The 138,364-nt window shown below is 47.3% G+C and overlaps 9 protein-coding genes across 14 annotated transcripts; 4 read left to right on the top strand and 5 right to left on the bottom strand.

Annotated features, from left to right (window-relative positions):
* The first annotated feature begins 19,575 nt into the window (after nt 1–19,575).
* SFTPB (surfactant protein B) lies at nt 19,576–27,623 on the top strand. Of its 5 annotated transcripts, none has more exons than XM_059188268.1 (11): nt 19,576–19,734; nt 20,087–20,214; nt 20,488–20,559; nt 20,928–21,053; nt 21,614–21,742; nt 22,014–22,103; nt 23,539–23,647; nt 23,844–24,004; nt 24,606–24,686; nt 25,186–25,264; nt 26,208–27,623. In XM_059188268.1, exons 1-10 carry the CDS (start codon nt 19,665–19,667, stop codon nt 25,246–25,248), a joined length of 1,029 nt encoding a protein of 342 aa, XP_059044251.1. In that variant the 5' UTR covers nt 19,576–19,664; the 3' UTR covers nt 25,249–25,264; nt 26,208–27,623. The 5 variants fall into 5 exon arrangements, with proteins under 5 accessions (XP_059044251.1, XP_059044250.1, XP_059044248.1 ...); XM_059188267.1 differs by having other exon boundaries at nt 23,470–23,647; nt 26,656–27,623; XM_059188265.1 differs by having other exon boundaries at nt 23,470–23,647; nt 26,268–27,623.
* A 7,842-nt stretch (nt 27,624–35,465) lies between these two features.
* Nucleotides 35,466–63,769, bottom strand: USP39 (ubiquitin specific peptidase 39). The gene is made up of 13 exons (XM_059188263.1): nt 63,455–63,769; nt 61,245–61,314; nt 59,478–59,572; nt 57,735–57,871; nt 56,380–56,532; nt 51,682–51,907; nt 49,895–49,972; nt 48,684–48,751; nt 47,981–48,169; nt 42,538–42,680; nt 38,504–38,639; nt 37,271–37,357; nt 35,466–35,980 (listed from the first exon to the last, which is right to left on the bottom strand). The coding sequence occupies exons 1-13, from the start codon at nt 63,720–63,722 to the stop codon at nt 35,933–35,935; spliced, it is 1,698 nt and encodes a 565-aa protein (XP_059044246.1). The 5' UTR covers nt 63,723–63,769; the 3' UTR covers nt 35,466–35,932.
* A 1,834-nt stretch (nt 63,770–65,603) lies between these two features.
* C9H2orf68 (chromosome 9 C2orf68 homolog) lies at nt 65,604–71,112 on the top strand. Its single transcript, XM_059188259.1, has 4 exons — nt 65,604–65,829; nt 65,905–66,023; nt 66,924–67,075; nt 67,442–71,112. Exons 1-4 carry the CDS (start codon nt 65,723–65,725, stop codon nt 67,562–67,564), a joined length of 501 nt encoding a protein of 166 aa, XP_059044242.1. The 5' UTR covers nt 65,604–65,722; the 3' UTR covers nt 67,565–71,112.
* Nucleotides 71,113–73,165: 2,053 nt separating this feature from the next.
* On the top strand, nt 73,166–77,448 carry TMEM150A (transmembrane protein 150A). The gene is made up of 8 exons (XM_059188257.1): nt 73,166–73,313; nt 73,810–73,990; nt 74,446–74,493; nt 74,836–74,922; nt 75,500–75,567; nt 75,886–76,013; nt 76,221–76,398; nt 76,677–77,448. The coding sequence occupies exons 2-8, from the start codon at nt 73,926–73,928 to the stop codon at nt 76,916–76,918; spliced, it is 816 nt and encodes a 271-aa protein (XP_059044240.1). The 5' UTR covers nt 73,166–73,313; nt 73,810–73,925; the 3' UTR covers nt 76,919–77,448.
* Nucleotides 77,449–78,106: 658 nt separating this feature from the next.
* On the bottom strand, nt 78,107–79,995 carry RNF181 (ring finger protein 181). Its single transcript, XM_059188260.1, has 5 exons — nt 79,839–79,995; nt 79,074–79,204; nt 78,785–78,894; nt 78,528–78,602; nt 78,107–78,249 (listed from the first exon to the last, which is right to left on the bottom strand). Exons 1-5 carry the CDS (start codon nt 79,922–79,924, stop codon nt 78,190–78,192), a joined length of 462 nt encoding a protein of 153 aa, XP_059044243.1. The 5' UTR covers nt 79,925–79,995; the 3' UTR covers nt 78,107–78,189.
* A 2,457-nt stretch (nt 79,996–82,452) lies between these two features.
* Nucleotides 82,453–91,763, bottom strand: VAMP5 (vesicle associated membrane protein 5). The gene is made up of 3 exons (XM_059188261.1): nt 91,631–91,763; nt 83,365–83,502; nt 82,453–82,903 (listed from the first exon to the last, which is right to left on the bottom strand). The coding sequence occupies exons 1-3, from the start codon at nt 91,739–91,741 to the stop codon at nt 82,694–82,696; spliced, it is 459 nt and encodes a 152-aa protein (XP_059044244.1). The 5' UTR covers nt 91,742–91,763; the 3' UTR covers nt 82,453–82,693.
* Nucleotides 91,641–95,025, bottom strand: VAMP8 (vesicle associated membrane protein 8). Its single transcript, XM_059188262.1, has 3 exons — nt 94,868–95,025; nt 93,370–93,528; nt 91,641–92,081 (listed from the first exon to the last, which is right to left on the bottom strand). The coding sequence occupies exons 1-3, from the start codon at nt 94,868–94,870 to the stop codon at nt 91,938–91,940; spliced, it is 306 nt and encodes a 101-aa protein (XP_059044245.1). The 5' UTR covers nt 94,871–95,025; the 3' UTR covers nt 91,641–91,937.
* An 8,993-nt stretch (nt 95,026–104,018) lies between these two features.
* On the top strand, nt 104,019–113,740 carry GGCX (gamma-glutamyl carboxylase). Of its 2 annotated transcripts, XM_059188255.1 has the most exons (15): nt 104,019–104,165; nt 104,558–104,728; nt 106,106–106,264; nt 106,591–106,756; nt 108,249–108,327; nt 108,772–108,878; nt 109,719–109,882; nt 110,207–110,472; nt 110,621–110,752; nt 111,148–111,299; nt 111,720–111,889; nt 112,105–112,235; nt 112,520–112,667; nt 112,827–113,022; nt 113,463–113,740. In XM_059188255.1, exons 1-15 carry the CDS (start codon nt 104,123–104,125, stop codon nt 113,653–113,655), a joined length of 2,277 nt encoding a protein of 758 aa, XP_059044238.1. In that variant the 5' UTR covers nt 104,019–104,122; the 3' UTR covers nt 113,656–113,740. The 2 variants fall into 2 exon arrangements, with proteins under 2 accessions (XP_059044238.1, XP_059044239.1); XM_059188256.1 differs by lacking the exons at nt 104,019–104,165; nt 104,558–104,728 and having other exon boundaries at nt 106,125–106,264; nt 106,523–106,756.
* Nucleotides 113,741–117,353: 3,613 nt separating this feature from the next.
* MAT2A (methionine adenosyltransferase 2A) lies at nt 117,354–124,556 on the bottom strand. Its single transcript, XM_059188247.1, has 9 exons — nt 124,331–124,556; nt 121,839–121,916; nt 121,621–121,743; nt 121,002–121,114; nt 120,774–120,917; nt 120,387–120,605; nt 119,933–120,115; nt 119,649–119,782; nt 117,354–118,981 (listed from the first exon to the last, which is right to left on the bottom strand). Exons 1-9 carry the CDS (start codon nt 124,419–124,421, stop codon nt 118,879–118,881), a joined length of 1,188 nt encoding a protein of 395 aa, XP_059044230.1. The 5' UTR covers nt 124,422–124,556; the 3' UTR covers nt 117,354–118,878.
* Between the last annotated feature and the right edge of the window lie 13,808 nt (nt 124,557–138,364).

Raw genomic sequence — 138,364 nt, 5'->3', positions numbered from 1 at the left:
CGGCCTAGCAGCCACTACAGCGTGAGGGGCAGCTGTCCTGGAGACTCAAAACAGAAGGACGGACAGCCAGGCCCCTCCCCAGATGGTCTGACTGAGATCCTCCTCATTCTCACTTCCTTTCCTGCTTCAAGGTGGGCGGTGCAGAGAGTGGGCTAAGCAGGTTCACTACACCCCAGGGTGGGCCAGATTGAGCCGAGAAACATGGGGGCCCCCAAGTCTTTTCTGGCTCTTCTCCCCAGCCCAAGGAGGGCAGACACACCCACACACTCACTACACATACGCTCACTCACATCACACTCACAATGACTCACACTCACACACTCTGCAAAGTACTCACACACCAAGTGTCAGACCACACACTCATACACATTGCACATGTGCACGCGCGCGCACACACACACACACACACACCCCCCATCTTTATTCCTGTCCATTGTGGATGCCACCAATGCCAGACTGAGGAGCACGGAATTTCAGCATTTTAAGTATTTTCATCTCCTATTTCTATTTTTTATTAAAAAATATTTTAGGGGCGCCTGGGTGGCTCAGTCGGTTAAGCATCTGCCTTCAGCTCAGGTCATGATCTCAGGGTCATGGGATCGAGCCTCACATCGCGCTCCCTGCTTAGCAGGGAGCCTGCTTCTCACTCTCCCTCTGCCTGCTGCTCTGCCTACTTGTGCTCTCTCTCCACCTCTCTCAAATAAATAAAGTCTTAAAAAATTAAAAAGATATGTTTTAATCAGATAAGAAAGTTCAAATGCAACTGCCTACAAGTTAATCGCGCAAATACAGTAAGCCTGTTGAAGATATACAGGACCATCCACTTACACTTTTAAATGAATATATTTCAAAGTAAGTATATGTTTATGTGTAATTATATACCATAAAAAACTATCTTTAAACACCTTTTTTAACTCAACAAAATATGAACCTCCTATCAGGTCCATCTATGCAGATTTCCTTCATCATTTCCACTGGTGGCTTAATGTTCTACTTTAGGGATGAGCTATAACTTGATTCTGGGGTTCATGCGTCCACCTTTTCACAGGCACAGCAGAAGCTGGGAAAGCCCTGTGATGTCTCCTGCAATGTGAGTAAGAGAAATGTCGTCTTCAGATAGAGTGCCTCATGACCTCAAGATGGCTGCCGTAGGGGCGCCTGGGTGGCTGAGTGGGTTAAAGCCTCTGCCTTCAGCTCAAGTCATGATCCCAGGGTCCTGGGATAGAGCCCTGCATCGGGCTCTCTGCTCAGCAGGGAGCCTGTTTCCTCCTCTCTCTCTGCCTGCTTCTCTGCCTACTTGTGATCTCCGTCTGTCAAATAAATAAATAAAATCTTTAAAAAAAAAAAAAAAATGGCTGCTGTAGCTCATCCAGAGCTCAGGGCCTCATCCCAGGTAGAAAAATGGGAAGAGTGAAGCAGGAAGAGGTGACTGCTATTTAAGGAGAGCAAATCTTTCCCAGAAACCTTCTGCTTCCATCTCATGTATAGATCTCAGTCACACCCCCCAGCTGCCAAGGGCTATAAGGAAGAAAGCTGTCTGCTGGAATTTTGTTGTCACTTTGGACAAAATTGGGCTTCTGCCAGGAAGGACAAGAATGGGAATCAGGTAGGTTAAAGCAGTATGGGTACAGGAGGACTTCTTGCTGAAAGGCCTTTGGAAGGAAGACTAATAGGACTTGGTATCTAATTGGACACAGAAAACTGAGGAGAGAGGAGGCCAAAGCTTTACCATATTTTGAGCCTGGGAAGCTGAAGGACTGGTTGCGAAGAAGGAAAAGTAAGAGAAGGAGCTTGTCTGTGACAAGTCACGTTGAGGTGTTGCGGTGTGTGCCACTAGACGTGGACCGTTCCAGGGCAGGGTTGCCTCCGCTGAATCCGGGCTTGGCTCTCGCCAAAGTTTGGATTTTCCCCCATCCCCCATCCCACGATGCCCCTCTACCTAGGTGTCCAGAAAGGAGCTGCCACCCCTCTCCCAGCCCACCCCAGCATTGACTCCCCCAGCTTCCCCCGCTCTCTATGCTCTAACCCCATGGAAAGACTTTGGTCTAATGTGCAAAGACCACATTAATGAAGCGGAAGAGCCTCTGGAGGGTGACTCATGTTTGTTGTGGTTCTGTGGTAAGGCCAGATATTCCAGTAAGTTCTTGCCCGGGGAGTTGAGGGGAATAGCACAAGGTTCATGTCACGAGCCTCCACGCAGGTGTTTGGGGTCCCACTGAAGAGCACCTGGGCAGCTCCTACCTTCTTCCTGCTCGCAGGGTCTCACAGATGCAAGTCAAGCCCAGGCCCTCCAGGATTTCCTGGTGAGGCTTACTGCTTTGTGTATCTTCTTCAAGGAATCTTGGCTTTCTCCAAGGCCCTGAAGGTATCCTCTTGTTTTCTGCCAGGTTTTATGGTTTTAAATTTTGACATCTGGCCTATGATTCATCTCAAGTGAGCTCGGTTGAGTTTCCCCAGTTTCAGATCAATTTGTTGAAGATTTTCCTTTTTCCATTGAATTGCTTTAGCACAACATGGTTGGGGGGTTGTATGAAAGCAAACACCAAAGATTTGGGGAGGATGTGCAGCAACTGCTACTTCTGACATTGTTGGCAGGAGTAGAAAAGGGTCAATCACCCTGAAACTTGGAATGACGGCTTTTTGTGAAGTTAAGCCTCACCTGCCCTGTGACCCAGCAATGTCGCCATCTGCATTTTTACCCACACTAAATGAACACATTTACTGTACATACAAAGATTACACAAGAATGATCACACATATGTGACCCAGCAATTATACTGCTGGATATATACTCAAAAGAATGGAAAGCAGGGATTCAAAGAGATGTTTGCGTATCAATGTTCCTAACAGCATTATTAACAACAGACATAATTGGAAACAACCCATGTGTCTATCGACAGAAGAATGGAGTAAGGAAATGCAGTGTATATGTACAATGGATTATGCAGCCATAAAAGAAGCAAAGTTTGGACACATGCTATAACATGGATGAAACTAGAAAGTCTCATTTTAAGTGAAATAAGCCAGACACAAAAAGTTAAATATCATGTGATGCCACTTACATGACTATCTAGAATAGACAAATTCATAGGGATAGAAAGATTAGGGTTACCAGGGGTTGGGGGGAGGGGATATGAGGGAATTATTGCTTAATGATTACACAGTTTCTATTTGGGGTGATGAAAATTTTGGGGAATATATAGTGGTAATGGTTATACAATATTTTAAGTGTGATCAACACCAATGAATTGTACATTTAAAATGGTTTAAAATGGGGTACGTCTGGGTGACTCAGTCGGTTAAGCATCTGCCTTCAGTTCGGGTTGTGATCCTAGGGTCCTGGGATTGAGTCCCGCATGCGGCTCGTTGCTTAGTGGGGAGCCTGCTTCTCCCTCTGCCTGCCATTCCTCCTGCTTATGCTCTCCCTCTCTCTCTATGACAAATGAATAAATAAAATCTTTTTTTAAAACTTGAAAAATGGTTAAAATGGCTAATTTTGTTATATATATTTTACCACAATAAAAAATTTCAAAAAAGGAGTTTGTTCACAGAAACTTCCATGAAGCTAAAAACTGTAAGTGAACCAAATGCACATCAGCAGGCAAATGGATGAACAAATTAAGGTATAGCCATACAATATGTGCAAAAAACAATTGTATCTGAAACACTAGCATAATGACTACATTCTGTATGACCCCGTTTGTATAAAGTTCTAGAACAGGCAAATTCATCTATGGCACCGACAAGCAGAACAAATGAAGGAGGCGAGAGGAGGGGGCGGGCATCCTGGGGAACAGGGGCCCACTCCCTGGTGATGACAATGTTTATACGTTGTGGGTTGGAAATTGCCTGCAGGTGTGGGCACCTAGCTAATCTCCTCTAGCTTTACAGGTAGGACTTGTGCATTTCCCTCTATGGAAGCCATACCCAGTAGGATTATCTGACAAATCCTCCAGTTCTGAATAATCATGGCTCCTAATGAACATAATCAAATACTTCCCAAATGGATTATATCAGTTCACACCCCCACCAATACCAGTTCCCTGGGCTCTCACCAGCATTAAATATTATCAGCCTTTATCTTGCAAATGTAATGAGAGAAAATAGAAAGTATCTTTAATTTTCACTTACAGCTGCAAATTAAGTTTAATATCTTCCCATATGTTTGTTTACTATTAAATTTATTTTGGGGGAATTGTCTTTTTGTGTCCTTTACCCAATACCAGGCTCTATTATTTTTTTTTTCAGTATGTAGAAATTCCTTATGGAATAAATATATTAATGGCATGATATATTTGCTTCAAATATTTTGTCACTTCTTGGTTGACCTTCAAACTATGGTTTTTCTTATGTTTAGAAATTTTTTTCTTATGTTTAGAAAAAATTTTTAGAAAATTAAAAATTTTCTAAACATAAGTCAAACATGTGTCTCTCTTCATGAGGTCCTTTTTTCCATTTAGAAAGTTGTGGGGAGATGGGCACAATGGAAAAAGGGAGTGGGAGGTACAGGCTTCCAGTTACAGGATGAAAAAGTGACAGGACTAAAAGGAACAGCATAGGGAACATAGTCAGTGGTGTCACACTAGTGTTGGTAACAGATGGTAGCTGTACTTGTAGGCAGCCTGGCATAAAATACAGACTTATCCAATCAAATTTTGTACACCTGAAACTAGTGTAACATTCTGTGTCAACTATACTCAAGAAAAATAAATAAATAAATAAATAAATAAATAAAACATTACACTTCAGATATTCTATATAGTGTAATAACTTATATATCAAAAGTATATATAAAGCATACCTTATATACTAAATATAGCCTAATGGCTTAAGATAATACTTATACCTCTGAAATTATTTCAGGAAACAAATACCATATATTGTAATTTTCATTTTAAATTTCATCAGAACAAAGAATTAATAGGAAAGTTTATGTCTTTATAGTCACTTTTCCAACCATGAGCACAGCATGACCTTCTGTTTTTCCAAGTCCTCTTTCGTATCACTCGGAAATGTTATAGGAAGAACTCTCAAGCACAGGCGCCAAGCTCAAGCAGTGTGGGGGCAGGGAGTGACCCCTGGACCAACCCCCAGCCTCTCCCAGGGGAGGCCACGGGGCAGAGCTGCCTTCCAAGGAAGGAGGAGCTGCTGGCTGAGACTCCTGCTCCTCCCACGAGGGGACCCTGCATCTGAGCTTACTCAAGGGACAGGTGCCTCTAACAAAACCAAGGCAGAGAAACAGAAGTGAGATCATTAAAGGCAGTAAAGAGGACATAAAAGCGGAAGATGGTTACCAGAAAGATGCAGCAGAGAAAGCAGAGGATGGAAAAGAGGGGGACGACGGCTTCGAGCATGAGGTGTCTCAGCCGGCCGCCCCAAACTTCTCTGAATAGACTCTGCTGTTTCTGCCCAGAACTGTGCTGTTCAGCCCCGTGAACCCAACCAGATCCTCCTTGTTAACTGTCTGCTGTGCTTGACTCTACCTGGGAAAATCCAATATCCTCACACCCAGAATGAGAATAGAAATGCCTATCACAGCTTTATGGGACATGTCAACATGTCTCGAGCATTCATCCACTTTGCCCTTAGGTGACACTCACTGTGCCCTGTTTCCGGGATCTGGGATTTCCGGGCAGCAGCTTACTAAGCACCACACCTGCCTATTGACTCCAGTTATCTCCTTGCCCTCCGCTGTTTGCATCATCCGGCTGTCCCAGCGACTGGTGCACATTATTACCCCCTATTGCTCAAAAATCACCAAGTTCCCGCTTAGGTGTCAAACTTATTCTCTCTGCAGTAATTTTAATTTGGATTTCAGTCCTTGCTGATGCTTTGAGAGATGCAGCTCCTGATCAAAGCCTGAGGCACAGAACGTTCCTTCTTCCCATCCTCCTTTCTGTGTGAGCATTCAGGATTCCTGCCACCAGTTTCCGTGGTGATGATTCTCTTTCTGGCTTTTGTAAACTCTGGCCAGAAGTTAGGACCTTCATACAGACTGTTGGGGTAACTTCCTCTATGAATGAAACTATCCTGTGTTTTCCCTTTGCATCCTATCCAATTATAATGTGAGCTCCAGGAAACACTCCCGTCCAAATGGACTGCGGGCTCTCTGGCTACCTCATCACCATCTATACCACTTCCAGCGATCATCCTTTTACTTTTAGTTAAAGTCCACCCCCAGTGTGTTTTGGGAAGACCAACCCCTGGTTGTTACTTCGTCAACAATTTCCTCATTGCAACAGTGTTAAGACACATCAGAATACTTGAGGGTCCATTGGTTAACTTTAAATGCTGCTTTGTTCCACCTACAGTGCATGATCTTGAGGAAACTGAAAAGTCCGTATCAATAATAATTTGTGAATGGTTTCACAAATTAGTTTTAACCTTAACACTGATCAAAACTTACAACTACAATAAGAATCTATTTCAAAATTGGGAAAGAATGATGACTTGGGATATATAAAAAAACAAACTGAACTGAAGGTTTCCATCCCTCCCCTAAATTTTATACTTTTTTCGTAATGTATCCTTTGTGGCTACAATACTGTTTATTAAAATAGTGTTTTCTAATAAAATAAAATAAAGTAAAATAGTGTTTTCTTTTACAAACAAAATAATTCCAGGAAAAGTGTTTAGACCTGGTTGGGAACACTGCATATTACCAGTGTTAATTTGATATTAACATATCAGTGAAATGAGTTAACATTTGGCCATACTGATGTTTGTGTTACCCAAAAACCTACTCCATGCCAGCTTTACGTAAATATGAGATTCGCTGTGAACTCAAAGACACAAACTTAAATAAGCACTTTTACCAAAAAAACAAAAACAAAAAACAAGAACTTTCAACTGCATCTTATCACCTAAAATATGAGAGAGAAGAAAGCAAAACACAAAGACCTTCATGTGACTAATGTGGTTAGACTTCACTCACCCTTCATGTTTCCTCCTCCTAGCTGGAGAGGTTGAAAAGTTGCACTCACACTTCCCAGAATTCATTGCAACTTGGGTCTGAAGGAAATCAGGCTGTGGGGTTGGGAGGCTGACCCCAAGGTGATCTCTCTAGCCCTTCTCCCTGTTTTGGCTAGATAGCAAGGGCCTGGAAATGTGAGGTCTGGGGGCAGGAGGGCTTCCAGGGTCAAAAGACTTCTTAAGCTGGGTTTTCCAAACCCCACACGGGAGCTTTGCATGTGTGTCCTTGAACTCGGAGCTTCAGAGACAACCATGTGGGCAAGTTCTAATTGCTCTAGGACTATTCCTTGAGAACCAATCAGAACAAGCTCCTTCAGTCCTACTTGGAATTTTTGAGTACTTAGTTCCTTCTTTTAAGTCCCTTGCTCTTGAATTCCCTGAGGTTTCCTGTTTTCTGCAGTGAACGCTGACTGAGACAGTCTTCATGAGCCCTGTCTTCCTCCTGTAAAAGCCAGAAGTGGGGAGGTGGAGGGCATCTAATTCACTCAACCAAAGACCATTCTCTGTCCTTGCACTGTATCTTTGGGGTACATTTGGAGTCCAGTGAACACACACACGTGTGCACGCGCATCCCTGTGCCTGCACAATTCGTTCTTTCTGTTAACCCGATGGCTGCAACTGCCAGGGCTGTGGTCAGCAAGATGTGGCTGTACCTCAGAAGAGTAGATGAGTGTTCAAGGTGACTCAGACTATTCTGGGAGGACAAATGTCCATCTTTCCCACCACTCCCTATATCCAACAGAAGTTGGGTCAATAATGCAGCCTCTCAGTGTCCCTTGTGAATTTCTCTCAATTTTATTCCCAGAAGCCCCTGACCCATGGCGTGTTATCTCCGAGGACCCCCCCCCTAAGCAGTAGGGTGAGAAACCACTTCTATTGCCCACGTCAGCCCATGGCTACAGTAATTTTCTCTTGTTGCTCTAGCAATGACCATAAACAGTGGCCTGACCCAACACCCATTCAGTGCGTGACAGCTCTGTAGGTCCAAAGTCTGGCTGGACTCCACCTGCTCCTCTGCTCTGGGTCTCATGAAGCCAAACAAAGGTGGTGGCTGCTCAAGCTCTTATCTGGGAAGACTCTACTTCCAAGGTCACTCAGGTTGTTGGCAGAATTCAGTGTCACGTGCTTGTAGGACTGGCTCCTTGGCTTACTGGCTGCCAGCTGAGGGTCATTCTCAGCTTTGAGAGGCTGCTGGCATTTCCTGGCTCATGACCCCCTCCATATTCAAAGCCAGCAATAGTGGATCAAGTCTCTCTTTGATTTGCATCTCTCTGAAGTCCCTCTGCCTCCTCTTCCTATGTCCCATTCCACACACCCATACTCATAACTATCCACAAGCCATCCTTCTTGTTCTTTCTTCTACTCTGCTTGGATCCCTACTTCACCTCCTATTTATGATTTAGATTTTGACTTCTATTTATGAATAGCAGGAGGACGTTCTTCAATTTGTTTTACTTACAAAAAGCGTAAGGAAAACAAATATAATTGTCCCTTTGTGCCCCCCCAATTCCCTACTATTCCATAATTTCTCTCCTCAGGGAAAACTATTGTTAAAACTTTCTTTTTTATCTTTCTATACAAGCATAGTATATATGGATTGCTCCATTCCTAATCATGAAATGTAAAACATATTCAGGGATGTGCACAAAACAAAATGGACAGCTCAACCGGTCCCTATGAAGGAACCATCCGTGGAACCACCACCCAGACCAAGAACCCTGCCAGGACCCCAGAAGCCCCCTCTTACCTCCGCCTCTCCTCCCCTAAAGTACACTACCCCGACCTTAATGATACTCATGTCCTTACTGGTCTCTCTAGTAATCATCTGAGCACGTGTTCTTAAACAGCATAGTCCCATTTCCTCTAGTAGTGAAGTGTATGTAAATGGAATGGTACATAAATCATTCTGTCGTGAATGGCTTATTGTGATTAGCATTCACATGTGAGAATCATGCACGTTGTTGTGGGCAGGAGGCTTTGGCTCCTTTCTGTTGCTGGGTACTATGCCATTGTGGAAATATTCCAGAACTTACCCATTCTCCTGCTGATGGATATTTTGATTGGTATCCATTTTTGACCTTCTGATACACACTAATTACCTTCCTTTTTTTACAGTTTTACTGAGGTATAGTTAAAGTACACTCACCTGCATGCATTTATAGTATACAATCTTGTCTGTTTTGACATGTCTACACCTATGAAACTATCATAGCAGTCAAGACAATGAACATGTCCATCACCTCCTTTCATCTTTTTGGATAAATGAATGGACGGGTAGATGGATGGATGGATGGTAGATGGTGGATGGATGGTGGATGGATGGAGGTGGATGGATCGACAGATGGTGGATGGATAGTTAGAGAAATGGATGGATAGATTGATAGCAGGTGGATGGATGGATGGATGGATGGATGAAGTTGATCTGGAATGAAGAAGTGAAGGAAGGAGATCTGAATGACACATGGTTTGAATGCATAGATGGATGAATGCCTGGGAAGAGTACCATATGGCACAGTTTCCTCTCACATTTGGATGCACTTCCCTGGATACCTTCTAAACTTCATGTTACAGGGGCACCTGGGTGGCTCAGTCATTAAGTGTCCGCCTTTAGCTCAGGTCATGATCCCGGGGTCCTGGGATTGAGCCCTGGATCGGGCTCCCTGCTCAGTGGGGAGACTGCTTCTTCCTCTCCCCCCACCGCTGCTTGTGTTCCCTCTCTCACTCTCTGTCAAATAAATAAAATCTTTTTAAAAAATAAACAGATGGAAATAAACTACATGTTATAGACACACTTCATGAATCAGTGGACTCTAAGGGACCATCCCAATGCCTGGGCAGCCTGCTGACCCGGGAAGCCTGACTGGTTGTTGAAAAAGGATAGGCACACCTCCTTTGTGTTTTGGACAGAAGCTACTGGATGCAGCACTCTGGCCAACCAGACAGATCAGGTGGGGAGGGCTGACTCACCAACCTCTCATTAGTTTTCCTGATCAAAGCTGAGGTTACACTCCTGACCACAGGCCAACACCATCTGAGTGACACCTCAGAGTGTGACTCTGAGGAGATCAGGAGTTTCTCACAGAGATAACAAACTTCATCAAAACCACCCTAGACCAGTTTCTCAACTTCCCAGGCCACAAGAGGAGCCTAGCTCCAGCCAGGCTTCTGCTCTCAGAGGCTAATGCTTTTACATCACCTTTTCTCCCTTGTGTCCACCTTCTGCTCATAACTTCACAAACTTGTCATAATCTCCCATCCCAGACTCATCCCTACATGGGTCCTTGTGAGAAGCCCCAAAGTCACAGGCCACTTCCGTCTCTGGCTTCTAGGGTTGATGAGACCTTGGATCCAGAGACCTTTAAAATTAGGGCTTCTTGGGGCGCCTGGGTGGCTCAGTGGGTTAAAGCCTCTGCCTTCAGCTCAGGTCATGATCCCAGGGTCCTGGGATCGAGCCCCGCATCGGGCTCTCTGCTCAGCAGGGAGCCTGCTTCCTCCTCTCTCTCTGCCTGTCTCTCTGCCTACTTGTGATCTCTGTCTGTCAAATAAATAAATAAAATCTTTAAAAAAAAATTAGGGCTTCTTACACCCACTTTGAGCCCTGTCCTGCCCCCACTCCACCTCTCCCACCAGTTGCATCCCAGAATCACCCCCAATGAGTCCCACTTTCCCTGTGGCCTCACTTAGACGTTGGCATTTGCCACTGGGTACCCTGATACCTGACCCTTGCCTCACCCACTGCCCTGCTACAGTGCCTTGACCTGAGCTTTTCAAGAAAGCCACCTGTTCCATAGAAATGGCAGCTGGCACCCTTCCAGTAAGAATCAGCTTCTCTTCCCTCTGCTGAAGCTGCCACCACCCTTGCCCTGTCCTGAGGCCATTCAATCAGCAAGGCTCCCTGGGCCTTCTCTCCTCCTCCAGCTGCTTCATCGGCTACTTCCCCAGACCCGCCTCCTTCCTCAAGATTCCAACCTCAGGCTCCACATTCTTCCACGCTACTTCACACAGGTTCCAGACATAGCCATCCTGGCACCCCTGGGACACCCCTGCTTCCACAAATGAGACCCAGACACCTCTGAAAGGCCTCTCAGGACTCTTCCCTCCTTACGCATGAGCAACTGGAGGCTGGGCCACAAAAGCAGAAAAGAACCTCACCAACCGAGGGCAGAAGTTCCCTCCAAACCAATGGCAGCCACACCGTACAGGTGCCATCTTGGGGACATTTAAAAGATTCACAATCCCATTTCTAAAAATGTGGTATCTCTAGACAATGGGACATGATTCCATTATTCCTTGAGAACGAGGAAATCCTGGCATATGCTACAGCACGGATGAACCTTGAGGACACACGATGCCCATGAACTCTTCCAGACACAAAGCAAAAAATACCGTGTGGCTCCGCTCACAGGAGGCATGGAGAGGCGTCACGGTCATAGAGACGGCACGTGCAAGGGTAGTTGCCTAGGGCTGGGACAGTAGGGAGTTATTTGGTTGTCGTTTTTTTTTTCTTTTTCTTTCTTTCTTTCTTTTTTTTTTAATGAATAGAAGTTTTTATTTAAATGCTACTTAGCTAACACATATGGTGAAATTGATTTCAAGGGAGGTATTTATTTTTCTTGAATACAGGCTTCATTTCGCAAGACCAACAACCTGATTGCACAACAGCGTGATTGTACTTAATACCCCTGAACTATGCGTTTAGGAATGGTCACGATGGGAGACTCTCTTGGGTGCATTTTACAATTCAGAAATAAAGATACACAGTTAGAGGGAGAAGATAGTCACCTCCTACCCCATAGGGGCAAAGGTCAATGGGACATCTTTGAAGGGCGATTGGCAAAGCTCAGTAAAGTGTGAAGATGCCGGCCTTCTAGCCAGTCTCCGATTCAGCCGAGCTGAAAACACTCCAACAAGCCCACAAACACACTTGTGAAGGGGAGTCTTTGAGACATTGTCCCTAATCCCCAATTCCTGAAAATAATCCATCCCTGGGGGAATGAGTACATAGGCTATGGCAGAGTTCACAAAATGAAACATTATGTGGGCAGGGAAGAGAGAGAAAGCTCCGTTCTCAAACTTTAAGATGTTCAAGATGAACGAACTGGGGAACCAGGCACAGGACATTCTTTTTAGGAAAAGAACAGCACCCGATTTCATTAGCATGCCAGTGCTGCAAACCAGATCACACCCTCACTGGCTGGAAACAACACCACATTAGGACCTCAGGGTTTCAGAGTCCAGAAGCCTGGGTGGGCTACAAGGCCAAAAATCAAGGTGTGGGCCAGCCTGGACTCTCCTCCAGAGGCTGAGCAGAAGCCACTCCCAAGTTAGCAGAGCCGCTCTGAAATTCGGGTCCCAGGGGGCTTTCCCCCTCTCGCTCACTTGCCCACTGCTCACGGGTATCCCGCAGTGGCCACGGCACACAGTTCTTGTGTTTCCTCCCGCTACCCATTCCCCCTTCCCTGCCCCTATCCTCCTGCTCCCCGCTCCCCACCATCATGGCACAAACATGGGCTCAGGGTTGGGTCCACGCCCCAGTCTGACCAGTGAGATGCGAGCTATGTACTGTGGCTTCCGGGAAGAAAGGGGCCCTCTGACCATTGGTGGGACTACCAGAGGGGCACCCCTCCTGCCCCAACAGCCCGGGGTTGGGGGGAAGCTGAGACATCTGCAATGGCCACCACATTTCACTCCATGAGGGGAGAGAGAGAGAGAGCTGCAGGACGACCCCGCAGAAAGCAGAGGACAGGCACAGAGAAGCCAGGTCTTGGGGACAGCATGGGAGCCTACAGACCAAGCTTTGCCTACAACCACTCGATCGATGTCTGGACTTTCCTTTCTGGTAGAAGTCGTTTGAATCAATGTCACTCTTGTTTGTAACAGAAAAGTTCCCGATACACACATTTTTGAAAACAGAAATTCATTGATGAATGCAAAAGTCACAGAAATGGTCCCCCAAAGTCAAACTTTCTCCTGCTAACGTTAAGAAAGCCTGAATGTTGACTTTAGTTCATCCTCTGCCCCGGTATTTCTACATCCTGGATATGATACAACGGGCTGTGCGGGGAGAGCTACACGGCCCTGAGTGGGATTAATCCGGCAGCACCACTCCAGTCAGGAAATAGGGTTGCGCAGCCACCAGACACTGCGCCGACAGGGTGGCTTGAAAGCCACACACAGGAATCAAACTGATGCCTGACCCTGGGGCCCACAGAGTGGAGGAGAGAGACATCCACCCCTGTAACAGCACCCAGTGGGAGGGCCAGGGTGTTAGCAGGTTGGTTCACTGTATCTGCAGGGAACACAAGCTTAGACGTGAGCTTAAAAACGGAGTCAGTGTGGGGCGCCTGGGTGACTTAGTCATTAAGCAATCGACTCTTGGTTTGGATTCAGGTCAGGATCCGAAGGTTCTTGAAATCGAGCTTTGCTTCAGTCTCTGTGCTCAACGGGAAATCTGCTTAGGGATTCTCTCCCTCTCCTTCTCCTCTTCCCCACATAAATAAATAAATAAGTTTGTTTGTTTGTTTTTAATGGAGTCATTGCCAAAGTAAAAACTGGAACTTGTAGGGTCCCTCCCTTCCAGCCATGGCAAGAATCCCATCTCCTACTGTTTCCTCCGTTCCCAAGCATTTCTGGGCATCGCAGGGACCATCCTGGCATTGATATTCCAGGAAATTCCTGTTTCTGCTTTTCTTGGGGCTATGCTCTACCTAACTGTCTTACATTTTAGCCTCTCCCAAAGGTGTTAGTGGGACATGTCTCTACTCTCTCCTCTCCTAGAACCCAGGCCTTAGTTGAGGGGGCAGGGCTGGGCTGGAGAGTGACTGATGCCATGAGAAGCTCAGGTCCCTGCCTCTCTTCAGGTGTCTGAGACTTTGTCAGAGGGATAAGTCTGGCCGGCTGACTCCCGTGTCCCTTAGGGAGAGGGTTCTCCCGAGAGGCTCCCCCAGTCCCCCCTGCTTCTGTTCATCCCAGGGCTACCATCCCAGGACACGGGCAGAACACACTGTGTGTGGACCCCAGAAGGGGCCACTTTGAGGCTCCAGCTGTGGCCTCCAAGCCAGAGTTCATGCAAGTCTACCAGCACTGACAGATGTCACAAAGGACAGAGGGCCCCGGGGGGCAAGAGGAAGGGAGATGGACTCCAGTGGGGGCAAACTGGGAGACGTCCTTGGAGGAGATGGAATTTAATCTGCATGGAAAGAATGGAAAGAATCCCCTGACTTTCTTTGTCCCTTGCTTCCTCCCTAGGTCTCTCTTCCCTTCCTTCTGTCTTTGGTTAAGATGATGTGGGCTGCACACAAGAAAATACCTGACTAGAAATTGTATAAGCAGAACAGAAAAGGCTCAGGAATAGTAAACTGGCAGCTAAGCCAGGTCAGGGCTCTGAACTCCTTCTCCGTGTGTCTCGTGTTTTTCCCTTCTGGGACAGAAGGGCTGCTAATTCTCCAACATCACTTCATTGCATGGGAATGTCCAAAAGGAGATAAAGGCATCTGTCCCCATCGGTCTCTTAACCAGGGGGACACATTGCCAAGAAATACACCCACCCCTGCAGCCCCCAGAAGATTTCTGTGGGACCAGAACCTGAACACATGCTTACTCCAAAGTAATTTCTGGCAAAGAGGACTGGCGTGGCCGACTCATGGAGCACCCATAGGGCTGGGGCAGAGAAACTCAGCTCTCCTAACACCCAGAAACTGTGTTCTTCCCACAGGCCTCTACCACTCTCAGACCCGCGGGTCACAGAAAACAAAACCACGGGCGCCTGGGTGGCTCAGTGGGTTAAGCCGCTGCCTTCGGCTCAGGTCATGATCTCAGGGTCCTGGGATCAAGTCCCGCATCGGGCTCTCTGCTCAGCAGGGAGCCTGCTTCCTCCTCTCTCTCTCTCTGCCTGCCTCTCTGCCTACTTGTGATCTGTCTCTGTCAAATAAGTAAATAAAATCTTTAAAAAAAAAAAAAAAAAAAAGAAAAGAAAACAAAACCACGCACAGCAACATTGACCGGCACCAGGCCTCCCTGTACCGGGCAGCTCTGAATTCAGATTTGCAAAGTATGGGCATAGGAGGAGCAGGAGAAATGGCATGGGCTGAATACGGTGGGCAAAGGTAGTGCTTTGTTAGAGCCCCCTTACAGATTCCCGGACTGAGTGACTTAAAGCCAAAGAAATGTGATTCCTCGTGGGACTGGAAGCTAAAAGGTCAGCCGTTACCCCACACTGAGCTCCGATATTCTGAGTTCACTATTGGGAAAGGGGTGTCAGTTGTCTCCTCCATCAAACAGGATCAAAATAACCCCAATTGTCCCCATCCCAGGCCTCTGCAGGAGCCATTCCCTCTGCCTGGAGCACTTCCCAGTCCCACCCCCCATCTGACCAGCCCCACTCATAGGCTTCCTGAAATCTCTGCCCTGCTGTCCTGTGCCCCCCAGAGCCTCCCCTCCTCACCCGGGGCCTGGGCGGTTCCCCTGCTCTGCTCACTGGTCTGTGGCTCCCAAGGAACTTGAAGTCCACAAGGGCAGTGACCCCTGGGCTCCCCACCCAGACCATTAACCAGTACTGGGTCAAATGAATGCATCAGCAAGAGCTCTGGTATAAAGGCCAAGCTTCCCTGCCCTCCCTTCAAAAGAAGGAAATTCCTTCTTTTGAAAGAACTGAAGACAGAAGAAAGGGGCAGTGCTAGGAAGGGCTCCCAGGAGGCCTCCCACGCTGGCATTTGCGGGGCATTCCCTGGGTTTTACCCCCAGACCACAGAGCACAGTGGAATAAGTCAAGTCCAGGAGGGGATGGCCATGGGCATGGGGATGGCCAGGGAGGACAGTCTTGGGCCCCTGGGGAGCAGCCCCAGGGGGAAGTCACAGAGACACCACCCAGAGCCACAGAGGAGTGACAAGGAAGTCAGTGGGTTCTTCACCTGCACCCCCCCCAGAGATTTCCACATGCAACTTGTGACTGTACTTCCTGACCCCCGCCTCAGCCCCCAGTTCTCTTCACCCAGACTTTTGGCCTTTTCCACAGTGAGAGAAAGAAGTCGGCCAACTATCCTGCAGTAAAAAATGAATTCATTTACAAAAAAGGAAAGGAAGGAAGGAAGGAAAAGAGGGTGGGGGGGAAGGAAGGAAGGAGAGAAAGAGAGAAAGAAAACTTTGCTCTACCCCAGTTGGCTTCCTTGTCCTTCTGTCTGTCTTCCTCCTGCCCTCGGTATTTCAAAACTGCTGTAAAATACCCGCAAACAGAACTGACCGTTCTCACCGTCTGTAAGTGTGTCACTCAGTGGTCCTAAGAACACCGATGACTCTTGGAAGAACCGTTTGGCACACGCTGCTCTTCCAGTAATCGTACCTTTTCGCAGTCCTGCCAGTAATGCCCTGGGGTTCCCATTCTCCGCATCCCCACCAACACTTGGCATTGCCTGCTATTTCATTATAGCCATCCTAGAGGGTGCGAAAGGTTTTCTCGGGCCCTTGGGTCTTCAGCAGCCCCGGGACCCTCTCTGCGCGCACCACCAGTTCGACTGGGCTTCATGCCTTCGCTTCTCTGCTGTCCCACCGCTCAGCTCTGATCTCCCAAGGCAGAACTGGTGCAGCTGGCTCCAGCAAGCCTGTGGATTGAACATTTGGGGGGCAGCTGGCTAGCCCTGGGACAGCTGGCTCTGGCAGGAGTGGAGGGAGGTGGTCCACGGGTCTTCCAATTCCAGGAGTGTGGCAAGGCCACTTACTTTATTCTTTCCTGGTTTCTTCCTTTCCTCCCTCTCTCCCTCCTCTCTCTCTCCCTTTCTTTCTCTTTCTCTCTCTTTCTCCCTTTCTTTCTTCCTTTCTTTACGTCTTTTCTCTCTCTCTCTTTTTAAGATTTCATTTATTTGAGAGAGAGAGAGCAACTGTGGGGAGGGGTGGAGAGAGGAAGAGGAAGAAGCAGACTCCCTGCTCAGCGGGGAACCTGAGTAAGGGCTCCATGCCAGGACCCCACGACCATGATCTGAGCTGAACTCAGACACTTAACTGACTGAGCTGCCCAGGTGCCCCACGAGGCCACTTTCTTGCTGGGGGCGGGCAAGGACAGACTGGCGCAGAGGGGACCAAGGCCAGCTGCAGACACAGTTCTTCACAGACAGGAAGCATGAGTGGAAACAGCGTGGTCACCAGAGACTTGCCGCAGAAATGACCACTGTCCACACACGGGGCGGGGGGGCATCCTTATCAACAAACTCAAGTTCATGAGCTCCCAGACTTTGGGATGGCTAACAGCGCTAGGTTGGTTGGTTTTTTTTTTTTTTTTTTTTTTTTTCCCAGAAAAACATCGACAGTAAGAAATAGATGGGCCAGGAAGACAGGGGACAGATCTGTGCAGGAAGACAGACAGACAGATCTGTCTCCTTATGTCCATGCCCATAAAAAAACCAAACTTGATGAGAGATTGTGCTGATAGTGGTGTTGGGACAAGGGAAACCAGAGACCCATTCCAGGGACCTTGAGGTGGGGCACCTCCTTCCCCTCCAGGGCCCGGGCTCACTACCATGGCTGGCTTTCTGTGTTTCTTTTATTTTATGCTCTTGGACGACAATTCTCAGCAGTGGGGAGAAGCCATAGACCCGCTATCCAGGAAACCTCACAAAACCCTTTGTTCTGCGCTCACTGGGCTGGATGTGAGACACTGCTTGTGTCTGACTCCATTCCCCGGTGCCCCAGTGCTCAGGCACGTTGCATCCGCCAGCCTGCCACGTGGTTTAGCAGCCACCTGTGCCCGAGTTTGGGACAATGAGCTGAGGGCACAGATGATGGACAGCCTGCCCCGCGCAGCCCGGCCTCGAGCCTCTCTCATGTCTTCCGGGCTTCTTTCCTGTGGCCTGCCTGCCAGAGGCCAACAATCCAGGGGAGGACTCCCAGCCCTGGGGGATGGTGATCAAGCAGACAGAGGAGTCTGGGCCCCTGAATGACCTTATGAACCAGAACCATCCCTCCCACCGCCCTCAGAGACTCTGCCCTGGGATGGAAGTGAGAAACAAGCATGTCCTGGGAAGCCACTGGTCTCAAGGGCTTTGTGTTCCCGCTGTGAGACTACGCTGACCAGCGCACCTTGGGGACAGCCGTCCCCAAATCCTGCTCTGCTGCTCAATCAGTCCTGACTGCACCCAAACCGGCTGCGTCCAGCTTGACTCATCTGTTCCCCACCTAGTGACCCACTAGAACATTCCGGTCCCACCTTCCTGGCTCGTGCCCAAGTCACCTGCTCCTGATCTGTGGTCCCACATTCTCTTACTGACAAGGGCTTGAGCCAACAAACTGCATGTCACCTCCAGCATGTCACCTGACTATCCTGGGTGCAGTGGCACTAACTCCTGCCCCCCCAAAGCTATGAGTATTGGGGTGCCTCCTGGAGCACAGAGGCTGGGAGCCTCTGCTGCAGAGGGCACCCCAGTCCATCAATCAGATGCACTCCTCACCAGCTGGTGGCAAGAAGCTAAGGCTCTACTCCTTGCATTCACAGAAGTGTCCTCCCCTGGGCAGGTGGTGAGCTTGTCCCCGGGTGTGTCCTACCAGTGGGACCTGACCCTGGAGCCCCTGCCAAGGACACTTTCTTTCTCTTGGACCTCCAGCGGTGGCCTGCCCCTACCCAGGAGTGGCCCCCAGAGGACAACTGGGCTGCTCAGGAGCCAGCCTGGAAATCCTGTCCCTGCGTCCTTGTCTAAGGCTCTTGGGGTCACTTGTCATTCCTCAGAAGAGGAATGACAATCCTGTATCCACAGACCCAGACGTGTTTCTGGGGAAAGGGTAAGGAGAGGTTGGGAGGTAGGTGGCCCAGGAAGGTCCCAGGTTTGTCCCTGCAGGGCTTGCCTGGGGTCAAGAGTCAGGCAGAGGGGCACCTGGGTGGCACAATTAACTGTCCGACTCTTGGTTTCTGCTCAGGTCATGCTCTCAGGGTTGTGAGATCGAGCCCTGCATTGGGTTCCATGCTCAGCACAGAGTCTGTTTGGGTTTTACACCCCCTTTCCCTCAACCCCTCCCCCCTGCATTCTCTCTCTCTTTCTCTCTCTAAGATAAATAAAAAGTCTTAAAAAGAGAGAGAGAGCCAGCCAGGAAGCTCTTAAGGGCATTGCTCAAGAGTGGAGGAAGCCCGAGGGGCTGGGAAGTAACGGGGCTCATTCTGGCTATCCCAGCCCTCTGTTTCCCCCACCATAGCCCAGAGAGATGCACCAGACGTGGGCACTCAAAAGTCCCCAATTGGGGTGCCTGGGTGGCTCAGTGGGTTAAGCCTCTGCCTTCGGCTCAGGTCATGGTCTCAGGGTCCTGGGATCGAGCCCCGATTTTGCTTAGCAGGGAGCCTGCTTCCCTCCCTCTCTCTCTCTGCCTGCCTCTCTGCCTACTTGTGATCTCTGTCTGTCAAGTAAATAAATAAAATCTTAAAAAAAAAAAAAAAAAGTCCCCAATTGCAGGGACCCAGGAGTCCAGGCCCATGGGACTTAGTGCAGGAAGAGTGGGAACTGGAAACCAGCATGAGGCAGGAACAGTAGAAGGGGGATGGTGGTAGAGTGTCACTGCACAGAAGAGGCAGGGATCAAAGCACCTGGAGGGCTCTCCAGGACAAAGGCAAACACTGAGGTCCCTGCTGCTCCCCCAGAGCCCTGCCCCCCTCCGCCCCCCCACCCCGGCCAGGTATAAGGGCCCCCGCCCAAGCAAGGGATCCAGGCTGTGGAGGTGACATGGCCCAGTCACACTTGCTGCTGTGGCTGCTGCTGCTCCCCACGCTGTGTGGCCCCGGTGCTGGTGCCGGTGAGTCTCCCCAGCCTCTCCTCAGCTCCCTCTCACCTGGGGTCAGGTGCGGAGGAGACTTCCCGGCCATCTCCAGGCTCTGAGCCAGTCATTATCCCCAGTTCGTTCAATATCCTTATTTTAAGATGAGGCAGCTCAGGCTCAGAGAGGTTCCCGGGCTTGTCTGAGGATACACAGCGGCTGGGGTGGGGACGGCGGAGCGGGGGCACTAGATCAGGTGGCGCCCTGCTCCTTCGGACTCCAGCATTTCTAAGGCCCCAGTGCTCCTGGTAAAATTAGATTTGGAGGTTGGGTGAAGTCAGAGTGCTAGGCATGGCCTAAATTCCACGGCTGCTCTGGCCCCGAATCACAGCTGACTGGACTGCCTCGTCCCTGGCTTGTGCCCGGGGCCCCGAGTTCTGGTGTCAGAGCCTGGAGCACGCGCTGCAGTGCAGAGCCCTGGGGCACTGCCTACAGGAGGTCTGGGGCTTCGCAAGAGCTGTGAGTATCTCCCTCAGAGGTGCGGGGACTGGAGGCCTGGCATAGGGGGTGTTGGGTAGCCTCTGCGTGCACCTGAGGGGACTCAAGGGCCCCCAGGGGTAGGACGGGATGGATGATAAGACGGGATTCCATGGGACCGGATGGGACCGGATGGGACCGGACGGGACGGGGGTGGGTAGTGCCTGTGCTTTGGAGCGCTCTTTCAGCCTCATGCATCTAAGCTGGGAGCATACCCCCCGCATCAAATGCTCCACCTTGGGGCCCCCTCCCCAGGATGACCTGTGTCAGGAATGTGAGGACATCGTCCGGATCCTCACCAAGATGACGAAGGAGGCCATTTTTCAGGTAATGAGGTCCAGATCCTGGATGAAGCTTGGGGGCCAAGAGATGGGGGACAGAACAGGACATAGAGGTCAGCCCCCTAAAGAGACCATCTCCAAGCCAAGAGTGAGGCATGGGTTTGCCTGGGGACTCCAGGAACCTCCCGGCCAGGAGAGGGTCCTGGGAGTGATCTCAGCAGCACAACCAGAGATGGTCTTTCCCAAGGGGGAGGATCGTCCTTGTAACCAGCTACTTAACCCCTCGGCACTCTCTCAACTCTGGTGCCCCAGGAGAGGGTGGCCAGCCGGCATCCAGGGACTCGGGCGGGCACAGACCTCGGAGGGGTCAGCCTGACTGTCCCCTCTACAACCTGTCTCCTCACTGCCTCCCAGGACACGGTGCGCAAGTTCCTGGAGCAAGAGTGTGACGTTCTCCCCTTGAAGCTGCTTGTGCCCCAGTGCCGTCACCTGCTGGATACCTACTTCCTAGTGGTCATCGACTACTTCCAGAGCCAGATTGTGAGGACGCAGCAACCTCACCTCCATCCTGCCTCCCCGATGGCCCCCATGTCCAGCCACGCCCAGAGTTACCCACATAACACCCCAGCCCACACCCCCCACGCCCCCTCCCACCGTGACCAGTCCAGGAGACATAGAGGCCCACAGCCAGATGGCCCAGGTCAGCCCTACTGGCTCACCTATGCAGGAAGGGCCCATGCAATAGGCTTACCAAACACCTACCACACCCTCACACCCTTCACACTCACACTTGTTCACACACTCATACCACATGTGCAGCCTCACGCAGAACCCACACGATCACATACTTGCACACACAAACACACTCACCCTCATGCTTGCACTCATCCATTCTCACAAACATACATGCATGTGCTCATTCACCCCCATCCCCAGACCCCTGCCGGGAGACCCCACTCAACCCCACCTCTGCCTTTTGGCTCCCCCAACCCTCACTACAGCACGCTAGGCCACAGCCCCCATCCAGCCTGCTGCCCCCCATTCCAGGCCCAAAGCCAAGGGTCTTAGTGACCACTCCCTCCCCCTGCACTGTGCCTTAGAACCCAAAGGTCATCTGCAGTCACCTGGGCCTGTGCAAACTTGGGCATTCAGAGCCCGGGCAGGAGCCAGAGCTGTCAGACCTGCTGCCAGAGAAGCTGATCCTCCCAGGGCTGCCCGGAGCCCTCCAGGTGAGGGCTGGGCCTCATACCCTGGTGACAGAGGTCCCCTGCACTGCTGGCCCCTTACACAGATAGGTGGGCTTCCAGACAGCGAGGCCACAGCCAAGGCCCATAAGCACTTGCCCTGGTGAGGGCAGAGCCAGAACGGGGACAAGAGGCTCTAAGCAGGGCCTAAGGCAGGAGGGGGAAAAGGGAAGAGGAGGCAGGGGAGGCAGAGCCTGGAGGAAGCCTCCTCCCAGTGCCAAGCCTGGCCTTACCTGGGGGTGATTCTCTCCCCCAGGATCTATCCGAGCGGCGGTTGCCCATCCCCATCCCCTACTGCTGGCTGTGCAGGACTCTGATCAAGCGGATCCAGGTTGTGATTCCCAAGGTGAGACGTCCAGGAATACGAGGAGCTTGGCAGGGCCTTCCATAGCTCTACCGTCCCCTTCCCTTCCTCATACCCTTGTCAGGGACCACACAAAGGAACCCAGAGCTCGGGCCCCCTGGGGGCGAGAACTAGAGTTCATTCAACACTTGTAAAGTCCCCCCACTATATGCCAGGCCTCGTGCCAGGTGTCAAAGAACAAAAGTGAACAAGACCTGGGTCTTGCCCACCAGCAGCTCATCATCGGATGGCAAAGAATCCCAGTGTTTTTTTCTTTTCTTAGAGAGAGCACATGGTGGGGCTTGGGGGAGGGCAAGGAGAGAATCTTAAGCAGGCTCCAGGATCAGCAGGGAGTCCAACGCGGGGCTCCGTCTCACCACCCTGAAATCAAGATCTGAGCCAAAATCAAGAGTTGGACACTCAACTGACTGAGCACCCCCAGGCACCCCAACAAGTGAGGTTTTTTAGTGATGGAAGCCACCTTGGCATGCTTGTGTGCCGATGAGACAGGCCAGCAGATGGGAGAAGCAGTGACCTGGGGAGAGACGACAGGGCCGGTAACGTACTGGAGAAGGTAGGGGCGGGGGTCCAGTGCACGAGCCAACAGGCTAGCCTTGGGCAGAGCAAGAACTGTTCCTCTGTCATCAAAGCAGGGAGGTTAGGCTAGCGTGAGTTCTGACACTAGCAGTTGAAATGCACAAGCATTTGGTGAAATGAACCTGTTTGGAAGGTAGCAAAACTGAAGGATACAGTTCAGTGTCCTGCGCCGCCCCCACCTTCCCACCAACAGGGGACAGCGTGGTCACAAGCAGAGCTAGAGCCAAGGCCAGCCTGGGGCATCCAGGTTCTTGACCCATGTTGGTTGAAAGAAGAAAGGATGGAGGGAATGAGCCAGAGTGTCCATCACCTCGGCCTCTCTCCTTGCCCTTCAGCCAGGAGGTGGAGTTTGGAATTCCGGTGGGCTGGGTAAAATACTCGCTTCCCCCAGGGGCTCCGGGAGCCACAGATGAAAGCTGATCCCGCTGCAGGGAAATGTGGCAAACCCAGCGTCTGTAGGGAGAAGACGCAGGTCTGATCACCACGTGGCCCGGTTGATGCCTGCCCCTCCGGGCTGGCCATGCTCCTTCCTGCGTTCCCAGAGCCTGTGGATGCCGAGCTGGGATGGTGGCCTGGCTCCTGCACTCACTTGGTGACTCTGGCTGGGCCCCTTGCACGCTCAGAGGCTGAGCGTCCTTATCTGTAAATGGCATAAGCATTCCCCCTCCCAGAAGGGTGCAGGGTCAAACCACAAAGTGCCCGCAGCTGCCGGGTGCAGTGTAGACCTTGCTGGGGCAGGTCCCACCGTGCCCTGTGTCTGCCCCCGCCCCAGGGCGTGCTGGCTGTGGCTGTGGGGAAGGTGTGCCACGTTGTACCCCTGGTGGTGGGTGGCATCTGCCAGTGCCTGGCTGAGCGCTACACTGTCCTGCTGCTCGATGCGTTGCTGGGCCGCGTGCTGCCCCAGCTGGTCTGCGGTCTGGTCCTCCGCTGCTCCAGTGAGGACGGCACCGGTGAGCCTGCCGCCCCGGGCCCCTCCCCAGTGCCCAGGCTCCTCTTTCCCAGCCCTGGCCTTGCACCACCCTCCCCCTTCCCCTTCCTCACCCTCTACCTCTCACCCCACCCCCACCACTCCTACCCCTGACACTGCACTGGTCAGGACTGGAAATGAGCTCCTCTGCAGGGCAGTCCTGATGGTTTTCTCTCCAGTCCTCCCAGCTCTGGAGTCCCTGCCTGAAGAATGGTCCCCTGAAGAGCCTGAGTGCCACGTCTGCATGTTCGTGACCACGCAGGCTGGGAACAGCAGTGAGCAGGCTGTGCCGCAGGCAATACGCCAGGCCTGCCTCAGCCCCTGGCTGGACAGGCAAAAGGTAAGGGATGGGCACATGGGGGACTTGGGACAATGGGCCTGCTCCCACTGGAAAGGCTTCCCAGTCAGAGACCCACACAGTCTAACCCTGCCCTGAAGGAGATCAAACAGGCAGAACATGGCCTCAAAACCTTGGAACAATAATACAGGGCAAAACCTGCCAAGGTCAGGCGTCACCCCTGGACAAAGGGCATGGGCCCCAGAGGACCTGCAGGCCTCCCTTGTGGACAAAGAGTAAGGACACGAATAATAGCAGGCCCACGAGAGCAGCAGAGGGCCTGGCCTTCTCTCCAGGGTCCCCGTCTGTCCTTGCCCCATCTCTCTGCTCCCTGGGGACGAGCCAGGCTTGAAGGCCCTAGAGTCCCAGGACTCAGAGTCCCTCAGAGTTTTAAGACCCTCCCTCCCTCTCCAGAGTCTCTGGCTTTCCCAACAGAAACCCTCCGTTTGAGCCGGCATCAGCCTGTTCCCAGCCAGAACTGCTCAGTGGGGGCGATGGCGGGACCTCCAGCGGGTCAGGAGGGAGTGCTGGAATGATGCAGAGAAGGGGAGAGTCCTGAGTGGGCCCGGTTCCCCCCGACACCTGTTTCTTTCTCCTTCCTCAGTGTGAGCGGTTTGTGGAGCATCACACACCTGAGCTGCAGACCCTAGTGTCCGGGGGCCGGGATGCCCACACCACCTGTCAGGTGCTCGCTCCCTCCCAGCTGGTGCCAGGGCCTTGCTAGGCTCCCAGGGCCCCCACCCTCTCTGGCCCCTGATCACCGGCAGAGGCTTGGGTCCTCAAGGTCCAAGGCAACCCCAGGATTGCAGGCCCAGGACACTATTTTAACTGGGGTCCAGGAAAATCCACAAGAGAAGGGACAAGGAGACACAGAGGAAAGGATGGGGCAGCTTTAAAAAGCGTGGTTTGACGCACATTGTGGGATGGGGGTTGTTCGGTGAGCAGTGGGGGCAGGGGCTGCTAAGTGGGTGTTCTGGGCCAAGCATCCTACCTCCTCAGACTCCAAACCTAGAAGGCCCATGGCTCAGGAGTGGCTCGAGAGGTCTACAGGGTCACACCAAGAGCACCCACCAGAGGCAGGCGAAGTGAAAACTGCCCCTTCCAGCAGGAGCTTCCCATTCCCCTCAGCTGGAAAATGGGAACAGGGCCCAAGGCCTCTGGACCTAACGCTGTCCCTTTGGCAGGCCCTGGGGGCTTGTAGGACCACGTTCAGTCCTCTCGAGTGTATTCACATTCCTCACTTCTGACGCAAAGCCATGCCAGGTGAGTCTGGGCTCCCAGCTGAGGGGAGGAAGGGGAGGAAGAGGTAGATGGGTCCTGTACCCATCCGGACAGGGGCCCTGTGTTCCCCAAGCCGGAAGAGCTAGTCTCTGCTGCTGGTCGCCCCATCTTCCCCCTCAGAGGCCACAACTCAAGGCTCCTGAGTGCCCATCACAGCACGATCTCAAGAATGGCCTCCCTCACTCCCTCTCCTCAGAATCCCGCCATCCCTGGTGCTAGGCCCAGCTCCCACCTCCCTCGTCCTGTCCCAGGCCTCAGAGGGAGCTGCACTTCACCCTCTGTCCTCACCGATCTTCTGTATTTGACATACCAAGGCCAATCTTTCCTGAAGTTCAGGGGAAATCACACTTTGCTGCACAAAGATGTTGTCCCGTTAGAAGCCAGGAACCCCACCATCATTTGACGACCTCCTCCCAAGACACATTTCTCTCTTTCTGTCACTGTCTAAGTCAGAGGTAGAACCTTAGAATGGAGAGGTGAGTCAGATGCAGCCCCTGTGACCCCGGCCCTCAGGGCAGGGAAATGACTCTGAGAAGGACAGACACAGCAACGTGGGCTAGAAGTGTCCCTGAGAAAGAACTTGGCCCACTTCGCCATTCTGCTTGGAGCCAGCCCCTAACATAATGCTCATGTATTCATCTGTTCACTCATTTTTTTTTTGTTGTTGTTGTGGCTGCCTATGTATGGCCAGGCCATGTTTTAGGGGCAAGGTCTACACTGTGAGGAATATGATGAACCCCACGCCCTCTTTGCACTCAGGCCCCAGGGTCCAACTCTTCCGTCTGGCTGGGGCAGCCCTGGCCTGCTGCTCAATGTCTCTAGAATCACAAGCCCCTGTGGGAGGCACTGGGGTAGAAGTGTCTGCCCCAACTCAGAGCTATCCCGCAAGGACCAAATTCATGTTTCCCCTCCACCCTGATGACAGCTGTGGGATCCCGGAGGCCAGGAAGCTGCCCAGGAGACCAGGCTGGTCTATTTTCCTCAGATCCTAAGGCTTCCAGCACCAGAAGAACCAGGTCTTCCAACCCTGTTGGAACAGGAACAGCAATGGATTGGCCCAGGGGGCCTGGGCGCTGGTCCTGACTCTGCCATCAACTGACTATGGGTTCCCCAGCCAAGATACGTTGCCCCGTCTCTGGCTCACATTCTCCTCAGTGGTAAAGGGGGGATTGAATAAAGTGGTTTCTAGGATTCTTGAGCTCTCCCCTGTGACAAGCCTCCTCCTCCAGCTCCCTGTCCTCTGCCCACACTGAGAAAAAGTCTTTCACCCCCATGGTCACCTTCCCCATCTCCTTTAAGCTGATGGGCCATGAGCCCGCAGCTTGTAACCTCAGTCCTGCCATCAGGCTTACCTCTCCTGTCTCTAACCACAGCCCAAAGCAGAGCCACTCCCTTCCTCTCTGGGTGTGAGGAGCAGCCTGGGGGCATCTTCCAGAGATCTGTAAGACGGGGCTTCCGGCCCAGTCTACGAACTTCCGGCCAGACTTCACACCCCACTGGAGCCAGCCAGCTTCCGCAGCACCGCAGGGCTGGGTGCCCAGGAACTTGTCAGCCACACAGTCCTCCCCTGGCTCCAAGAGGACAGTGGGGTAGAAGCCGGGGCCCACCTCACTTTCATCTCCATGTGCATCAGATACGGGCTTTTACAGTGATTTTGCTAATACTTTCACAAAACTCAGATTCAGAAGAATTTTTAAAATGGGAACATCAAGTACCATAAAAGATAGATATATAAAGTCATAGTTTGTTTTTTTTTTTTAAAGTCAGGAAATCTCTGACTTGTCAAGAATGGACAAAGCAGGGCTCAAGCAGGGTGGGGAGGTGACTGGACAAGCTTTCATATTTGAGATGTTCTCCTGCTTAACAGCTATCATTTTAGGATATAAAAAGCGGTTTTCTTTTTATCTTTGTGTAAGGTAAGCTTCCAAGTTTTGGTGGAAATTCCAGCGTGATTCCATTTCTGCTATGATTTATCTCCTCAAAGCTCAGTTGGAGCACATGCTAAAAATCAGTTCTATGTAACCCAATGCCTGTAACAATACTAATAAAACCTATTGCTTCACACTAAAAGGAAAAAGACAGTCATTTAAAATGCCCCCGAAGCCACAGCCTCCCGCCTAGGGCAGCTGGACAGGGCAACGACATCACTCTGATCCTTAAGGGAGAGGTAGGCGCCCACAGTGCCTCTCCCTCTGATAACCGCTTCCAGCCTGGCCCCTGCCTCTCACACTCCCTTCTCCCAAAGAATCTACTCACTGTGATAAAAGGAGGTTGTTAGGGCACCCAAAAAATCAAAATATACAACAGCAGCAATAAAATTAAATTAACCTTAAACTTTAAAGACCTAAGTGCCTGGAAGTGTCCCTTTATTTATAAGAACTTTTGTTATTATATGTCCTATTATGAAAGAAATACATGTTTATTTCAGAAAATTCAGAAACCGCAGGTGACAAAGGAGTGGAAATCTCCCCAATCCTACAATCCCAGGAGAGGACGAGAGCAGGATATGTTACTTTGGCACTGAGCTATAGACATTTCCAATCCATTTCCCCCACATCACGACCATTTAAGTTGCAGAGAAAAGCTTTCTATACACTTGGGGTAAGGATGTACACAAATCCCTGGCCTCTGAATTTGAACTTGTAAGTGGATGTTTGTAAATCTATAGCAGACTACTGTCTTGCCTACCATTATTTTAATCGTAAGGTCAAGATCTCCAAGAGAAGAATGTTTAAAATTTTTTAAAAGCTCGGCTGGGAAGAGGACGACGAGACAGAGCCTGGACGTGAGGCAAGTGCGAGGATGAGCTCCTAAGGATGGCAGACAGGCTTTCCCGCAACAGGAAGGTCAGGAGAGGACCAGCTTGTGGGAGGAGAGAACTGCAGGAGGTGGCTGCAGCTGAGACTCAGGGGATCCCTGAGACGTGCTCAGCATCCTGCACCCCCAGAGCAGGGTGGGAAAGGAGAAGCCCCAGGAGGTGTGAGGGCCGAAGAGCAGAGAGGACTTGTTCTTCACTTCCCAGGGTGTGAGGAGAACACAAGCCCCTCGGAGAAGGCTGCCTCCAACATGGCATCAGGAAGGGTGCAAAATATAGCCTTCAAGAGGGGCCTAGCAAATAGGCCTGAAGACAGCCACAGAGGGTGCCCCCTCCATGGTGCAGAAGAGCAAGCACACCCCCAGTGCCCAAGAGGCCATCAGAATCCACGTGGGACAAACTGGGGGGCCCTCAAGAGCCCACGACTGGGGACAAAGCACTGACAGATGTAGTGCACCTTGAGAGGAACAGAAGTCAGACATGAGAGCCCATCACAATGCAAGGAAAGGGGACCAAGAGGACCAAGACAGTACCATCCCCAGTACCTCCCCTCATGACAGGGCACTTTGTCACTCATTCCCTGAGAAAATGGAAGTAGGGTCCAGTCGTTAGTAACCCAAGAGGAGCTGAGTATTAAAAGAAGGGGCTGCAAATGTTGATAGCAGCATGTCCACAACAGCAAAACTATGGAAAGAGCCTAGATGTTCATCAACAGATGAATGGATAAAGAGGATGTGGTGTATATATACAATGGAATACTATGCAGCCACCAAAAAGCCGAAATCTTGCCATTTGCAAGGATGTAAATAGAACTAGAGGGTATTACGCTAAATGAAAAAAGTCAATCAGAGAAAGACAATTCTCTCACTGATAAGAAAAAATTGAGGAACGAGACAGAGTATCATAGCGGAAGGGAGGGAAAAATGAAACAAGACAAAACCAGAGAGGGAGACAAATCATAAGAGACTCTTAATCTTAGGAAATAAACTGAGGGTTGCTGGAGGGGAGGGCGTTTGGGAGGGATGGGGTGGCTGGATGATGGACACTGAGGAGGGTTATGTGCTATGATGAATGCTGTTAATTGTATAAGATTGATGAATAACAGACCTATATCCCTGCAACAAATAATCATTATATGTTAATTAAAAAAAAAAAGGAGAGGAAAGGAAAGGAAAGAATAGAAAAAAAGAAAAAGAAAGGGCTGGGCACATGGGTGGCTCAGTCAGTTAAGCAACAGACTCTTGATTTCAGCTCAGGTCATGATCTCAGGGTTGCGAGATTAAGCCCTCTGTGGGGCTCTATGCTGGATGTGGGGCCTGCTTGGGATTCTCTGTCTCTCATAAATTATTTTTTTTTAATAAATAAAAAAAACAAGAAGGGATTCAGTCACTTTCTAATGGAAATGTTATATTTTGGGGGCTTAAGAGCCCAAATTAGTTCAATTATAAAACAATAAAGATAGTTACTCTCATGTCCCAATTAATGACTAAGATTTAAAATCTACAACATAATCATTGTAACATTTTATCACAAATCATTCCAAACTTTTCTCTACATATATACAAAAATATATGTAACAGATTTTTTTTTCTTTAGACTTTATTTATTTATTCAAGAAAGAGAGAGGCAGAGAGGGAGAGAGGGAAGCAGAGTCCCCACTGTGCAGGGAGCCTGACTCTAGGCCAATCCCAGGATATGGCCTGAGCCAAAGGCAGCTGCTTAACTGACGAAGCCACCCAGGCACCCCTATATATAACAAATCTACAAAAATGGAAACATTCTGCATCTACTTTGTAAACTGAGTAACTGCTTTGTTCATTTAAAACTAATCTTTCTGGGGGCACCTGGTGGCTTAGTCTGTGGAGTGGCTGGCTCTTAGTTTCAGCTCAGGTGGTGATCTTGCGGGTTTGTGGATAAAGCCCCGCCTCTCTGTGCTCAGCAGGGAGTCTGCATAAGATTTCCTCCCCCTCTCTCTCTGAAATGAATAAATAGATCTTTTTTTAAATTAAAATAAAAAATAATATATAATAGAATATTTCCAGGGACTCCTGGTTGGTTGAGTTGGTGAAGCTCACAACTCTTTTTTTTTTTTAAGATTTTATTTATTTGACAGAGAGAGAGCACAAGTAAGCAGAGCAGCAGGCAGAGGGAGAGAGAGAAGCAGGCTCTCTGCTAAGCAGAGAGCGATGCGCCACTCAGGAGCCCCGAAGATTGCAACTCTTGATCTCAGGGTTATGAGCTTGAGCCCCAGGTTGGGTGTAGAGATTATTTAAAAATAAAATCTTAGGGGGACCTGGGTGGCTCAGCGGGTTAAAGCCTCTGCCTTTGGTTCAGGTCATGATCCCAGGGTCCTGGGATCGAGCCCCGCATTGGGCTCTATGCTCAGCGGGGAGCCTGTTTCCCCACACCCCTGCTCTCTGCCTGCCTCTCTGCCTACTTGTGACTTCTCTCTGCCAAATAAATAAATATTTCTTTTTTAAAAAATCTTAAAAAGGGGCGCCTGGGTGGCTCAGTGGGTTAAGCCGCTGCCTTCGGCTCAGGTCATGATCTCAGGGTCCTGGGATCGAGTCCCACATCGGGCTCTCTGCTCAGCGGGGAGCCTGCTTCCCTCTCTCTCTCTGCTTGCCTTTCCATCTACTTGTGATTTCTCTCTGTCAAATAAATAAATAAAATCTTAAAAAAAAAATCTTAAAAAATAAAGTTAAATAAAATAAAATAAAAAATAATTGACTTTTTCCTTCAAGTCAATTGCAAGATGTGAAATTTGGGGGGATGAAAACTATGTACATCTTTACTTCTACTAGAGGTTGCATCACACACTACCCCTCTGTGCCAGTCACATAGGCTTCTATCCCAGTAACAAACATGTGCCTCTTTTCCACTCCCACCAACACTCAGTATTAGCAATCTTTGAAATCTTTGCTAATCCAAAATGTAAAAACAACCTCGCTGCTTGTTCTTTTCCCCTTCTTCGGTTACGAAGTAAACACTTTTTTACATATTTATCGGCCATTTATATTTTATCTTTTGTGAAATGCCTATTGGGGTTTTTGCTCAATTTTCCATAGAAGTATTCTTTTTTTTTTTTTTTTAAGATTTTATTTATTTGAGATAGAATATGCATGAGCAGTGGGGAAGGGCAGTGGGGAGGGCCAGAAGGAGAGTGGGTAGCAGATTCCCCACTGAGCAGGGAGCCTGACCACAACCACACGGGGCTCCATCCCAGGAGCCTGGGATCATGATCTGAGCCAAAGGCAGATGCTAAACTGACTGAGTCACGCTGCTTGTGAGCCCCAGTAAAAATATATTAGGTATATTCTTTACTGTTCTGTAAGCTGTAAAACTCATACTGTCTTACCTTTAGGTTATGTGTCCCATGTATCTGTCTTTTCCTTTGTGATTTCTGGCTAAGAAGACACAAATTCCACTTCTCTCTCATGTGCTGGTCTGACCAGATAGAGCCTGAGGTCTCCAAACCAGAAGCCTGTGACCCCAGTTCAGACAGCAGTGGTGGAAGCACACATCACCCACAAAGGCCCTAAAGCTTCTGCACACAGAGTCAGCTCTGAGCAGTGGTTCTAAACATTTCAGGCAACAGTGTCTATTGTCAATATCTTGGGTGGGTTTAAAGTGACAAAATCTGGGCACCTGGGTGGCTCAGTTATGATCTCAGGGGCCTGGGATCAAGCCCCACATTGGGCTCTGTGCTCAACAGGGAGTTTGCTTCTCCCTCTGCCCCTTTCCTCACTCATGTTCTCTCTTCCTCTCAAATAAATAGATGAATAAATAAATACAATCTTTAAAAAATAGACAAAATCTGATCCTGGAGTTTCAGGATAAAGTCCCGCATTGGGCACCCTGCTCAGCAGGCAGCCTACTTCTCCCTTTGATGTTCCCCACCTCATGCTCCCCCACTCTCAAAAAATCTTAATAAAAAAAAAAAAAAAGACAAAATCATTTGTGCAAAACAAAGCTACAGAGAACACAGACTTAGCACTATATCACTTGCCCCATGAACATTAAGTTAGCAGCTGAGTTTTAAGCGCCAAGCATTTATGTAGGGCTGGGCACAAAAAAACAGTTCCTGTCTGCCCTTTGGGAACTTAGAGCCTAGTTGGGAAGACAGACATTAATCACAGAATCATAGCAGGAAAAGAAAGGAACACCTCAGGTATAATATGTGTTACCACTCAGAGACACGCATGGTACTGAGGAGGTGGGAGAGGTCAGAGAGACAAAGGAAGAGCAAGTTAAAAGGGAGAGAGCATCCCTAGCAAAGGAAGCAGATGGCAGAAAGGCCTGCATCTTATGGCCCATCTGAGCAATGGAAGGAAAGACAGGGAGCCTGGGACTGACGACCAGGAGGAACTTCCCAAGTCCTGAGGCTGAGAGGCTAAGGATTTCCATCTAAGAGCCAATAAAGTGTCTTCAGTGGGAAATCAGGGTATACGGGAGAAATAACTTGGTTAGGCGTGCGCTTTAAAGGATTGGTCTGGCCGAAGTGTGAATGAATAGGGAGAAGCGGACACAAGAAGGGGCGGAGACCTGTTAGACCATTGTTTTTTTTTTTTTTTTTTTTTTTTTTTTCCTGTTAGACCATTGTAAACAGAAGTTAGTGATAGCTTAAACTAGGATGAGAGTGGCAGAGGGCCTGTGCCGAAGTCACATGGATCCTGGAGAACAGCATCAGACTACGGTAAACGTAATCAGATGGGGACTCCAGCTGAAGCTGTTGTCCCAGTTGTAGCGTCTTTACTGATGATACAGCACAGCCCTCGGTCCTTGGCCTGCAGCTTTAGCTCTTTTTTCTCCGTATCAATTTATAAAGATGACAAGAAATAGTTAGCTTTTACCTGGCAGGACACCTTCACAGCGTTGTCTCAGGACAATGTCAATTCTCCCCCTACCATCATACTGTGCTGGTATCTTGGTCATCCTGACATTCCACAAAACATCACACTTTTCTGCTATGCTGATAACAGTATGATGATGCTAACCAATGAGCAGGAAGTGACAAGTTTTTGTTTGTTTGTTTGTTTTTTTAAGATTTTATTTGAGAGAGAGAGAGGAGAGCTAGCATGAGTTAGGGGAAGAGCAGAGTGGAAGAGAGAGGGACAGCAGACTCCTTGCTGAGTGTGGACCCCAATGAGGGGCTTGATTCCGGAACCCAAACCAAGAGTCAGACAGTCAACAGCCACCCAGGCACCCCGTGACAAGTACTTAAGCAAACAAGAGGGTGGGATTTAACCCTGAAACAATTCAGGGGCCTGCCACCTTGTAAGTTTCTGGGGATCTACAGTGTGGTCTAGAGTACGTCAAAGTATCCCCTCCTTTGTGAAAGTCAAGCTGCTGTAACTCTTAACACTTACCACCTGCCCCACCTGCTTGGGCAGGTCCAAAGAAAAAGGGCACAGTGCATGGTAGCCTTTTTTAGCTTTTGGAGAGAACATATACTACATTAGGGTGTGCTACTTTAACTCAGAGACCGCAGTAGAGCTACTAGTTTCAAAGGGAGGCCAGGACAAGAAGTTTCCAAAGCTCAAGCCGTAAGATAGACTGCTCTATTCCTTGCACCTAAGGATCCAGGCTGGCCGAAATTTTGAAGTGTCCTTGGCAAATGGGAACACTGAATGGAGCCTCTGGTAAGAACCACCAGGAGAATCACAGGGCAGAATTTCAGGATTTGGGGACAAGTCTATGCCCTCATCTTCTGCAGATACCTATTCTCCTTCTGAGAAACAGCTTTTGGCTAGCTAGTGGGCCATAACAGTCTGAGCACCTAAACACGGGCTAACAGGTGACCATGCAAACTGCATCTCCTGCACTCATGAACCTGCTGTGGTCTGACTCAACAAGCCCCAATGTTGGCCAAGTGCGGCTGCAAGCTACCATTAAATGGGTAGTCTATTAAATCAACCTCAGGCAGGGCCAAAAGGCACAAGTTACATGAGCAGGTGGCCCACATTCCTTTAAGACCAACTCCTGTTGCATTGCCTCCCCGGGCGTTCCTTAAGACCAGCTGACCAAGGAAGATGAAACGCAAGCCTGGTGTACGGACGGATTCATACAAAATACTGGTCAGGCTGCAAGTGGACAGCTGTAGTACTTCATCCCTATTCAGGGTGACAGTGGAAGACAGTGGTGAAGGGAAATCCTCTAGTGGGCTTAACTACAAACAGTATACTGGGTTGCTTACTGTGTTTGGAGTGTGAGACAGCCAAAAGTTCAGACCTCAACTAATTCATGGGCAGTTGTCAACGGCTGAGTTGGATGGTCAGGGATTCAGAGTCTGGCGAAGAGGTCTAAGGACAGACTCCTTGAATATACTATATAGATCTATTACATTACACTATATATACTATATACCGTATATATGCTACACATATTACTACAGTAACATAATAAACATACTTTGCAAGTACTTGTTTTGCATCTGAATGGCTCCCAAAGGCATCTGCTGCAGAGGAGACCCTTAATAATGAGGTTTATACGAGTGACATGACCTGTGGAATGCCAGCCAACAGCCTTTCTCCAGTGCTTGCCCAGTGAGCTTGTGAGCCACCACGGCAGCAACAGAGGCTCCACATGAGCTCAACAACCTGGACTTCCCCATACCCTGACCTGAGCAGTACTTCTGCTGAACAGCTGATCTGCTAACAGCAGGAATGAACAGTGAGTGCCCAGTAAGGCACTATTCCTTGTGAGCATCGGCTAGGCATGTGGTGCAGGCGGATGACATCATCTATTCTGGAAGCATGGATCTGACCTCAGAGGACACGGGCCTAGCACTGAGTCCTGAGGAATCTCAACTTTTAACAGCCAAAGAGAGGAAGAGGAGTCAGCAAGGGACATCCTGAAGTTGTCAAAAAGCTAACAGCAAACAGCGACAGACTTCCAGAAGTCCAGGTTGCTCCTACCTCCCTATAAGAGACCTCGCTGTGGGTGACTGACTGCCACCAGCAGCTGTGTCTTTACATCGCCCACATTTTCAGCCTGCCATAGTGCTTGGGCTGAGGCCACACTTTCTCCAGGCTGGTCCTCATCAACAGCTGAGCTTGAAGAAAGCCTTTTCCGCTTGATTCTTCTCATCAACAAGCTTTGCTCTGCGCGCCCCACTGGCCTGGCTGAGACTCTCAGAACTGTGCTACAGTCCGAGATCCCTCCTGCCTGCCTTCCCTCCTCCTTCTTCCCCCACACGGCCTTGCATGCACTCAGCCTGAAGCCGCCCACCTCCACACTTCTAGTTAAGCACAGGAATTTATTGCTTTAGTCAGATACTTTGTTACCTGGAGACAAAATGCATCCTAAATGACACACCACCCACAAGCTGACAACAGCCTAAGGGAAGGATATAAAACAAGAGGCTGGTTTAAAAACAGGAAAACATTTAATCCATTCCAATACACATCAGGAAATGAACTGAACCACAGGAAAAACACCTATGATGGAAGGACATTACTGGCTTCATGCTCTTATTCCTAGAACCCTGAGGCTCTGATACGGAGAAGACATTATCTTGTCCTTCAGATACTCCCAGAAGCCCAGAAAGAAATTACACACATCTGTTACAGAGTTCTGGCCTGCTGAAGCTAGAGGGGAGCTAGACAGGAAGGAGAAAGGATCATTAATCTATAATCAACTAATCAGAGAATAGCTGGGTGACGGTGCAGAGCCATCCCAGGTGTGTGGGCCCCTCTGATGCCCTGGGATGAACCTGAACCCACAAAACGGGTTAGCTCAGGGAATGTGCCAGTCGGCCCATTGGTCAGCTACAGTTTTGGTATTATTACACCTTCAGCCAAAGCCCTGGGGAGCAAAACCCCAAAACTCCTCCTTCAAGCCCCCTGCTGGTTGGTTTCATCATTATCTCGCCTCTTCCAAATCTGTAAGAAATGAATACAACAGACATGTAGGAGGTGGCACTCAATCTACACGCATTTACCACGTACCTGTTCTACCCTAGGTGAGGGACAGCCCCTCGCTCCAGATCCATATTTTGGCTGTCCCCTGAAACGAACCCCATCCTCCTTCAGAAATTACCCCTTTTTTGATTTTTATCTTTCTACCCATCCCCCTCTCCTTACCTTCTATGCCACACTAGCTTTCTAGAAAAGAACTTCTGGTTAAGACTAGACATAGACAAACAGACAAAGTCACTAAAGAGTTATCTCTAGAATGGGAAGTGTCTCCATTGGTTTTTACAAAGCTATAGCTTTTTGACACCAGGGAACAAGGGTCGTGAAAAGAGCAGAATGGGGTGTGGCGCTGCCTTTTCTACCGTCTTGGATCTCTGTGCTTTTTGCAGAACCTCCAACAGCCCTTGGTTGGGACAGAGCAGCCCAAGGTGTGCGAGCTCTGTGCCCTGGAGGAACCTCTGTGAAGAGGATCCAGGGATACAACTGCTATTTTCATTGGGACACAAGTGGCAGTTACTAATTATGATGACTGTACTTTGGATTTGCTGCACCTTTTTTTATAGTAAGATACCAAATGCTTAATAAGGATGTTTTATTTAACCCACTAAGCAGATATCAAAGGGAGCATTTTAAAGAGAATTCCGCCATTCTGAAAAATGGGTCAAATTCTTGAATTCAACATACTCAGTGTGTTTGTAAGCTTATGGTATGACAAGACAAAACAAAGCTATAGGTTTTTCTTAGTCTCTGTCTTCCTTCTATGCCAGGTACCAGGGCAGTTACAAAGAGAAACAGAGATACTCTGCTCCACAAGCTCTCAATCCAATAGAGAGAACATTAAAATACTAAGGTTGGTGCTCTGGTAAAGGCATGCAGAAAGCACTCTGAGGTCACAAAGAGCACTAACTTGGCCTGGGATGCTGGGGACAGCTTCAGAGCCAACTCCTAGTTAGGGTCCTGATGATTCTGGGCTCTCCCTCCTTGAAACCTCTGCAAAACTAACCTGGCCACACTTATAAACTCCTTGCTCATCCATAAACCTTCCATGCTTCCCAGCCCTTCTCTTTTCTAGCAATCACCCCTGGGCTCTCAGGGCCATATAATCTGGCCCCATCTTACTCCTCCGAGCATCCCAAGAAGTACCCAGCCTAACCAAGGGTTTAACTCCATCCCACTTCCTGCCTTCACCCACATCATTCCTCTCACTGGCCCCATACCCTCTCTGTTCAGCACACACCAAGTTCGTGGCTAACCCACCTGAATGTAAGCCTCTGAAAGCGTGATCATCTGGGGAAGGATGTCAGTCACCTGCAGGTCTTGTAATTCATACCATTTGCCCGTCCCCTGCAAAAAGTATGAAGGGATGGGTTAGTGTGCTCCCTAAAACCAAAAGGTGTAGGACAGGACTGCAGCAAAAAGTGAGAAAAATCAGAATAGCCATTAGACCACCACTCGGCAAGAGTCATAATTAAGCGGGTGCATGGCTTCTGCTTGGCATTATTTGATTTAAAGAGCTTTTGGGGTGCTGGCTCTTGGTTTCTGCTCAGGTCATGATCTCCCGATGATGAGATCAAGCCCTGTGTTGGGCTCTGCATTTAGCACATAGTCTGTTTAGGATTCTCTCTGCACCCCTCCCATCTCTCAAATAAATACATTTTCTTAAAGGATACAAGTGAGCTGAACACACATTAAACAGTTGGCATACTTTCTAGCACACAGTGAAACGCTGGATAAACAGAGCTACTTATTACACAGTCCCAGAAGACTAGTCAAATTAAAACAATCTGTGCTAATAATCTGTGTGATACCAAATATATCTTAAGTACATGTTTCATCCATTTTTAGATTGAGACAAATTCAGAAGTGTTTTTAGCTAAAGAAACCTTTAGAGCAGTGCTTCATAAACTTTAATTACATACCAGAGGGTCTTGTTTAAAATGCGGATTCTGATTCAGGAGGTTTGGGTGGGGCCTAGGATTCTGCATTCCTAGCAAGTTCTCCTGTATGTTAATGCTGCTAGCTGGAGAACGCCACTTCAGGTGGTAAGGCTCTAGTCTGGTACAGAGGTGCTCAGCCTTAGCTGCACAGTGGAATCTCCTGGATAATTTAACACCATGCTGCCTGCTTCCCACCTCCAGATAATCTAATGCAATCTCTCAAGTCTGACTTGAGCCAGATAATACTTCACTATGGGGCTGCCTGGGCACTACAGGATATTTAGCAGCAACCCCAGCCCAGGTGAAACCCAACAGGCACAAATTACACTGTTCTAACCTAACTGGCCTGGAATGGCCCAGGTGTCAGGATTTTAAAATCTCCCCAGGTGAGTACAACGTGCGGCCAAAATTGAGAACCACTGCCTGAAACTAACCACTGATGACTGACAGCTCTATTACTTGAAGAACAGCAAGGTCAAGGCCAAGACTGGGCAAACTGAAGAGAGCTGCCCACTGAAATGCCAAAGGCAAAAGCACCATTTCTGCCACTCACATGATGAAGCACATGGATCCGGTAGGAGCCCTCCGAGGGCTTGCCGTCATGGACAATGTTGGCAATGAGGTCGTACGTGGTATTCTTGTGCACTGCTTGTACTTCCTCAGACAGGTACTCTCTCAGATCCACATTTCTAGTGATGATGACAATAAAGCCACAAGATCAGACAAAGGCTATGGAGGTCAGGGAAACAGTCCTACATCAACGGACCACAGAGTTACTGAACCCTATTTTAGGAGCCCAGATCTAGGTAGGCCTACAGAGCCTTAGAAGCCCAGGCTGGTGGAAATTCACATCATTTACAACAAGCATGAGACAAACTAGAAAGACTGGCTCTACGGGGAAAGCACACTAAAAAAGGGAGGCCTGGCCATCAAAGATGCGGGGCCTCACAACATTCAGATTAGAACTGGAATGAGGGCTTCTGCCGCTTCAGAGATACATGGGAATCTGAGCAGGTTACAAAGCCCAAGGCTATTTGAGGATATGAAAAGAGTGTCACCATCTCCTCTAAGATAGTGAGGATTAAGGGAGACATGACTAACACGCTGCCCTCTCTCCAAATACCATAGCCGCAGTGTTCATTTGATGCTGGGTCCCTAGCCTCTGGCTATGGAAGGTCTGACCGCATGATTCTATGAGTTGCCACTGTATACAATCATTTTCACAATTTCAACGTGGCAAAATGGGCAAACGAGCAGCTTCAGCACGGAAGGAGAATTTACTCAAGGTAAAGAAGAAAAGCAGCTAGAACCAGGCCCTGGAGAAGCAGCAAGATCCAAGAGACCGGCATGACCTCTTTTCTGTTTCTGACACTGATTTTGTTTTTCCCCCTCTTTTGGCAGCCCCACTTTCTCTTCTTTAGGTGACCCACCCTGGCTACTCTACAGCTTCCCAATTTTTCAGTTCTGGTTGCCAAAAGAAACTACTGACTACGTTCCTGCAACTGGGACTGCAAAATATTTTATTGTGAATACCTTAACATTCCCTTTCAAATACAGAGAAGCACTCTTGAATCTGGAATAAATCTCCTTTCGTGTTTTATGTGTTGGATTCTAACCATCAGTTGAAGCATAAATGTATATACCAGTTACTGCAAAACCAAGTGCTATAGTAAATGTCAACTATGAAAATGGGAAAAAGACAATTGTGACGAAATTTCCTTAGTTAAAACTATACAACAGAAACAGAGTGATCGTGAACATGCATAAGAGAATGTATCATATTTCTAATCTCTCTAGAACTGACATGCCGTCTCATGTACTACCATTCAAGATATGAACTCCAATAATGTCATCCATGAAGGATTCAGAGGAAATGCTAACCGCAGTCATGGCCATGGTCACTTCCAGATGGATATCTCCCTCTGAATTATAGACTGTGAATACATTGCCTGTCCAAAAATACAAAAACTCTTCTATGTAAACATTGTCTTAATAAACGAACATGTAACTTTGTTCCAATTACATCAGGGAGATCTCTACCTGTTAGAGATAGCTCTTTATTTCTGCAGCTTAACAGAGTACCATATAGACTGCAAGGCAACATTTATTGTTAAAGATAATCTGGATAGTAGTTGAAGGAAATCCATCTGAGTTCCAGAGAGCCAGAAGACCTGCTGGCTGCTAAGAGTGGTCTTCTCCAGCTGCCTCTCCTCGGCTTTAACAAGACCTGTCCAGACTTGTTTATCCAAACAAGTCCTAGAGAATCTTCAGGAGTATAAATACTCATGTTTTCATGACTAAACCAAAACCGTTTAGTGATAAAAGGGAATGAATACACGTTAAATCATTTTGTTTTAGAAAACAGCCAAAGGCTCCCACTACACTCTTCTCCCAATCAGAACAGTCCAATTCAGAGAATACCTAACTAGCTGGAAGTACAGCTCTAATCCTGTGCTCCAGAAACCCTAACCCCAGATGAGCAAAGGGCACCTAATCACCACAAGTGTGATCAGTCTCTAGTAAAACGATGTTTATGAATAAAACACAGAAGAAAAATTAGGTAGGAAAAGGTTCCTTTTTGAAAAGTGGAGACTTCAGGGGCGCCTGGGTGGCTCAGTCGATGGAGCATCTGACTCTTGGTTTTGGCTCAAGTCGTGATTTCATGGGTCATGAGATCGAGCCCTGCATCAGGCTCCTTGCTCAGTGTGGAGTCTGCTTGGAATTCTTTCCCTCTCCCTCTCCCTCCCCCTGCTTGCACGTGTGCTTGCTCAATCACTCTTTCTTTCTCGCCTATATACTCTCTCTCTAAAATAAATAAATGAATCTTAAAAAAAAAAAAAAAAAAAAAAAAGAGTGGAGACTTTAGCTAATCTAGAACCGTATTACTCCAAAAGTAATTATAGTGCACAAAGCATTTAAGATGCAGGTTTCCGGAATTAGTCTCTAAAAGGATGACTAGCTAAGAATTAATCTTTTTCTCAACTTCTCCAAAGTCAGCTTTCCAAAGAACAAACTAATGAAGTCAATAACCAAAACCTAAAAGCAACAAGTAGCCAAATAAACATACTCCAGGTGCAACATAAAAGAAACCAATGAGAGAGGCCATTTCTGTGGTGACTAAGCAGGATCTATCATCGATGCATAGTCCTCCTTCCTCCGGAACTGCCCTCTAGTCAAGAACACTCCCTCCTCCCAGGAACACACTGGTGACTGTGGCAATTAACAAGAGTCCAGTTCTGAAAGAGAACCTACTAGATGGACTTCCAAAGAAAGGTTCTCTATGGTCTCACTCAAGGTAGCACATAGCCGGTTTTCATGTCCCCTAATTTCACTCTGTTCCACAGACAAGATGCTAGTGAAGAACAGGAAGGAAAGTGTGGGAAAAGCAGGTAAGAGATGCTCCTGTAATGCTAACTACAAAGGTGTCCTCTCCTCACCCCCTCAACTGTTCTCAGATTCCTGGTGATCATGGAAACAGGAAAAATAAAATGTTAATCTTGGAAGGACCCCAAGGGTTCACTAGTCCAAGCCTCTCATTTTATCCATGTCAGAGTAACTCCAGAAGATATGCCAACAACCTGCCCAAAGTCTCACAGCTAGAATAACACAGCACTCAGGCCTCTTCACTTTCAGATACTACCCTCTTAAACACTACCCAGAATTAAGAATTGGAACCATTCAAAGGAGAAAACTGGCAGGGCTGGGGTGGTTTGGGCAACTGAGAAATGGAGAAGGATGGAGAGAGAGGGGAAGGAAGGGATGAGCAATTACACACTACAGCTCCCAAACTACTCTGTGAGGGTTTGGGGAAAAAAACACAAAAAACAAAAAATCTTACTGAGCTAAACATCAAGTTAATTCCATCAAAGATCCACCCAAATCCTTCTCGACAAGAAGCTGCCTTGGGGCTCCTCTCTCACCTAAACGCCAGCAAAGAGACCATCACTCCTCCTGCCAGTCCTACCATGTTCTCAGAGACATCTTCTTCAGAACATGAAAAACCATATCTCCTAAGAACTGAAAACCAACTGTCTACCCCCCAAAACAGGAGCTGAGTTAGAAAGTAGTAAAATGAAAGCATCTGGTACAACTCCTCCAAATTTACATTAAAATACTCTTAGAAGTTCATAAAAAGACAACTGCATGATAAACTAAAAATAAGGCCATGTATCAAAATTTATCTTTCTCACCAACAGGCAAGACAAATGTGGAACCTCCCCATTGTCTGTGCCTAACTACAGATACAGAGACTGGCAAACAGACGAAAAGACCCTAACTGCTCAGGATCACCTTTGAAGCCAGGCAGAATCCTACCTATCCTGCCCTACTTCCATCAACTGTTTTTCCTACAGTGAAAGACTACATTGCCCAGCAAGCAACAGGAGAGAAGGTAAAAGGACTGCCTCGAGGTAAACATCTAACTTTGAAGTCCTTGAAATATCTGTATCCTTCCAGAAACCCTTAACTTACATAGTGTAGGTAGGCTCTGCTCCCAGCAACCTCTAAGTCCCAAATGATTAACAACACAAAAATATGAAAAGAGTTTTAGGCTCACTCCCCCAAAGAGGAAAGCAGGTTAATACTCACGTAATGGGGAAATTGACAATAGTTGGATTCTTCTCCACAAAGAAATTGTTTTTAGTGAATCTCTTAATACAAAAGATGAGATATGGAGGCAGCTTGGTAAGCTGGAAGCGTTTTAGAAAGTTCTCCTTGTAGGTCTTATATTCCTAGACAAAGTGAGAAGGAAATTATCAAATTAGTGCTGGAGTATTGAGGTGGGGCGTGAGTTTTGTTTTGGTTGGATTTTTAAATATAATTCTGCCTTGCATTTAAGAATTCAGAAGACGGGGCGCCTGGGTGGCTCAGATGGTTAAGCATCTGCCTTCAGCTTGGGTCATGGTCCCGGGGTCCTGTGACTGATCCCCTCTTATGAAGCAGGGCGTCTGCTTCCCCCTCTGCCATTCCCTGCTGCTCCTGTACTCTCTCCTGCTCTCACTCTCCCCCTCTCAAATAAATAATAATCTTAAAAAAGAAAAAAAAGAATTCAGAAGACACCTGATCCCAGAAGCCATGTGAAGGCTTAGGGACAGCCATTAACATTGCCTAAAAGACAACCTACAGGCTGTGTTTATGCCAGCACGTGAGCACACTGCTGAACTCCACCTACAGCAATGTGGGTATCTGTTTCTATAGGGAAAACAAAAATGTCAGATGAAAAAGAGGTTTGTTAAAAACTGCAGAATTAAAAACCACAAGTCTTGGGGAGCCTGGGTGGCCCAGTTGGCTAAGTGTCTGCCTTCAGCTCAGGTCATGCTCCCCAACATCGGGCTCCCTGCTCTGGGTGGACTCTGCTTCTTCCTCCCGCTCTGTCCCTTCCCCAACGCATGCTCTCTGTCATTCTCTCTCTCTCAAATATATAAAGAAAATATTTTCAAAAAATTAAATTAAAATAAAATAAAACCACAAAAGTTTCACTGAATTCAAAGTAGGGAAGGCCCTCCTGACCAAGAGAGGTACATACCCACAAAACAAGTAATTTTTTTTTAAAGATTTTATTTATTTATTTGACAGAGAGAGATCACAAGTAGGCAGAGATACAGGCAGAGAGAGGGGGAAGCAGGCTCCCTGCTGAGCAGAGAGCCCGATGCGCGGCTTGATCCCAGGGCCCTGAGACCATGACCTGAGCCGGAAGCAGAGGCTTAACCCACTGAGCCACCCAGGCGCCCCAGAATGAGTACTTCTGAAGCAGTGAGGGACCCTGCCCTACTGAGGGTATCCCAGCAGATATAAGAGATAAAACTAAAGATGTCTTAGAAGAAAACATAAGGGTAAATTTTCATGACCTGGGATTTGACAACGGGTTCTTACATATGAAAACAGAAGCACATACTTCAAAAGAACACCTAGACAGTAATTCACCAAACTTAAAACTTCTGTGCTTCAAACGATACCATCAAGAGAGTGAAGACGCAGTCTACAGAAGAGGAGAAAATGTTTGCAAAATCAGATATCTGATAAAGGTCTGGAATCCAGATTATATAAAGCACTCCTACAACTGAATAATAAAAAGATAACCCAGTTAAAATATATCCAAAGGACCTGAACAATTCTCCAAAGGTCCAACAAGCACATGAAAAGATACTCAACAGCATTAGTCACCAGGGAAATACAGCTCAAAACCACACTATGCTACTATGGCACATTGATTAGGGCACCTCTCACCCAGAACACGAACAGTACCAAGTGTCGGTGAAGACGCAAAGTGGAACACGCATACACTGCTGGAGACACAACGTGGTACAGCCGCCTCGGAAAACAGCCCAGCAGCTCCTCACTTGGCTAAACGGAAGAGTAACAACAGCCCAGCAGTTCCGCTTCATAATTACCACCCAAGAGAAATGAAAACGCGTTCACAGAACAGCCTGTAGACTACTACTATCTATGGCAGCATGATTCACAGAAGCCAAAGGGCAGCAACAATCCCAAATGTCCATCAAACTGATGACTGGATAAACAAAATATGGTGTGACCACACAATGGGGTATTATTCGGCCACAAAAAGGAATGAAGGAGTGACACAGGCTACAACACGGATGAACACTGGAAACATTACACTAAGTGAAAGAAGAAAATCACAGAAGACCACACATTACAGGCTTCCACTTAGATGAAACGTCCAGAATAGGCAAATCCTGAAAGACAGAAAGTAGATCAGAAGCTGCCTACAGCTGAGGGAGATGGGGCTGAGAAGGTAACTAAAGGGCAATGAAAACACGAATGATGAAAGTGCTCTAAAACGGACTCTGTGGACAGAGTAAAAACCATCCAGTTATAAACTTTAAATGGGCTCACTGTATGGTATGTGAGTTTTATCACAATAAAGTGGTTATTATCTTTTTTTTAAATCAAGTTCCCCTGTCACATGATGAGAAACCTGAGAACGTTGGAGAAATAAGCTTTCCATCTCTACTGCACACATCATAGGCACACCTTTCTGGTAAATTTTTGATCATCTACAGGTATAAGCACTACTGGAAAAAGTATCTTTTTGTTGGATCAAGTATCTTCTGTGTGGCTGAAATAACATACTGTACTGAAAGCAAAAAAAAATTTCCTTAAGGTCTTAATTTTTTTTTTTATTTATTCATTTGAGAGAGAGCATGAAAGAGTGAGCAAGAGCATGAGCGGGGCAGGGGGTGTCAGAGAGAAAAGCGAACTAAGCGGACTCTGCACTGAGCAGGGAGACCAACTCGGGGCTCAATCCCAGGACCCTGAGATCACAACCTGAGCAGAGAGCAGAAGCTTAACCGACTGAGCCACACAGACGCCCCTAACAGTTTTTAAGTAAGCTCTACACCAAATGTGGGGCTCACACTCACAACCCCGAGATCAAGAGTTGTATGTTCCCCTGACTGAACCAGCCAGGCACCCTCCTCTACCTCGGCCTCCCCCCGAAAATGTTTTTAATCAGGTAAACGCTAAGAAATTTCACTGCCTACATCTGAATCTGTAAACAAGGGGACACAAGAAGCATTCATTTTAATCATCTCAGACTACAGAAGGATTTAATGAATAAATGATATCACAGCCTAGCCTAGCATACAAAGTTTCCTCAGAAGCTCCAGAAAATGTAGGGGAAGAAATTCACCATGGACAGCAGTACCACAATCAGACAGCAAGGAACAATTCAACTACATATCACATTGTAACAGCACTGCTGATCAACTTCACTGGTTTTAAAGTTTTGCTTGCATAACTTAGAAATGTGTTATAATTTCATACTTGCTTAAAAGCTATAGGTATAATGAGCTTATACCAAAGTTTACATTTATACTAATTCAAGTATTATTACAGTAAAAATAAATGCAAATCAATACTGAAAACTCAAGGGAATCTTAATATTACTTAAGTTTGAACAGAGATAACAGGGACCAAAAATGGCATGACTGAAAGAACCAGATGAAAAATCAGAGATTAGATTCTCAGCTCTGTCACTTTAAACCATAAAATAAAGAAACTGACCTACACGAACCCTAAGGTCTCTCTTTCACCTCCCTAAAATGAAACAAATATAAATAGATTAGACATCTTAGGTATCACTGTTACCAATCTCTGTGCATGTGTGTGCACACACGTGTGTGTGTGTGTGTGTGTGTGAGAGACAGAGAGAGAGAGAGAGACAGGCAGCTGCCACTGTCCATGGATATCCAAGGCTTGTGCATAAGCTTGCTTATAGTACCTGACAATGGACTTGGACATTGGACGGAAACAGTGATGGAGGTCAGGGAAGGCATGTTTTAGAGTGCTGGAGTAGCTGCCTAGTTCACAATTCAGCCTTTTCAAGGAAAAGACCCTGTTCACTGGGTCCCTGAACAGAAAGGAAACCTGATTCAAGAGGGCCTTTCAACTCCCTTCAGGGAACCTAGAGCAGTGTGGCAGATGCTGGGCCTTGGAGATAAGGTAACAGCAGTATGTACAAGAGATAATCAACAGGCCGCCACTTCTGACAAGCCGCTCGCTCTCATTCTGTCCTCCTCAAGTCCTGCTCAGTTCAAGTCTCCCTAAGATCCTAAGGAGATGCCAACCAATACAGTTTCTCTTTTAATGAGCTTTTCGTTGGTATTTAGTATCTGAAAACAAAAGACTCTTAGCTAATGAAGAGAAAAGGCAGAAAGGGTTTGGAAGGAGACATTAAATTAAAAAAAATTCTCCCAGTAAAAAACCAAAAGGATTAAAATTTATCTAGCATGAAGAAAGGAATTAAACCAAGAAACAGTTAATTCAGTAGATAAAAAGACACTTTTAACTTCATAAGAAGTAATATTACAGGGGCGCCTGGGTGGTCAGTCATTTAAGTGACTGGGTCTTGATTTTGGCTCAGGTCATGATCTCAGGGTCCTAGGATTGAGCCCTGCACTGGGTCCACACTCAGTGAGCAGTCTGCTTCTCTCTCTCCCTCTGCCACTCCCCTAACCTGCTCATGCTCTAATAAATTAATCTAACGTTTAAAAAAAAAAAAAAAAGAGTGATGTAGTTCTCAACAAGACTTACTGTCTCCAAGAACCACTGTTCCCTCTGCTCCTCCCCACCCCTCACCCAGCTTGCAGGTCCACACATACATGCGCGCATGTGCGCGCACTCTCTCTCTCTCAAATAAATAAGTCAATCTTAAAAAAGAAATGTAATGTGAGGGGTGCCTGGGTGGCTCAGCAGGTTAAAGCCTCTGCCTTCAGCTCAGGTCATGATCCCAGGGTCCTAGGATCAAGCCCCACATCGGATTCTCTGCTTGGAAGGGAGCCTGCTTCCCCACCCCTGCCCCCACTGTCTCTCTGCCTGCCCCTCTGCCTACTTGTGATCTCTGTCTGTCAAATAAATAAAATCTTTTTAAAATAATTTATTAATTAATTGAAAATTAAAAACAAAAAATAAAAAACGTAATGGGACAGTAAGAACAAATGATTTTGTTTTATTTATATTTTAGCTCTATTTTTTCCACTTTAATACTGACACTACATTTTTTTTTAAGATTTTATTTATTTGACAGAGAGAGAGATCAAAAGTAGGCACAGAGGCAGGCAGAGGGAAAGGGTGAAGCAGGCTTCCTACTGAGCAGAGAGCCCAATGTGGGGCTCGATCCCAGGACCCTGAGATCTGGGCTTGAGCTGAAGGCAGAGGCTTAACCCACTGAGCCACCCAGGCACCCCCTGACGCTACATTTTTTAAAAGATGGGAGTTTTTCCTACTTTTCTGAGTTTCTACTGTCCTAAATAGCCCCTCCTTTCTCCAACCTACCCAGAGGGAGATGGTTTAAAGGAGCATAAGAGAAGAACAAGAGAAGGCAGAGCAAATCAAGTTAAGAGTTGGGGTGACCAGCTAGAAGCAACAATAGAGTCTGGGAGGCTCATGACAGACAATATGCTCTATGGTAAATGCATTCCACACATATGATGACTTCAAAGTATAAAAAGAAACTGAGAAAGTCAAGAGAGAAAGAAGCATCATCAGGGGAGCTGTGCAAATGGGCTACCTTCTCCGTGATGCCATTGAACTTGGCCAGGATATTGAAGAGCGGCACCTGAGGGATGATGAGCTGCTCCTTCTCGTCCTTATAGAGGGGAGCAGTAGGGAGATCCAGCGTCAGGTACATGAAGGTGGACTCCACCATTGTCTCCTGGTACTCGTCATTATGCAGCAGCTGCTCTTTTTCTTCTGCTGGCTAGAGATGAGAGAGAGGAAAAAGGAGGGAAGGACTGTGAGCAGTACAGAGACTACCACACACACACTCACATGCACACACACACGCACGCATGCAAGGAAAGAAACCATGTTTTTGTTATATTTACTTCATTTTGTTTTGAACTGAATGAAGAGGGGGCCCAAGAGACTGGGCATTTCATGGGCAGCAGCATTACCTGGTCAGGGTAATGCAAAAACTGATGGGCTTCCATCTTCAGAGAGAGATTTTATTTAAATACCAGACTAAAAGATTTTCAGATGACCTAGAAAGCTCACCTGAGCTTTCTGAAAAATCAAGCCAGCACCACCCAGTGGCCAGGCCATATAACCAGCGGACTACACCCTCCCATAACTCCCACACTTCGCACACTGGCATGACAGGAGCCCAAGGAACTGTCCCTTGGCCAGTGCTTCATAGCACCTCATCCTGGGGCAGAGGCCTTGATAGATCTCTAAGCCTCTCTTTGTCCAAGAGTCGGGTTCAACCCACTCACCAGATCAGGATGAGGAAGCTTTTTAGTGAAGATCCTCATGGACCCCTGGAAAACATCAGTCACAATAGCTGTACAAACAGAGATCAAAATGTAAATTCTGTCAGGTTGGAAAAGTGTTTCCAAAATACAGTCCTAACTTCTAAATTTCTGAAATAAACCAGCATCTTCCAGCATTAAGACCCAAAGGTCTCACTAAACACAGAAATACCTTTATAACATATACTGCCACAGTACCTTCATTACTTGTGTAAATAATTATTTTATGTCTGTCTTCTCCAGAAGATGCCCCTTGACCCTCCAGCACAGGGCCTGGCCCATAAGAGAAAAGTTAAGTGTGCCTGAAATGAATGAATGATTTATAAAGCCTAGAGACTTATGAATCACAAAGAATTCACAAACAAGACAAGTCCAAAGAATTTCCCATAACCATATGCTGTGTGCAAAGGAAGAGAGTCCACCTTGCGTTAGACATGAAAGAAAAAAGCAGATTAAGGGACGGAGCCGAAGAGAACCAAAGGAAAAAGAGAAAGCACAACAGGGTTCTAGAATCCTGAGAGGACATGAGTTACAGAACTCAGAGGCTGTGCACAGGTTGAAGACATCTGGTGGAGGGCAGCACCAGCCCACAATTCTACAGGATTAAACACGAACACCAGCAGAACGGAGAAAAAGGACAAGAAAAAAACTGCATTTGGTCTCCAAAATCATTCATCTAGCTCAGCAGTCTCTAAGCTGAGTTTTTTCTGGCATTCGAGGAAACCAACTACTGATATGCAGACATGGATGTTAAGGGACACAGGACTTGAACCTGAGAACCTGTATGGACCCAGTCTCAATTCCCCAAGTATAGGCCCAGGGGAACAAACTAGCTTTCACTCTGCTCCACCAGTTAACTGAGAAGCCAGGCGAACACTCAGTGAGCTCGTGCACTACCAGACCAGCAGCAGATAACATGCTACCCTCAGTGTGGAACTGGGTCAGGGTTTGCAGAGCACAATTCCATCCATTTCCATGTATTAAGCATGTCACTGGATTAACCATATCCTAATTTTTTTTAATGGGGAAGAATCTATTCAGGAATAGAGTCTAGTTCATGTGTACATAAACACTACCCTAACACAAAAAAATCAACAGTTAAGGATGGGAAGTTGCAGAGTGCCTGTAAAAGGAAACAAAAAAAGAGCTCTCTTTTATAGAAGAACACGACATACTTTTCTTTTTCTTCTTTGTGCCCCCCAGCGCTGAGTGTAGAGCATTCAGAAACCAGGACAGAAAGTCAACTCCATCCCCTGGAAAAGAAGGAAGGGTGCAGCATGTCAAAGCTGGAAATTAGTTTAACCCAAACCATGCCCTGGTTGGCATGATGCCGCACTCCTGGTTTTCCACCTTCCTTTCAGGCCACACCATCTAATCCCCCGGGCATCCTCCTCTATTTAGCCTGTAAATGCTGGCACTCCTCATGGTCAAGCTCTTAATCTTCCAATCTTTACTCTCTCCCTGGTCTCTCTGACCCAACCAGGACATTTGATTATCAGCTTACTTCAAGCCTCTCACCATCCACCAAAAGCCAGTATTGAATGTCCTCTCTAAATCACTCCTTAGCTAGAATCATGTTTTCAAAACTTGAGTCTGATGTCACATCTTGGCTTAAAAGCCTTCACTGACTCCCCACTGCTATCAGGATATAACCCAAGCTCCTTATAGTGGCATAAACCCGATGATCCAGTCCCTCCCACCTCTGCCCTCACACTGTCCCCTGGACTCCCAAGCTCCTGGCTACTGGCAGTCTTCCATCTGTCCCGAGATATCCACGCTGCTGGCAGTATCCTCTCTACCTGGAGTGCCCAGCCCCAACCAATCTCCATGGTGCCTGAAACTCAGCTAGCTCTTCCTCCACCCTGACCCCAGCCGACCACCGGTATGCTCAGAGGGGGCTCCTTGTTCCAGGCTCCCTCCCAGAGCATACTTCACTTCCTCTAGCATAGCACTCACACCCTGCAGTCGCCTTTTTACACAATGATCTTCCCCACTAGAATGGGAGCTCCTGGAAGAAAACACCTGGCTGCTTATCCCGGTAGCTCTAAAACCCACTAGAGCAGCAGGAAACCGTGGTGAATACTACACAGACAGGAGGCAAGAGCATGCTGCCTGAGATCCAGGTGCTAAGAGCTCCAGGGTGCCCACTCTACTAACATGGCAGTAACTGGTGAATGGGACTTAGAGGGATGAAAAGAGTCAGAATAAGTCATCAGAATATCTGGTCTGCAACATGACAAAATGAGAAGCAAAGGTGACAAGCCCTTCAGGATTAGTGCCTTTCCCAGCCTCCTAGCTTTCCCTGGAACCATACGGTTTAGTTTACCAAATAAGATAGCCTTACTAGGGGCGCCTGGGTGGCTCAGTGGATTAAAGCCTCTGCCTTTGGCTCAGGTCATGATTCCAGGGTCCTGGGATCGAGCCCCGCATCGGGCTCTCTGTTCAGCAAGGAGCCTGCTTCCCTTCCTCTCTCTGTGCCTGCCTCTCTGCCTACTTGTGATCTCTGTCTGTCAAATAAACAAATAAATAAAAATCTTAAAAAAAGTTAGCTTTTCTATCCAGCTGAGGTCTCAGAACTCTGAGCAGGGGAGGCTGATGAAAGAGGAGTGAGGAACTCAATCCCACTATCAACTAAACACTCATCCAGTTAGTACAAGGTTCACTGCAAACACAAGTAAATTTGTTCATCAAACTAGTTTTGTTGCCTACCAGCAGAAAAGATGAATGGGGGGCACCTGGGTGGCTCAGTCATTAAGTGTCTGCCTTCGGCTCAAGTCATGATCCCAGCTTACTTGGGCTGAGCACCGTATGGGAATCCCCACTCAGCAGAGTGTCTGCTTCTCCCTCTCCAGCTCCCCCGTGCTTATTTTCCCTCTCTCGCAATTGGTCATAAATAAATAAAAACTTAAAAAAAAAAAAAAAAGATAAAAGGAAAAAAAAAGATAAATGACTCATTCCTTACCTTGCTTGGTGATCTGGAAGGTCTTCTTGCTGCAAAGGACAACAGCCTGCAGCATCTCATGGGGAGAGACATGTGCCTTGAAATTTCGAGGGTTCCAGAGCTTTCTCATCAGTTCTCCAAAACGCTGGACCAACAGGAACATGATATCCCCTGGAGGTCGCTTTATGTTCTTATAATTGTCTTCTTCCAGGAAGTAGTTCCGGAGAGGAGGAACATTAGACAAAGCCTGGAAGTCAAACACTCCAATTAATCCAGAGCCCCTGGGCCTAACCCTGGAGACAAGCTCTTCTACTAGAACTGGGCCTGTAATGGCCTTCAGGAGACAGAAGGAAATGCTCAGGATTAAAGTTATAGAAACAGCCACTGTACTAAGTTTCACATAAAGTCCAGTTCTGCAGACACTATACTGACGTAGACATGACAAATTTTTAAGTATTTTTTAAATCTGACCTTTTATTTTTTAAGATTTTATTTTTTATTTGTCAGAAAGGTGGGTGAGCACACAAGCAGCAGGAGTGGCAGGCAGAGGGAGAAGCAGACTCTCCAGTGAGCAAGAAGCCTGGTGCAGGAGTGGATCCCAGAACCCTGGGATCATGACCTGAGCCAAAGGCAGATACTCAACTGATTGAGACACCCACAAATCTCAAGACTTTACTTTTTTTTAAGCAATCTCAACCCCCAACATGGAGCTCAAACTCACAATCCCAAGATCCAGGATCACATGCTCCACCAACTAAGCCAGCCAGGTGCCCCAAGGAAGTTAAAAAAAAAAAAGTATTCAAGTCCCTATCCACTGATCAACTTTTTTTTTTTTTTTTTTTTTTTTTTTAGATATTAATTCCCACACTCTTAATCAACTGAGCCACCCAGGTGCCCACACTGACCAACTTTTTAAAAAGTAGTATCTTTTATTTACTCTAATTAGGCCTGCGACTATGCTTAAAATCATCTTAAAATTTGGTGTTTTCCCCAAATGTGGTATTTACTGAGAGAATGGTAATAAATACAAACAAAATGAAAGAAAAATGAATTATACATATAAAGACACAAAATGAATACATATTTAAAAATGATTAATTCTATTAGGATTGAAGGGTGCTTGGGTGTCTCAGTCAGTTAAGCATCTGCCTTCAGCTCAGGTCATGATCCCTGGGTCCTGGTGTTGAGCCCCACATTGGGCTCCCTGTTCAGTGGGAAGCCAGCTTCTCCCTCTCCCTCTACTCCTCCCCCAAGCTAGATGCTTGCTCCATCTTGCTCTCTCTCTCTCAAATACATAAATCTTAAAAAACAATTCTGTTACAGTTGAAGTGGTCAAAAGATTTAGGAAAACAAAAATACATTTTACCTCATTAAGCAAAAAGATAGTCTAGCCATGTCAGTTCAGGAAGAAATATGTGCTCATTAGTGTGAGCTACAAAACTGGCAGAAACTATTCTGACCACAGAACAGACCCTAAATAAATGCAGTTTCCCCGAAGGCCCCTCCTGATGGGTTTGTGAATCCTTACCAAAACTGTGCTTACCAGAAGCACCACTTTCTCTGGTGAGGTAATCCACTTAGAAAAGAGGAGTGAGGTTTCTGCTAAACACAATAAACCCAAGCATCTTCAAGGAAGACAACTCAGGACACAAGGACCACCATAACAACAGACATGCAGGGAAAGCCCCTACACGTTTAGCTCAGCTAAACAAACAAGGACTTCATGCTCAGAGAATAATTATTTAAAAAATGAGTTACTGGGGCACCTGGGTGGCTCAGTCGTTAAGCGTCTGCCTTTGGCTCATGTCATGATCCCAGGGTACTAGGATCGAGCCCCACCTCAGGCTCCTTGCTCAGGAGGAAGCCCCTCTCCCACTCCCCCTGCTGTGTTCCCTCTCTTGCTATGTCTGCCAAATAAATAAATAAAATCTTAAAAAAAAAAAAAAAAAAAAAAAAAAGAGTTACTGTCTAAAGGAAAGGAGTATGGATGAAGTTCTTCCTGGTTCTCAGTCATCCAAGCTGTGGAAGGCAGCTGCTCTCAGGCCTCAGGAACAATACAAAAAGTCTGAGAGAGAAATTAGTCAGTCTCCAGATTGAGTACTTCATCCATTCAATCCCATTCTAGTGGCAATAATATCACAGAGGGTTTGTTCATCTACTTATTTTAAAAATAAAAACTTCTTATGTGAACTAGAAGAAAATATTTGCATCATATACCAAGAGAAGGCTAGTATGTATCTCTTAGAGCTCAGTGAAATAAAGCACCAATAGAAAAATGAGCACATACAGCCCAACACTGCATGAAAAAAATCTAAGTACTCAACTTTAGAAGTGAATAAAAAAGGTACATCGAACATCAAAATGGGGGGAAAATAATAGTTTAACAGTGACAGTGCAAAGTGAAGAACCCTTTTTTGTTTTGTTGATGGATTTGTGAGTTGCTATACCCTTCAGCCTAGAATCTAGGGCCTAGATACATTAATACAAGAGGTAATGATTAAAATGTAATTCATCCACAGAATGGATTAACATGTAATCATTAAAGATGCTGCACAAGAACAGGTACAGGCCTATTTCAGAGGTATTATGGGTTCAGATTCAAACCACCACAATAAAGCTAATGCAGCCAAGAAGAGAGTCAAATGAATTTTTGAGGTTTCCCAATGCATTCATAAAGGTTATGTATACACTATACTGCAGTCTACTAAGTGTGCAATAGCTTATGTCTAAAAAAAACAATGTACAGACCTTAATTTAAAAATACTTTATTGCTAAAAAATGCTAACCATTATCTGAGCTTTCAATGAGACTATCTTTTTGCTGGTGGAGGGTCTTGTCTCTGTGCTGATGGTTACTGACAGATCAGCTGTTGAAGGCTACAGTGCCTGTGGCAGTTTATTAAAATAAGACAATGAAGTTTGCTGTATCAATTGGTTCTTTATGAACAATTTCTCTGTGGCATCTGATGCTGTTTGACAGCATTTTACCCACAGCACAACTTTCAAAACTGGAGTCAACCCTCTACAATCTTGCTAATTCTTCATCAACTAAGTTTCCCAGGCGCCCCGGATCCTCACAGCGTCTTCACCCTCCCATCTCAAGAAACCACGTTCTTGGCTCATCCGTAAGAAGCAACTCCTCATTCACTAACATTTTAGATTGAAGCTATTCAAATATAATAATAAATTGGGAGAATTATCAAAATGTGACAACCATGAAGTGATCAGAAATTTGTGCTGAAGGACTTCTTCAACACAGGGTGTTGCCACAAACCTTCAATCTGTAAAAAGCGCAGTACCTGGGAGATACAATAAAGTAGAGCACAATAAAATGAAGTATGCCTATATTGATTTCATAAAATACCTTTTTTTGTAAGATTTTAGAGGGAGAAAAAGAGAGCATGTGAGTGGGGCGGGGGCGTGTGGGGGGTGGAGAGAGAATCCCAAGCAGACTCCGCACTGAGCAGCCAGCCTGAGGCGGGGCTCAATCTCATAACCTTAAGATCATGACCTGAGCTGTGAAGTGTGTAAACTTGGCGATTCACAGACCTGTACCCCTGGGGATAAAAATGTATGTTTATAAAAAATAAAAAAATTAAAGAAAAAAAAAAAAGATCATGACCTGATCCAAAATCGAGATGTGGATGCTCAACCAACCAAGCTGAGCTCTCCAGGTGCCCCGTTCATAATACGCTTTAAAGCCAGGACAGAGGACTAGAGAAAGGAGAGAATGAAGCCTTCTCTTTATACTTTCTACAACTTCCAACCACCCCATAAGAATTTATTTTTATAAGTCTTTTTAATTTTGGGGGGGCCACAAAGCAAGATTATTAATTTTCTTAATTGTGTTTACCAAAATTTTCTACTTTTTCTACAATGTGTGTATTACTAATGTTTAAAAAAAAAAAAACTTAATTGGAAATAGGACAACTCTGGCTTTCTGCATTCCCCACTTTGGGGCTTATGCACAAGAGCAGGATCAAGACATGAGAAAACCAGCACAAAGAACATCTGCACTATTTAAAAAAAAAAAAAAAAAAAAGAGGCCCCTGGGTGGCTCAGCTGGTTAAGCAACTACTTTCAGCTCAGGTCATGATCCTGGGGTCCTGGGACTGAGCCCCACATTGGGCTCCTTGTTCAGCAGGGAGCCTGCTTCTCCCTTACCTCTCCCTACTACTCCGCCTGCTTGTGCATACACACTCTCTGTCAAGTAAATAAATAAATAAATAAGCATCATCTAACACATGTGTTTCTTACTTGGTACTACCAGGCCACACACACATTCTATCCTTCATTCCCTAAAAACTCCAGAGGCCATGAGCCCGGAGGCTAGGAAAGGCCTCACTATTTGGCAGCAGTCCTTGAGCAGATACAGGAATGTCATTTGGTGAACAGTCAAGTACAAAGGTGCCTGGGTGGCTGAGTTAGTTAAGCATCTGCCTTCAGCTCAGCTCAGGATCTCAGGGCTCTGGAATAGATCCCCATGTCAGGCTCCCTGCTCAGCGGGGAGTCTGCTTCTCCCTCTCCCTCTGACCCACTAAATAAATCCCCTCTAATAAATAAAACCTTAAAAAAAAAAAAAAAAGAGTCAAATACAGTTCTCAGCAAGACTTGGTGTTTCCAAGAACCACTGACTATACCAGAAGGGAGTTATTTCTTAGCTCACCTTCGTAGTGTTCCCAGATTACCTCTTCCCCCGCTGTTCCCATCCTGATCCTACCTGAAGGACAGCGTTGGCATAGTCGTTGGCCTTTATGTTATTCAGGCCCACGATGCCTGGCAAGTAAGTGGTACCATCATACGCCCGGGACAACTTGGCTTGCTTGTCCAAGTTTGCAATCTGCTGCTTTGTGAAAGTGGGTTTCAACACATACTGTAAAACAAAAGAAAATTCCAAATTTTTGTAGATCTGTCTACAGAGTTCACAAGATGTTTCTGAAATAGAAATTTCTGCCAAAAACAAAAAACACTTCACTCATGAATGTCTCACCACACACCTAAAGGGCTCCCAACAATAGGTATAAAGGCTGAGGTAACAAATAGGCCCAGTCCACGTTACTAATCCAGAAGAGGATCTCTGTGTTTAACCCAAAATCACTGAATCCCAGGTCTTTCCTCAGACCTTAGGTCTGGCCAACTCCATGATAAAGGACTGTCAGAAACTGGAAGACACTCAAGTCTCTGCAGGCAGCAGGAGTCTTGAGTCTCAGGTGGGACCTTACACAGAGCCAGCACAGACCCAGCGCGGGCGCAGCAACATCTCCCCAGCTCTGCAAACCTGAGATCTCACAAACTCCCCGTGGCTGGAGGGGCAGGAACAGAATTTTCCCGGGTCCTAGACCTGCAAGGGTCATCACATAAAGGGTTGAACAGAGGTCCTAACAACTCACTTTGAAACCTTGTATTTACTACAGTTTCCCTCTCTCCAAATACTATAACTACTTTAATCTCAACTATCCATAGGTCTATAAAACTTAAAAAAGCAACATAAATGTTTCAAACACTTGGAACACCAAATTTTCCTTAAGAACGAACAGAGCATTCAGCATGAATATATAAACACTTGCTAAGAAGGAAAATAATAATCAACAGTTCCAACATTAATGAAACCCAAGACTTTTCATGCTCTCCACTGAAGTACCGTGACTCTGGGCACAGATCATACACCAGAGAATGCAGCTGGGATGCACAGGCCACTCTGGCTACATCATAGCAAATGCAGCCAGTAGCTAGTATGCAGCCTGGCATCCACGGTCCTACACCAGGCCCAATTCACATCCCTACTTCAGAGTGTGCAAGAGAATATATTTCACAAAAATGCTTTCACCCCTATTTCTTTAGTCCTAACTATCAACATTAAAAGCAGAAAATAACAGGTAGGCTGCAGACGACAGACCACAATTATGAATCCTGACCTTCTTACTCATGTCTCCCTGGTTCCTCCCAAAGGACAGGCAGCCTCTCCAACCCTAAAGGACTGAAATTCTTCCCTAACCTCATATGAGGCAGGTCCCCAGGAGACCTGGGATGACTCCCAAAAGAACTAGTTCCAAACCAGCCCTCCTGGACACATACTGTGATATCCTCCAGTGAGGAATCGATGATCTCGTAGTTGTCTGGAAGGCAGTAGAACTTGAGGGTGTGGAGGTTGAGGAAGACATGGTGGCTAAACTGGACGCTATGAATGTAGGCATGAGACTTCAAACCCCGGCCTGTAGGGAAGGATGAAAGGCTGTAAGAGTACATGCCAGAGAGGCACAAATCAGATTTGATTTTCCTGTCAAAATTTTGTACTGGGTCATATCAATACCAGCAAAAACAAAGTGCTATGCCATCTGTGCAATGAGTCTCTTACATGGACTCTTCTTATCACAAAAATAAGCAAGGAAGAATAGCACATTAGTATTTTATTCACTGGATGGCATAAAACATTGGTTACAGAAAAAAATCTCATACACATAAATATGAAATGTGTATGTGCATGTGGTGTATGAGTTAATTCCACGTTATCTAAAATTATCTATGCACACACCGTATGTAACACCTGCACACACATACACAGATATGCACATATACACATATGAGTATCTTATGACAGTGCACCACCAATCAGTCCCGAATTTCCAAACACCCACATTCAAGACAATCCTGCACCTACACATCTTTGTTCACATTGCCACTCCTTTCTAGAATCTCTCTCCGTTACCTAGTTCAAACCCTCTATGTCCTGCCAGTTCAAGTCCCACCTAACCTCCTCTGTGAATGGAACGCAAACACTCCAGCTAACATTGATCTTTGCATATTTCAATTCCCATAGTCTTTATCCATACTCAGTGCCACATAATCCAGCAGTAATCCCTACAATCTTCTAGAGTCTGCTGTTTTATGTGTTAACCTTGACAATGAGCTCTTTATAAGTGCAATGAATGTAGTTTACATTTCTTTTCAATCCTCTAGTACACTGTGTACACAGCATTTGCTTGGTCTGAATGAATTAATAAATTTCCAGAGGAGAACAAAATGAAAAAGTCCTCAGAGCAAAAGGATTTATTTTTTAATTTATTTATTTATTTTAAGATTTTGTTTATTTATCAGAGAGAGTGGGCGAGAGAGCAAGCACAGGCAGACAGAATGGCAGGCAGAGGCAGAGGGAGAAGCAGGCTCCCGGCCGAGCAAGGAACCCGATGCGGGACTCGATCCCAGGACGCTGGGATCATGACCTGAGCCAAAGGCAGCTGCTTAACCAACTGAGCCACCCAGGCGTCCCAGAGCAAAAGGATTTAAAAAAAAAAAAGACATGAGGGATGCCTGGGTGGCTCCATTGTTAAGTGTCTGCCTTTGGCTCAGGTTATCATCCCAAGGTCCTGGGATCAAACCCCACATCAGGCTCCCTGCTTGGTGGAAAGCCTGCTTCTCTCTCTTCCACCTCCCCTGCTTGTGTTCCCTCTCTCGCTGTCTCTCTCTGTGTCAAAAAATAAACAAAACAAAACAAAAAAAAGTCATGAGTACAGAAAACATCAGAGATTCAAAAACCAGACTTGAGGTCTCCTACATAGCCTCAACTAGTCCTTTCTCCCTTTCATATGTATACAGGCTCTAACCAGAGAATCGCCTATTGATTTCTTAAGAGTATCCCAATTTCCTGGGAACAGAGAGAGGGATTCTCAGATGTGACTCCTGACAGCAGCTTACTTTCTTTAAGAAAAAAAATGAAAAGAAAAGAAAAAAAAACCACACACACACACTAAAAACCTTCTGGAGCAGACCTATAGCTGGCACTGAAACTCAGCAAGTTTATAATACACAACATTTACTTACCCTGAAAGTATTTGCCACACACAAGACAGGCATATGCATTGATATGTGAGAGGGAGATGGAACACAGTTTCTCAAAGTCAAAGTCCAGCACACTCCTAAAAGAACCAAACAAACAAACAAAAAAAACAATTAATAGGGAGAGATGCCTCGGAAAGCGCCCAAGTGAAGCAGTACTGGCTCCACGTCCCACAACGTCACACAGCATCCTTCAGAGATAGTTCAACGACCATACATATATCAACTGTGCGGGACATTAACTATTCCTCCCCTAGACATTTAATATAGCACCCCTACCCACCAAGCCCTAAAGCAGTGTCTCTACCAGACACACAACGCAATGTCCCTCTCTTTTTAAAATTTACAACCAGGGGCACCTGGGTGGCTCAGTGGGTCAAGCCTCTGCCTTTGGCTCAGGTCATGATATCAGGGTCCTGGGATCAAGCCCCGCATCGGGCTCTCTGCTCAGCAGGGAGCCTGCTTCCCTTCCTCTCTCTCTGCCTGCCTCTCTGCCTACTTGTGATCTCTCTCTGTCAAATAAATAAATAAAAATCTTTTAAAAAAATAAAATAAAATAAAATTTACAACCAACAGAAAACCTCTCACAGCAGTTGCTTTCTCTGGAGGAAAAGTTAAAAGCAGGACTAATGTAACAGGACAGAAATGGCATTCCAGATTAAAAGACTGGGGACGAGGGCAACCGGTTGGCTCAGTCAGTTAAGTGTCCAACTCCTGATTTTAGCTCAGGTCATGATCTCAGGGTTGTGAGATCTAACCCCATGTCAGGCTCTGTGCTAGGTGTGGAACCTGCTCAAGACTCTCCCCCTCTCCAGGAAAAACAAGACAGGTAATGGAAGGAAATCAAAAGAGTGAACAAACCCTCTTATAAGAGAAAAATCTATTTTTGTCCATAAAAATAAATAGAAAGTCTGAATATTAGGAGAATACCTACAAATAGATTACTTATTCACTGCAAAGTAATGTTATTTGAGTAGCGGGCAGGTTATGGGACAAAAAACTTTACTTCCACTGAATCCACAAGTGACAAAGAGATTTCTCCTCAAATATTAACTATAATTAATTGGTAATGGTCCCAATAAAAATGCATTGTCCATTAAAGGACACAATAGCTACAAGTGGATACTGACATTTAAATTTAAAATAATTAAAATCTGAAACTGGGTTCCTCAAGCCATGTTTCAAGTCCTCTCTAGCCATAGAGAGGCTTGAGCCTGTCACAATGGATAGCCTATATAAAAAGTAATTCCACTACTGAGAGAAGTTCTGTATCTAATCTATATATTGGACAGTACTATCTTAGAGTGTAAGTTGAAAAGCATCCAAACATGCCAACGGGGACCAGGGAAAAGAAATAAGGATGAGGTAGCTACCTCTGCTTTAGGATATGTTTATCTGTTTCTCCTTTCTCTGTTGAATTCTGGCCACATTAAGTAGTATCTAGCACATAAAGAATACTCAAAAGATTCTTAAATTTGCTACTGTCATTTAAGAACACCATGTACCCTGTTATACCATCAAGGAAATTCAAGATAAACTAAAAGCTCTTTATACACATGCCCACCCTAAAAAAAACACCCTCTAACACTTTATATTAAAAAGCCAAGATTAATAAATATGGCAAGAAATACAATTTTCTTGCAGAAAGCTTTAAAAGGGATAAAGTTTGTGAACCTGTCAATGTACTGTTCAAAGAATTTTCTGCATAGATTCCATTGTGTTTTCTGCCCTCAGCATCCCTGTTCTACTAACCTGTTAATGGTATCAAGGTAGGGGCAATGGCGACTCCTCCGGTCCTCGGAATCCACACGGCCATTCTTTGCTGAAAGGAAAATCATCATAGGCTGTGAAAATGGGAAACATACTCAGGGTCAACTACTAGTACAAACAAACAAATGAGAAAAGCCCAATAGAATGGGCCCCTTCACTGGTGGCCAGAAATACACCAAACTGGGAGAACATATTTGAAACACATATAACCAACAAACGATTCAATTGCAGATTACATAAATATGGTGAAGGGATAAGAAAAAGACAACCCAACAGAAAATGAGGACTATAACCCTCATCAACATTCAAGAAAATGCCGATTTTATACTACTTCAATATACCACTTCACACCTATCACAGGGAAAATAAAACCAGAAAATTCCAAGTGTTGACAAATACAGAGAGCAGTGGAAATGTTCATGTACTGCTGGTGAGAGTGTAAACTGTTACAACCTTCTGAAAAACAGCAAGATCAAAGCTGAAAATATGCAGACCTCTAACCCAGCAATCTACTTATAAACCAGAGAGAAACTTCTGCACAGGTACACTGGGAGTGCTTTACTAAAGATATTTATAACAGTGATATTTAAAAGGGCCAACATGGAAACAAACAACATGGAAACAAATATCCACCACAAATAAATGGATAAACAACATTCGGGTATATTATCAATACAACACTACACAGCCATAAACATCTATTTGGATGAACCTCAAAAATACGGCTAGCAGGGCACCTGGGTGGCTCAGTGGGTTAAGCCTCTGCTTTCAGCTCAGGTCAAGATCTCAGGGTTCTGGGATCGAGTCCCGCATCGGGCTCTCTGCTCAGCAGGGAGCCTGCTTCCCCCTCTCTCTCTGCCTGCCTCTCTGCCTACATGTGATCGATCTCTCTCTCTGTGTGAAATAAATAAATAAAATCTTTAAAAAAAAATACGGCTAGCAAAAAAACAAAACACAACAAAACAACAACAACAAAAAAAACCCAACAGACAAATCAGAAGGTTATATATAGTATGATTCCATTTATATCAAACACAAAGTAAAACAGTACTACTTAGAAACACATATATGAGGTAAAACTAAAAATAAAAATAGATCTGGTTAGAAAAAATTTCAAAATAGTGAATTTTCAAGCAAGGAAGGAAAGTAGATACAACTGGGAAGGGGTCTATGGGAGCTTCTAAGATACTGGTTATGTGCCACTTCTAATGCTGAAGCATTAGGAGACAATCCTCCGTGGGTGTCTCATGTTTCTGCCCATATTGTGACCAGGGGCACTGTCTGCCTCCAGACTACCTTAAAACAAGGATATTTGTATAGTAAACAGCAACGGGGTGGGGGGGGGGGGGTCGTCTCCCTACAGAGGAAAAGGGAGTCAAGTTCACAGACCACAAAAACATCCACATTCTTTAAGCCCAGAGTTCCTCTCCTGGAAGGCCACCCACTGTGAGTATAAGTTCTCTTCAAACTGCACTGTGGAAAATGATGCTACAGGAACTTGTCCTGTCTTCATCAGCATCCAGAAAATTGGCAGGCTAACTAGGCAGCTTGCAAATAAAATCTTAAACCCTTCACAATTCTTAACAAGTTGTGTATTTCCACTCTTCTTTAAACTATACTTGTGCGTTATATTCAGTCCATCTTAGTTCCTGTGATCTATTTCATCATAAAAATGAAAGGGAAAAAACAAACAAACAAAAAACAAGCCAGAACAGAAAGTGTGATCCTAGTGTGTCTCAGAGGAAAAACCTCATCACAATTACACAAGGTATCTAAGAAACAACTTCTTTTCCAAAGAAGGGGAAACCTGAACCTGACAAGGTACTTTAGAAAAACAAAGAATACCCTGAAATTATCAATTATTCAAAGAATATTTATCAAACACTTTCTATGACCAAAGTGCTATCCTGGACTGTAATACAAAAATATGTCAGAGGACCCTAAGCAAGAAAATCTAATATTAAAGTAAAATCATACACAGATAACCAGGACCAGAAAAAAAATTATAAAGCCTCAGGGAATTAGTACTGTCCTCACTACCATGCAGTCGAGTCTGGTCGCGGACACTAGGAGTGTGAATCCCCTAACCCCACGCCCACCTCCACTCCCAGGGAAAGTTGAGAAGAGAAAAAGGAGAACGTGAGAGTGCAGCTCGAGCCCGCCCCGGTCCGGCCCCGGCCAGCCCCGCGCACCTCGCACCTCCCGCTCAGGCTCAGAGTCCTCGTCAGCCTCGCGCTCCCGCTTCACCCGCACAGCCGGGACTACGGGCGCCGGGGCCTCCCGCGCGCTCACCGGCTCGACCTCCCGCTTCACACGCACTGGGCTGCCCCGGGAGCTCGGCGCCTCGGCCTCCCGCTCCCGGTCTCGCTCCCGCTTAACGCGACCCGAGCTGCCCCGCGACTCGGACTCGCGCTTCCCGCGGGTAGAACCACGAGATTCACGCTTGGACCGGCCGGACATCGCCACTACGGCCGAGTCGCTCTGCGCAGGCTCCAGGCACGCAGGAGCGCGCGGCAGATAGCCAATTAGGAGCGGAGCTGTTATGGAAAGCTGGGCTCTCTACGAGTCGCCGTGGAGGACATATCATGCCGCGAGAAACTTCTGGGAAGTACTGCGCCTCCTGTGGCCTCTTAGCGTCTGCGTGCACACCTGGGAAAAGACTGCGGGCCTACTGCCACTTTACCCATAATTTTCTGGATTAAAAGCAAGTTGTCTTTGGGCCCCGGATTTCTTCGACATACTTTGTGCCCGGGAAACAGAATCGGGAGGTCGTCTCCACAGTCACTGGGCACCAAAGAACTAGGCTACATCCCCAAACCATCCCCCCCATGGAGCGGCCTGGCTACTCTATTCCACATTTACACAATTATTCTTGGCATCACAGGAAAATGCAAACGTCAGCCAGAGACAACCTTGACGCTAATAAAGCTCAGACTTCGGGGCCTGTGACCTTCACGACCCTGTCCTCGGCCCTGAACTAGCTTGTTTGTATAGTTTTACCTAGATGAAACTGACATGCAATCAAATGTATGCTTAAAGAGTACAATTTGGGACACCTGGGTGGCTCAATGGGTTGCCTCTGCCTTCGGCTCAGGTCATGATCTCAGGGTGCTGGATCCAGCTGGATCCAGCCCTGCATCAGGCTCTGCTCAGCAGGGCCTGCTCCCCCCCCCCCGCCCCGCCTACTTGTGCTCTCTGTCCCCCAAATAAATAAATAAAAATCTTTTTAAAAAATAAAATAAAATGTGCAATTTGCAAAATACTGACGGATGGGTGTATACCCTCTGAAGCCATCACCACAATCAAGATAAGAAACCTACCCATCAGCCTCAAAATTGTCCTTCCCCAAACATCTGCCTTCTCTCACTACAAAGCAGTTTTATGGGGCGCCTGGGTGGTTCAGTGGGTTAAAGCTTCTGCCTTTGGCTCAGGTCATGATCCCAAGGTCCTGGGATCGAGCCCCGCATCGAGCGCCGCATCGGGCTCTCTTCTCAGCGGGGAGCGTGCTTCCCTCCTCTCTGCCTGCCTCTCTGCCTACTTGTGATTTCCCTCTCTATCAAATAAATAAATAAAATCTTTAAAAAAAAGAAAGCCGTTTTATTTAAATGGAAGCCCACGGCGTGTCCTCTTTTTTGCCTGGTGCCTTTGGCTAGGAGAATTTATTTTGAGATTCATCCATGTGCTTGCGTCTATCAACAACTTGTTCCTTTTTTATTGCTCAGCGGTATTCCATCGTGTGGATATACCAGTATGTCGCTGTACTAACCACAAATTTCTAATTTTGTCATTTTTTTAAAAAGGACTCCCAAACTAAACACTCAGATTCTGAAAAGCGCTGAGTCCTCCCGAGGGGACAGTTGAGATGTGGATCGTGTGGGTTCGGGCTCTGGACCGGCTAGAAGGGGCGCCCCAGTCGCCAGCAGCCTTCGCAGGGCTGTGCGGCCAGGGTGCCGCTGTGTGCCCTGCCCTAGTCTCGCCTCCTCACAACCTCTTTTGAGGTAAATGCGCTCAGTGGCCTCGGCCTCGTTTACCGATGAGGACACTGAGGCTCCGCGGGCTTCAATGGTCAGCCGAGGTCACACAACCGGGGATGGGAGTTCTACAGCATTTTCTCACCGCAAAAAGGAAAGGAAGACTCCACACCGACCACTGAGTGGTGTAATGGGTGCTTTGTGTTTTTCTGAATTTTCTGATGTATCAGCAGTAAGCTTAAATCCTGTTTCCTAGTGCTAACGTGACAAAGGAAAGCCCCGACGGGGAGTGAAAGCCGCGCATGCCCCGTCCCAGCACCGGCGTCGGGAACTCCCGGCGCCGCGACGCTCGGCCCGGCAGGCTCTTTCGGGGCGGGACGTCAGGGCGCGGGGCCGGAAGTCGGACGAGGGGCGGTGCGGTACTCGCCCGGCGGGAAGGCGGCCGTTGGGGCCGCTGAGTTGGCGGAGGCTCCCAGCGCAAGGCTCCAGATGGAAGCGGCACCAGATCCCGGGCCCGGGCTCTGCTGCAAGCCTGGCGGGCGGCTGGACATGAGCCACGGCTTTGTGCACCACATCCGACGGAACCAGCTCGCCCGGTACCGCCCCTTCCCGCCGCCGCCCCCAGCCTAGCTTGGCCCGGCGGTCCCTGACTCCCGCTCGGCTCCCCGCAGGGACGACTATGACAAGAAGGTGAAGCAGGCGGCCAAGGAGAAGGCGAGGAGGCGGCACACGCCCGCGCCGACGCGGCCCCGCAAGCCCGACCTGCAGGTGTACCTGCCGCGACACCGAGGTGAGGCCGCCCACCCCGCCTGCCTCCTCCATCCCTCGCGCTCTTTCAGCCCCCAGCGCTCTCTCTACGCGCTCCTTTCTCTACGTGGAAAAAGCCACTTATTAACCCCCAAGGCTCAGTTCATATCGTTCCTTCCCGGAACCCCTACCTCGACGCTCATTCGCTCACTGATTCTCTCTGAGAACAGAGAAGGCTCGTAGCCCCCAGTTAAGCATCACTATTAATAGGAAATACCTGGGAGCCGGCAAGTAAGTGGTTTGTCTACTGGTTTGCCCACCATCCTGTGCTTTAGGGTTCTCACTAGCTGACGCAGAGCTAGCTTGGCACAGCTGTAGCTGACCAGGACATAGGTGTAGAATGAAACTCAAACTCAGTATTTAAAATGGCCTTTTCTCCAGCTTCCCAGGGACCTAGAGATCACAATAGCTAGGGTGGCACTAAACTTGTTTGGTGTTACTTAAAAGTATTTTTAGATCTTGGGTATGTTAATTCATTTTATTTTCATTGGATCCCATAAGAAGGAAACTCCTGTCACTTGTTTCATAGAAAACAGGAGTAGAGAGGCTAACTTGCCCAAGGTCTCTCATAGCTAATAAATGACAGAGCCTGGATATGAACCCAGGTAGGACTCTGGCCACCTCTCCACTACCTTGCAAGCTTATTCACTAGATGAAGGTGTATTGTGTATCTATCACATGATAGGATTGTGCTGGCCCCAGAGCAGGGATACAAAGGTAAATGAAACTATTGATTGGGTGTGCACTTAACACATAACACACACGCACAGAGCCCCTGAGAAGATCGGGACTTTCTTTATGGTATGTTTTCGTGTTTCCTCCGTGTGGGCAGGGACTCCAGCAGCCTTCCCCTCTTCCCTCTCACTGTGATTCATCCTTCCAGATGGCTCGACCCACCTAAGCAACCCAGACTGTGGGGAGTCCAGTGAAAGCAGCAGTAGTGGCAGCTCCGAGCCAGAACCTTCTGGCCATCAGCTCTTCTGTTTAGAATATGAGGCAGACAGCGGAGAGGTCACCTCAGTTATCGTGTATCAGGTATGCCTCGTGGAAATAGCTGCAGCCTGAAGGTCCTGGGCCGTGCTAGAAATCACTGCCAGAGCCTGAGCCACTGTTTCCCTCAGGGCCAGTGGGAAGGGTCGGCTCCACATAGGAGCGTAGACTGCTGGGCAGTGGTTTTGAGCACAACTCACCCCTGTCACACAGTGATCCTCAGCAGGCCCCTGGGAGGGCATGTGGCTCCCAGCTGAAAATCACTATCACAGGGGACACCTGGGAAATGGCAGGCACTGGCAAGAAGCCATGAATCAAATGGAGTTCTGTGAGAGTGTTGTCTAGGGACAGGGCAGGTCCCCTTTCCAGAAGATGCCCAGCCCTGAGCTTCTTGACTCTTCCTCCACATAGGACGATGATCCAGGAAGGGTGATTGAGGAGGTGTCCGCACACACGCCTCTGGATCCACCAATGCGAGAGGCCCTGAAGTTGCGCGTCCAGGAGGAGATCACAAAGCGCCAGAGCCAACACTGACCAGGCTGAAGGCATTCTCACCAGGCTGGATTCACTGCCCAGGGAGCTCACTCCTAGTTTGGGGGTGTCAGGACCAGTCTGAGCTGATCTTCACAGACACACACACACACACACACACACACACACCTACACACCAAGCTCAACATCCATAGGAACTGAGTGTTACAGGGACAAACCTGCTTTGCAGGCCATTCTTTCTTGTATGTTGGCCCATTTGACCAGCTGAGTATTCTGGAATTTGAGAATTTTGTTTGGCTAACTTGGTGTTCTAGAAGCAGAGATTCCAGGGAGAGCTGAGGTTTTTGAAACCTTGTGCCAGCATGCTGCTTTCTTACTGAGGTCATATGCCGTGGGACACCTACCTGCTGCTGTTCCACCCAACTTAATGAACCGTGTTTGTAGTTTTACAGTTCCTTTTTTCCTTGCTTCTGCTCACTTCCATCCATGTTTTCCTAGACCTTTTTTTCAGCTGTTTCTTTGTTCTTTCCATTCCTTCATCTTTGTCTCAGAACCCGTCAGTTCCACCCCACCTCCCAAGGTGACTGTGGACCTCCCAACTGCTCAGGACTTTGGAGGTGGGGAGTTCTGGGGGGTTTACCTTTCTGACAAGCTCTCTCAGTAATTCTGATACCAGTAACATGGGAGATGTTCATTTTTGAGACTGTCTTGCAAGCATGTCTCCCTATCCTTCCATGGCTTTTGCAAGTTTCTCTCACATTGCTCTGCTTTGCACTGTCTAGATGAAGAGACCTAGGAAGATGATACCAGAACTCAATTGCAAGGATTTCTTGCAGCAAAACCTCCCTTGGTTAGGGCTACAGGATTCCAGTTTCCAACCTCATTCCTAGCTCTGAACAGACCATCCTTTGCTCAGGTTAAAGGGGAATTATCAAAACAAGCTTGAAACTGACTCTCCAAATGTGATTTAACAGTCTCAAATGTACATACAAAGGGAAATTCAACATGAGCAATAATTGCCTATTTGGAGCCCTAGTTGGGGAAAAAAAAGAAAGAAAAAGGCCCATATAATGGGCTGCGAAATGAGCCTCTCTCATCTGCCCTGCCCCTGCCCCATTCTTTCTCCTTTCCCATCTCCCAAGAGTATATAGATCCTAGGAATATCACTGTCTTCAACTCAGTGACCTGTTTCCCTAATGCAGGGCTAGCTAAGGTCTGAGACATCCACAAGACATCCTATGCACCGCAGTTCCAACCTCCTACAGATTTCCAACAATTGACCTAACCTCAGTGACTTGAAGTGTGGGGTTTAAATGAGCCCATGAACACTAAGACTTCTTGAAACCAAAGTCCCTCTGCCCCAGGAGTTTTTCTACATCAGGGTCTCAAGATCAGTCTGACTGTTCCATCTCAGCGACTTTTCTCTTAAAGGACACCTGAGGGCACTGTTGGTTTGTGCCTACACCCCTGAAAATCTACCACCTCAGAAATGGGGCAAGGCAGCTACTTCAACTACATCATTAGAATCCATTAAGCCACAGCTTGCAGTGCCAGAGGAATTCTGGGAAAGTGAGTGAGGTAGATAACTGAGATGGGCCTGATGGTGAAGGGAGCCAGGGACCAGAGTGTTCCTGACCCACAGAGTTGGCCCAAGGTTAAATGCCTTAAATTTGCCAGTCCTGGGCTCATTTCTACTTTCAGAAGAGAAAGTCTGCCCTCCACTTACTCAGCCAGGCTAGAAGTGCCTTTTGACTTACAATGTTAACTACCCTCGAGAGTCTCCAGGTCAAGGAGGCTGTGCCATACTCTCTCCCCAATCTTCCAGCAGCTCAGAGGACTGGGGATTTTAGTTTTCCAGCTCTTCAACTGCTCTTCTGACTTGGACATAGGATCTCACTGGAACTCTTAGGCTTCCTAGTCTGGAAATACTTTTTTGGGTCTGTCTTCTCACAACTGGATGGCCTGTTTCGTGGACTTACTACAGGATTAGAAACAAGACCAGAAGAGGAGATTGGGGCATGGCACCTGAAATCTTAGCCTCCATTCCTTTTTGTGAGAAGGAAAATGTGTACCTAATACAGCCTTTTCTGTCTGTCGTAACCCTCACACTCTCAGGTAAGAGACTGATAGAAACTTATTGGTGAACTTTTTTTCTTGAGGCATTTTGCTTACCAAGCGCATATAAAATATTTTCCACCCAGGAAAGCATCCTCATTCTTAGCTCATTTAAACAGTAGGACTATAGAAAGCAATAGGCCTCGTACTTAAATTAGAGGTTGTCCTTCTGGGGAGGCCTGTTGGTGGTTTTGCCGCCACTACTCCGGATGTGCCTGAAATGCTTCTCTGGTGGTGGCCCTTGGCCAACTGACAGCCTTAGAGCTCAGGCTCACTGCTCATGGCCACCCCTCCTCTGGGGTCCATGATGGTACTGCTACTGTCCAGTTTATTCACCAGACTTGCCTCTAGACATCTTACAGCTGTTTTCAAAACTCCATGCTTTGCCATCAAGGAGCATGTTACAGAGCATTACCCACAGGCTCTGGACATGTCACAGAGGACTGCCCCATGCTGTTGGAAACCGTGGAGCCTTCAGGCAGGCTGCTTCAGAACCAACACTCATTTGACTACATCTATTCTTGGTGGTCAAAAAAAAAAGAAAAAAAATTCTCATAGTCTCGTAGACCTATCTCATGCCCATGAATGTTCTTCACTTACTGAGAGAAGGCCTTGGATTTTTAGACTTTCAGTTGCCTGGTCCTCCATGGGTGATACTATAAATAGAAGGAATCTGGGGGTTTTAGTGGCTTTGGGCTATGTAAACACTGAAGCTTGAACTCTAGCAGTTCACAAGCCTAGAAATCTTTGAAGAATGTAATTCAAGGAGAAGGAAGAATGTAAAGCTTTTTCTACTGAGGGTAGGAGTCTGTGGTGCATGGCCAGCCAATAGGGCCAATGTGGGCAGTAACAAATGCTTCACCCTGTGGATGAGGCTCTGAAAGGGGCACTTCACCTCCACCATCCACTATGAGGGGTGCTGCCAACTAGAGATTAGCCCATGGGGCTGGAAGAAAACCCTCTGTGGTGGTGAGTCTCCAGCCTGCTGTGCATTTGCCAGGATGCTTGGATAGTAGGATAGTGGATCCCCAGCTGGTTCACAAGAGTAAATGAGACCTTTGCATATAGAAAGAGGGATGAGGACAGATTTTTTTCCTACCTTCAAGCCTTTGGGGAGTATCAGCATGGAATGTTAACAATTATTTGGAAAATTTTCAGCTCCCTCATTGAATTTCCTATTCTATCCCTGAGGACTCAGATGGTCAAGAAGCTGTAGGCACCCACCTCAGATATCTCCAGTAGTTACAACCTTGAGTATATGGCTCCTTTGCCTTCCCAGAGCCTCCAGGATGAGAGGTTGGTTGCACTGGTTAAGTTGTGTTAAATGTATAACAAGCCATATATTCTTACTGTTTTTTCATTTCCGATGTTTCTGCTGTGTGAATGAATGAACTGTGCAAATTATTTGAAAATATTGGAAGGGGGTACTTTTCGAAAACAGTATTCTTTTTAAGCAATAAACTATTTTTACAGCACTGTTTTTGCCAAGGGTTTTGAAATCACTTGTGTACATAAGAAAAGTGAAGATTAAATGCCTGCCCTAAAGTCATTCAGCACCACAAAATCAGCCCTTGAAATCTCATCTCTTGCTTTGCCTTGACTATTTTAAGAACCTCCTGGTTGGAGCATAACAACTAGACCCACATAGCATTAGAGCTGGAAGGGACTATTAAAGATGTCTGCTCCCACTCATCTGATAAGTGACTCCACCCTACCAAGTACCATGAAGAGTCCTTCCCTATTAGGGAGTTTTATCCTGGGGTAATTCTACTTTAGGGACTGCTGAGATTATTCTACTAAGCCAAATTTGCCTATTGACTCTAGAGTGCCCATCTTACCCTCACTTTATGTTAGAATAGCTGGTTTCAGACCTAAGTAGCTTCTCAGGTCTTCTTCATGGTAACACTGGAACAGGAACCCAAACCTAGTTCAGCAGGATATACTAAATGCTGACTAAGACTTAAAAAGCTTCCAATGAGAGAGGAAATGCTAAGGGTTCACAGCACCATTGGGCAGGTGAGGAAAAGGTGCCTGCTCCAAATGAGAACACCTGGGCAGAAAGATGGTGCTTCTCTGTGAATTGGAAAGCAACCCCTCTGTGTCCTGGGACACAGAGCATGGCTGGCAAAAAGTGGACTGGATTTTATACCCCACTGATGCTTCAGCCAGGTATTGTACAGTGATCACTCTGCACAACCATCAGGTTTTTTTGTTTTTTTTTTTTTTTTAAGATTTTATTTGACAGAAATTGAGGGCACAAGTTGGGGAGGGTGGTCAAGGAGAGAGAGAAGCAGGCGCCCCACTGAACAAGGAGCCCTACACAGGGCTCAGTCCCAGGACCCTGGGATCATGACCTGGGCTGAAGGCAGACACTTATTTAACCAACTGAGGCCCCCAGCAGCCCCTGCTCAACCATATTTCTTGGCCCTGCTTTATCTATTTGTCCTGAAGTGACTGAGGAAAGTGCTCTCCAACAGATTTTTGGTTTCCATTTTTACTTTCCATTAGGTCCAAAAAAGGTTGCACCTTCAAGCCCTTGTGCAGTTTATCTGCTCCATTTTTTCTTCACAATACATGGCCCCCTGTTTCTGCACATTACCTCTGATTCTCCAATGCTGCCAGACCTAAGCTTCCCCTGCTCCTAGCTGTCTGGGTCCATGTTCCCTTCAGATAACCATCTGTCAGCCCAGGTGTTGTCTGACAGGGGTGCCAGCACCTGCTGGGCTTCTTATAGTGCCAGACACACTTTTAGTATGTGAAAACTATTCCCACCCTTTTCACCAATGCCCAAGTAGGTACCCGTGGCCTGTACATTTTGGTAAAGTCAGTGGTAATTTATTCCCACACTATTCTGTTTCCTCTTCTCAAATTGCTTAGGGTCTCCAATCTGCCTCTCCTCTCTTGCTTACCAATACCTGGCCATGTGTGACCATGGGTATCCATTGGTCTCTGTGGCTTTGAAGTAAGTGTTCATCAGCCAGGAAACATGTTTTGGACACTGACTTCTGGACAGTATTCTGTGTCCCTGGACACTTGAAAATAAGTATCTGATGAATTGCCGAGCCTAGGGAAACATAAGCCAAATCCAGGGCACTTGAATTCAACAGCCAAGGCTTTGTCCTCCCTTTTTTTCCGCGGACCCGCCTCGCCTAGAACAGGAAGACACGAGGAGCCGCATTGAGCGAGGTTCCCCCAAGTCTCACTATCGGCCAGTCCGGGCTGCAAAAATGTGCCCAGCGGCGAAGGGAGGATTCCTCCAGGCTTATGCGCGATGCCAATCACAGCGGCGCAGTCCCAGAGCTTCCCGCTCCCCCGAAGCTCCCACCTCAGAAACAAGGTAGGGGGACTCTGGGCACCTCGGAGTCGGAGCCACCGCCCGAGTCCCACCCCGCAGCGCCCAGGACCCCCGAGGTCCAGGCGCCGCCCACGTTCCCACCGCCCTCGGGCGCGGGGGCTCGGGAGTTGTAGTCTCCTGCCGAGCGCGGGCGCGGGGGCCGGGGCAGCACGGACTCCACGTCCCGGCGGGCGGCGCGGCGCTGCTGGGGCGCTAGGGGCGGGGCCGCTCGGCCCTTTAAACCTTCCAGGGCCGCTCCGAGGGCCGCAGGCAGAGACCGCGCCACGAGGGGCCGAGCGGGGCGCGGCGGCGGCGACGGCGACTGCGGGGCGCTCCGGGGAGGTGCGTACTGGGCCCCTTCGTGTACCCGGCCCTTGGGGGTCCGCTGGGGAGGCTCCCGTCCCCAGCTCTCGGGGGGCCCCGCGCGCCCCGCCGGGCTGGGGTTCCTGCGCTAACCCGCCTCTCCCCCCGGCCGCCGGCACTCAGGTGGTTGCCTGCGCGCGGTCGCCGCTCCCCCGGGGCCCGCACCCGCCCGCAGGCTCTCCCTGGCGCGGCCCGCCGTGACTGCCCTGACTGCAGCCCCTCCCCCGGCCCGGTCCCTCCGGCTTGGAAACGGGACACCCTCCCCAGACGTTACGGCCCGGCCTGAGAGTCTGGGCACACCGATGGCATGCGGGTGGAACGTGGACACCCACGGCGGAGGCCACAAGGTGTCCACGTTCTGGCGCGGGCTCAGACCCAAATGTGGGCGCTGTGAATCCGGTGCTGGCCACCTTCTCCCCACACTGGCCGCGGCCAGACACTGGACCCTGGACTTTGACCTATCTCTCTCCACCAGGCCTGGGCCGCTGATGGTTTTGGTGAAGTATCTTAAGGCAGCTGGGCCGGCCCCCTCTTTCCCACCTACCTCTTGTCCTTCCCCCCACACCACCACCACCCTGGCTCCCCTCCCTCATGACCGCCTGGATCCTCCTTCCTGTCAGCTTGTCAGCATTCTCCATCACGGGCCTATGGACTGTGTGAGTAAAGAGGGGGAGGGGAAGGGAGAGAACAACTAAGGGACAAAATGGGCCAAGGCCGAGGGGGGCTGGGGTCCAGCCAGGACCCACAGGAGCTCAGCGGCACACACACAGAGTACCCTGTCCTGCTGTGGGCTCCAGGGTGGTCTCCAGGATCACTCTAGCTGTCTCCAGAGCCTGGCCTGGTCCTGGGCACACAGCCCCTCTAGACAAGCTGGCACCACTGCTGTCCAGTAGTGTGACCCTGACAGACCTTCTAGCCAGGGCCACTTCGAGGTCCTTGAGTTTGGGCCATGCCGTGGGTTCTCGCGTGGTATCAAGCTTCAGGGCCGCCTCAACTTGAGTCCCCAGCCAGGACAAAGGCTGAATGGGGCCAGAATGGGGAGAAGAAAGCCTGTGGCAGAAAGCTGGGCTGGGAGGGCCATGGGTGTGAGGTGACAGCTCTGCTCCTGCAGGTATGCCATGGCCGTGATGAACCGCCACGCGTGCCCTGTGGAGAACTGGTATGGCGCACTCTGCAGACAGCCTCCCTCTAAAGCTCCCTTCATCTCTGTTCCCTCTCGGGTCAGGGCAGCTACAAGTCAGACGGAGACCCTGGGCCTCACTGCTCTTAACTGACACTGGCAACGCCTGCCGCTCCCCAGGCATGGCTCCACGCTTGTCTCCCTGTTTCCCACTGTCCCTTCACCCCTTTGGCTTCTGCCTCAGGCCGGTTCTGGGGGGTGGGCTCTTCTGTCCCTGCCAACAGAAGTCTGGGAGGGCGGTTCCCAAGAGGGCCAGAGGCTGCAGGCCAAGAACCTGGAAGAGCCCCTTTTCCCCAGGCTACTCTCTGTCCTGCCTGCTAGGTCCTACAACGAATCCTGCTCTCCTGACCCCGCCGAACACGGGGGCCCCAAGACCTGCTGCACCTTGGATGACATCCCGCTCATCAGGTAGAGCCAGAAACCGGCAGGTCAGAGGGACCCAGGCCCTCGGGCAAGACCTGTACCGCAGTCTCAGCAATGAGAGGATTGAGATTACTTGTAACAGCCCTCCGTGCAGTCACTGTGTGCCGTGGTGCGGAATGCACTTCGTGCACAGTGCCATTCAGTCCTGCCCGTATCGGGGCAGCTGCCATTCCTCCGTCTTGTAGGCAAGAGAACAGACTGAGGCATGTCCCCGTCCCGGTCACACAGCTGGGAAGTGGAGGCACCTGGACTGAAGCTCAAGCCCTCCAATTACGCAGCCGCAGTTCTGGCTCAAGGGAAGCCAGACTGGCTGCAGGCCTTGACAATCTCAGGGTGTCCAAGGAGTCTCAGGCATTCTCTCACCCATTGCACAAATGAGTTCTGCTTTGGGGGAGGGCCTAGCCTGGGGGCAGCTGTGCGTGATACACAACCGGCCCATCTCATAAATCAGTGGCTTGCCTGCTAAGGAACAGGCACAGATAAAGCAAGAGACAGATGGGCCAGAATAGGGGTGCTAGTGCTCCTGCCCCTCTCTCACTCTGTCCTTGCCCCCCACCCCCAGCAAGTGTGGCACATATCCACCCGAGAGCTGCCTCTTCAGCCTCATTGGCAACATGGGTGCTTTCATGGGTGAGTTGTGCCCTCAGCCCCCAAGCCAGCCCAGTCCAACCCACTTCCCCACCCCCACCCCAGAAAGGCCCATGAAACTCTTGGTTCAGTGTAGCCCACCCCACCAAGGGCTAAAGCAAGAGAGACTATTTGTCTCCCTTTCCTTTAACAAGGGCCAAAGGCTCCCACACAGCCACCCTGCTGGCCAAAGCCTGAGGAAACCCAGTTCACTACCTGCCCTTTATTCCCTTTCAGCCCTCAAGAGTGTCTGGGGGGTGGGGGGGTAGTTGGTGGGAGGAGGGCACCAGTGCTGGCCCCACCTGTGCTCTCTTCCCCCAGTGGTCCTGATCTGTCTGCTGCTGTATGGGCAGCTCCTGGAGCAGAGTCGTCATTCCTGGGTCAACACCACGACACTCATCACTGGCTGCACCAATGCTGCGGGCCTCGTGGTGGTTGGCAACTTCCAGGTGTGCCCACCTACCTGCCTCTTGAACTTTCACTAGCGGGGCCTGGCTGTCTGCAGCTGCCCTCAGTCCCCTGAAGACTGACACCAGTGGCAGAGCTAGCCCTTCGAAGCTGAGGGTGGGGAGAGAGGGGCTGGAGGGCGGAAGGGGGGTAAGAGGGGTGCTGGAGGTGGGGCTGCTTCACAGACCAGCCCCTCTTTCTGGGCCCAGGTGGATCATGCGAAGTCTCTGCACTACATCGGAACTGGTGTGGCCTTCCCCGCCGGGCTGCTCTTCGTCTGCCTGCACTGTGCCCTCTCTTACCATGGGGCCACTGCCCCCCAGGACCTGGCTATGGCCTACCTGCGGATTGTGCTGGCAGCCATCGCCTTTGTCACCCTAATCCTCAGTATCCTTCCAGGACAGCCGGGTACTCCTCCTCTAACCCAGCCTTCACACACACACACACACACACACAAGCCCCAGGTGGTGGGGGTGGAGGGAGGGGTGAGGAGTGGGGGAAGAGGTTGGCATACATATAGCCAGAAAATACTGCCCAGTGCGGTTTCTTTCTTCCCCTCCCAGGTCGTGAGAGATGGCTTTTTGCCCCAGCTTAGCTCGCTGGGAAGATAGGAATGTCACCAGCTCCCACGTGTCCTACTGCACACTTCCTTAGCCCCATTTCAGGCGGTGTCTTCTTTATGCATGAGAGCTCTCAGCTGCAACATGGGGCAGCCCTGTGCGAGTGGGTATTTGTGATTGACATCCTGATTTTCTACGGCACCTTCAGCTATGAGTTCGGGGCAGTGTCCTCAGAGACGCTGGTGGCAGCCCTGCAGCCTGCCCCTGGCCGGGCCTGCAAGTCCTCTGGGAGCAGCAGCACCTCCACTCGCCTCAACTGTGCTCCTGAAAGCATCGCCATGATCTGAGGTCTGGGGAGGGTGGCTGGCCCAGCCTCAGCAGCTCCCCACCTCATTAACTTTGCATTTATTTTGTACCAAAAACGATGTTGAAAAAGTATTCTGCTGGGATAGGGTTCCTTGCTGCTGAAGGAACCACCATCCCACACCCACCTGTGCCACAGCGGAGCGGGCCAGGCAGCTGCGTGGGCTGCACACAAGCTACTCCCTGACTCTGCAGTGTTGTTTTTATGAAAGGTCACATATCCTCACTCACCCAGCCAGCCCTTCAGGTGCCTTCTATTCCCCAGTGCTGAGGCCACACCACTGGGATTTCCTGCTGCAGGAATTGGGGGCTGGTAACAGCAAGAGGGATAGAAGTCAGGGAGTGGAGGGGGGGAGTACTACTTAGTCTGTGGGAAGGCCCTCTTTTGAGCCCACTGAGCTGCACTGGGATTCTTCACTCTGCCCTTTACTTTCTTTTGGGCAAATAATACAGCAGAACCACATGGGTATTTTAGTACTTTTTTTTTAATCTATTAAAAGAATTCTAATTTGCACGTTTGTAGTCTGTTCAATAGAATCAAGCAAGGGCCCAAGCCAGGACAGCTTTCCCTAGGCAAAGGATAGGAGGAAACCCCTGTCCTCAGGGAGAGTCCTGGGTGCCCACTGTTCTTTTGAGAGCTGGGCTGCCAAGAACAAAGGATGCCTGGTGCCATCCAAATACCCCTAAAGGGCTTGAAACCCTTTCCAGACCTTTAAACAGTGAAGAACTGACGTGATCCTTCCCCCACTCAAAGTGTGGTTTGAAGTTTGCTTCCTTAGTAAGGGATATGGGGGGTAGGGGAGGGTGTGGGTCACCCATAGAGCAACTTTAAAATGGTAGGAGCAATTTTCACAATGAAGCTAAAGAAAGCCTGTGGGATTCCAAGGTTGACTAAAAATTGCAGGGAAGAGAGAGGTAGGCTAATTTTTCTTTACCATCTGTAAGTAGCCAGTGGATGCCAGACCCTGACATGATTTCTTTCCAACAATGAGCTCATAGGCCCAAGCACTGGCTGGTCCAGTGACCAGGTTCTTAATCCAGGCTCCACTGCTCTCAGGCCAGTGGGCTGGCAGGAAGGGACACATAGCCTAGTGCTTTCTGTGGTTCAGGCCCATCTTCTCCAACAGCATTTAGGGGTACAGAGCCCCTACCCAGGCCTCTGAGCAATGCAGTGCAGGGTGGGTAAAGAAATCTTTAATGAGGATTCAAGGTACAAGAGGAAGATGTGAAGGATGGGTGGTCAGTCCCAGGCAGCTCATGTGTACATGGCTCCGTGAAGGTTCTCAAGTCGGTGCTTTTGCTGCTGCTTGCGAGCCTGAAGGAAAGAGGGCACACTGGGCATGGGCCATACCTGAAGGCCTGTGGGCGGCACAATGGGACAACTATCATGGGGCTGCCTATCACTGTTTTCAGGCCCCTAGCAGGTACATTGCCAAGGCTCTTGTCCCTTGCCAAAGTCACCAGGAAAGCGACCAGAGCCAGCGGCCCTGAGGCTTACCCAGGCCTGCTAAGGTAGGGAATGAAAACATTAAGGACAGGGCCTGAGGGGTTCCCATTACCACCCAATCTCTCCACTTAACCACCAACCCCTACCTTATCTCGTCTGTGCTCCTCATAAGTGTCATCATCAGTGGGCAGCTCATGGCGGCACAGGGGGCAGGAATTTGTCTGAGAAAAGGAGGGCAGTGTTTCAGCCCAAGTATGGTCTTCATAAGCTAACACCTGTCCCCCGCTCCCAGTTCCCATCCCTACCCCTGTCCCTTCCCTGATCCCCTAAAAGTCCATAAACAGGAAGAGGCTTGAGAACTGGGCTCAGGGCAGGGTGAGGGGTGAGAGAAAGGAAGCAGTACCTTGCTTAGCCATGGTAGAATGCAGTTGGAATGGAAGATGTGATGGCAAGGCATCTCAATGGCAGTCTCCTCCTCCTCAAATTCCAAAAGACACACGGGGCACTTGACCTCTTTAGGAGGGAGTGCTGATCAGGAGAGCTGCTACAGGCCTTACCTCCCGGCTCCCACTCCTGAAGGACACTCTTGCCCCAACCTGACCTGGAAAACTGAAGGGCTAGACCAGTCTAGCTTGGGAGAGGGTGGGTCTGGAAAGCCTGCCCCAAACACCAGCAAAAATTAATGTTCTTACCAGCCTGAGAGCCCCTGATGACTGTCCTGGGAAGGTTCTCAACCACAGTCTTGGCAGCAGGTGGAGGCAGGTGGTGATCCCAATTTACTACCAACCCCAAGTCTTCAAAGTCCATCCTATTGAAAAGTGACCTGGGAAGAACAATGCATGTTCAGAACCAAAGAAAACCATACTTTCTCTGTGCCCCCACAATCCACTAAGCATTAACAGATAAATATACCTTGAACAGCTACTAATAACAGCTACCCCGCAAATTGCTCGATAGATAAAAAGCACAGTGAGAAATGGCTTCCAGTTTCTATAATACAACCGCAAGCATGAAAGCTGTTTAGTCCCATTTTTACACATGAGGCAACAGGCTCAGAGAAGTTACTCGGGCCATGCAGAAATCACCTGGTAAAGCCAGATGCCAAGTGGCAGTGTTGACTTCCCTGCCTGCTCCTAACGAACGCACCTACTCACACCCACAAGGTCCCTCCCCTGGCCTCATGACCCGTCTTCTTCAGTACCTACTAGAACCGGCTGCCCTCCCGCTCCCGACTCGCCCCTGTTCACCAGCTCCAATCTTTCCTACAGTCCCCTTGCCCGGCCCAACCACGGATGACCCAAATGATCGACCTTCGTCGAATCTCATCCCCGGATTAACTCTCCAGATTATTCATCCGTCCTCCCCAGACACTCTGCCCCATGTAATCCATATTCTCCAGCCAGCCCCAGCCCAGAAACCTGCCACCTGGGCCCCCACTCCTAGCACCGCGCGCCCACCTTGCGAGCTCCAGCAGCATATTGGTTCGGGCCTCCTGCTCGGAATCCAACGGCTCGCAGTCGTGTTCATCAAAATAGGACGCCATGGCAGCCTGGGTGTCTGACACAGCCCTCGCACCCTGATGGACTGCGGCCCCGGGGCGCTGGCCAATAAGCTGCAGGCTTGAGAGAGGAATGCCAATCAGAACACCCGAAAGGCGGGCACAGAGACTCGATAGGGGCCGAAAGCGGAAGTATTATTTTTGCTGCCTCTCGTTGGCTCAAATGAATCAGGTGACCAAACGCTAAAGCCAATGGCTAGTCAGAAAACAGCAGTTTTGGTCGCCGAACCTAGGATAAGTGAGGTGGGAGTGACGTGCGGTTCTTGTCCACAGTGTCCTGGAGGCTTTAGGAGTCGTCAGTCCGTTCTGCGGCTCAGAGGGCCTAGGACGTGCAGGTGCTAGAGGCCCTCCAGAGAGCGAGGCGCTGGCTCAGGGGCTCAGGGTACTAAGAACCCGGATCACAGCCGTTCTCGCTGCTCTGCCTGATGCCCGCCGAGTACTTCTGCACCTGCTGCATTCTGGGTGGTTCAGGAGTCCGCTCTTGATTCCCCTCTGACCCACAAAACAAAAATGTCCTTATCTCTTCTGTGTTAGGAACAATAGAGTGGGGCAAAACCCTCCCACCGAGAGAGGGAAGATCCCTGCTGGGGAATCTGGGGCCTTACCCGCACAGGGAACTCTGTGTGACCTTCAGCCCCTTGCACGGCCTCTTCCTCTAACTTCTGTGAAATTAGTGGCTTGAATTCAAAAAGTTTGCATTCCTGACCACCCATGACTATCCTGGAGAGAGAACGAGAGGTTGCAGCAGGGGGAAATAACCCTGCATCAGATACGTACCCTCAGAGAGTCTGATTTAACTGATCTAGGCCCCATAAGGCAGTTGTGTAGGCTTATGTAGGTTAATGTGTGGTGCCCAGGCATTCTGCAGAATTGGATTTAAATCTTAGCTTTGGTACTCACTGATCTAGGCCTGTGGCTGGTATTTTTAGAAGTTCTACTGGTAATTCTAATGTAAGGCAGGGTTGAGAACTACTGCAGTAAATGATTTGGGTGATAGCTACCATTTATTTGGCATCTAGAACCATTACATCCATGGATGTTTTACACACAATATAAATAATTCTCACAATTGTTCTGGGAGTTAAGTATGTCCCTTTTTACATATGTGAAACCCAAGCCTCAGAAGTGGCCTGCCCAAATTCGCATGGTCTCTAAATGATGTTGCTGACCAAGTAGGGCGCCAAGTGTTTTTCTCCATCTTTCCAAAATGAAGATGGTCATAAGCCCACTGGAAGTAACAAGCTCTGTGAGAGGTAAAGCTCCACACAACTCTTGGTTTCTTTCTTGTTTCTCTGTCAGTAGCCCTCACTTTACCTAACAAGGAGCTGTTTCTGTTACACACTTGACCCTGAATTCCTCTCCACCCACACTTGAGTTTGAGGGCAGTCAAGTAGCCCAGGCAGAGACTACCCAGATCCTTCAGTCCTGGTAGGGCTTTCTTTCCTTCTTCCATGGCCTTTACCCAGTCATCTTTCCTTGACCCTGAAGCCCTGCCAGCTTAGCCCTGTGTGGCTCTGGAGCTTTGAAAAGGCCAAATTCTTTCCTACAGGGCAAGCTCTAGGCTATCCTTTGTGATGGTGCATTACAGGACCAGAGAAGCCCTTCCCATTTTCACGGCTATCTGTCAGGTGTAAAGCTTGAGGAAGAACGTAGGAGAGAAATTGAGGATGGAATATACAGAGAGGGAAAAGTCTATTCAAAAATGAAAGCCTTTAAAAAAAAATGAAAACCTTGGGACACCTGAGTGGCTCAATCATAGTTATGCATCTGCCTTCAGCTCAGGTCATGATCCCAGGGTCCTGGGATAGAGCCCTCACTGCGCTCCCTGCTTCTCCCTCTCCCTTTGCCCCTCCCCCCTGCTTGTGCTTGCTCTCTCTCTCTTTTGCTCTCCCTCAAATAAATAAAATCTTTAAAAAGAAAAAAAAAGTAAGAGCCTTATGAGTAAGCCTTATGAGTAAGCACCTTTGAGGTGCTTTCCTCTTCTGGAGTCCTATTCTGAGCATTCTCAAGACATCAGAAAAAGAACAGATTTCATTCTGAGAGAAACAGGCTCAGAAGGCCCTGGTTGAAGGGTCTGGTTTGGGAGCCACTCTGTCTTTGCACCTGCACCCCAGAAAGATCAGTCTAGGTAGGTTTGGATCAAGTACAGAAGGAAGAGGAGCGATGCCTGGGTGGCTCAGTCAGTTAAGCGTCTGCCTTTGGCTTAGGTCATGATCCCAGACTCCTGGGATTAAGCCTCACGTCAGGACCCCTGCTCAGTGGGGAGCCTGCTTCTCCCTCTACCTGCCAATTCCCCTGCTTATTCTCTCTCTCGCGCGCGCAAATAAATAAATAAGTAAAATCTTTAAAAAAAAAAAAAAAAAAAAGGAGGAGGAGGAGGGGGAGGAAGAGGAGGAGAAGAGGAAAGGGACCACCTTCCAGGGCTGAAGTCCTTCCACGGACTCTTTAAACAACCCCAGGAGTGGAGGCAGAGAAGGATGAACCAACTTGAAGAACTTTGTGGACACACACACTAGGTTTTAACCAAACAGCAGCTTTTACTGAGCTCCAGGTGGGGCTGGCCTGTCATGGCCAGTGCAGCAGGCTGCCCTCAAAGGCCCGTCTGTGGGGTGATAGGAGATACAAATGTGCACACGTCAAGGTTGCTCTTCGGCGCTCAGTTGGGTGGCTCAGATGTGAGCAAATGCTGGGGGTTTTCTGGAGACCAGGACCAACCAGTGTGGCCACTTGGCCTCTCCTCCAGGCCCAGCTGGGTCAGTCCCCAGGCCCCGAGGCGGCACCTGTGTCCTGGGCCTGTGTGGCACTGCTGCCCCCACTGCTCTGTGGGAGAAAGATGACCAGCAGCACGATCAGGAGGATGAGCAGGCAACCGCCCAACACCAGCCCCAAGTAGATCCGGCAACGCATGTTCTCCCAGCGCTTCTGCTGGGCCAGGGTCTTGGTTGTCTTGCTGAAGGCGGAGCTCTGTGGACATCCCCAGACACAGGGTGGGAGTTAGTGGTTTCCCTGAAGCCCCAGGGCCAGATTCTCCCAATCCTCCTTCCCTCCCTGCCCCTCAGCAAGACTTAATCTCCTGCATCTTCCCAGCCTATCTTCTCCCCTTCTCTACACAGCCTGCCCTGGGACCCTCCCAGCTGGATTCCTGGTCACAGACGCTGGTGTAGCCTTTGATTCACACCCCTATGGGCTCATGCCCAGCTAACAATACCAACCCTCAGCTTTTAGGCAGGTTCGCAGCTTCAAACCAAGGACTTCTTGCTTCATGAGGCCTGCCTGGAGCTTATCTAGGCTATAAACCTATAGGCCCCACACTGGCCCTCAGGCCCCAGGAAAGGCCTGGAGACCCTGAGCACAGCCTGAGGACTCTCTCTGAGGACGCCCCGTGGCCTCTCCCACCCCCACCCCTGCTTCCCCAGACGTCACACCATGTCCAGGAGTTGGTCCGAACGCTGTTCCAGCTCCGCCAGCTTCCCATCGCGCTCCAGGACCTTGTCGAAGTTGTTGAGCATGATCTCTGTCACCTCATCCGCCTGCCGCTGGCACCGTTCCAACTCTGTCCCTGCCTGGGCACCAAGCCCAAGGTCAGAACTGCATGAGACCCCCAGCTGGCCTTCCTCTGATCCTGAGAACTAGTGGCCTCCTTGCCCGCACTGTGGGTGCGGGGTGCGTGGGTGGGTACGGGGAATAGGAGCTTTCAGGTAAGGCTATGACATGTATAGAGTGAAGGACTGGTCTCCTGAGTGTGTCTGGCTTGCCTTGGATCTCACAGGCTCCTCTCCATGCCCATCAAGGCAGGTCCAAGGTCAGCCCTGGCTACAGCATCTCAGCTTCCTCTGAGATGCCCCAGGATGGAAACTTCCCAGGACCTCACCCTCCCACAAAGCAGACACTCTGCTCACCTGCTCTCCTGCTCTCGGATGGCTTCTACCCAATATGCACACAGTGGACACGGACCCTGGGGCTTCCTACTGGCCTAAAGAAGCAGCGAAGAGCAGGGAACCGAGCTGCATGTCTAGAAGCCAGACAGGAAGGAGATCCACCCCGTAGAAATAGAAAGATAATTTTGGACCACCACACATCATAACCTCTACCTAACCCCACAGACACACACACACAGAAACAAAGTAAAAAGATCAGACCTCTCTCTGACTGACTAGGCCAGTTCTGCTTCCTGGCATAATCTACTCCCGCATCAGTGCTCAGAACTGATTCCCTGTCTGCCTGGAAACCTCAGCCTCCTTGGCCTCTGGTCTCAGCCTTCCAGCTACCCGGGATCTTCACTGGGGTCCAACTCACAGACACAAAACCAACTCTTAGACCTCTCAGTTTAAGCAGCAACCACACCTGACAAAAGAACCCAGCTCATTTCAGAGGACTAAGCAGGGAGGTGCAGGACCCAAACGTGGGAGTGCAGGGAGTGCTGAGAGAACAGGGGAGAGAAGAGAGAATGCGTCACAAGCAAGAAAGGGGCTGGGCTTCGGACACATGCGACCAAGAGAGACCCAGGGTAGGAGGCCCCAGTAAGACCCAGGAAGAGCAGGTCCAGGGATGTGTCAGGGAGCTGAATCCCAGCAGATTCACAAACCACAGCAGCTCCCTCCTGCCAGTCTAGTCCCCGACAGCCCATCCCTGTTCTCATCTCCTCTCCACAGAGCACTGGCCAAGCTCCCTTTCCTGCCAGACCACATTGCCCATTGTCTGCAACTGACATTTTGGCACTTGACTGAATTCCACTTAAAACCAAAGAAAGGAGAAGTATCTGGTGGTCACAGAGGGCCACTCCTACTCAGGCAAGAATTCACATTCAGGATCCTTGCAGCTGCCTTGCACATGGCCTCCAAGCATTCCCAGTATATGAGTCCTATCTTCCCAACTGGACCACGAGCCGCAGAAGAAGGGACTACCTTTGTCTGCTCCCATCCCGATGGCCCAGGAGGCCAGCACAGCGCTGACCATTACGAAGACTCAGAGTGATCACATTATAGCCTCTCCAAAAGCAACTCTCATTTTTTTAAAGGATGTTATCCTAGTGTGTTTATCCAGCACAGCTGGAGTTTAGAGGGGCAGGCATCTGAAACCCAAGTAGGTCAATATTTACCCATGAGCTAGAAAAGCAGCCTGCTTGGAGAGGGGGCAGGCAAATCATGCCAGAGGTGTGCATTCACAGGCACGGGGAGCCGTGACTGGGGAACAAGGAGCAATAATGCAGACAGCAGGGTGGCTGCCCACATCTATACCTCTTCCTCAGTCAGCCATCATCGCCACTATTCTTCTTACCATGGTAGTCAACAAGCTCACACAGCCGTGTTCACACAGTCCCAGGCATCCCCACCTTCCTAACAGTCCAAGGCCAAAACCTGAGAATGGGCAAAGATTCAAAATGACAGTCACAGCTAGAGGTTGGTGGCCTGCTGCATATTGTGTTTTCCGCTATGAAAACTACAGCTGTTGTTCTCTGATGTTCCAACACAGGATGACACTGGGTCACGTTCTCCAGGAGAGTGGGCTGTGCTTCCCACTGCAAAGCCAAGTCTGTCCGGGCCAAGGTGGGACCAGGCCGAAATGAACACATTTGCTCCAGGGAACACAGAGGCCTCCGGCTTAACTTCCTGGCCCTCCTTGGCCCTCCCCGAAACAGAGGGAAAAGGACACTGTATGCACAGGTCTCCCCTGCTGGCATGGGGAGAAATAAGGAACTACAGGATGTGGACAGAGGTAAGGGACCAGGGGACAGGGCCACACTCCCTCCAGTGGTGGTGAACTCAGCATAGTGCCAGGAACACACACAGCAGACACAGGGAAAAAACATTTCCGAATGAATTGTGCCTGTTCTTAAGAAGCTCACTATGTGCTGGGGGAAAGAGACATATGTGACCCTCTTAGGGAAGAGGGGAGGGTTGTGCTGTGAGGTACAAACACTGAGTGCTGGAGCCCCCCTCAGAGAGTGGACTCCTCCGTACTGAGACAGCCCAGGTGGACGAGCCCCTGCAGGATGGGGTGGAGCTGGGGTTTCGGGCAGACACAGATCAGGCAGAGGGTAATGGTGAGGGGCAGGGTGGGGCCAGAGAAGACACAGAGTGAAAGTCCAGAAGAGGGCACTGACTTAGAGGGAAGACTGGAACCAGACCTAGTGTAGACTTCTGAGCCAAGGGGGAGGGAAGCTTCAGAGTAATTTCTCTAGGGGCTCCTCGGTGCCTCAGTCGGTTAGGCATTTGCCTTTGACTCAGGTCATGATCCCAGGGTCCTGGGATCAAGCCCGCGTCCAGCTTCCTGCTCAGTGGGTGGGGGGGGGGGGGTCTGCTTCTCTCTGCCTCTGCTTCTCCCCCTGCCCATGCTCCTCTCTCTCTCTCTCTCTCTGTCAAACAAATAAATAAACAAAGAAGAAGAAGGAGGAGGAGGAAGAGGAAAAAAGAAGAAGAAGAGGAAGAAGAAGCAGAAGAGGAGGAGGAGGAGGAAGAATAAGAATAAGAATAAGAATAAGAATAAGAATAAGAATAAGAATAAGAATAAGAATGGGGCACCTGGTTGGCTCAGTTGTTAAACCTCTGCCTTCGGCTCAGGTCATGATCTCAAGGTCCTGGGCTCAGCAGGGAGCCTGCTTCCTCCCCTCTCTCTCTGCCTACTTGTGATCTCTCCCTCAAATACATTTTAAAAACCTTAAAAAAAAAAAACCAACAATCTTTAGAAGAAGGAGAAGGAGAAGAAGAAGGAAGGAGAAGGAGAAGAAGAAGAAGAGGAGGAGGAGGAGGAATTGGAATTTCTACATCCATGGTAAATGGTATGGATGGCAGCGGGAAAACTCTGGGTGGAAACATGCCACCAGCAAGGGTGTGAAGGGTTGCCAGGCTCGTGGGGACCAGAGAGTATAGAAAGGAAGGGTGGATGAGAGGGATGCTTCCCAGCCCTGCCAAGGTCTACAGAGCTGAGGGCATTCCTTGAAGTAGGGAGCAGCCGCGTGGTTGGCAGACAGGGGGGTGGTAGTTACACAGGAAATGTTCTCCACAGACCGTTACCCTCTGTACAGAATATCCTGTCTACAACCCTCAAATATCTCAGGTGTTTCAAGGCCAAATAGCCTTGGTTCCTCTGAAAACAAAGTTTTCCAAACCTCCCTGTTCTAACTCTCCTGCCCCCCTTCTCCCTCGGGGAGTGCTGAAGAAACACTATTCCAGCTGTCACCACTGTCCTTGTCAGAGGACGGGGGGGGGGGGGGGGGGGGGGGGTGGGGGGGGTGGGCAACAAAGGGCTGTAGCAGCATCTTCCCAGGTCAGCATGCCCCTGAGCTCAGAGCTAAGGGCCAGGGCTCTGCATCGCAGCCCTGGCTTCCCTCAAATCTTGCCTTTGCCCCTCACCCACTGTGCAAACTTGCCGACCCTCCACTTCCTCATCTATAAAGTGGCGACAAGAATGGTATCAATGTCAGCTAAGGCATGTGATACGTTACAAAGTGCTTATCACAATACTTGACACATTCTGAATGCTCAATAAATAATAGCTATTATTATGGACAGAGCCTGAGTTTCCCTCACTGATTTTTTTTTTTTTTTTTTTTAAGCAGCCAGATCTCAAGAACTCTACAATACCTGCGGTCAATAAAACCTCTTAAATAATTTTACAAAATACAAAGCCAAGCAAGCTCTTCCTTGTTGCAAACGTGTGCACTTACTTGTCTCACAACTAAATACAGAACATCACCTGGGTCTTCACTAACCTGCTCAGAGTTCATTTCCACCAGGCCCTGTAGGCCGTTGAGAAGGTTTTATGTCTTGACGGTGAAAACCGTTCAACAGGCATGTATTCTGAGCTAATACGCACTTTTCTCACCTGATCTCATTTAATCCCTGCCACAATCCACTGAAGGCATGTTATTATCCCAGTTTTGTAAGAAACTGAGGCTCAGAGGAGTGGAGTCCTCTGTCCAAGGTCATAACAGCCAGTAAATAGATGATCCGGGAGTGGAACCCATGTAGACTCCAAGAATCACATTTTTAACCATGGTGCTAAAGTGAATGCAGGTAAAGCGGGGGCTCAAATACTTTAGCTGGCTGGCCAAAGACTCCCCAGACTTCTTAATGCGGCCAAATCAACCTGTGTGCCTCTGAGGGAAGCCCGTGGCTCAAAACCCACCTTCACTGGACCATGCATAAAAGAGGACCATCTGTAGGATGAATGAATTCAAGCCCTTACCCATTCAGGTTTCATCTTTCCCATCACTGTTCTGTTCCGTCCCCTATACCTGTCACCACATATGGCACCGAGGAAATGCCCAAGAAATGCTTGTTGACTGAATGAATCAGAGAAGAGGACAAGGAAGAAAGACCAGGCAGGGAAGGGGTGGGAAGAAGAAAGGCAAAGAGCTGGGGCCAGAGAAAGGGAAAGGTGTGAAAGATACAGAGGGATGGGGCTAGGAGCTGGGAAGGGAGAAAGATCAAGGTATGCCCCCCCGCCCCTTGCCAGGCTCTGATCCACTGTTGGCCTCAGCTGAACCTGTGAGAGTGCCAGAGTTTTCCAGTAACACCCCCCCCCCTCCAATAAATTATCCTGGCCTCAGCCTTCATTTCAGGAGTTTCCTCTTCTCTGACAGTGCTCAAGGCCGACTGGAAGCCCACCCCTAGCCCTGCCTGATCCCTTGCCCTGCATGCTGGGAAGTGGGCTCCAAGCTTTGTCCCATTCTTGGAGCCTCCCTCAGTTTCCTGGCGTGGGCTTAGAGATCAGTGCAACCTTCCTGCCCCGCTTCCTCTTCCTGCCTCTGGTTCCCTAGAGATGAGGCCATCCAGACATCTCGACCCCCAGCCAGGCCACATCCCTCACACCTCTGCCAGCTTCACCAGGGCAGAAGCTTAAAGTCCCTGGCCAGCTTCCTGCCCAGCCCATCTTCCCAGGAGTCCAGGGGATGGAGAAAAGTTATTGGCACCACCTGTTCCTGACACCTTTGCCTTAGAGACAGCAAGTGGGGACACAGGCCAGAGTCTGCAGCAGGAGTGAGGGATGACTCACTTCAAGAATGTGTCCCTGGGTAGAGATTAGGAGAGAGCCAGGACTGTGCCACAGTCTGGTAACTTCAGGGGAACCTTTAGGGTAAACATCTCCCTTTATCTTTCTGCAGAGGAAGGAGTGTGCCCTCCACTACCCTGCCATGGGGCTGGCAAGCCCTCTCCCACCCCATCTGCTCAGGTTTCCAACTCCCGGGCCACACTTGGCTTCTCACAGCTCCAGGAAGGGCTGAAGAGGTCAACGCATTACCTACCACTCCTCAGGAGCCGGTTCTGAGCGCCAGGCGCGGCTCTGGCACTGCATCTCCCTTCACCTCGCAAAGACCCCACTTCACAGATGCGGAAAAGAAGGCTCGGGAAGGTTAAGTGACTAGCCCGGGGTCACAGAGACAGCAAGTGGCCACCACCAGGATCTCAGCCCGGAGTCTGACTCCGAAGCCCGAAGCCTGGGTTCATAACCCTTTGGCTCAGGGAGGAGGGAAGCTGGAGTCCTGCACACTGCGCGCCAGCGGCCAAACTTTCCCTTCCCAGTCTGCGCGCCCCCAGTGGAGGCGCTGGCCCCCAGCCGGCTCCCGGCCGCAGCCACCACACTGAGGGGGCGGGGGGGGGGGGACAGGCGCGGGTCCCGGACGACACCCCCGCCCTCGGACTTCATCCTCCGGCCGCGCACCCCACGTCGCCCTCTGTCCCCCGGCCGGCCGGCTCCGCCCCGCCCGGTCCCTCACCATAGCTGCTGCCGCCGCCTCGCCAGCTCGGGCTCCTCTGTCGCCCGGCGGCCGCGGTGCCAGATACCAGGGAGGAAGCGGAGGGGCGGGGCCGCGGCCGGCGGGGGCGGGGGGCGCGCCTGCCCGGAGCCGCGACCCAGACGGCGGGAAAGCGAAAGCTGCCGGCACCCGGCCCAGCCTCCGGAACTGGGGGACTCGCGCTTGAGCAGCCTGGTGCTCGCGCTGCACGCTGGCCACACGTCGGGGTCCCAAGCTGTGACCCGGGCACAGTGGAGTGGGCTCTGGAGCCGAGGTAGCGCTCGTTGCACAAGCATCTGTATCCGTGCCAAGGCTGGGCACGGCGCTAGAGACGTCTCGAACAGCCAGCCGGGCCGGGTCTCTGCCACCTTGGGTGAATGCGTTCGCCAGTAACCAAAATCTGAGTCCCGGGAAAGTTTTGAAACGAAGAAACTTTATTCACAATCAACATTGTGAATGCACTACCTGCGGCTGAACTGTGTATTTCGGAACGCTACCGCTGTCTGTTACAACTGTATGCACATTTACACAACGTATGTTGTGCGAATTTCTCCTCAATTCAAAAAGAAAACAGACTCCCACGGAGAAGGTGCTAGTTCAGGCTTTTCTGTATTTCCCTCTTCACCACAAGGGCAGCTGCCGCCCTGCCCTCATGTGACCCTGCTCCTCAGTGGGAGGGAGGATGGGCGAAGCCACCCTTCCAGAGCCTTCCTGAGCTGAATCTACTCTTTCTCCTTATCTCCTTTCAAAGCTGCAGGGGGTGGTCAGAGACGCCTGCTCTCCAGCCCACCCCAGCCACCCCCAGCCTCTCTTGAGGAAGGGGGTTGAGCCTGCGTGAGTACAGCCCACATTCCCACCCTGGGCAATCTAGATCCCAAGGAAGAAGTTTCACCCCAGTTCTGTGGACTCTGAGTCCAGGAATGACCTGAGAGAGAGGATGCCCACAGGTCCGTCTATCATAGGAGGACAAAGACTGTCCTGAGGGCTTTTCTGTGCTTTTTTTTCCCTCCCTGGTTTCCAGAAGCTGATTTGGCAGGAGGAGTCCCAAATCCTGTCTCCCAACCCTGACCCTTCTACCTTCCCTCCCCAAAACAGGTTGTTTTCAATACTGGAAAGTTGTAAAGGGACAGAGATGGCAAGAACCCTTTCCCCAAACCAAGACAGAGGAAAGAGTGACAATGAGGTGGAACCTGGCGGGGGTGGGGAGGGAAGGCCAAAGACAAAGAGGCCCATTGTACATGGAGGGGAAGGAGGGCCATAGGCCTTGTCCTGTGACACTGACTGGGTTCGGCCACGAGACATGGGGAGAGATGCTCGCCCCCTCAGCTGAGACCCAGAGGCCCTGCTAAGTCCCCAAAGGGCAGGGGCAGACAGAAGACAAATAGAACTTCACAGAACCAGGGGCGCCTGGCTGGCTCAGTCGGATGAGCACATGACTCTTGAATCCAGGGTCGTGAGTTCAAGGTCCATGTTGGGTTTAGAGATCACTTAAATTAAAAAGAAAAAAAACAAACGAACAAACAAAAATAACTTTGCAGAACCAAAAAGAAGGAAAAGTGACCCAGCTCCTCCAATCCCTTACTCTAGACTGCAACAGGGCCACACAAGAGAGATAGAAGGAGGCCCTCGCCTGTCTCGGCTAACACTTCCAGCAAAGAAGTAATAAAAGGGACATGGCAAGACCCCAGGGGGACATACTTAGGAGTCTTGCATGCCGCCCTAAAATGGTTTTGAATTTTCCACATGTGAAGAGCCTCAGAAAATTCTGGTTCTTGAGACCTCTGACCAAGAACGGAAGTAAGAGAAGGATGGGAAGACTCCATCTTTCTTCTCCAAACATACACTGTCTACCCCTCCAACCACGGGGCCTCAAATAGGTGAATCTCAGGCAGAGGTTGTCCCCAGAGAAAAAAGAAATAGAAGAGCCAAAGGCAAAACGAAAGGGGAGAAATTACCTCACATGTGTAGGGATACCGAAAGGTCTTTATTGCCCACCGGCCACCATCCGTTTCCCAGCCACAGGCTGGGCTTTCTGGGTGTGTCTCCAACCAACTCTGGGGGCCCATGAAACACAGCCACAGTCCAGCTTTCTCCTTCTGGGGGGCCAAGGAGCCTGGGGCAGACAGTGTGGTAGAGGGGCCCCTGAGTGAGGGGCAGGAGGACGCAGCAGCACTCCCTGTGGGCAAGGATGGGAGAGAGGACCCTTCTTGGCACCCGCTGTGGAGGGTTGCCCCGAAGAGGAGGGCGGGGGCGAGGGGCTCCCTAAGTTGGGATGGCATGGGTGGCAAAAAGCACGATGAAGAGGATGATGATAAAAACAATCACGCAGATGAGGACAATCATCTTCACGTTCTTCCACCAGAACTTCCGAGCCACCTTCTGCGATGTGGTCTTGAAGTGCTCCGACTGTTGGGGACAAGGCAGAGTGAACCAGGGCCTCCTTCCACCGGAACAAGAGGACAAACAGAGGTCCACAGGCTAGCCATCTAAATATTTACGTGAGCAGTTGATGGAACAGACTGTTACACAAAGAAAGTGCAGTTCTCCTACCTTGACAGATACACCTTCATGACACTCTGATGGGCCAGGCTCAAATTTAGAATTCTTGGGCTCCCCCTGACCCCTGCCACCCCCCTTCTCTCCTTACCCCTACACTGTCACACACATGGAGGGGTCTTTTACATATGCTCACACCCAGGGATGCGACACTGTCTGTACAATCTGCCCTTGGGAGGGCACACATGGGCTGAGGGGCGCAAGCTCCAGGAGGCTCCACAACTCCTTGCCCCATGGGAACCGCTGAAGCTGGAGGACAAGGCCAGGGCAGCAGGGAGCTTGGAGGTGAGAGAAACTGTTCTTTCTCCTCAACATGAGCTGCAGGAATTACATTTCCCTGGGCCGTGCTCCCCAGACTCGGCCGCGGGAAGAAATACTAAGTCCAGAGAGACTAGACCCAAGACTACACTCTGGACTTGGAAAGCCACAGTCAGTCTCTCCCTGTGGACATGGAACCTTAAGCTCCAACCTTTGTTGCAGTATTTTGTTAGCTACCCCCTCCCTGAGCAGCTGGCTTCAGCCCCTGGCTAGAGAAAGAGACAGAGAGAGGAATGAGGTCTAGCAAGATGTGTGGGAGATATTATTCTAGCCTTCAGCTAGCAGAGGACCCTTGGATCAAAGAATTTCACTGCTCTTCCCAGCTTCCTTTTAAAGCAGACTCAGCAAAACCCTAGCAGTTTTCCGCCCCCTGCCTAGTAACTCCTAGAGAAGGCCAAAGGCCCTGGGAGGAATTTTCAAGAGCCAATATTTTTGCCCTGGGAAGGTCAGGCCCACATGATTGTCAAGCGCAGCCTTCAAAGGGAAAAATCAGTTTCAAGGGAGAGAAGCCTAAGAATGCGAGGGCTGACTGGGCCATCTTATCTGTCTCAGAAAATGCCTCCAAGAGTCAGCTCTACCCATTCCCCCCAACCACTGCCAAGTCCCTGGAGGCATTCCCTGGACCCCAGTACCAATCACTGGAGTAGACCAGAGTCAGAACTGAGGACTTGCTTGTCAGTTCCCCCAAACAAGTGAAAAGGCAGACTTTTCATTTTGCCCCCAACACCACCAACCCCCAAAACCCAACAATCCTCCCTCCCTCTCTTCCTCTACCCTACCCTCCCCCCACCCTCTCCCCTGGGTGGGCTCCCTATCTCACGGTGGCTTCTAGATCCTCTGTCTTGTTGCGGAGATGTTCCAGGTTTTCTCCTCGGGCTAGGATCCGCTCCACATTCTGGGTCATAATATTCTTGACGCCCTCCACCTCACTCTGCAGGTTCCGCACCTGATCATGTCCCCCACCTCCACTGGCCTCCTCCTGGACAGCAGCACAGGGGTTAATTAGACCAAGTGGTGGAGGAACCGAGAGTCAGCCGCAGAGGCCAGGGGAGGGAAAGGCCTGAGGTGGACTTTTAGCTTTTTTTAATGCCTCAGCTGTTTACAAAGAGAATGTTTTCATGTATTACTCATGTAATCAAAAACAAGTGCATTTTGAAGCCCCAGAAGGTGAGCGCTGATGTTAGATAGACTAGATCGAGTTTCTTTTCAGGTTCTCAAGGCCCCTGACGAGGAAAAGAAACACAGCCCTAAATCCCACTCCATGGTTGCCTTGCTCTTCTGATGTGGTCAGAGGACCTGGCATCTCATGACAGGGGAAACCCACCACTATTTATCAAAGGGTCCTCATTAAAAAATATGTGCGCTGGCCGGCAGAACACCATCAGGGGGCGCACAAACCCCCTCTCACTGCAAGACAATAGCTGAAGAGAGATTTGGGCCCCAGGCGGGGACCAAGAGCAAGAGCAACCAGGCTCCAAGGCCCCCACCAGGCCGCCCGAGGGACAGCCATTGCGCCATGAACTTCTGCTTTGCCCACCGCATAGCACCAAGTGCAGGCACCCAAGCCACCACCGCCTGCTTAAGCAGATATTAAATAAAAACAGCAGCCTGGGTGTTGAGGGAAATGGAGGGCAAGTCCTCCCAGGCTGTTGATAAGGTTTTGTGAACAGGGAGGGAAAAACCAGTATGAGGCTCCTCCCTCCCTGACCCACTCAACCTCTGAAAGAGGCCGGGAAGCCGGGGTCCAAACTAGACGGATTATCACAGAGAACTAACTTCTGGTTCCTTTAGAAACCCTTAGCTTTCTTCCTCATGTTTAGAGAGAGGGGGCCGCCGATTCCTTAGACTCCACGGGGAGACAGATTCTTGGAGTTTCTATATGGGGATAAGGTGAAAGGCAGCCGGGCAGAGCTCCCGCCGCAGGCTTGGAATCTAACCCCAAGAACTTCGGAGGTGCCGCCCGGGGCTGTCACAACTCCCGGCTGGCGGGCGGGCTGGAGGAGGAGATGCAGGGCCTCTCAGCAACTCCCCGCCTGGAATTCGGACACCCCCTCCCCCCGCCAACCCCCACCGAAACCCTGCTCCAGGCCAGCAGCGAGGTCAGGGCAGGGAGGGAGTGGACAAGGAGCAGGAATACCCGCCCAGGCGGCCGCGAGCTTTCCGCAGCCAAGTTGTCAAAGAAGAGCGGCCGCAGCCAGCGCTGGCCCGGTGCTCTGCCTTTGCCACCAGCTCCCCCGATCCCCGGGCCCTCCACTCCACCCCCAGGCCACACTGGCTCCTCTTTGAATCAGCCCCTTTCTGGTTCCCAGCGCGCTCACCATGTCTCCCGGCGGCTCGGGCCTGTCCGCGACGGGACTCGCCTAGTCTGTTTCCTCCCGGGCGGCCCTCGCTTCACTTCCTGCTTGCTCCAACTTTCAGCCTGCCCCCGCCCGCCTCGCATCCCGAGACGCGCCAGCCTCACCTCGAGCTGGTTCCCCCAGGTAGGCGGGCACCCTCCATCGCCCTCCCAGTCTCCTCCCAAACCAGGGCTCAGGCTTAAAGCCACAGGGCTCCAGGAGCAAGAGAAGCAAGATCAAACAGCCCTCCTAGGTTTCTTGAGGCTGGCCTCCTGGTCTAGATGAGGAGACTGTCTCCTTTTTCTTTTCTTTTCTTTTCTTTTCTTTCTTTCTTTTTTTTTTTTTTTTTTTATAATAATGTCCTGAATATCTGATCCCAAATCTTAGAGACTGAAGTCAACTGTAAGTACCTCGCCAGGGGTAATTCACATGGAAACAGAACACAGAAATGAAAATTTCTTCCTGGCAACCGCTGTTCCCTTGTTGGTGGGTAGGCAGAGAGTATCAAAACCCCCCAAGTCTGGACTGCTGTGATCCTGGGCCATGGTGTCAGAAAGCTCTGGGTTACTAGCTGTGTGACCCTGAGTGACTCTCTTCACCTCTCTGGAGTTTGCAGGTGCTAATGCTGACCTCAGAGGACAGTGGGGAGGTGTAAAAGGACAGCATAGACAGTGCGCCCCACATGGTGTCCGGAAGGAAGACCTGTCCACTGTCAGAACCAGGAAATGCTAGTTTACCAATCCCTTCTTTCTTTCCAGAGTGCAACAGTCCCTTCAGGAGCCACAAAGAGGGGTTGGTGAGTCCCATCAGAAATGGCCAGAGCCTGCCCTATGAACAGAAAAGGGCCCCAGGGCAAAGGATTTTTCCACCACCTGGCTGGCTCCAGGCCACAAAAAATCTAGTCTTCCTGGATGATGTTTATCAAAACAGAACACTAACAGGGACATGCAAGAGGGAACAAACATTCCTGTCCCATCCCAGAAGTATCAGTGTCAGTTCTGAGAGCGAAACTTCAGCTTCTCTAACACATACTTTTTTAAAGGAATTAACAAATTTTAGATCTCTGTTTTGAGATGCATTATTCTACTTTATAATGAAATCTTATCTCCAATTAGATGAGATTATTGTAGTTTGCAAATCTGAAATTTGATGGACAGTACCAGCCTGCTTTCACAGAGAATGTAGCTGTCTCACTTCTCACTCTCCTTAGAGATAGGTCAGAATCCTTGATCTGTCCTTGCACTGTCCAGTACAGTATCCACTGACCACATGTGGCTGATGAGCACTTGAACTGTGGCTAGTCTGAATTGAGAAGTGATGTAAGGGTACACACCGTATTTCTTTTTTTTCCTTAGGATTTATTTATTTGAGAGAGAAAATAAGAGAGCATACACTTGAAGAGGGGAGGGTAAGAGGGAGAGATAATCTCAAGCAGACTCCCCTGTGAGTGCAGAGACCTACGCCCAGGGGCTCAGTCTCCCTCCCAACCCCGAGATTAGGACCTGAGCCAAAATCAAGAGTAGGACACTCAACTGACTGAGTCACCCAGGTGCCCCAAGTACTTCAAAGACTTATTACACAAAGAAGAATGCAAATATCTCATCAGTAATTTTACTTACCGATGACTGCTGAAATAATGCTGTAGGTATATTGAGTTAAATTTTAAAAGTTGGTAACATTAAGTAACATTAATTTCACCCATTTCTTCTTTTAATTTGGCCAGTAGAAAATTTAAAAGTACAAATGTGACTAAATTTATATTTCTATTAGACACACTGTTCTATACCTTAATATTTGTGTGACCCTGGACAGACTGATGGGACATCTGTGACCCTCAGTTACCTCACTGTCTGCTCCTGGTGCTGAAACAAGCCGCGGTACATGGTGGCTATTATAATTACTATGATTAAGAATTCCAGATGCTAATATGCGGCAGTGGGTAGGGAACATGAAAGGTGCCAAGAAACAAAGGACCAGAGTCAGATGGCTAAGGAGAGCAGAAACACATGGAGGAGAATTTCCAGGGTGGAAATTAGGGTTACAGCTGTTGAGGAATTATCGGGGTCTAGTACGCCACTGCCAGCCTGGGACATACATTGGTGTCCCTGAGGGAGCTGACCCTTGGCCTAAACCCAGCACCCATTAGGGAGATTCTCCAGCACCCACAGTTGGGAATGCAGCCTGCTCACCCTCTTCACTGTGCGGAATCCCTGAGGGCTTGGCCTCACCTGTACACATCACAATGCTTCCCTTTGTCAAAAGACCACCTTGCTAGCGCCCTCACAAGATGAGCCATTCAGTAAGGCACCAAACAGTGCACTATGAGCAGAAATGGTAATATGGCCAGGAGGTGTGGGGAGTGCCCAGCCGCCTCAGTCAGAGCATGCAACTCTTGATCTTGGGGTCATGAGTTCAAGCTATGTTGGGTTTAGAGCTTACTTTAAAAGAAAAGGAAAGGAAAGGAAAGAGAAGGTACTATAGGCAGGGTGCAAGAAGAGAAACAAGTCATTGATTTTTTTACGGAGAGGGAAAACTCTATTCCAGGAGAAATGGAGTGTAGGTCACTTTGCAAAGGAAAATGCTAGGTGGTCGGCATTGTAGCCAAAGAAGCAGTCATGGTGTGAATGAAGAGTGTTCTCGGTCCCGGTGTGATCAGAAGGTTTGGGTCTCAGCTCTACTACTCCCTGGCTGTGTAGTCTTGGGCAAGCCACTTCTCTCTTGGAGCTCTAGTTTCCTCATCTGCAAAATGGGAAGAAGTATGAAAGCTGCTTTGTGGGGTCATTATTAGGATTAAATAATCCGGATATATATTTCTGTATTTATGTTAAAATACTTTACAAAAGAAAAGGGAGACTAATAGTGGAAACAGAAAGAGAAAATAGTGAAAGAGGAACATTAGCAGCCTGCAAAGCAATGAGGCAAACTTCGGGGATGCACTGACATCTATCCCAATCTTCTTATTTATGGCCCAAGTGGCAGTTTTCACCTGTACCTCTCTGGGGAAAGGCTAGAAAACAAGGAAAAGGCACATTCAGGAGGTGTAACTGGCATTGTTCCCTGAAGGATCATAAAGCTCTCACCACTGCCAAGGCCTCTTTTGTCTCCAAACTCCTTTGTAGGTTGTTACACTGCTGGCCATCTGTGGCATTCACCCCCTATCACTCCCAATGTCTCTTTCCCTTTTCTGACTGTGCTCTTAGAGCCAGAAGTTTCCATCCATGGCCATCTTCCCTTTGGACGCTCCACTCTCCTGGAGCAATAGTCCTCTCTGAGGTGAGGCTGATTTTGCCCTCCAAGGGACATGTGACAACATGTGGAGGCATTTTCGGTAGTCACAGCTAGGGGGATGTGCTCCTGCCATCCAGTGGGTAGAGGCCAAGGGTGCTAAGTTTCCTACATGCAAAGGCAGCCCTCCCCAAACAAAGAATTATGCAGACCAAAATATCAATAATGCCAAGGTTGAAAACCTGGTCTCCCTAGGGAAGTGCAATGCATTATGGTTTCGGCAGCCATTTATTGATGAGTCTCAAATCTGTGTCTCCAGCCCTGACCTTGTTCTCATTTGTCTCTCCAGTGTTCTCTACACAGGTGCCACCAACAGCCAAACCAAACCCTTTATCTTTTCCCCATGTTCCTCCTGCTGAGTAGTACTCCTGTTCCACCAGTTTCCCAAGCTAGGAATCCCTAAGCACATTGTATCTTTTATAGAATGTGTAATATGCTTTGCCATTAGCTGCATACACATTGACACCTTCGAGAGTCTACTGTGAAGGCAGGGGCTATGTCTTTATTTCCGCACCCCTTGCTGAACATGACATACACCATGCGCACAGTACGCATTCACTAAATGTTTGAAGTATTGAACTGAGAGATCTGAAAGAGAGCTTTTTTCTCTGCAGTGCAGATAAAAAGATAATTCTATTTATTTATTTATTTATTTGGCAGACAGAGATCACAAGTAGGAGAGAGGCAGGCAGAAAGAGAGCAGCTCAGCAGGCTCCCTGCTGAGCAGAGAGCCCGATGTGGGGCTCCATCCCAGGACCCTAGGATCATGACCTGAGCCAAAGGCAGAGGCTTTTAACCCACTGAGCCACCCAGGCACCCCGATAATTTTTTTTTTTTTAGGAAAGACCCATGCATGGGGCACCTTGTTGGCTCAGTTGTTTGAGTATCTTCCTTTGGCTCAAGTCATAATCTCAGGGTCCTGGGATCGAGCCCCACATTGGGTACCCCATTCGGTGGGGAGTCTGCTTCTCCTTCTCCCTCTCTCCCTGCCCCTCACCCCCACTCATGCTCTCTCTCAAATAAATAAATAAAATCTTTTAAAAAATAAAATGAAAGGACCTATGAAGAAATCTCTTTCCTAAATATTAGATCATTTTATGGAAAAATAAATACTAAGTGGTGTGGGTCTTTGTATACTGGTCCTGAAAGGATAAACTGGAAATCAACCCCCTCAACAAAAACAAATTAAGTCATGGGGTAAAGAGGTCTGTGCTGAGTTAGCACAGTTCATTTTTACCAGCTGTACTTCTCTTACCCAGAATGCTCTCTGGTCACCCAAGACTATACTAATAACTTTTTAAAAAAATTTTATTTATTTACTTGACAGAGAGAGACACAGCGAGAGAGGGAACACAAGCAGGGGGAGCGGGAGAGGGAGAAGTAGGCTTCCCGCTGAACAGACAGCCTGATGCGTGGGCCCAACCTCAGGACCCCCGGATCATGACCCACCTGAACCAAAGGCAGACACTTATCTACTGAACCACCCAGGCACCCCTACTAAGAACTTCTGATTTCCCTCTCTCCTCTCAAAATGATACGCATCCTTCAAAGCCCAGTGCCAAGTTTTCAGAAAACTTTCTGAATTCTCCAGTCATGATTCATTTCCTCTTCAGTGCTCCCACAGCACTTTGAATCTCATTTAATACTTAGGATTTTGTATATTCTATTATTATCATTCTATTATTTCCATATTCTCTTATTATTATGTTTCCTTATCCTTTAACTCCTATAGGACAGAGGCGACAGCTTAATAATTTGTTTCTCTATAACCTGTCCAGTTCTGGCACGTAACAGACTATAAATGCTTAACTTATTTTTTTATATCCTTTTTAAAGTTTTTATTTATTTGACAGAGAGAGACAGTGAGAGGGGGAGCACAACCAGGGGGAATGGGAAAGGGAGAAGCATGCTTCCCACTGAGCAGGGAGACCTATGCTGGGCTCCATCCCAGGACCCTGGGATCATGACCTGAACCGAAGGCAGACAATGACTAAGCCACCCAGGCATCCCATAAATGCTGAATTTAATGAAACCATCTAATTTTGAATGGTCTTAGAAGAGCTAGCCCAAAGTTTCCAACCCATATTGGATTCATTTGGACTGGGGTTTGACAGCAGATTAAGACATTCATCCCCTAAATAGATCTATGGCTTCTAAAGTGACTAGGCCTACCTTGCCCGTTAGGATAACCTAGAAGTGGGCCAGACCCTCAGTAGCAGGAACACTGTTAACCCCACGATTCTACCTGCCAAACACATCTGTCCCTAGAAATCACTACTTTGACATCTACTCCAGACATCCTTTTCCTTTAGGATAGTGGTTTTCAGCACATGGTCCACAAACACCTGGGGTCTTCAAGAACAAAACTATTTCTATAATAAAACTGATACATTATTCATCTTTTTAACTATGTTGCCATTTGCACTGATGATACAAAAGCCAACTGTGGGTAATAAAATTATTGGCAAGTTAGCAGGAATGAGACAGTGGCACCAAATCACAGTAATAGTCCTTGTATCCTCCTGGCTGCACACTTGCATTTTCAAAAAATGCCATTTTCAACATCCCTAATGAAGCAGTACAAATTATTAATTTTATTAATTCTTGACACTGAAGTATACACCCTTAACTATTTTTTTTAAAGATTTTATTTATTTATTTGACAGACAGAGATTACAATTAGGCAGAGAGGCAGGCAGAGAGAGGGGGAAGCAGGCTCCCTGCTGAGCAGAGAGCTTGATGCGGGGCTTGATGCGGGGCTAGATCTCAGGACCCTGGGATCATGACCTGAGCCAAAGGCAGAGGCTTTAACCCACTGAGCCACCCAGGCACCCCCACCCTTAACTATTTTATGGGAAATACACACAGCACTTTGCATACCCAAGTATGATGGCTGTCTCCCAGTTGTTCCAAGAAAAAGCACTTGTGTAGTTAAACTGTGAGCTGAAGTAATGTTTTAAAATTAACAGAATTTTTTTTTTTTTTGAGTACTACAGATCCTTCCCACATATCCCTTAGCACTCTCCCATTTTTCTCCCATTATTAACAGCTTGCACTGGCATGGCATATTTGCTTTACAACTGATGAGCTACGGTTGATGTGTTATTATTAATAAAGTCCATAGTTTACATTAGGGTTCATATTCAATGGGTTTTAGAAAATGTATAATTACATGTATGCATCATGATACCATTACAGTATCATACAGGATAGTTTCATCTCTCTAAAAATCCCATTCATCCCTCCCACTTCCCCCCTTCCCCCCAGATCCTGGCAAACACTGATCTTTCACCTTAAAACCACAGTTTTGCCTTTTTCAGGATATCAGTGTAAGCTTTCCAGATTGGTTCCTTTCACTTAGGAATATGAGTTTAAGTTTCCCCCACATCCTTTTGTGGCTTAATAGTTCGTTTTGCTTTATCACTTTATATTCCACTGTATGGATGTATCTGTTTGTTTATCCATTCACCTATTGAAGGACCTCTCTTGGTTGCCTCCAAGTTTGGGCAATTATGAAAAATGCTGCTATATATTTGTATGGGAATAATTTTTCACTTCTTTGGGTCTTTACCAAGTAGCACAATTGCTGGATCATATGGTAAAAGCATGTTTAGTTTTGGAAGAAACTGCCAGACTGTTTTCCAAAGTGAGTGTACCATTTTGCATTCCTACCAACAATGAAGTAGAGTTCCTGTTGCTCCAACCACTCTAACAGCTAACTCATTGCTGTTCTAATGTATAACTCCCTAATAAAATAAGATGTTGAGTATCTTTGTTTCTTCCTTTCTTTTTAAAAAATGAAACATCATTTTACTTGTGGACATTGGACAAACTATGGTTATTCAAACTGGCACATTTGGCAGGTTTTTGTTTTGTTCTGTTTTGTTTTCAAAAATGAAAGAAGTGTGGCTGTTCTTCGAAGGGAAACAATAGACAGTATTTGTTGCCAATGAATAAATTTGAACTTTCAAATGAAAATTAGAATTTTGGAAAACTTGTATCTGCCACTGTGAGCTTGGCAGCTTCCCAACATTTAAGAGACTCTGCATTTAGAAGAGCAGCATAACTCACCAAACCAATGTTTTCCAAATGACTATATGCATGATTTTGTAAAAGGTCCAAAGTGGGAGATATCACAATGATTTCAATGTGACAGAGCATGCAGTTCATTGAGATGGTTTCAGATTCTACATTTTAAAAAATATTTTATTTATTTACTTAACAGAGAGAGACAGAGAGATCACAAGTAGGCAGAGAGGTAGGCAGAGAGAGGAGGAAGCAGGCTCCCCGCTGAGCAGTGAGCCCAATGTGGGGCTGGATCCCAGGACCCTGAGATCATGACCTGAGTTGAAGGCAGAGGTTTAACCCACTGAGCCACCCAGGTACCTCTCAGATTCTACATTTGACTAACCTGTAAAAAACTACTACTTTTAAGTTAAGGTGTGTTAGCAAACAAGGATACCCACAATTACCTAAACTTTGCCTAAAAATGTTACCTAAATTGTTACCTAAAATCGTTATTAAAATGCTTTTCCCCGGGGGCGCCTGGGTGGCACAGTTGTTAAGCATCTGTCTTCTGTTCAGGTCAGGATTCCAGAGTCCTGGGATCCCAAAGTCCCTGCTTGGCAGGAACCTGCTTCTCCCTCTCCCACTGCCCCTGCTTGTGTTCCCTCTCTCACTGTGTCTGTGTCAAAAAATAAAATAAAATAAAATAAAATAAAATAAAATAAAATAAACAAAATCTTAAAAAAAAATAAAATAAAACGCTCTTCCTATTTCCAACTAAGTATCTGTGAGGCCAGATTTCCTTCACATACTTCAATCAGCACCAGATCAAATGCAGAAGCAGCTATGAGAATCCAGCTGTTTCCAATTAACCCAGACATTAGATTTGCATATGAAACAATATAGTACTACTTGTGCAATTTTTTGTGGAAAACAAACTTTTCCCATACAAGCTATTTATGTAAACGTTTTATTTGTAAACATGGTCTATTACCTTTTTTTTTTTTTTTAAAGTGACTCAATATGTATTTTAAACATTTCTCAGTATAAATTTCCAGTACGGTAAATGTGGAAAAATATAACCCACATAAATAAATGCTCTTTAGGGCTCTCAGTAATGTGTAGCAGTGTAAAAGTGTCCTGACACCAAGAAAATGCGAGTACTGCTTTCCTAGGATGACTTTCTGTGATCCTGCTGGCCAATCCCATGGCAGAAAATTAGATACTGTTAAGTGCTGTTCAAGACTCACCTCTAGGAATCCTCCCTGATAGAGCACACTCTACGTGCTGCCCCTGTTCTACATCTTCTAAAGCTACATCTGCATCTCCATCTGCAGCTGTGTCGTTCCGGTCTCCCCAGCTCATTTCAAACCTCTGGTTCTTCGCAGGTACTGGAAGAGAGAAAAAAGCAACTCGCACGCTCTCCCTACGCCGGGACAGCCCTTCAGGTGCGTCCTCAACTCGGAGGTCAAGGTCTTGGGAGAAAAGTGACACTGCACCCGCATGCTCACGTCAGGGAGCACCACAGGAGCTCTACAACCTGGAGAGACTTAATGGGCGCGTGGGGGGTGCGTCAGGGAAGTTGTCAGGACTCTAAGACTTGTTAGGACTGAAAGCGCCAAGGGCTTTGGGACAATTCATGGTAAGACTGGTCTAGCGGCTGAAGATGGGCGTCTGGGGGAATCCTGGCTCCTCCTCCGTCACCCCGTCAGGCGATACCAGCCGGAGCTTCCTCTCCCCCAGCCCCAAGGTTCCTCGCTCCGCCCTTTGCCGCCAAGCAGGGAGCAAGCGAGGCCGGCGAGAGATGTTCACGACAGTCCTATCTAGCGCTTTCCGGCCCGCCGCACGCGTGCTGATGTGTCGGGGAGGCGGGGCTTAGGGGAGTGAGTCCTCCCGTCGCTACCTGCTAGTCTGTCACCGCTTTGGCCGTCTTACCTCCGCGGAGCCATGGCGGTGTCTGCCCGGTCCGCGCGGGTCCAGCCGGACTCACGTAGGCTTGGAGTCCTCCCTGGCGGCGGAGGGAGAGAGGGGCTCTCAGAGGGGTGGGGGTGGTAGGACTGCCCAGAGGGACCCCGGGAAAGGGGTCTCTATTTGGAAGGGGCTGTAGAGAGAGATTGCAGTGTGCGGCTTTGGGGTGATGGGGACACTCGGGGCGCTTTGGGATTAGGGGGCTATAGTCTGAGAGAGGTTCTGGGACATTGGGAGATTCAGACGGATCTGGCACTGCGAGGATGTTTCTAGTAGTCAGAAATAAATGGGAGAACTCCGATAGGGAGAAACCCTGGGGCTGAAGGGGCTGTGGTTTCTGTGTTTTGGGGAGGAGCCGATTTTAAAGCACTTCCGTCCCCACAACTGCAGGTACACTTTTCTGTTTGCTTGCAGATAAAGTACAGAAAGACAAGGCTGGACAGTCTTCAGGGCCGAGCCAAGGCAGCGGAATGGGGAAACTCTTGGGGTTTGAGTGCACAGATGTTTCCAGCTGGGGAAGGTTGGTGACCCTGCTGAATCGACCAACGGATCCTGCCAGCCTGGCTGTCTTCCGTTTTCTCTTTGGTAAATGGGGTTTCTGGAGCGACTAGTGTGATGTTGGGTGGGAGAATAACCATCCTCCCTTGCGCACTTCTTGGTTACTTACTAGTGACTTTCCTCCCTTTTCGTCAGAGCTGAAGATACTGATTTCCTGGAAGAGATCTTTGTGGAGTTTAGGATCAAATCCGCCTTTATCTCCTCTGATTAGGGATTGGAGGGCAGAAATGCTTTGATCTGAGGCCATAGGAAATACAGAGGCAGATGACCAGAGACCCATCTTGCTTGTGGCATGAAGTTGCCCAGTAACTATACACAGGACCAGACCTCAGAGAAATAGCAGGGTGACAGGGCTGACATTTTGGCTGTGACTCCCTAATCCAGAGTTTCCTTACTCATAGGCCACAGCATGTATGCCTGGAATGGGTTACAAATGTGCCAAGATATCAATTCTCTTAGCCCAGTCTCAACTGGTGGCAATTTTGCTCTCTGGCGGACATTTGGCAATGACTGTAGACATTTTTATTTGTCACAACTTGGGGGAAGGGGAATAGGTAGCTACTGGTATTTACTTAGGAGCCAGGGATGCTGTTGATGTGCTGTTGATGTGCACAGGATAACCCCTCCCAGTAAATAATTAACCAGCCCAAAATGTGAGTAGTCCTGAGGTTGAGAAACCCTGCCTTACCTGGAACTGGCCTCCTGACCTGAGTAGCCCCTTCTGTTTGCTCTAGTGTAGTAAGCCAAATACTGTTTTCTGGGTGTGCTAAGAAATGAAAAGTTAAGACGCACCATCCTAGAACACTTTTTATGGCCTAGGAGGACAGAAGTTAATAACTCAAGGTTACCTGAACAGCTTTTATAGCATTTTGTACACTTCTCTTATTTAATCCTCATTGTAACCCTGTAAAATTCATTTTAAGGATTTTTATTTATTTGAGAGAGAGACAGAAAGAGACAGGGCACACAAGCAGGGGTGGGGGGCCTAGGGAAAGGGAGAAGCAGGTTTCCTGTGAGCATAGAGCCTCATGCAGGGCTCCATCCCAGGACTCATGGATCATGACCTGAGCCAAAGGCAGACGCTTAACCAGCTGAGCCATCCAGGTGCCTCCTGTAACCCTGTAAGATATTATGAGTCCCTTTCTCAAATAGGGAAGGAGGAATTGGCTCAGGGAGGTGCAGTGACTATCTGAGATCACATAGCTGGCATAATGCCTACCACAGAGCAGACACTCAGTAATTACTGTTGAATAATGAATAAATGAATGAATGAATTCATTTGTTGAAAGAATGAATAAATGGCAGAGCCAGGGTTAGGTAAAAAGTCTGACCCTGGAGCTGGGTGCTGTATTCCACTGCTTCCTTTGCTGAGGCCTAAGGGTGCCTCCTCGACTGCCTTCCCAGGGCTGATGATGGTGCTGGACATTCCCCAAGAGCGGGGACTCAGCTCTCTGGACCGAAGATACCTGGATGGGCTGGACGTGTGCCGCTTCCCCTTGCTGGACGCCTTGCAGCCACTACCACTTGACTGGATGTATCTTGTCTATACCATCATGTTTCTGGGTGAGGGAAAGTATGGGAGAGATGGGAGTATTGACTAGCCTCCCTAAACCACAGAAATACAAAGCATGCCGGTGAATGACCAAAGTCTTGGGTTCATTATTTCACTTATCCTGTGACTCCTAATATCATTCCACTCCCTGTGTGTCATCTGAGCTGTTAACCCCACGCGTCTTTTTAAAATGCTAAAATAACATTTGATTTTTCATTTGGCTTTGTGATTATAAAATGTCCAATGACTTTTCTTAATCCCACCCACAGCCTGTCCTGGGGGAGCTGGGCCTCTGGTGACCCTTTGACCTCTTGATCCTCTCCCCCACAAATCCCAGGGGCACTGGGCATGATGCTGGGCCTGTGCTACCGGATAAGCTGTGTGTTATTCCTGCTGCCATACTGGTATGTGTTTCTCCTGGACAAGACCTCATGGAACAACCACTCCTATCTGTATGGTTTGTTGGCCTTTCAGCTGACATTCGTGGATGCAAACCGCTACTGGTATGATTCTAGGGAAAAGGGGAAAAGGGTTGGCTGGGTCAGGATGGTTACCAGTGGTAGGGGTCCGGTGAGTTCCTAGAATTTGCCCCAGCAAGCACATTTTCAACCATGCTTTGCAAAGTGTGGTTACAGGGTCACACTTTGGTCCAGATGAATTTGGGAAGGAGAGGGGTCAGTGAGGTTGGGGCATGTGGGATGACAAAAAGCAAAATGGCTCCATTCCCACCCCTTCACTCTTTCCATATCTCCCCAGGTGCCTTGATCTATCCACTTCCTGTAATCCACTTAGAGAGAAGAAGAGAAGACTAAAGCCAGACATAGATGTTTTCAGATACTTCAAGGGTGGTCATGTGGAAGAGGGAGCAGACTTTCTCTGTGTGAGCCCAGAGGGGCAGAGTTAGAGCCAAGAGTAGAAGTTGCTGTGAGGCAGAGTCATGTCAGAAGGAGAGGGCCCACCAGGGCTGCTCAGCAGTGCTGTCCTGGGAGGAGGTAACCCTCCAGCTCTGGCTTAGGTGACCATCTCTCAGGGGAGGTGGTGAAGGGATTTGGAGACAGGGTGGCAGGGGAGATGACCTCTAGGGATTCTCCCCATTAAGCAAATAGGAGATGCCAGTAAGATGGGTATCGGGAAAAAAATCTCAGATGATGCCTTTGTTAGTGACTTATCAGCCACTAATTATACCTAGACATACCCCTTTGTAAACCTTTAAACTCATTCAGATGCACAGGTCTGATCATATAAAATTAAGAGACAGTTTTGACAGAATGTTCATGAAAAGTTCCATTTTTGTAATTTTACGCAGTTTGAAAAAATACTTATCCCTTACTCAGGGCTTTCCCCATTCCAGGCTCTGTACTAAACACTTTACATTTTTCCTCATTACAGTACCACAAGTTAAAAGCACAGTTGTGCTTTTAAGCACAAGCTGCCCCTTCCCAACCTCTCTGCTCATTCATTGTCTTCTTGAAACCTGCTTTGCTTCTGTCTCCCCAGAATACATCTAGTTTTAATATATTGGGTTTATTGCTTCTCTCCCAAGGTACCCTCCAGCACTAGTTGCTGACATCTAGGTCTCTGAGATGTCAGTTTGGTTTGGATATTGAGATTTTTTTTTTCTTAAATGTACTATATAGTTAACATACACCTTTAGCTTTTCAAACACTCCCTCAAATTCATTCTTTTTCAAATTCAGTCATATTATGAAGCATTGTAATCCTTTTCCTGATTTGGTCCATTAAGACAGACTAGTTGACTCACTAATTAATGGTAACCACTGAACTATGTGTTCTAATGCACTAGTAGTATTGCTATTATGACTGAAAATAATCACTGTTAAATTTGCTCCTATACTTCTAAAGAGCCTCAGAAGATCCCAGAGAACCAGAGAGGATAGGGGAGATGGCCTGGGATAGATAATTACACTTAAAAAAAAGGTGGACATGTGCGGGATTAAGAAGCTCTCCTTAACCTTACTTACTACCCTTGGTGTAGGTCTGTGGACGGCCTGCTGAATGCCCGCAAGCGGAATGCCCACGTGCCCCTTTGGAACTATGCTGTGCTGCGTGGCCAGGTATAGGATTTTAGGAAAGCCGGCGGGGAGTGTGTTCTTCCACAGCCATTGTCAGCATGACCATCCTGCTGCCAGGCAATGCTGTACTCTGCCTCCCTGGAGCTTCCCTTTTTTTTCCCCTTTGGCTGGAAAGCAAGGCTGACTCTTGAGTTTCCAGTCCCCTAGTCTCTGGGTTCTCTTACCTTGTTGCGGAGAGCACAGAGCTTTGTTCCTGCTAGCTGAGTGTCCTTACGAGAGATCTAGGCTTCATGACTCCCCTTGGGACCCAATACCTTGCCTGGCATTGGTAGACTGTCCATACGAGTGAAGATCTCAGATGAGTAAATGGAGTGAATGTAATCTTCTTTAGGGCCTGAGCTCAGATCAGAACTTAGGTCATTTTAGACCTGCAAAAAAGCAGGTTCTTTTTTATTTGAACCTTCACTTTGCATTTTGTGTTTGCAGATCTTCATTGTATACTTCATTGCGGGTGTGAAAAAGCTGGACGCAGACTGGGTAGAAGGCTATTCCATGGAATATCTGTCCCGGCACTGGCTCTTCAGTCCCTTCAAGTGAGTGGCAGGCAGAGCAGGTGTCTCCTTGCGGCAGTGGTGCACAGCAGGTGACTCGCCTCCCTCAGGTCTGCAGGAATGGCTGCTGTTCCTGCTTTGCCTGAATTTGCCATGTGCTTTCCTCTGTCCACTTATCTTTCTCTTCAGCAGAAGGCAAAGTCAGTGATACCAAAACATCTAGGTCTTACCTGTCCCTGGGAGATGTATGGTAGGGTCAAGAACGAAAGGAAAAAAACTAAAAACTGAAAGAATCAGAATAAGGTGACCTGGTGCATGAGTCCGAGCTCCCAGCTCCCCAGGACTCCTCGGCCAGTGGACTTAGCAGATGGACAGTCCCTGCCCTGACAAAACCATTGTTGCCACCTCTTAGAAAACTCTTGATTTCTCCCTTCCTCCCGTTTTTTCTTTCCTCGCTTTTTACTCTGTTCTTTTTCCTCTTGCCTATTATTTCCCAGTTTCAAACGTTTGATTTTATTATGTTAGTCGCGCATTCACCTTTCTAGTTTCTTCTCCTTTATATCCTCTGTGGAGGCTCTACCACCCCCACCCCTCCCCACCACCACCGGATGCGCTCACTCCTCCATCAGATTTGCCCTAGGAAATCTGCCCTTGGTTAGCACATAGGGTACATTGAAAAAAATTTGAACACTTAAAGGGTATGGAAATAAAAGGGGGTTGGAGGCTCTACCACAGGGTGTCTTTATATAGAGTTCTACCCACCTGCTAGGGTACTTCCTTTGGCAAGGACAGGGTGAGCAGAGGCACATTTGCTGTGAATGTGCTGTAAACGCTGGCTTCTCCAGTGCGCTGGTGACTGACCTCTGTCTCCGGTGTCTGCAGACTAATATTGTCTGAGGAGATGACCAGTCTATTGGTGGTGCACTGGTGCGGACTGCTGCTCGACCTCTCAGCTGGTTTCCTGCTCTTTTTTGATGCCTCAAGGTCCATCGGCCTCCTCTTTGTGTCCTACTTCCACTGCATGAATTCCCAGCTTTTCAGCATTGGTCAGTACCTGTGGTCTGGTAGGAGATGGGAAGCCACCGGTGTGCGGGGAGCAGGAGACGGCGATGGCCACGGGAGCTACACTGAGTCAGATGCAGTCAGTGACATGGCAGTAAACGGGAGGAAAGGACTGGGGTCTATGGGCTCAGCTTGTATGTTGCAGAATAAGGCATCTCGGGGAAATAAGACCGCTTGAGTTTTGAGCTGCTTTCATCACAGGTAGAATACCGGGGAGAGGCTTCCTAAAGGAGAGGGCTTGAGGGGTTTACCCATGTTCCCCGCCCAGCCAAACTCCTGAAATACTTATTGCCTCCCTCCTTTTCTAGGTATGTTCCCCTATGTCATGCTGGCCAGCAGCCCTCTCTTCTGCTCCCCTGAGTGGCCCCGGAAGCTGGTATCTCGCTTCCCCGAAAGGCTGCAGGAACTACTACCCCTCAAGGCTACCCCTCAACCCAGTGTGTCCTGCGTGTACAAGAGGAGCCGGGCCAAAGGTGGCCATAAGCCAGGGCTGCGCCATCGGCTGGGTGCTGCCTTCACGCTGTTCTACCTCCTGGAGCAGCTTTTCCTGCCCTACTCCCATTTCCTCACCCAGGTATGTGCGACCTGGGGGTTAGCTAGGGAGGTGGCAGGGGGTACGGCATTAGGGAAAGTGTGCGGCTGGTTTTGCAGCCCCTGTGTTGGTTGAGGATGGGGTTAATAGGGGGACAGCTGGGCTGATCGCCTCTGCCCTGCCTTTTCAGGGCTATAACAACTGGACAAATGGGCTGTATGGCTACTCCTGGGACATGATGGTCCACTCACGCTCCCACCAGCACGTGAAGATCACCTACCGTGATGGCCGCACTGGCGAGCTGGGCTACCTTAACCCTGGGGTGAGACACCTGATGTTGAGACACCTGATGTTGACGACCTCCAGTTCTTCAGAGCTCCCTGGAGCACCAGGGTCTGATTTGGTCCTAAACATAATTGTAAAGTAAAACATAATCTGGGTCCATTCAGCCCTTTTCTCAGGAGCCAGGTTGACCCTTCCTTTGTTGAAATTAAAATAGGGTAGTGCCATTCACTTCTTTGAATTGAAATAAGGTTTAGGAAAGGTAACTAGTAAAAAGCCCAGCAACGAAAAATTCTCCCCCAAAGACAAGTTCAGGTTTTTTCCCCCCGGTCGAAACAGGTAACAGGCAGAGATCTCTTAGTGCTGTTGGCGGGGCATGAGCTGTCTGGGAGGCTGATAACGATGAGGTGGGACTAATGTGGGGGTTTGGGGCAGGTATTCACACAGAGCCGGCGATGGAAGGATCACGCAGACATGCTGAAGCAATATGCCACTTGCCTGAGCCACCTGCTTCCCAAGTACAATGTCACTGATCCCCAGATCTACTTTGATATTTGGGTCTCCATCAATGACCGCTTCCAGCAGAGGTGGGCAAGGGGAACAGAGAAGGGGAAAAATGAAGTTTCACTCTTTTTGCCGAGATGAATAGCCCATGTTCCCCAGTGTTGGCTTGCTTGAAAGGCTGCCCTCGAGTGCATGTCCCTGTTCACCTGGTTGTGGGCATAGCTGATTGCTTCCAGCAGGGGGCACCATCAACCAGAAGAAAAGGTAACTTTTTTTTTTTTAAAGAAGCTGTTAATGCAATTCTCCTCAGGTGGCCACTAACCCCTTATTCCTCCCCCTTGTTCCAGAATCTCTTGCCTCTTCTCTCTCTGCCCCACAATGGCACTAACGTGCTGACATAAGCCATTTCTTCTATTTGGGAACAGTGATGAAAGGAACAGAACCAGAAATTCGGTAGGTTGTGGGCTGTGGTCTCCTTAGAGAACGTGGTTTTCTTTCCTAAGGATTTTTGACCCTCGTGTGGACATCGTGCAGGCCGCCTGGTCCCCCTTCCAACGTACACCTTGGCTGCAGCCACTGTTGATGGACCTCTCTCCCTGGAGGACCAAGTTACAGGAAATCAAGAGCAGCCTGGACAACCACACTGAGGTGGTCTTCATTGCAGATTTCCCGGGTAAGGAGGAAAGCAAAGAAAGCTTTGCTGTCTCTCCCTGTGGCTTTCTTGGCCCGGGACACTGCATGTGGTAGAGGGGGGAGGAGCATTCTTGCTGGGAGGAATATTCTTGAAACCTGAGGGGTGGTAGCGGTAAAGGTGTGATATCTCTGTTCTGGCTGGGAGTGATTTCATCTTCCATAGGATGGGATGGGGAACTCTGTTGCCCCTGGCAGGGCTGCACCTGGAGAATTTTGTGAGTGAAGACCTGGGCAACACTAGCATTCAGCTGCTGCAGGGGGAGGTGATTGTCGAGCTGGTGGCAGAACAGAAGAACCAGACTCTTCAGGAGGGAGAAAAAATGCAGGTATTTTGCTGGAATTAACAATGGCAGAAAAGTTTAGACGAGTTGAGTTAATTTATCAGAGACTTAAAAGTGCGGGTTCCCAAAAAAAGCCTCCGTTGCTTTTGATGAGGCTGTGAATAACCTCATCCAGGATTCTAGAAGTCAGTTCCTTCGTACTCCAAAATGCAGTAAGAAAGTGCCTGGGTAAGGGACCAGGGTGGGGTACAGTGGGGAATGCACAAGGCACATAGGCTGCCGAGGGAAAGGTTAGGGAGTGAAATAATCCATTTCCTCCCCCTTGTCAGTTGCCTGCTGGTGAGTACCATAAGGTGTATACCGTATCATCCAGTCCTTCCTGCTACATGTACATCTACGTCAATACTACAGAGCTGGCATTGGAGCAAGACCTGGCATATCTGCAAGAATTAAAGGAGAAGGTAGAGAATGGAACTGGTGAGTATATGAAGATTTGGCTGGGAAAGAACCTGTTTATGAGAAATCAGGGCTGTGAATGAGAATATAGCCTTTAAAGAATGAACATGAAGCTTCTGACTGGTGAGAGTTCTAAAGGAATAATCTCAGTGATTTCTCTTTTTGCTCTCTTCTCGGCAGAAACGGGGCCTCTGCCTCCAGAGCTGCAGCCTCTGCTGGAAGGGGAAGTACAAGGGGGCCCTGAGCCAACACCACTGGTTCAGACCTTTCTTAGACGCCAGCAAAGGCTCCAAGAACTTGAACGCCGGAGAAATACCCCTTTACATGAGCGGTTCTCCCGCTTCTTGCTGCGGAAGCTCTATATCTTTCGCCGCAGGTGAGTTTTCCACAACAGTCCTGGTCGATGTCATCAGGTGGTTGTGAGTTGGGTAACTTCTCTGGGGAAGGTAATGGCAGGGTGTGTGTGGGGGGTGGTACTTTCCCAGGAAAGGACAGTCTAGTGCTAATATCTTTTTCTTTCTCCATTCTTTCACTGACTTAATGGAAGAGTCAGTGACCTGTGTCTGGTGGCCTGCTGTCTTGTTCTGCCTCAGCTTATCACCAGACTCTTGTGGGTTATTCCTACCAGACTCTGGAATCCTTTAACAGACCATATAAAGAGTGGGGTGCCCTTCCAGCTGGGATGGGTGGGTCAGTGGGGGATATTTTCACTTATGCCTGAATGAGAGAAGGTAGGACCAGCTCACCCTAAGGGCTTTGGCAGGAATTCCTATGTAGAAACACTTTAGACTGGGTGAACTTTTTCCTCTTTTTCAGCTTCCTGATGACTTGTATCTCGCTTCGAAATCTGGTACTAGGCCGCCCTTCCCTGGAGCAGCTGGCCCAAGAGGTGACTTACGCAAACTTGCGACCCTTTGAGCCAGTGGGAGACTTGAGTCATTCAAACACAGATTCTTCAAATTCTAATCCTCCTGAGCCAAATTCTGACCATGTCCACTCAGAGTTCTGACTTGGGTACAGATGTGGGAGCAACCACTCATAGGACCATTAACCTGTGTAGTGGGAATGTGAAGAAATTGATATTTTATACATTTTTTCTTTGTCTGTAGTTCTTTTAATTTTAGAGAGGATACCTTAGAGGAACCAAGGGAGTGAATCAAGGATGAACTTTATCACATCAAGTTTAAGGGGCTATGAGGAGTTTAAAAGCAATATGAAAATGCCCTTCTAGGATAAAGGGGTAAAAGTCTGGTTTAACGACTGGCTCCTTGGGGAAAGAGATTTAATGTACCATGATGACCTGTTTTCAAGTACTTGTTATATGCTAGGTGCTGTGTGAAGTATTGTGCCTGTGTTACTATATTTAGTTCTCACTAGCCATTAGCCCTCTTTTACAATTGGAGAAAAAGAGGCTTAGAGACAGTTTTAATTTGCTCAAAGACAGGGACGCCTGGGTGGCTCAGTTGGTTAAGCAGCTGCCTTCGGCTCAGGTCATGATCCCAGCGTCCTGGGATCGAGTCCCACATCGGGCTCCTTGCTCATCAGGGAGCCTGCTTCTCCCTCTGCCTCTGCCTGCCATTCTGTCTGCCTGTGCTCGCTCTCTCTCTCTGATAAATAAATAAAATCTTAAAAAAAAAAAAAAAAAGATTAAATTTGCTCAAAGACAACACCTAGTAAGAGATGTATAGATGGTTTGACTCTCATCTATTTGACGTAAGGTCCCATACCCTGCCTCTTGCAATTTGCAGAATCACTGACAATAATAATGAAATAATGCAACTTCAAATTTGTCTTCTTAGTTACAGGCAAGATTAGGATAGTGATCAAGTTCTAAATGCGCAGGGTAATTTTTCTTCTCTACAGTTGTGATTTCTTCATTGTTACTATTATGTATACAGCCAGTAGTTTTTTCCCTAGCAGCTATGAGAATAGTTAGAATAGGACAAAGTCAAACTAATAAGGAAATTTAGAAGATTGGTAGTAGGTCCCTTGAGCTCAGTGTATTTAGCATTATTCTAGCCTTTAAAGTGAAAAGAGAGTGATGTAAAGTAGGAATTAACCAAACTTGGTTATGGATTACGGTATGTTTGCAGTTATTCTGTAGGTCTGGATGTACAGGGCGATTGAGGAAACACCTCAGTTCCTTGAAAACTCAAAAACTTGGCACTGGGCTAGGAAGTAAGAATGCAGAGAAAAAAGGTGGAGGAAAGAAAGCTCCTGCTCTGGATGCTCTGGGTCTCATAGCAAAGACCAGCAATGAATTAGCAGTCCCAGCAACTTCGATAAAGGATGACATCTCTCTTTTCAGGCTTCTCTTCTCATGTCCCACCCCACCCCCGCCTTCTCAGTCAGTGGTTCTTTCCTCCGCAGCTGCCTTCTCACCATACACACTTGGGATGATTGTGTCCACCTCATGGTTTCCAGTGATGCTGCTTATTAGCTTTTTTTTTCCTGTGCTCTCCACCTATACATCTAATTCTCTCCACCTGGGTATCCAACAAAGCTTTCAAACTCTGTCCTAAACATAACTTTACATTCATCCCCAGCTCAGACCTGCTTCTCCTTTATGAGTGGCAGTTGTTTTTTTTTTTTTTTTTTTTTTTTTTCCGGCCGAGCCATCTGAATCCTGTCTTGAGTCTTCCTTTTTTTCTCATTTCTCAAATTCTAAGTTGTATCAATTCTACCTCTTTTTCAGTCTGTTCATCTCTAGTAACTTCCTATATTCTTTCACCCTTAGACCAGAGTAGGTGCAGTTGTGCAGGTTGGGCCTGAATTAAGGGCATCCCACTGAAGCCTGATTCCTACAAGATATTGTCTGCGTTAAGCTAGCAGTAGCTGTTCCACAGGGTATCTTGATCACTTTTGTAAGAATAGTGTGGGGGAAACACTGGTTTTCAATAGTTTTGTAGATCTCAATGACACAGTATACCATGGCACAATGTCCTTTGCTAGTAAGTTCAGCTATCTTCTGTTCCCCTGCCCTACCCGCCCGCCCTCCCCTTCCCATGCCCATTATTTGACTGGTAAGAATAGTTCTTTTGGGGAAGGAATTCTTAAGAGTAGTTTTAATATAGGCAAGGATGCTATCCTAAAATTGTTAGTATACCACCTCTTTTTCCCAGTGAAAATGATGGAGTGGAAAGGTAGTCCTTTTAATACTGTTTATGAGAAAAGCTGTTCAATGGAATAAATCTTGAGTTCAGATTTCAGGAGGAAATCAGGTCCTGTGCAACCATTATAGGAATGGGCTGTCAGTGTCCTTTTAGCCAGGCTTTGAAAGTATTCCATTTCATTCTACTCCCAGCATTTGGATCTTTTGTCCCTTGACACCCAGGTCATCCCTTTAAAACTTTGTAGAAAGTCGATTTCCTTCTAACCCAAACATTTGACCTTTCCTTCTATACATGGCCTGCACTATCACCCCAGTTGACATCTTTGGTTCTCTTCTCCCTGAGCTGCTTATTTTTCACCTTTAGAATCTTTTTCCCCATTAGGCAGAAGACCGGTCCTTTTAAGATCCTTCCCCAAGCTCCTTAAGGTTCAGTTTATCTTCTTAGCAAGTACTGAACCTAACCTTAATTTCCCTGGCGCTGTCCCAGCAGCCTATAGGCACCCAACTCTTCCCAAAATCATTCCCCTTATCTGACCAGCATGGCTATTTTGACAGCAATGTGTTGTTCATTCTCTAAAAAAACAGATTTAACTTTGGTTCCCCAACATAAATTTTTAAGCCTCCAAATAGGTGTAATTAAGCATTCCTTGGGTCTCACTCACATTTACAGGTCAGCAGTAAAAAGTTGGAACCATTTGATTTTCATACGTGCTCGTGTAAACATGCCAAATAGTGGTCTGTACTTTTAGTTCCTAGGCTTAAGAAGGGATTGTTGTGGTTCTTGTGTAAACCTCTCTGTACACAAACTCAGAATAAAGGTTTTAGAAACTTACAGCATCTTCACTATAATTTTGTTCAAATTTTCATTTTAGCTAGCTTATAAAATGGTTTAGAACCTGGCCCCCTCACCACTGTTCAAAAATTTGGCCAACTGTGTCACGTACTGAACATCTAACTTGCAGCCTTTAACAGGTTTATAATAAAGGGATTAATACTTAAAGCATATTTAAGACTCTTTCACAGTGGAAAGCTAAATAATGGGCTTAAGCTTAAGAGTAAACAGTACCGGGCGCCTGGGTGGCTCAGTGGTTAAAGCCGCTGCTCAGGTCATGATCTCAGGGTCCTGGGATCGAGTCCCGCATCGGGTTCTCTGCTCAGCAGGGAGCCTGCTTCCTCCTCTCTCTCTCTCTGCCTGCCTCTCTACCTACTTGTGATTTCTCTCTGTCAAATAAATAAATAAAGTCTTTAAAAAAAAAAAAAAAAAAAAGAGTAAACAGTACCATTCCATGTTTTGTCCTTGATCTTGGGCAATTTTAAAACATTCCTGGTGGTTGAGTGGCTGCTGCAGTAAGGACACATGGATCTTGGCCATTTTATCAGCCAAAAAGGCAGTGCTGGACAAACAGATCGAATCTTGAGTGTTTTTCTTCATGCTAGGGATCGGCTTTCCAAACCTATTAAAATGCTTGCAGTCGTGGTTGAAGGGGTGTGAGGTGATTTCCCTGAACCATGAGAAGGTTTACAATTATTCAGGGATAAAGAATATATTCTCAGATAATATTCATACGAACACTTTTAAAGAATAATGGACACAGTTAAGGTAGAACCTAGCATTTTATTTAGATCTTCATTAAACTGTTGGAATTGAGAACCAGACATACGTAATAAACCTCCAAAAATAGATCCTGAAAGGCACTTTCTGCTTAGGGCAAGCAGTCATGGAATAAGCATGTAAACAAGCTGGCTTCTCTGTACCACACCAGCCAAGTCAGCTTTCTCCATGGCCAGCCGCACCAGCTCTGCCCTCCCTTCTGTTAACACCAGCCAGACCCCCTGTAGGTCTAACCCAAGGTTTTTCTGTAGGACACCTTGGCCTACCTGGGAATGCTGGAAACATGTTGTTAAAGGAATCATGGTGTTGAGGAAAAAAAAAAAAAAAAATCTTTTAAAAGCTGCCATCTGAGGTGATGGCTTCTCTGTACTTACGCCATACCCCAGAATACAATAAATAAGCAATTAGAAAATGTTCAAGTATGAAGGGATTTCCTCCTCCCCGCCAAAAGCACTGCTCTCTGAAGGAAGCTGGTTTCTCTGTAGCTACACCAGCTGTTCAGAAAGCTCATTGGACCTGGTTTTGAAAATAAAACAAAGTTAAAACCCTGGGAGGAATTATTGTGCAGTGTGGAATACTCAGTCTTTCTTATAAAGAAAAAAAAAAGTTATCTGGTACCAAAGTGTGCAACCTACAGACCCTCAGGTACTGCCCTGTGACTTCTCTGTATGACATCACAAGGGTGCCAAGTGCCTGTTTTTCTAGAGCTAGGAGTTGGTGGTTTGGCTAGTGCTGAAACCATGCATAGGGTTGGTTTACTAAATAAAAACCTTATTACGTACGTCCTCCAAAAGACAGCTGAAAAGTGGAGAGATTTTGATTTGGTGCTATTTAAGAGATGGCAATTAAGAGCATAAGCACCAGGGAGATGGTTTAATGGTAACTGCCTTTTTTTTTTTTTTCTGTCAGGCTAGAGCTCCAACTGGAACTTGCGTTACATGCAAGAGTGATTGGATAGGGAACACTCCCTGACAAAGAGCTACATAATTAGAAATGGATCAAGTTATAGGAAGATAAGGGAAGGCTTCACATTCATAATAGAGCTCAAGACATTACAAATTCATGCTGACAGGGCTATGGCATCGCCAGACAGAGGCTATAATGGAACTACAAGTACTTTACGTGCACATTACAGGACATTTTCAGCATTTGGTGGGAAAGTCAATGCAATTAGGATTTTAGAAGGTTGGGTGATAGGGCACAAAGGTTCAATTTCAAAAAGCATTATTTACTACAGTGTTGTTGGTTTTTTTCTAGGCAGTTACATGGATTACCTATGCTCACTAAATTCATTATAATGGTGAACAAAACACCTAGGGACAGAATAGCAAGCCCAACTTACAGTCCCCCACACAAGCTAAAATTCATGTCATTGACTAGGAGTGACTGCAACTGATCAGGAGCTGAAAGAGGACAGGAAAATTTAGGAAGAAGGGCCCTTTCCCTCAGAGCTTGAAGGCTTCTCTGTAGCCTACGCCAACAAGTCTGGGGAAAAAAGGCTAACACTTTCAATATTTAAGCTTTTTGGGCACTTCCCATGGGAAGCTGTCCCTACCAAAGTGGCCATAGGCTGCAGTCCTCTGATAAATTGGCTTCTTCAGATCCAGATCCCTGGAATATACAAGTCCGTAACTTAATATGTAGCATTCAATTAAAATAAAGCAAAACAATCAGCAAGACTCATTTTCAAGAGTTCTGGCAAATGAGTTCAGTTCTCTGGGGTTTGCTAGGAAAAAAGTTTGTGGCAGAAGTGTTTGTTACTTCTCTGGTGTCCAAACTCCTCGCACAGTCCTTATTAGTAACTACAGTTCTTGTTTTTCCATCCTTGGCTCAACAAATATGAAAACTCGTCATTATTCTGAGAAATTGCAAGTATCAAAAGCTCTTCTGAGATCATTGCATACTTACCAAGGTCCCATGCCCACACCCTGTTTATTTTCTTTATAGCAGCCTTGAATAGCCCACTTATCTGTACTAATTGCTTATAAATAAAATAAACATCCTTAGATAACACAAGCACAAATCCCCATTATCAAATGTGGAAGACTTTCTAGGGTGGTTAATCTAAGCCATGGAGCACTGTAGTTTTAGATTGTTCTTAACATACATAAGCCTTTACTAAAGGCAATTTAAAGGTAACATCAACAGTTCTAGGACTTAAAACATTTCCCCACTTGAGAAATCTTCAGACCTTCACCTTGATTTGAATATATCTCAAATATATGTACATATACCCACACCCTCATTTTTAACTAGCAATAGGCTTTACCATCTTTACCTGACAATGACCCCAGGGCGGAGGTCAAAATTCTTCTTCACAATCTCTAATAGCTCTCTCTCACTCTTCTGAGAGGTGCCATAATGGAAAATGGAGATAGACAATGGATGAGAAACTCCAATAGCATAAGAGACCTAAAAGGATTCAAATGTCATAAGAGTCAGTGTTTAAAAGACCCACACACTTATGTAATACGCTGGTATTTAAAAAAGACGAATACTATGCTAAATGCCCTCCCGCTTGCATGCCTTCTAATCAATCCAGTTACACAAAAAAATATGTACCTGAACAAGAACCCTTCTGCACAGACCTCCTTTAACAAGGGATTTTGCCACCCAACGAGCAGCATAAGCAGCTGAACGGTCCACCTTGGTATAATCTTTTCCTGAAAAGGCACCTCCTCCATGAGCTCCCCAACCGCCATAAGTGTCCACAATGATCTTACGGCCAGTCAAACCAGCATCACCCTGAAATTACAGGATTTAAGTCACTTTGTGCTTTCCAATAAACGGTTCTGTGGATCAGGTTTGTTAAACACCTATTCTGTATCACTCAGCAAATATACTCAAAAGAGTCAAAAGCAAAAAAACCAAAAAGCTATACCGTAGCTAATAAAATGTGAAAGCATCTGGCTGTTTTCTAACACCCCCCCCCCCACTCAAAAAAGGTGACAATAGTCAAATTTGCAAGTCAACATAAAGAAAATTCAAAAAAGTTGAATTGTATATAAGGCCTTACCTGGGGCCCACCAATAACAAATCTGCCACTTGGCTGTAGATGATAGATTGTATCCTCATCAAGATATTTTGCAGGTACAACTGCTTTGATGACTTTCTCCTTTAGGGCATCCCTCATCTCATCAAGGCAAACCTCTTCATCATGCTGAACAGATATAACAATTGTGTGGACTCTGATGGGAAGTACAGCACCTCGATCCTGCATATACTGCACAGTCACCTTGAAGACAAATCAGATGATCAGAACATCAGTTTACTAGATACAGAACCAAGACAAAACTAAATTATAATATGAAGGATAAATACTAGTCTTTTTCCAGTTAGCTTTAAACAAGTTTATGGATGTTCTGTGAAGTATGTGTAATCCAGCTTTATAATCATCACTTACTTGAGTTTTAGAATCTGGACGTAACCAAGGCAAAGTGCCATTGCGGCGTAGTTCAGCTAGTTTTGCATTGAGCTTGTGTGCTAAGACAATAGTTAAAGGCATACATTCCTCAGTTTCATCAGTGGCATAACCAAACATCAAACCCTACAAAAGGAAAAAGTCAATGTCATCAATCCAAGCTTTGGAATTTAATGTTAGAAGAGATGCAGACAGTCTACACCAAGGTACCTGGTCCCCTGCACCAATGTCTTCCTCGTTCCGGTCAAGATGAACACCTTGAGCAATATCTGGTGACTGTTGCTCCAAGGCTACCAGCACATTACAAGTCTTGTAGTCAAACCCTACAAACAAAACAATGCCTTTAGGAAAAAAAAGGGGGGGGGGCGCGTACACAAAGAAATACCAATGCCTTCTATTTACAACAAATGTCTGGAATTTTAAATACTGCTAAATCAAATACAGGCACCCCCCCACTTTTCTAAAGTGTTTCACACCTTTAACAAAGACCTATACCAGTACTTGTTTTCATTGACTGAAAAAAATTTGCAAAGGATTTCTGCTTTTACCAAAAAAGCTATGTACTAATGTAGATCTACTGTAAAAATGAAGCCTTTGCATCATTTTGGCTTCCAGGTTGCATAGGAATGTTCCATTTTTGGATAGCAGGGGGAAACTTGTACACCTAAAACTTGGAACTTTTAGAGAATTAAATAGGGCTGGAACAACAAAGATAGTAAAACTGTACAACTGGGATTAATGGTTTAGCAGGGACACTCTAAAGACAGAACTAGAGAAAGTTGAAAACGTGGAAAAATGAGCTTAGAAATGCCAACTCATTAAAACACACCTTTGGAAGAATCATCATATCCAATGTGTTTAATGGTTTCACGAACCACTTTCTGGTAGTCAACAGCAGCTCTGGATGTAATTTCCCCAGCAAGAAGGATCATTCCAGTTTTTGCAACAGTTTCTAATAAAAGATAAATTCACACTCAAATGTCACTCTTATGAAGTACGGTGTTACCTTTTCATCTGTTGGTTAAGCAAGCAATGTTTAGAACCTACCACAAGCCACTTTGGCATCAGGGTCCTGCTGAAGGTGGGCATCAAGCACAGCATCGCTGATCTGGTCACAAATCTTATCTGTGGAAAAAAAGAATCCTGACTCAATCTCTCTCTTATGGTCAATGGAAGTTTGTTGTTCTTCCTTATAAGTACTGCTGTACAGATCTTTGGGAGATCTTTCTTTTAAAATCTGGTAAATGGGCAACTGAATGGCTCAGTCGTTAAGCGGCTGCCTCTGGCCCGGGTTCTGGCCCCAGGATCCTGGGACAGAGCCCCACATCAGACTCCCTGCTCACTGGGAAGCCTGCTTCTCCCTCTCCCACTCCCCTGCCACTTATGTCTCTCTTTGTCAAATAAGTAAAGTCTTTAAAAAGTAGTAACAATAATAAAAATGTGGTAAAACCTACAGAACATAAAATTTACCATTTAATCATTTTCAAGCATGGAGTTCAGTGGAATTTCAAATACGGAGATCTGAATTGCTGTCTAATTATAAGTACTGCTTTACCAGAAACCATTTGCCAAATGATGGATATAATGCTGCATATTACTTGAAAACCTGACACCAGTCTTAATATAGCTGCACCACAAGCTCACCAATTCAGATCAGCCAGCAGAATGCCCAGCATGTTTAATACCTTTAAATTCACTGTGATACATGCAATTTACACCTTAGAAGGATTTCATCCCATCTCTAAAGTATTTCAGACATTTTGAAAAAATAAGTTCCCAGGCAAAACAATTTCCACTGTTAAACAGAAGAGCCAGATAATTGGAATTAATCAAGTTAAGGCAGAAAGTTTATCTTCAAACTGAAAGGCAAAGCTGGAAAACATTTTGCTTTACAGTATTATTTCTCAAGGACAATCATACTGACATTTTATCCCACAAATTTAAAGTCTTCATTATAAATCTAACCAACGAGAAAGGTGAACTGTCTTCTTCCCTTGTTATCAATTTCTCCCTGATCATAAGGAACACTAATCAGAGCAACAGAAAATGTCAAAGAGAAAGAATAAAATAACTGAATCTGCCAAAGTGTAGTCCAGGAAAATGAGCTGAACATGCTGGAAAATGTCCAAATGTATTCTGAATCCTTGTTTCTTCCCCACTTCATTGCCATCTATTAAGTGGGAAAACAGAAATACCTCCCCTAGAGATTCCAGGGAAATTGAATTTTCTACAATTATCCGGAACAATTAAAGCAGAATGTGTATGGCAGTCAAGTCAGAAGCTCAAGACTTAATTCACAAACTGCTATATGTGCCTATACCTTAAGTGACTAAATTAATAAAAGGCGAATCAAATACATGTGAAGTTCTCAACACTTTAATAAAAGGTGAATCAAATACATATGAAGTTCTCAACACTTTAATAAAAGGTGAATCAAATACACGTGAAGTTCTCAACACTTGAGGGAAGGTGGGTAACCCACACCAGAACACATGACCTTCCCTCATCAGATCTTGGCGTCTATCCTCTCCCACACCGGTAGGTTGCTTGTGGATTTCATCAGAGGCACAGCAGACTTACTAAACAGAAATGGATTCTGAAGACCATTAAGACTTTAGATAACTATGTCACTGTGATCATCCCAAGAAAAGGCAGAACCTGTACAGCAAAATAGTTATGTCCACTAGGTGATGTTTTCAGGCTGAGATTGAAAGTTCCTTGAAACAGCTTCATTCGTTCACGTGTAAATTGATCTCCATAATGGCGGACTAGTGGACAAAGCCCAGAGAAGGAAATGTTCAGTAAAACCTTACCTAACGGTAAAGCACCCAAGACTTTAAAGGGAAATCCAACGCAATTGCAGCTTACACTTAATTCATGTTTCCTATCCTTTTCAAACGTGGTCCAAATAAGGAAAGCCTCCCCCAACCTGCGCTATATTTAGTTGGAGACTGTCACCTTGAAGGCAAGGCCATATATTGCCGAAGGGCACGTCCGTCGTCTTCTGGGGCCGTAACAGCCCAAGGCAAGGAATTAACAGAGACGGCACAGGTCCCGAGGTCCGGGCCCCCCACTCCGCACACCCGAGCGCGCCGGAAGCCGGACGGCTCCCCCTCGCCCAGATGCCACATGCGGCAAACACGTGGTTGCGGCTGCAATGCGGGGCGCGCGCTCCCGAGGACCGGCCGCGAGCACTCACGGCCAGTCGCCCACTCGAGGGCTTTCAGACGACAGGGCGGAGATGAGGAAATAGTGCCCTCCCCGAGTGGAGCACAGCTGCCCCGGCCCCCGCCCTTCTCGTTTTCTGGAATCTTCCGCATGCCGAGGCGCGCGGCCGGATGGGAGGAGAGGAGAGGAAGGGGGAGGGGAGTGGCGGCCACGCGCTCGGCACCGGCGGCGCCACGAGGAAGGCGCGCGGCCGCCGCTCTTCTCACCCTCCGCCCGACGAGGGCAACCAGCGTGGGCACCGCGGCTGGCCGGTCCCTGCCGGGCCTGCCCACGCCCCGCCCCTCACCTCGCTCCAGGGCCCGTCACCTCACCTGGGTGGCCTTCCCCCACAGACTCCGAGGTGAAGAGGAACGTGCCCTCCTCGATGAACGCCTCGTGAAAGCCGTTGAGCTGCCCGTTCATGTTGGTGTTCGTAGCGGTAAATATAAGTGGCGTTGAGGGAAAAGGGAGCGGCGAGGCGACGAGTGCGAAATGCACAAGGAGAAGACAGCGTTCTACTCAGCTCGGGCGGGCGGCGCGGAGCGAACGAGGCGGCGGGCGATGCGGCCCAGTATTTATACACAGCGCCCGCGCGCGCCCGACACGGGCCCCGCCCCTCGGCGCCGCGCGCCAATGCGCCACTCGCGCGGGGGTAGGCCGAAGGGGAGGTGCGCGGAAAGGGAGCCCGGGCTGAACCACTCCGCGGGGTAGGGGGAGCGAGCGGAGCTAACGCGCCCTTCCTGCGAATATTTAGTCATATTAAGCACTTCTAACAAGGGCCAAGTGGAAGTGCGAGTATTTGGGGTCCTTGTACCCTTCCGTGCTCGAAGTGAAAGGAAAAGCGACGAAGACTTTAGGGGCCTCTTCCCCTTGCTGTGACATGGCACTTTCCTTCCGACCGTTGACCGAGCTGTCTGTCCGCGAGGTCGCGTCCCCCAGCGGTGACGAAGAGAATCGGCCGAGGTTTTGTCCTCAGGCTCTGCCGGAGGGTCTTTCCGGCCGGCCCCGCCTTTAGATACCCTGGGGACGGGGAGCCAGTGGCCCTCGGCCATGTGAAAGTGGCCATCTTGGCTGGTCAGCGCACTATTCTTCGCACGGCCTTATTCATCCCCACCCGGCGCGCAGCTGGGGGCTGGAAATCCTGGGGGTTGCTAGTAATTTCTTGGTTAATGCCTCAGTGGTGAAAATGGCCGAAAAGCAGAATAACGGTAGTTCTGTCATGGATTGCCGTCTTACTTCCACCACAGCGCTAAAGTTTCTGAGGGAGGCCCTTTCCCTTTGTTGCTCCTGCAGTGAGGGCCGTACTCCAGCCCCTTCTTCGACTCAGGCCTTTGCTCCGTCCAAGAAAGGAGGCCCCTCACAAGGCTGACCTGGCACTTGCTGACTTTCCTATATCTCTGACGGGAAAATAATCACTGTTCAGAGTGTCCTTTCAGTCCTCTGTTCAGGACACTGTTGAATATTTTTCTTGGGGGGAAAGCCCTGTTTTAGCTTTTGTATGTGATTAAGCAGATCTCTTAGTAAGATGAAATGGTCCATTTCATGAAGCTTTCACTTTAAAAGATCCACCTGCGTTTGTCCCAGTTTTGCCCATGAAGGGAATTACAGGGAGAGAAGAAGAAAAGAACAAAACAAAACTTGAGCCAACAAGGAGTAGGAAGTCGGGAACGGATTTCATGGAGTCCGCGTTTGGAAGAAGCCCACAAGTGGAAAGGAGGGCAGGTGTCACTTCCTATCGTCCGGGGGCCGAGACGCCGTGGGGGTTTGACAGGGGCTGCGGTCCTGGTGGTCCCGCATGCATTAACATCGGGTTTAGTGATGTTTTTAGGGAAAGGCCTGCTCCTAGGATAGGATGCACGTTTCCCCGGGGAGATGGAGGAGACTCCTTGGAACAGCCTCCAGCTGCTTTAACGCTCAGAGAATCAGCTAAATTCTGAAGAACAGTCTTGTCAGCGCTGGAGAAAGGTGGGAGTTTGCCATTGGGAAACAATGGAAGCCCTTGGGCTGTGCTAGGGGCTTTGACAAAGGAGGTTAGGGAAGCACTCATGATCTCTTAGACTTTTCTGACCACATCCATGGTGGCTCAAAGCATGCAGCGAGGTTAAATCACGGAAGAGACAACATGTATGTTTTTATTTTTAAAACTCACCACAGAAAAACAACTGTATAAGATTATTTAATAATTTTTCTTGTTTTAGTGTATTTCATTTTTTTTTTAAAGCAGAATGCCGATTTATTAACTCACAATGAGTAATAAAATTGCCAACTGGAACAAATTGCGTGTGTAGGCTGGTCAGTGCATTATCTCCCAGCAGAAAAATCTATATGGGAAGCCAGAATATAATTAGAAGGTTATTTGGTTAATATGGAGTCAGAACAAGGGGATTAGTTAAATTTAATGATTAGCTCATTAAACCCGGATACCCCTATGCTACCAAACTCCACAGTGGGGCTGTTCCTGCCAAGGAGATTAGAATCAGCTGTTCATACTTGCTTACCTACTTCTCTTTCTTGCTCATAGCATGTGTAATATAGTGGTTAAGAATAAGGGGTTGTGGGGCGCCTGGGTGGCTCAGTGGGTTAAGCCGCTGCCTTCGGCTCAGGTCATGATCTCAGGGTGCTGGGATCGAGTCCCACGTCGGGCTCTCTGCTCAGCAGGGAGCCTGCTTCCTCCTCTCTCTCTGCCTGCCTCTCTGCCTGCTTGTGATCTCTCTCTGTCAAATAAATAAATAAAATCTTTAAAAAAAAAAAAAAAAAAAAAGAATAAGGGGTTGTGGAGTCAAGCCTCTGCCACTTATTAACCGTGTTGAGCAAACAGCCTCTACATTTCAGTGTCCTCAGTCTGTAAAATTGGCATACTAATAGTACTATCATAGGATTGTTTCAAGGATTATATGAAATCATGCAAGTAGTCTTTAGCTTTAGAACACAATAGGCATTTTTTTAAACATCAGCTATAAAAAATAACCCTTCCATGGCTTCTAATGGCTGATCGGATAGAGAATAAAATCCCCCTGTATCCTGAATATGATTTGACTGTTCATCTTGTGCCACTTTCTCCTTCTGGTTTTTTTTTTTTTTTTTAATTTTGGATCTCTTTGAATTAGTAACAGTTACGTTCTTAATTTGTTTCAAAACAAAATGGACACATTTTCATTGATTTTATATTTCTCTCATTGTCCCTTACTCCCACAAATATTTATGAGCACTTCTGGCAACCAGCCCTGGGGACTGGTGCTATGACAGTCCTGGTCTCTGCCCAACCCCCTACTCCCCAGCTCTAAATGGGAGGAGATGCTTAGCTAACTCCTCCTCATCCTTCCACCCCAGCTCAGCTGCCACTTCCTGGATGAAGCCTTCACCTACACTGATTTCTCACAGGGTCCCGTGTTTCCTACTAGGTGCTCTTTGAAATTACAGCCTTTATTGGTTTAATTTGTAAGTTCTCTAACAATGAGAAGGTGGTCTGTTTGATCAAGCTTTGTTACTGAATATCTGACACACAGAAGCTGATTAGGAATGTCTGAGGAGAGGGAGAGAGAAGAGGGAGAGAGGGAGTTTTTAGTTTTTAGTTAGAGCTGAGGAGAGGGAGAAAAGGAAGGAAGCATAAAGAAGGATTAAATATAAGAGCTAGCAGAAGGAAATAGGGAAATAAGAAATCCTGGGGATCAATGAAAAGAGCTACAGTTTTGTTTTAGTTGCAAGCATCATAATAAAATTGAGGGCCCTTTACTACCAGGGAAGTTCAATGCCATCCTGGTCTGAGAAGAAATTTCTGTTTCCGTACATTAAGGGTAAAATAAGCCAGGAGAAGTTATTGGTTTATTTCACATATTAATGAGATTTGTTGAATGTGAAATGTGGTAAAGCACAAGAAAAAAAAATCTAATCGCTGCCTAAAGGTTCCAGATTTCTCAACACAAAGAATATTAGTGTTAGTAGTCTATGGAAGTGGCAAGGTTGGGATTGGATAAACTAGTGTTTGTGACTCACATAGCAAATATAACAATTCCAGGCCTTATCAGTTTGCCAGTGAAGAAGAGAGTTCCAGTAACTAAGAGAAAACATTTACCTTGCAAGAAGTTGTTGATTGGGCGGGAGAAAAGAGGAAGATAACAGTAGGTATATCAAAGAGCAATAGAGAAGTTGTGGAGTTGTTGAGAAGAAAGCTGCTAGGCTGTGAATCTTAAGAGTACCTTAAATGTGGTGTGATGTGATGTGAGGTGAGGTGATAATAGGCCAAAAAGGAGATCTAGACGACATGTCTCCAAAATTGGTTCTAGTCCTTTAGGGCCAAAGCTCAGACATCTCAGATGGCCTCAGACACAAGCTAGCTCTAGTGGGGTCTGAAACAAATACAATGTAAATCCCCTCATTTCTAGGCTTTTGAAATTTATTTTTGTTTCTCTTTTTCTCTCCTGATTCTTAATCAAATCTTTTGACTGTTCCAATAAAAGTCAGGAGGGATGGAAGAATGGATAGGGTATAATGAAGACACTAAAAGAGACAATGATGACAATATAATTTATTGCGGCAGTCACTGTTCTCATATCTATGCCTCCTGACACTTCTAACAGAGAAGTTACTAGTTCTCTTCCTGTTTTACAAATGAAGGCGCTATCACATAAGTCATCCAGCTCACACATCAATTCAGTAGTGGAGCTGGAACTTGAGCCTAGGTCTGAGCTCTAAATTCATGTTCCTTGTTATTAGTCAAAGAATAAATACTTCATGCTCCCCGAGATCACTAATGATATTTAGTTTGAATCCAGGGCACCTGGCTGGCTCTGTCGGTGGAAAATGTGACTCTTGATCTCAGGATTGTGAATTTGAGCCCCATTTTGGGTATAGAGATTACTTTAAAATAATAAAATTTTTACCAAAAAAAAAAATTAGTTTGTATCCTTTCATACATTTTTCTACTAACACGCATGCCCACACATACTTTACGTGAAACATGGATTTTTCTCTTAAAAACTTTTATGGCCATTTCTCCAGGACACTTGAGGTAAATAATTCTATTCTTTTCTTTTTCTTACTGTAGTAAAATAAACATAATATTTATAATTTAACCATTTTTAAGTGTACAGTCTGTGGCATTCTCTTAACAGTAAAATATACTATAGTTTGACTCTGCAGCTGTTCCCAGACTGATTGGCATTCAAGTTGTTTCTCATTTTTGCCCCATACACAATGCTGATGAACTGAACATATCTGTACATACACTTTTGTGAACCAATGTTTTCATTTTTATGGAAAAGATGTCCAAAAGTGGGATAGCTGAAACAAAGGAAATGTGCATTTTTACACGTTTTTAGTTAGAGCTGGATTACTTTCCAAATGGCTGTCAAAACTCACATTCCTGGGGCGCCTGGGTGGCTCAGTGGGTTAAAGCCTCTGCCTTCGGCTCAGGTCATGATCCCGGGGTCCTGGGATCGAGCCCCGCATCTGGCTCTCTGCTTGGCGGGGAGCCTGCTTCCTCCTCTCTCTCTCTGCCCTCTGCCTACTTGTGATCTCTGTCTGTAAAATAAATAAATAAAATCTTTAAAAAAAAAAAAAAAACCTCACATTCCTACCAGCAGTCAATGAATGTCAATTCAATTGAATGTCAAGTCAATTCAATGACCATATCATTTCCCAGGTCTCCCGCCAATGCTGAGTGTTATCACTGTTTTTAATTTTTTCAGTATGACAAAGGAAAAATGTGGAGATTATTTTTATACCCTTCGGAGACTTTTGCAAGAAAGGTAGAATATCCCAAAGCCACAAAGGAAAAGGTTGAAAGACTTAACTACATTAAGAATGAAAAATTACTATCAGTAAAATACAAAGACAATAGGAGAAAACGTTTGCAATATGTATGACAAAGGGTTAGTACCAATTGATAAGAAAATGACAACAGCCCCATGAAACCTATATAAAAAAATGTAATTTATCAAGGAGGAAATGCAAATTGTGAATAAATGTGAAAAGATTCTCAACCTCACTGATAGGTATATGAATTAATTGATTTGTATGGTGAGTTTGAGAAAAACAAGGCACATGGAGGAGGGAAGATCAGGAGGAATCTAAATGATAGGATGTTCAGTCTTTAGCTCCCCTATTATTTTGGCCCCTGGTGAAGATTTCATGATTCTGATGATGCTTTCCAGAATGGTGCCATTCATGGGAGTGTACAGGGTCCAAGCACTAGGATTCAAATCTCTCTCCCACCCAAATATGGATGGGGTTCTCAGGATTGAGCCAAGTCTACCTGCCGCCAAAGGCTATAGCTCATCAGTCTGGGACTCCTGTAAGGATTTATTCTCACCATTTCTGTTGCAGCTTAGCCCAGCCACTGGCCTCATGTCTACAGTGATGTCCACTTGAGTCATCAGTATCTTTATTGGGGCAGACTGAGATGTTTTCACTATAATGTAGATGTACCACTGGCCATCCTCAGCTTTTCTCTGAAAGCTAATGCCCTTTCCCACAGATAGGGTATCACTTAGGGATTTACCTCTTTAGACCTTACCCCACACTTCAGGAGGGCACATACCCATTTCTTGAGACTGGTCCTAGTTTAGACTTGCTTCGAATTCAGGGCCAAATGGGCCCCTGGATGAATGGCAACTTTGCCCTATTCATAACCTACTTGCTTTTGCTTCCAGCTTTGTTTGCTTGGTACCTGGGCTTCCTTGACTTGCCTTTTCATCTCTTTTCCCCCCACGTTTTTTGTGGGGGGCGCAGCGTTTCTGGCTTGACCTCCCACTAACTGATGGCCTCAGGGTCCTTCCCTTGCGAACTGCCTCCACAGGCACCCAAAGGAAGGACCTGCCCCCATTCCCTTGGAGAACTAAGGATATTGAGGTAGAAGTAGGAAGGAACTCTTGTATCCTTTGTTGCCCAACTCCACTGTGGGAGAGCACAACTGCCCCTGGGACAGAGAATGCTGGTATGATGGGGTAACTGGGAGCACTCAGCCCTGTCTTCAGTGGTGTTGCCTTCACAATTCACAGAGACCTTACACGCTTGCTGAGATTTTTGCCATACTTTGATAAATTTTCTGTCTTCCAGGCTACCCAGTTCTCTAGGAAGCCTGAATAGTTGATGTTCTTACAAATTCCAGTTAACTGAAAAAGGCAATCCACAAAGGAGAAATGCAATGCGACTTTGGTTAAACTGTATTCTGTGATTAAAGCCTGGCAGTGGAAGGGAGTACAAACCAGGCCATGGTCAGGATCTATGAGGTTGAGATCTTCTCAGATGCTGGGGAGCAGAGTTCTGGTCTTGGTCCCCAAACACAGTCTGGAGTGATGTTACCCTTTACCTACAGTCTCAGAGGGTTCATGGCACTTATCACAAGTAAGATGGTCTGGCAGAGTGATCATCCAGTGTGTTCTGCTGGAATGATGCTTTCCTCTGTAAAGGTTCTTAGTACCTTTCTTCCAGGCTTCCAGCTAGAAGACATCAACCCAACTGTCATGGATTAGGTTATATGCAGATTAGAACTAGCAGATCTGGTTTTGGAGTCCTTTGGCAACTGCAAAAGCTGGGATTCAGAGTCATGGGCGACCTTTCTCTAATAGATAATTCAAAGAAACAGTGTTGCCGTTTCAGCCCTGGCTATGCATTAGACTAAACTGGAGCACTTTAAATCAAGAGATACCTAGACCCGTAGATTATTAAATCAGAATCTCTGGGCTTGGGACAGGGAACAGGTAGGTTTTTAAAGCAAAAGGTGATTCTAATGAACAATGAGGGTTGACAATTATTGGGCTAGTTAATTGTTGGTTGCATCAATGGTAATAACCTTACATCTTCAAGAGGCCTACAGGATCCATATTTTATATATAATGAAAATGTTATTCTTCAGGACCACAGACGACTTTGTGGGAAGCAGTGAGTTCTTAGACTTTAATGTGCATACATATCCCCTGTTAAAATACAACTTTTAAGGCGCCTGGGTGGCTCAGTGGGTTAAGCCGCTGCCTTCGGCTCAGGTCATGATCTCAGGGTCCTTGGATCGAGTCCCGCATCGGGCTCTCTGCTCAGCAGGGAGCCTGCTTCCTCCTCTCTCTCTCTGCCTGCCTCTCTGCCTACTTGTGATCTCTCTCTGTCAAGTAAATAAATAAAATCTTTAGAAAAAAAATACAACTTTTAGCAAGATTCTGCATTTATTTTTTTAAGATTTTATTTATTTATTTATTTGACAGAGAGAGAGAGAGAGAGAGAGAGCACACAAATAAGGGGAGCAGGAGGCAGAGGGAGAAGGAGAAGCAGGTTCCCAGCTGAGCAGGGAGCCGAATGTGGGGCATGATCCTGGGACCCTGGGATCATGATCTGAGCTGAAGGTAGACACCCCAACAAATGAGCCACCCAAGTACTCAAGATTCTGCATTTCTAACAAGCTTCCAGGGTATGCTGATCCTGCTGGACTATGAAGCACAATGAGTCACAAGAATCTAGACTAGCAGTCTGCAAACTGGGATAAGGTACTCCTGAGATTACATGAAACTTTCCAAGGTCTAACTAGACATTGATAGTTTTAATTGATCAATTTCCAGATCCCCAACCTCCATATGAACTATTTTCTAAGACTGATCTGCCAGAGAATAAGGTTTTTTGTTTTGTGTGTGTGTGTGTGTGTGTGTGTGTGTGTGTATTTTAAAGAGAGAGAGCACACGAGCAGGGAGTGATAGAGGGAGAAAGAATCTGAAGCAGACTCCGAGCTGAGCTTAGAGCCCAAACTCGTGACTGAGAGATCATGACTGGAGTGGCAACCAAGAATCTGGTGCTTACCAACTGAGCCACTCAGGTGTCCCTGATCTGCCAGAGAGTAGACCTGAGACGAAAGAGTGGGTTCCCATCTCCCATATCCCCTTTCACAAAGGCCTCTTTCTTAGGTGCATTAAAGAAAAGAAGACCTCTCACCCAACCAAGTCCCATGCTGGAGTGCTAAATAAAGGAACACACTAAGATACTGATGGAGGTACTGAGGAAATGAATGATTCTGTTAACCAACAACTCTTTTTGCAAATTAAGTCTTATTTAATATTTTGTTTTCTATACAACTGGATGACTTACGACATTATTAGCTAACAGGTCATTACATATAATTTTGGATGATAGATCATTATTTGGTTTTGTTTGTTTGTTTGTTTGTTTGGCATTTAGAAAAATTAAAAAACATTTGGTAAAATTGCTCTAACAAAACTATTTATATGAACAAAGTTCCTTAGTGTTTATACCTGTAAAAATGAAAAATAGGATTAAAATCAATAATGAACCCTGTCTCTTTCTAGCAATATGTAATATTCTTCCATGGAATTTAGATTAATTAAAGGAGAAAAAACCCATCCACTTCATCACACACACACACACACACACACACACATGCACGTGCTTATATACTTTTCCTTTTTTGACTGATAATTATAAAAGATTATAATAGATTTATGATTTTGATGAATTGTGTACCTATTATTATATTGCTAAGTCAAGCCACAGGAAATTTGGCTAATTCTCAAAAACTTATAATAAACATTTTCTAATATATTTCAATTTATATGGATATTTTGGAACAGAGTAGGTGATGGGGCGATCAATAAAAGACTTTCAAGATAAAATATAAAATATATTACATAAGTAAAAAATTCTGTAGGGGGAAATAGATTGGGTTTCATAGAGAAAAAAAGAATAATACAGAATTTTTCCCTATTAAAGAGGAATTTGCTCATGTATTTTAGTTTTTACTTATGATTACCTTTTGTTCATGTATTTTTTAAAATGAATGATGGTGAGTATTAACTCTATGGTATTTAGATTCCATTGGGCATATTTAAGAGTAGTGGTTTATTGTGTTTTAAATGCCAATATTTATAATACGCTGAAAGTTACAACTTTTCAAATGTACTCGTGATGAAAAACTTTAGATATCGACTTAAAAATATGCTGGTAGTAGGAGGGCCTGGGAGACTTAGTGAGTTGAGCATCTGAATCTTGGTTTTGGCTTAGGTCATATCTCAGTGTCCTGGGATCAAGCCGAGCACAGCACTACAGAGTCTGTTTGTCCTTCTCCCTCCCCTTCTACCCTTTCCTCCCTTCAATAAATAAATAAATAAATGACATCAATCTTGTAAAAAAAATATGCTGGTAGCATATACTTCTTAAACACTACTTTGGAGTTAAAAAGCCACAAAAATTGAAAGACTGTCTACCTAGACCCATTTGAGAGGAGAGAATACTCCAAAAATTGAGCCTCGAATAGATTAGAGCTTTTGTAGAAGAGATTATAAAAGAAACAACTCAGGATGTTTCAGGCAGAAACTTCTTGGGAGCCAGATCCCAGTAGCACACAGAAATATTAGAAAAAGTGTGATCACTCCATAGTCCAAAATAGTATACAGATGTTATATTAATCATATATTTTGCAGGGTTTCTCCAACATTTGCAGTACTGACATTTTGTACTGGATAATTCTGTGTTATGGAAAGCTATTTCGTGCATTATAGGATATGTAGCTGCATCCCTGACCTCTACCCATTGGATGCCAGTAGCATCTACCCACCCCGCAAGCTGTGACAACTGATAATGGGTTCCCCATTTAAGAACCACTGAGCTATTGGAAACATTGAAGGATTATTGTTAATGCTGGAGTTCACAAATCAGGGTCCAACTTATTTGTACCATGTCTGGAAGTCAGCCTCGCCTTCATTCCCTTTGGGGATTGGAATGAAACTCTAAGTCCCTAGAAGTCATACTTGATGAAGCCCACAGCCCCACTGAGTCTAAGGCCCTCTCTGTGGACTGCTACAGAGTTGAGTCTCTGGCTCTGACAAGGAATAGTCTCACTTGGCAGGGCTTATGGACATTGGATGTGGGAGCAACATGGGCAAAGAGGAGTTGTGAAGTAGACAGAGGCTGGCAACTGCCCTCACTGCCCGGAGGGAAACTATAGGCAGTGTGGAGATGCCTCCCAATCTGGGAACAAAGAACACCAGCGACCACACATACTGAGCCCTGGGATAGAAGTGAGGCACCACACAGATGCACACGTGGTGCCTCACTTTTACTCCTCTAGGAGCAAAACATACTAGTAAATGCCACTATCTGCTCTCCTTGCAGTGGGTCTTGGACTTGAACAGTAAGTGACGTGGCCCTTGCTGGACAAGTACCTATTTGAGAAAAATTGCTCAAGACCTGTGAATTCACTACTGGTGGTCCAGAGCCACAGAGAAGTGCCAGCTCCCTGTGGCTCAGTGGTGGTATCTAACTATTCCAGAGATATTGCTTTAGTCATTCCTTTGGAATGAGAACTTCACTTGGAGATTGGACCACATTCATGGTATCTGAACTCTGGCTGGGCCCTGAGAACCATCTTTCACAAACTACCCTATGGATAGCCCTTGTAGGTGTGGCCTGATATATACAGAATCTGCTCTCTTGGACTCTTGCCCATGCCCAGGCCACCAGCTGCCACAGTGACACTGACAGACTCTAACCCTCTACCCTTGGCCTCCTGCCATGCTTCCATCCTAAAGTTCCCACAGATATGCTTGGAAGAACTTGAAGTGAAGAGAGTGTGTGTTGAAAACTCTTGTACCACACTCAATTTTTGCTCTTATTCTAAGCAATCACATCACCAAAGATAATTTTTAATAATAAATGGATTCCATGTAGATTTTCCTCTTGGGAATTAGACAATGAATATAGATATACCTTCCTTCTTACAGTTATTTCTTTAAATTTATTTTAAAAATATATATGTATATTTGAATGAAAGCATATTAAAGAAAGTTTGGAGGAATTGGATTCAGAGTCCAGAAATATACCCAAGGTGTCAAGACCATTGAGTGGGGGAAAGAATAGTCTTTTCCACAAATGATGTTGAAACAACTGGATGACCACATGCAAAAGAATGAAACTAGGTCCTTACCTCACACCATATACAAAAATTAGAATAGATCAAAATTCACATGTAAGAGCTAAAACTATACAACTCTTAGGAGAAAATGTAGGAGTATTTCTTTATGATCTTGAACTAGAAAATGGTTTCTTGGATATGACACCAAAAGTATAAGCAACCAAAGTAAAAATAAATGTTAGACTTCCTCAAAATTAAAGACTCCTCTGTATTAAAGAAAACTATCAACAAAATGAAAGGCGGCCCACATAATGGAGAAAATATTTACAAATCATATATCTGGTAAGGGTCTAGTATCTAGAATGTATAAAAAAACCTCTTACAACTCATCAATAAGAAGATAAGAAATATAACTTTTAAATGGGCAAAGGATTTGAATAGACATTTCTCCAAAGAAGATATACAAATGTCCAATAAGCACATGAAAAGATACTCATATCATTAATCATTAGAGAAATGCAAATCAAACTCACAGTAAGATATCACCTCATACCTGCTAGCATGGCCATAATAAAAGAGATAATAAAAAGTATTGGCAAGGATATGGAGAAATTAGAACACTGATACATTGCTGCTGGAAATGGAAAATGGAAAACTGTTTGGTAGTTTCTCACAAAGTTAAACAGTTACCATATGACCCAGCAATTCTACTCCTAGGTATAAGTCCAAGAGAGTTGAAACATATTCACACAAAAACTTGTACACAAGTGTTCATAGCAGTTTTTTCATGATAGTCAAAAGGTGAAAACAAACTGAATGTCCATCAACAGATGATTAGATAAACAATAATGTGGCATGGCCACACGATGGAATATTATTTGGCCATAAAAAAGAATGAAGTACAGGGGCACCTGGTGGCTCAGTGGGTTAAGCCTCTGTCTTCAGCTCTGGTCATGATCCCAGGGTCCTGGGATTGAGCCCTGGATCGGGCTCTCTGCTCATCAGGGAGCCTGCTTCTTCCTCTCTCTCTGCCTGGTGCTCTGCCTAGTTGTGATCTCTCTGTCAAATAAATAAATAAAATGTATTTTTTAAAAGGAATGAAATACAGATATATACTACAACATAGATGAACATTGAAAGTACTATGCTAAGTGAAAGAACCCAGTCATAAGGAATTATGATATCCATTTACATGAGGTGTCTGGAGTAGACAAATCTACAGACAGAAATGAGATTAGCAGTGGCCAGGAACTGAGAAGAAAAGGGAATAGAGAGTGATTGCTAATGAGTGATTGCTAATTGCTAATTGCTAATGGGGTTTCTTTTGGGTGCAATGGTTGCACAAGAAGTAGGGAGTGGTCAGCTTGTTGGGCCAACCATCAGTAGACAGAAAGCTCTAGAAAAAGCCCTTATATGAACTTTCAGGGGCTACTCAATCCTCTGATTGCTTGAAGCTCATACATGGGCAAAGGTAAAATTCATGGAGTTCTATCAATCTATTAACTTCCCTGGGAGACTAAACAATGGTTCAAATACCCAGACTCATAAACTTAACTACCAAACAGGCAGGGGATATGAACAGTCCATAAGAAACACGAATAGCTAGTAGATACATGAAAAGTGTTTGATGTCTCTCATAGCTCAAAAAAAATGCATCACAAAACAATGAGATTCCATTTGTCATCAATCAACTCAGCAAACATATTAAAGTTTGGTAATGTCCAGTGTTCACAAGATTATGGGGCAATAGGTACCCTCGTATTCCATTCCTGGGAGTGTAAACAGATTTAACTCTTCTGGAGGGCAATTTAGCAATGTCTGTCAACATTTTGAATGCCTGTTCTCATTGACTCAGCAATTCTACCCCTAGGAATTTGCCCTAGGGATAGACTGGCAAAATTATGCCAAAATCATGGGCAAAATCATGTTCGCTGCAACATAGCTTGTAATAACAAAAACCTGTAGAGCACTTAGGCATCCATCAGCAGGGGACCAGTTAAATACAGCCATGTAATGTAAAAGTATGCAATCATTAAAACATGAGGTAGAACATGGAAAGATCCTCTAAATGTGTTCTTAAACAACAACAACGACAACAATGTACATAGCAATACTATCTCATTTGTGTTAAGTTTTAAAATATATACAGGTAGCTGCAGACATTTTTTTTTTCAGGAAGGATACATAAGAAGCATTGGTAACCTTTGGAGAATGGCTCTGGGGGTTGGAGGGACGAAAAAATGATTTTGGCTTTTTATTTGATGCTTTTCTATAATATCTGATTTATTTATACCATGTGAATGTAAGACTTTTCTTAAAATAAATATTTTAGGGGCGCCTGGGTGGGGCAGATCGTTGGGCATCTGCCCAGGGTCCTGGGCTCAAGCCCTGCATTGGGCTCCCTGCTCTGCGGGAAGCCTGCTTCTTCTCCTCCCCGACTTGTGCTCTCTAGCTCTCTCTCTCTCTCTCTCCAATAAATGGATAGAATCTTTAAAAAATAAATAAATAGGGGCACCTGGGT

Source organism: Mustela lutreola, chromosome 9 (assembly GCF_030435805.1).
Source record: "Mustela lutreola isolate mMusLut2 chromosome 9, mMusLut2.pri, whole genome shotgun sequence".
Classification (NCBI taxonomy): Eukaryota; Metazoa; Chordata; class Mammalia; order Carnivora; family Mustelidae; genus Mustela; species Mustela lutreola.
This window is presented reverse-complemented; position numbering and strand designations above follow the sequence as displayed.

What these genes read in the sequence shown, in the direction of transcription:
- SFTPB (XM_059188267.1), top strand. Translation starts at nt 19,665, where the DNA reads ATGGCCCAGTCACACTTGCTGCTGTGGCTGCTGCTGCTCCCCACGCTG. An exon ending in TCTGGGGCTTCGCAAGAGCT is followed by an intron (nt 20,215 to 20,487) that starts GTGAGTATCTCC and finishes CCCCCTCCCCAG; the next exon opens with GATGACCTGTGTCAGGAATG. An exon ending in CTCCAGTGAGGACGGCACCG is followed by an intron (nt 23,648 to 23,843) that starts GTGAGCCTGCCG and finishes TTTTCTCTCCAG; the next exon opens with TCCTCCCAGCTCTGGAGTCC.
- USP39 (XM_059188263.1), bottom strand. Translation starts at nt 63,722, where the DNA reads ATGTCCGGCCGGTCCAAGCGTGAATCTCGTGGTTCTACCCGCGGGAAG. An exon ending in ATGCCAACGCTGTCCTTCAG is followed by an intron (nt 51,908 to 56,379) that starts GTAGGATCAGGA and finishes TTTGACTTCCAG; the next exon opens with GCTTTGTCTAATGTTCCTCC. An exon ending in TCAATGGCATCACGGAGAAG is followed by an intron (nt 42,681 to 47,980) that starts GTAGCCCATTTG and finishes CACTTTGTCTAG; the next exon opens with GAATATAAGACCTACAAGGA.
- C9H2orf68 (XM_059188259.1), top strand. Translation starts at nt 65,723, where the DNA reads ATGGAAGCGGCACCAGATCCCGGGCCCGGGCTCTGCTGCAAGCCTGGC. An exon ending in GTACCTGCCGCGACACCGAG is followed by an intron (nt 66,024 to 66,923) that starts GTGAGGCCGCCC and finishes TCATCCTTCCAG; the next exon opens with ATGGCTCGACCCACCTAAGC. An exon ending in CCTCAGTTATCGTGTATCAG is followed by an intron (nt 67,076 to 67,441) that starts GTATGCCTCGTG and finishes TCCTCCACATAG; the next exon opens with GACGATGATCCAGGAAGGGT.
- TMEM150A (XM_059188257.1), top strand. Translation starts at nt 73,926, where the DNA reads ATGACCGCCTGGATCCTCCTTCCTGTCAGCTTGTCAGCATTCTCCATC. An exon ending in GATGACATCCCGCTCATCAG is followed by an intron (nt 74,923 to 75,499) that starts GTAGAGCCAGAA and finishes CCCCACCCCCAG; the next exon opens with CAAGTGTGGCACATATCCAC. An exon ending in CTTTGTCACCCTAATCCTCA is followed by an intron (nt 76,399 to 76,676) that starts GTATCCTTCCAG and finishes GCCCCATTTCAG; the next exon opens with GCGGTGTCTTCTTTATGCAT.
- RNF181 (XM_059188260.1), bottom strand. Translation starts at nt 79,924, where the DNA reads ATGGCGTCCTATTTTGATGAACACGACTGCGAGCCGTTGGATTCCGAG. An exon ending in ATGCTGCTGGAGCTCGCAAG is followed by an intron (nt 79,205 to 79,838) that starts GTGGGCGCGCGG and finishes TGTTCTTCCCAG; the next exon opens with GTCACTTTTCAATAGGATGG. An exon ending in TTCTACCATGGCTAAGCAAG is followed by an intron (nt 78,603 to 78,784) that starts GTACTGCTTCCT and finishes TCCTTTTCTCAG; the next exon opens with ACAAATTCCTGCCCCCTGTG.
- VAMP5 (XM_059188261.1), bottom strand. Translation starts at nt 91,741, where the DNA reads ATGGGCCCCCAGAGTTGGTTGGAGACACACCCAGAAAGCCCAGCCTGT. An exon ending in GGTATCCCTACACATGTGAG is followed by an intron (nt 83,503 to 91,630) that starts GTAATTTCTCCC and finishes CTTGGTGCCCAG; the next exon opens with GCAGGGACAGAGTTGGAACG. An exon ending in CGGACCAACTCCTGGACATG is followed by an intron (nt 82,904 to 83,364) that starts GTGTGACGTCTG and finishes GGATGTCCACAG; the next exon opens with AGCTCCGCCTTCAGCAAGAC.
- VAMP8 (XM_059188262.1), bottom strand. An exon ending in CAGAGGATCTAGAAGCCACC is followed by an intron (nt 92,082 to 93,369) that starts GTGAGATAGGGA and finishes TGTCCCCAACAG; the next exon opens with TCGGAGCACTTCAAGACCAC.
- GGCX (XM_059188255.1), top strand. Translation starts at nt 104,123, where the DNA reads ATGGCGGTGTCTGCCCGGTCCGCGCGGGTCCAGCCGGACTCAC. An exon ending in GCGGGTCCAGCCGGACTCAC is followed by an intron (nt 104,166 to 104,557) that starts GTAGGCTTGGAG and finishes GTTTGCTTGCAG; the next exon opens with ATAAAGTACAGAAAGACAAG. An exon ending in TGGGCTACCTTAACCCTGGG is followed by an intron (nt 110,753 to 111,147) that starts GTGAGACACCTG and finishes GGTTTGGGGCAG; the next exon opens with GTATTCACACAGAGCCGGCG.
- MAT2A (XM_059188247.1), bottom strand. Translation starts at nt 124,421, where the DNA reads ATGAACGGGCAGCTCAACGGCTTTCACGAGGCGTTCATCGAGGAGGGC. An exon ending in ATATGATGATTCTTCCAAAG is followed by an intron (nt 121,115 to 121,620) that starts GTGTGTTTTAAT and finishes TTTTGTTTGTAG; the next exon opens with GGTTTGACTACAAGACTTGT. An exon ending in TTGTTATTGGTGGGCCCCAG is followed by an intron (nt 120,116 to 120,386) that starts GTAAGGCCTTAT and finishes CTGTAATTTCAG; the next exon opens with GGTGATGCTGGTTTGACTGG.